Raw genomic sequence first — 126,050 nt, forward strand, 5'->3', positions numbered from 1 at the left:
CTAGGAAATGTTTGCCATCAAAGACATGATGTAGATAAAATTCTCTTTGAGATAGATGGTCTGAAGAACAACAGTATTAGTTAGAAAACAGCAGAAATTTCTACATTTAACTGCAAACCAAACATAACCTACAGACACAACATACCCTAAACTGTCAGTTTTCATGACAGACATTCTTGGACCCTGAACCCTCCTTCCATACAGATGACACTAGAACAGCCCAGGACAGCATAAGCCAATGGCTCAGTTCCATGCAGAAAGTTCTCTAAAAACAGTTATTCTTAATTGTATGAAATTTCCATTACTTGCTCCTTCCTCTGTAACTGATACAAATTCTGCTGTTGAATATTGCATACTTGGAACTAGGTAGCAGAAGCACTTCAATAACTATTCTTAAACAGAGTTTGTTGTTGTGCAATTTTCTCTTTAAAAATAATTTTTGATCATCTACTGCTTTTCTTTATTACTACTGATACTAAAGGCACCTATGCAACTCGGAGTGTAAAGTTAAAACCTGAAGGAAAACCCCCACACTTTCTGTGTTTTGCAGTGAGCAAGCACTTAGAAGGAACCAGACAACCCAGTTCACAGCACTGCCTTATTTGAAGTCCTTATGCTGAAGCTAATGATGCATCTAGCTAGGCATGTGAGTATCAGAACTAGAGAAACAGCTTGAAGAAATAAATCAACAATTTAGGGTTTAAAGGATTTGATTCACACCCTAATGAGAAGCCACAAATGATCATGAACTCTCACTTTGTTTTATGAGCATTCATTGCTGTTCTGTTGGATAAGATATGTGCTATTTCTGGATAATAGTTCATAAAGAAAATGTCTTGTGTAGTAAATAGAGCAAAGTGTTTCATTTTCTCAGGAGTAGAAAAAAGTTCCAAGTTACAGCCATTGGGATTGCTGTGTGCACTGAGCAAAAGCCTGATCCTCCCTTTCAAACCAACAAAGATTCTGAAGGAGAAACTAAGCTGTAGGTAGTGCTCAGAAGATCAGTTAATAAAGACACATTTATCCTTGGAAAGAGTGTTTTGGCCAGCATAGTTTTCATATTTTCCATAAACATAGCAAAAAAACAACCACTAAAAGGGGATTCTACTGGTACAATCTACATGCTTACAGCTGGTACTGCCAGCAGCAAAAATGCATTTTGAAAAACAAAGGGGATGAGAAGTTCTGTTCTCTCTCAGAAAAGAATAAAAGAGAGAAACCCAGACCAGAATAGATCAAAGAAAACATGTGGAACAACTTTATCTCCCATTTTTGTCTGAGCGCCTAGCATGAGGAACTCTCATGTTTCCTGCAGGTTCTCATTCATACAGAACCTCTCCTTTCACACACACATCCTTGTTTCTCACTGTTACAGGTCTTGTTTTCAAAAGAGGAGCAAGGTTGTCCAGAGTATATCCAGCCCTGGAGTGCCCACAGGGGAAATACTCCTCTCCTTATCACAATCCCTTGGCAAGCCTGCCACACTGCTGTTTCACAGACATGCATTATGACTTAGGGTGCCATCTGCTCCCCGCCTTGGTCACCCTTTAATCACTCACCACTGCACAGACACACACGTCCTAACAACTTCATTTCTGTCATTTCTCAGAGCCCTCACAGAGCCACATTTCTGCCTGGCATCTGCAAGGGCAACCTAACCAAGTGCAAGCCCTCCAGAGCCTCAGCTCTTCAGCAGGAGCTGCAGCACTAATAATGAACTGTGAATAACACTAATAAGGAACTGGGAACTAATAATGTAAGAGCTAGCAAGGACATTGATTAACGGACATTGATTAACAGACCTTGCATCAGGACACATCAGTATAATTGGAACTACAAGAGCAACACAGATATTAAATACAATTCAGAAAACAAAGTTCTTTGCCAAGAAAATTCACATTTGTAGTAATATTTTTCCATAAAAGGAAAGCAAAACTGTCCTTTGAGACCTTCTTACTGAAAAGAAAGAAAGAGACTTTGTTACTGGATTTTTTTTTTAAATAGTCTCCTTATTTCTCCTAAAAGTGCCATGTTTTATTTTAGGACGAAAAAACCACACATACCACAAAAGATGCTAAAAATTTCTATTCCAATCAGCTTTTCCATAAATATCTGCTGTCCTAAACAATGCTTCAGACATGTTATCTAACCTGGGAAAGCTAAGGACACGTTTGAATTTCCAAGCAAATACAAAATGTAACTTAAAATAATTCAGCACCAGTTTCTACATTCCTTTTTTTGTCCATAGCTTAGACATGTGGATATTCTTCATATTTCTTTTTCTCCTGAGTCTAATCTGACATTCTCTTCCAAACACACACCATTTAAATCCCAAAGAAGGCCAGAAGCAAAATTTCTGGCTGGTAGAACTCCGCTGAAGTCAAGAGGAATTTATCCCATGCGCATAAAGATCTGGGGGCACAGCTGTAGCTTAAAAAGAAAGCAGAAAATTTAAAGCACTCTAGACACAAAAATGAATTGTAGAAGTTTGCTTAAATGGATAAATTAATGAGCTTCAATATATAATCCTGATTTACTGCTCTGAAGCTGTCACCTGCCATATAGAACATCCTTACAGCCTTGCTCGTCTTATAGTTACAAAGGAGCTAACCCTAGTAGTGGGATTTCAGCAAATGAAAAATCTACAAAGCCCAACCATATTTATTTGAAAAGTTAAAAACATGTATTTAAAGATGAAAGCATAAACCTCCTGCACAAAAGATTTACATGAACCTCACTAGTAAGACATTTTCTTCATTTAAAATTAGCTGCTGCATGAGTAGCATAACTAATGAAATGGTTTTCTTATAGATTTGTCCCCTACTGTCATGACCCAGTTCCTGCAGCAATATTTCCAGCTGCATCCTGCAAGAGACAGCTAGAAAGCAGAGTTATAGCTAATGTGACAGTGCAGAAATGCTAATTGGATGGTCAGGTACATTTTGACTGATTAGCTATAGCCAAATGTTATACATAATGTGAGTTCTGTCAGGGTGATCTTTCTTTGGAAAGCTCTTTTCTAGTCACAGCCAAGCCTCCCAGATTTTTTATTCACTTAGACATCTTTGTGTCCTACCTATGCCTCTTTCAGTTTTCACAGAAACTAACCCCTGGGCCCAATATAGGTGGAGGCAGAACTGGCAGAGAGACAATCACTGCACATTGGCACAATGGTTTTCCTCGGGCACGTGACAAACAAATAAAGAAGGTAACATGTGGAAATACCTCAGAATCCCTGTCACTATAACAAAATGCTTCATTTAAACACTGCAGGATTTCTGTCCTTAATCATACTCACCCATAATGAGAGGCAGCAAATGTGTAACTCCAAAGGAGTTGCTTGTGCTGCTGGCGCCACTGCATGTCCCCTGCCTGAGGACAAGCTGAGGTAACAGAATAGCCTGCTCATGTCAGAAGTCATCCAGTTTTAAGGTTTGAAGTCCTTCATGGAGTTAGAAATGGGAATTGCAGTGGCCTCATTGGTGAGGAATACACTGATTTTTTAAATGTTATTTTTAAGGAAAAGCCTTAAGGAGATGAAGAACTGGAGAGCAAATAACAATCAGGGAAGCTGTGAAGCAACAGTCTTGTGAGTCTGTCAGAACATTTTATAACATTCAAGGCCAAACCCAGATAATCTGCATCAGCAAGGCAACCACGTGGTGAGAAATGCTGTCATGAGTCCTAAGTGCCATTTCTCTGAGCAGACAGGAGTTGGAAGTCTAGAATTCTTCTTTGCCATTAGTGAGGATTAAATAAAAGACTGTGGGTGGATGCATCCAAAACGCAGGACAATTTCCTTATCCTTCCACCCTGGAAGCATGAGAGTCTCAGGAGAAATTTTTAAAATGCAGGTTGACAAACAGTTCTCATTAAGGGGCAAACACTTTTTGTTTTCTGTCTGGAAAGCAATACACTTTGTGTAAAGCTTTAGTTGCTCCTAAGGTCTGATCTATGTGTTTTCCTAACGCATTAGATTTTGTTCCAAGTCAGATAACCACAATTTGGAAGAGGGAGGAAGAGGGATGAGGGGAGAGAGAGAGGATGGGGGGGGTGTAGGTTGTGTCTTGGATTAAAGACAGTACAGTAGCAATTGCTTCCCAATTACTTTAATTCCCTATTTCCTCTGGCTAGGCAATGTGATCACAACTCAAGGCTGCAGCTGTCAACACAAAATAATACAGTAAAATAATTTAACATATTCAAATATTGAGTGATATCTTTGAAAAAGGCAATGTAGGAGTTGTGCCACCCAGTGGAACAACTAAGAAGAAAATACTGAATACAGAAAGTTCTACAGTGCTCAAACTGCAAATACTTGCCATGGCATTATTTAGACTATGGTTGTTAGTTCAACTTCTTATTTATTGTTCTTCTGAAAACTCATCAGAAGCTACTGATACTTATTTGGCTAAGTATAGAAAACACAATTTAATGCAGGATTTTAAGGAGGTGCGACCCTTTACCTTTTCTTCTGTACCCTTCATGGCTATATAAAGATTTGATTTCTGAAAGATTTGTTTGCAATGAATTAAAATGTTCTGCCTCAGCCATGTTACTTCTCTCTTAATATTTGGTAGTAGATTAATTTCTACAGAGTATTTCTGCAAGAGTTTAATTAAGGCTGACAACAAGAAGCCAATGAGTAAAGACAATAGCACTGGTCTCAGAAAATAACTGTAGTTGCATTATGCAAAGTGCAAGCAATCCCAGTCTCCATATCCAATAATCAGACCAGCACAGGGCGCCTGTCTGATAAGGAAATGCTCATTAAGGATGTCTAGCAACATCAGCCTAAGGACGTGCATTTCAGATAAAAGTCTCTCCTTGGGACAAGAACTTCAGTGAATAAGATGTACTTAGCCTCTGCTTGTGACAAAGCCTTTTCCTATTACATTACTTAGAAAGACATTCTTTGCTCCACACATTTGAGGAAAAAAAAAACCAAAAAACCCAACACCTGAGAAAAGCATTATAAATCTCTTGCAGGCATGTCCCGGTAAAAGGAAAGAGACTCCCTTTAAGCTCCCAAGCTGTAAACTGGAGGACTGGAAGAATCTAAGTGGAGCTGCAGCATGGGACAAACACCTTCTCTCTTGCATAGGCTAGCAAAGCAGGAGGCAGTCAATGCTTTAGTAGGTGCCAAAGGTAACATTGAAAATCCTTCTGCTGTGAAGATAAAAAGCCAGAGTCCTTCTCTCCAGCAGCTCTCAGAGCCCAAACTCCTAGATATGCTAATATGCCGACACCACAATGTATTTGTCATTGTGCCTGCTTGGTATGAGGTAAAGCTTTCCACATAAACCTTAAATGCTTGTTCTAGGCCATGTCCATTTGCGCTGTAATCCTGTAAGTTATCTTTGTGAAGAACATCAGGAAGGGACAGTTTTGCTTTAACAATGCCTGGGCTTTGTCTATTTTAAAAGGCCTCCAAACACAGTGCCATGAGACCAGCCACAGAGGAACTCTAGGCCTTTTTTCTGAACCCTTGAAAAGCACATTAAACGAGATTACTCTTGGTTCATTAAACATGTTGCCATACTGCCAGGTGACCTTTCAGTTGCAAATCTCTTCAAAACTGCCTTTTCTTGCATCAGCTATTCAGCATGTTCTCAGAATGCAGACATTTGTCTTATCATTTTATAATCATCACAAATCATAGGATAAGAATGACCATGTTTAGTAAGACAAAAGGCAATGTGAATGTGTTCCTTTTGGGTATGTATCTAAATATTCACTGTCAAATATGAGTCTAACATCTAGCTTCAAAAAGTGTAAGATTTGCATTTTGAGGGCTTCCACTCAGTGCATTTAAGCTCTGCATGAATTGAAGTGTATGCATACACCAATGCAGACAGAAAAAAATACATCAAGAAAAACATCCAAATAAATGCAAATATTTTTTGAATGAAAGCATAATTCTGATTTAATGAGCACATTTGTAACAGCAGTAGCTTTCCCTCTTCCTGTGTAGAAAAGGATCCTGTCATGATGAGAAGCCCAAGTACAGAGATGAAGAGAAATCACCAACTGCTCTTCTCAGCCTTGCCATTGCCTACGCAAGACAAGTGAGATATAGCAAAAGGATCTATGGTGATAAATATATTGTCAACGACCACTGGTTTGTTCTTGAAATTTCACATGTATGTTAATTTCAAGGCTGCTGAGACCTCATGTAACTTGCAAATATCCACATAGCTGTGATCACAAAAGAAATAGCAAATTTTCACATTACGTTCATGAGGAAAAAAACCTGAAGATAGTTTTTAATTTATTCTTATTTCCCAATTATGAGTTAAAACTCATTCTTTCAGACTGGAGGCCTCCTTGGCAGTCTCATTGGAAATACTAAGGATTGCAAGAGCAAATGAACAAAGACAAGAAGAATTAGGTTTTGAACAACCCATATGTAATTTACACAGCGTTTAAGGATGAGTTAGAATTGTCTATTTGCAAGTAGATAGTTTTGCTTTTTATTTCTGAAAAAAAATCAACAGTTGGCAAAAATAATTTGATTAATTCATTCTTTAGACACAGTACCTTCATTCCAGTGTTACTCCCATAGCTTTCAAGTTAAACCACACATCTTTCATCTTTATATGCAATATCTTAAATGTTTTGCATATTTTTTGTTCAAAAAATTACTAGTCTTTCAAAGCCACATGTTATCAACATATTCAAGTGTTGTGCACTGACTCTAATGATTCTAGGCAACATTTCAGCCAACAAAAAAGGATTTTTCTGTTTAGATGGTGTTATCCAAGTGAAGTCATTGGGCTGACTCGTATTTTTGTATTATTATATTTTGAGAGAGTTATGGATCTCAATTCAAGGCACTTGTATACTGGAAAACAGAGCATAGCTTCAGACTGAGGTCACACATACGGGTACTTTGCTTAGAGGAAGAGTCAGCAAGAAGTTATTAACCAGCAGCAAGACCATGCTGCATAGGTGGACCATAGAACTTTCTCTGGGAGCATTCTCTCAAGTTGCTTCATTGGGAGTTACTTGGAGTTACAAAACCACAGTTTGCTCTAACGCTAATACTTGTGAAAAAAGGCTAATGAGGTGTCTAGTATAGAATCTTTCATCACTATTCACCTAGTTCAAAATATCTGCCTTATTGAATTATTAAGGTGGCTCTAAAGGGTTCTGACTAAGTGACTGGAACTCAGCAGTCAGTCTGGCTCTGGGTGATCTGCTAGTCTCTTCCTCCACAGTCTGCCATTCACACTCCTCTTTCAGCCCCTAAGGAGTGAAGAGATGGTTGGCTGAACTTAGCATCTTACAAGAGTGCTTAGGCACTGGAGCATGCTTATGTGAATCTGACATAGTGAGCTAGTGGAAAAATGCAGCCGGTTTAGCAATCACAACAAAATAATCTTTAAAGCCAATCATGCTGTTCCTCTAGGCTCCTGTTTCCAGAGGATCCCAACCAGAGGGTTTGCAACAAAAGCAAAGCAAATCTGCATGCCAGGAAGCAAAGCAGAACACCCTAATTCAGGTCAGTACATCCACCACCTCATGGCAGAGCTGGAGCTCTCACTGCTTTAAGGTGTGCACCTTTTATCTACCTAACAGCTACTCTGATTAGACATTCTACCATGTGCTGTGATCTTCATTTGCTTAATAGCATCCAGATGTATTTTCACTTTTTCCTTGAAGCATTTGCAAGAAGGAAGGGGTAATATAACCAACTTTGAAGGCAAAATTTGGAGTGAAACATTAGGGAAAAAAAATGTTTTTCAGATCTTCTGGGTAAGACAGACTATCTTACCTTAAACAGTCACTCTTGTTAAAACCTGTGTAGCACCCCATTACCAAACCGTGGCAGGGATAATTAGGGAAGAGCTACTCCAAACACACGAATTCAGCTGAAATAATGCCCTGAGATCATTTAACTACATTTCTATATGAAACTAAGCTCATCTCTTAGTCTCTTCAGGGCTTGGGATAGAAGTCCAACTTTAGACTTTTCATTTTTCCCTTGTTAACAGTGGCTAAGCCAGGAGGCACACAGACCTACATTCTGAAATTCACCTGACAAAACTGGCAGCTCAAGACTAAACACGATTCGGCTTGAAAGTGATGAGCTTCTACACTTCTTCACTCAGATTTGTGTAAGATAGGAAAAGATATTTACCCCAAGGCTCCTTATTCACCAAGAATAAAAAAATTAGCATAGGAGCTGCCATTTATCAGAAAATTAAGTTCTTTAGTCCAGCTGATGGTTTACACAGTAATAATGGATTGTTCTTTCTTGTTTTCACATTGTATAGGAGTTTTCTTTTTTCACATTATATAGAGGCTCACCTTTCTCTGTATTTTCAAATGCTTTGAGAACCCTCTTGAAAAGGCAGATGGCATTTATTATGAAATAATGTATAGAAATAAAGGGGCAGGGAAGAGCTGATCATTACTTAAAAGTATATTTCATTGTACTGTGGAAAGCCCTGGTTCTGCAATTGGAAGAGGACATCTCTGTTTCCTATTTAAGTCCAAGTATACTTCCTATCCATGTGTGCTCCCCTATGGTCTGAGGCCTCCAGGGTGCTGCTTTAAGCAAGAAGCCAGACTAAGTGTCCTGCAACATCCCTTCTGACCACCAGCTCTGTGACCTTGCCTCTCATTTCTATCTTATTCCTTACCCTCTTCACCCCACCCAAGCTTCTATGGCAGATATTTAATTTTTTAATTGTCCTAGAGCAATTTCCTCTGTCTGCTTGCAAGTATTATCATCTGTCTGACATGTCCAGCATGCCATAAACTTGCTATTCAGCAAGAGTAGCAGCAGTGATCTGCACTAACGTTCTGTTCATGAGAGAAGACCAGGAGGCACACACAGGAAAGAAGTTTAAGAGGCCAAAAAAAGAGGTCTGCTATAATTCATGATGGATCTTGTGCCGTCCACCTGCTCTTCCTAGCAGAAGCTTAAGGAATGATATGACAACAGCCAGCCAACATTAAGATATCATGAAGTAACTAAGGTCAAGAGGCATTTATGATGACATCTGTTATCATGAGAAACTGTCTAACTAGAATAATCTCACTTAGATAAGTGTCTGTGCCATGAAAACTGATCTGACAGCAGTCCCAGTTACTGTCAAGAACCTCACCATAAGCCTGTGCAATAAAAAATGTAACTTAGCAGTCACTGTCCTCCCTGCTCCAGAGGTGACCAGTGTAAATCAAGAGCTTACTGTATCACAGATGAGCTGAGTGACTTTAATGAGAAATCTCACTCTTATGGATTACTGTTCCCGTGCCACATCTTGTCAGCATTCTTCAGAAAATTATTCTACCCTTCCCAATTGCAAGGAAACAGATGGCACATGGAGGGAACTCTCTGATGTGTAATATCTTGGAAAAACAAGAATAAATAAATTAAAGACCAGAGGCCAACACTAAAATTGTCTTCTATCAAAATACAGCTTAACTCAGTGTCTTGGGTTTGTGTGTCAAGGTTTTGGTAGCAGTGGCTACCAGTGACAGAGTCTGCAGGGGTGGCTCCATGAGGAGCTGCTGGGAGCTTCTCCCTTATCTGCCATGCCAGCCAGCTTCAAGATGGACCCACTGCTGGCCAAGGCCAAGCCCATCAGCCATGGTGGTAGCACCTCTGGGGTAACAGATTTAAGAAGGAGCAGAAAAACTGCATGAGCAACAGCAGGCAGAGAGGGGAGTGAGAATATGTGAGAGAAACAACCTTGACACCAAGGTCAGTGGAAAAGGAGGTGGAGGAGATGCTCCAGGTGTCAAAGCTGAGATTCTCCTGCAGCCTGTGGTGACAGCTGTCCCCCTGCAGTCCATGATGGTCCATGGAGAAGCAACCCTTGGAGGACTCCAGATCAGAGCAAGGGAATGCCCCAAAAGAGGCTTCCCAATAGGAAGCCCATGCTGGAGGAGGTTCCAGGCAGGACCTGTGGCTCCATGGAGAAAGGAGCTGATTCTGGGGTAGGTTTGCTGCTAGTCCTGTTAACCCATAGGGGATCCATGCTGGAGCAGGCTGCCCCTGAAGAAGTGTCTCCAATTTGAGGGACTCCATGCTGGAGCAGGGGAAGAGTGTAAGGAGTTGTCCCCCTGAGAAGGAAGAAGCAGCAGAAGCAATTTGTAATGAGTTGACCACAGCCCCCATTACCTATCCCACTCTTCCACTGAGGCAGCAGTAGTTAGAGAATTCAGAGGTGAAGTTGACCTCAGGATGAAGGTCAGGATGAGGGATGGGGAAAAGGTGATATAGGATTCAGGTTTTATTTATCATTATCCTGCTCTGGTTTGATTGGTAATCAATTAAAATTATTTCCCCAAGTCAAGTCTGTTTTGCCTGTGACAGTAACTGGTGAGTGATCTCTCCCCAGATCTTGACCCATGTGTATTTCATTACATTTTCTGAGGGGAGGATGGAGCAACTTTGGTGGGCTCCTGGCATCCAGCCTGGGTCAACCTCACATGCTAGGCTGTGTGTGAGTAATAATTTTCTATTTAGCACTTACATAGGGCAGTCATTGTTGGATCCACATTTAGATGATTCCTGCAGCAGCTGCCTAGGCAATATGTGCTGTTTTCACAATGTGGAACAACATCAATAGAACAATCTACTGTAAGGTATAGAAACAGATGGAACAATGTTAACAGGAATATATTAATTTTCTTGGCTTTTTAAGTATCTGAACAAATACCAGAGCATCTATATTTCAGTCATAATTTATAAGTAGGCATATTGCATATGCATCTATGCATATGAAATCCATCCATGAGATCATAAATACTCAGTAAAGCATATTTATAACCACTCTTGCTAGTTCAATGAATGCTAAACTTTGAGAAGTAATATAGTATGTTACAAAATTAATATCTGAGTAGCAGTCAATGGATACCAAATGTATTCCTTTTTTTCCATGCTTCTCAGCTGTGTAATACAAGAAAGAAGGGAAAATTTTCCTAAAGGCAAGAGCTATACACAAACTTGCAAATAACCTCTTTAGCAACTTACAGATGGGTAATAAGTAGAGAAATAGCATTTTTTCTCATTGAGGTATTATGGGAAAGTTCAGTTCTTTTGTCTAACTACAGAGTGGCTTCCTTAGAGAAGTGTTTAATTCAAACACATTTGGCACAGTTTTAAACAATCATTACTTCTGCAAGCTGCATCAAGAAAAACCTCTGAGTACAGCATAGCATAGATATGTAACACATGAACATTCTATTAAAGCCATCAAAAACGTGGCACTTCTAGTAAGCTCCTGGAACTGTTTCTCTACTAGTATGTGATTCCTTTGATCAAAAGAACAGTGCTGTGGAAGGAGATTGGGTACTGTTACAGGATAAGTAATAATTCAGGGGATGCCCTAAGAACCTGCACCATTGGCAGTTATGTAGTGGCATTTGGTTGTTCTGAAAAAGTCTGCACTCCTGTAGATAATGAAAGCAAATAAAGTACTGCTGCAGTCCTGCAGACTTTCATTCCCTCTCCAGGGACTCTCTTGGAGCACACAAAATTGGGGTAAACACCTGATTTTTCAGATAGAGGTAGTTCTCCTAAGGTACTGATGAGATTTTGACACAAGGCTGAGCTCCTGCCCCTCTATGTAAATATCTCAGCAGGTGTAGCCAACAGCCTGTCACTGGAGGAATTCAGGTTCCGCAGCCAGTGGCAAGGAACACAAAACAAAAAATACATAACAATTGGAGATTAAAAAGCCAAAAAATGGTATACAAAGCTCTATCTGAAGTCTGCCTAAGCAGTGTTTATCTCCTCAGCAATGCCACAAAGGTCAAGAGCCACTAAACCACCCATGCCACCATGAATTCCCTAGAAAAACTCCTGGATCTGTAAGGATCATACATTAAAGAAAAAGACAAAGCTTTTGCTAGAACCAGCTCAGTAGCCAAGCAGTTGTCACTGAGCCTATGAAAGTTTTGATGAGAGCAGACTGTGTTTTCTCTTTGTAAGAAATGAACAGCTTTGATGCTACCTTTCATATTTTCATGAGTTTTAAATAAAGTAATTACATCCAGTCTTGTCTTCCATGACACAATCTATTACTTTTCACCTAAACACAGCTCTGCTGACACCTTCAGCACATCAAAAAAGTTATTCTTTTGGCAGTTAAGATGACAAGTGTGTTGTTCTGTTTTGTGCTGGCTACATGGCAGTTGCCATGATGCAAACAACCTCTTGTCTTGCAGAGGATATGACTCAATGCTCTCACACAGGTAGTTCATTAGTCATGACCACAAGACCATGGTTCTATGCCATGATAAGCTCTGACTCCTGCTATTTCTATTATGCCTATGAGATTTTGAGGATGATACATGGGAACAGTCAATTGTGAATGAGAACAAGGTGCCCCATACTGAGATATCTGCTGTACAACTGTGCACTTTACAGATGGATTTCCAGAAGCAGCTGAGGTTTTCTTTTTTCTGACATACATAATATTCATGACTGCGGTGTCAAAGATCAGTTAATACGTAACTGAAATGAACTGAAATAATCATACAGTTCCCCCCTACCTCTAGGTTGCTATCAACACTGGTGTTTGCCCAAATACATCCCAGAAGGCATTCAGACTTGATTAAATTTACCAAGATACAGAGAATCCATCACTTCACTCAGTATTTTACTGTATTTGGCTCACTTTAATTTTTAAAGTTTCCAGCTCACCAAGTCATTGATTGTTCTACCTTTCCTCAGCAGATCTGGATGAAAACATGGGATAACAACTTCAATGTCACTGCTGAGCTGTTTTCTACTGCTAGTAGATCAGAGAAATGTGTTATCATCCAGGAGCTGACTTTTGTTGAAGATTTCTAAGCTTTAATTGATACATTTGCTACCAAGAAATTGCAATAATAAAGGAAGACTTTATTTGTGCCAATATTTTTGACACAAGAAGTACTAATAGCCACTATATTTATATCAGTTTACTGACTCTGCAGAGACTTAAATTTTCTGCTCAATTTTATCACTGATCATGGATTAAAAGGTAAGTGCCTTAGGCAAGTGCCGATTTAACTCTGCAGGAGTTTTGAGCAAATTATGTGTTGGGATCATTTGGCCATTGGTCTATTAATTAGACATTTCTCCAAAAGACAATATATTAAGTTAACCTAAGCAATACACAACCAACATCAATATTTCTTCACATTTCACTGTATCATCTGAGTGAGCTCAAAAAATCTGATGAAAGTTTTCATATAGACATGCAATGCAAACCTGTTATTCTGATTATTTACAGTTGGCTTGAATGCTTGTTTAGCACATTCAAATACAAGCAGCAGATTTACCAGGATTATTACATACCTACATAAATATATATACACACCCCAAAAAAATTATATGTATATACACACACATAAGGCAAATAGTCCTACCATCCTTAGATCAAAACTTCCTGACTTTTATAAGAGAAAATGTATGAGCACAATCACTACTCAGTGGTTTGAACTCTTCCTGCCACAGCAAGTCTCTTCTATATTGACCCCATGTGAGAGAGATTTTCCTGAAGTGGCCTTTTAGACTGGCTGTATATGAACTCTCGCGCCCTGATACAGTTTCTAATGGCATCTTGAAGCTCCACAATGGTCAAGAAAAGACTTCTCCAGAAAGGCAACATTCTTTAAGAAATCAAATCGTTCAGATATTCCTCCTTGAGAAAGCAAGGAGGCAAAGAACAACAGAATGATTACAGCATTATTATATTATTCATAATGCTACATATTATTGTACCTAAACTTTTTTTACATTACTGTTATCAATAAATCTTTAAGATATTCCAGATGCACAGCACTGATCTCAGCTGAAAAGGTTATGCTTAAAAGATATGTCACTTTTCTCAAATTGTTTCCACAGCAAACATTATCTAAGGGTTGTACTTGAAGAAAAATCAAGATATGGCGACAAGCTCTCTTCTAGAGAAGAAACAGCAATATAAATAAATACAAATAGCCATATATGAGCCAGCTAAAAATAATAAATGATGTTTTATTATGTGGCACATTTTAGGGAAGATGTATTTCTTTAACATGCCATACTATTATTAGTTGAAATTATTTTTTGAACAACAAATAACCTTGTAAATTCACTTAAACCAATAAAAAGTTACATTTCTCAGAACTTCCACAGTACATACAAGACAGTATTTATTCACTGTTCAAAATCTTCTTCACCCTGTGGGCCAGAAATCACTGGCATACCAGAACCTGTCCTAAAGTAGTCTATGAAGAGAAGGCAAAAAAACTACACATACATATTCTTACATGTGCAAGGAAGCAAACAAAGAAGCACAGGGGAGAAAAAACAAATATTCAGAGTTCAGCAAGTTGGCCATTATACAGAAGATTTTCCAGTATGAAGAGAATAATGTTATCATTGCACACATTTAAAATACCAGCATCAAAATACCAATGTCAAAACAGCCAAAGGGCAGAAAATCACTTCAGTTCCCAAGCCCAAAAGACAGTTATTAAGCCATTACATGCTGATTAAAATCTCATTTTAATGTCTAATATCCTACAGATGGCTTTGTACAGGCTTTTCTGAGAGTTGCAGGATGAGCTTCACCAGGTAATGCCTTCAGTCTCCTTAGCTGTAAATTCTTTGTTGGCAGAGCTAACTCAAAAGCTGGTCACTGTAAAATTTGTTTTTCAAAGGGTCCCTAAGCTTTTAAAATCAAAACCAAGAAATAAATTCCTTCCACTCTTGTTTTGTTTCAAAATTCCAGAATACCCTAAATCTACAGTGAGGGGCTCTGTATAAGTAATGATGTCTATTTCAAAGGGTAAACCAAGGTGATATGAAATAAAGCTAAGAGTTATATTTATACCACTGAGAAAGCTCCAGTTTTGGACTTCATTATGCTTTGCACTCCACAGGCCTTTCACTTGCACCATAAGACATGGAAGGGACTTTTCTCTGGTACAGGATGTGTCTGTTCCACCCTGTGTGAGCCTGTTGTGATATATGACAGTGGCATAACCAGTCCTTTCCTACCTCTTGGAGCTTTGTGCTGAATAACTTGGCTGAACCTCAGAATCCTGCTGTTGGCATTCAAATGGCACTGAAAGCCATATCTCACTAAACTGCACTGCTGTGTTTCCTGTGCTGCTTTAGAATGTCAAAAGAATCTTTTTATCATTTTGTGTCTAATTGAAATGAGACAGGGAGAACTCTAAAGGTTATATCTTGTGTTCTGTTCACAATCCTGACCTCCTTACCTCATTTCCACTATTAATAGATTTGTATTCCTTAAGACAGTAACAAATGAGGCTAGTCTTGGAAGGAGAGTAGTATCTTTCAATAGCTGTACTGAAATAATGGAAGAAAATAGAGAAGCTTGTAGACCCTAAAGGAGTGGGTTGTGTGCTGAATGCTCCTTTGTTTTTTCCTGCTACAGTAGCAGTCTAATAAAAAGATAATATAATGTTACCACTCACAAAGTATGCTTCATTTGTATCTCCAAATCACTGCAGCTGCAAAATAATCTACTTTAGAAAGGTGGCAGCTGAGAAGCCAGTTTAAAACAGAGCAACGGCTTAAAATAAAGAGATATCTTTATCTTCCAGTTACACTGCAGAGTTAAATTCCTCTGGTTGGTTAAACAAATAAAAGCCTTTCCATAATTCTTTAAATACCAGCTAAATCTAGGGAAAAAATAGTAATTCAGATTTCAGATACACCTTTAATTAACCATGAGATTTAACTAGTTTCATCCTTGGGACTTCCCACAGTTCATCTACAGCAATAAATCTTAGTAACACTATGAAATCAAGCTCTCAATTTTAAAAGCCCATAATTTCTATATTTTTTTTTGTTCTCAAAGGACAAGATTCACCATAACCAACTTCTGTCTGTCTTCCACAAATTAGAAACCCTAAAGTTACCTCACTGCCTAGACTCCCTGGTAAAAGAATGGACAAAAAATTTACAGGGATGACTGACTTGTCTCCATGCCTAAGGCAGGCACTCACAACCATCTGTTGAAAGAGCTTCTCTCTTCTGTGGCCACACAAGAAGCCAAGAAAATTGTGTAGGCTATGGACTAAATGCAAGGGTCTGGTCCCATGTGAGATGCCTCAATATCACCACTGCTGCCCCAGAAGGGCAACAATTTGCCTTAGATCCTGTGTCATACCTGCCAGTCCTATGGCAGGACCTTTGAGCATTTCAAATGGCATTTACATGTCTGTTCAGGCAATTGATTACTGCTACAGACACCTAACTAAAAGCAGCTTAATTAAATAAAATTTTGAGCCACAGGAAAAATTAGTGAGCTTAGTAATGTTAAAAGATCTTCAGGTAATTACCTGAAGATGATGCAAAGATGAGACAGAGAAAAGCATAGAAAGCAATAAAGAAGGTGGCTCCTTCTCTTTCTGCCAAGGCAAAAGGCCTTTTTCCCCTACCACTTCTAGGCTTAAACCTGCCTTCCATCCCAGCACTCCCTACTTTGGATGCTAAGGAAAGAACTTTCCTTGTTTCAACCTGCTTTAACCAGGGCCAAGGCAAACGGGAATGCCTGTCATTTCACAGGAGTAGGACAAAATTGGTGTTTGCGTCCTGCAGCAGTCTCACTGCCACTACAAGAGGTTTCAGACAGTTTGCATTTGCAAATCCACAATTCCACAGGAAGCCTTCATGGGGCCTGGCCCCTCCACCACAATCAACAGCCTGTTTATAATCACATGTAATCAGCTGACCTGATGCGAATGCACATGAGATGGCACATTTGCCTCTGCACTTGCAATTGCTTTCAAGGTTTACTTATAGAGCAGGATTTTGCAAAAAACTAAAGGATTGTGTACACAGTACACAAAAAGGAGTACTGTTGAATAATAAATAGTTCACATTTTCTCTAAGAGGAAGAAGCATGGGTTACACATTGCTTTATTTGAGTTTCATGGATGTGTACTTCATGACTGCAGGAAGTTGGGTTCAGAAGACATTTCATTTCATACTTTGGATACACATCTTGATTAGATTATTCTGCAGCTGCCTCATTTTAAAAGAGGTGTTAAAAAAACCACTGTCCTATTTCCAAATCTGGTTCACACCCTTTGGTATGCTAAGAATTTTAATATGTCTCACATTCTACACTTTACTGTAAGAGTTAACAAATTCTGCCCTCAAAATCCATGCTTGTTGCTAAGTATGTGATTTAATACTGAAAGAGAGAACTGCTTTATATCATTTTACACAGTATGAGCCATATAATAAGCATTTCTCCCTCAACTCTATCAGAAAAGTCTGTTTTTACTCACTGAAACATGAGTGTTTGAGGCCCCTGGGATTACAATCCCATTTTTAAACCATGTTTATCTGAAGATATATTTGTTTTCTAATATATAGGAATGCATTAAATCTAACAGCAAATAAGGCAGATGTGAACCATGAACACTTGCTTAGAAAATGTGAGATGAGGTAGGATAAGATGATGCTATCTGTAAAGATTCAGGCACATTTGCCACAGATTAAGAATAGATGTTTTCAAATACAAGTATTTGTTCTAAATTATTTGTTTCTCCTTGATCCTCAGACAGATTTAACTGCAGTGCAAACCTTTCATGTGCCTCCATATGCTGATTTTAAGTTAGCTTTGCATCTGATGAGCAGTACAGACACTGCATTTGCGTAGCTGAAACGTCTAAAATGTGAAAATCCATATTGAGCAGTAACAGGACATGTAAGCCACCCACCAAAGAATATGTCCTTTTTGCCAAGAACAAGGAGAGTCTTATTTGAAATAGCTCAAGTGACAAGAGGGTCACAGGAAGGCACAGCACACCAGTTTAGCCAGGCCACATTTTTCCTCCAGAATCACACCTCCCAAGGTGAAATCAGAGAAGATTGTCTTACACCACAACTGTGCTCTAGAAGCACAACTACAAACTGACACTGGCAATATGGATTGTTATCCGGTCAGCAAATATATTCAAAGTTAATGCCAATCTATCAAATACCTTCAGGCTCCATTACCCTTTCCTTTCACCCAGCTGCTGTTTACAGACAAAAGGAGTCCACTCTGTTTTGCTGAGCAGATCAAAGTGTAACAGGCTATATATGGCCTGCAGTGGAAAAAAAACAGTGTGGCATGTCATCACACTGCACTGACGTAAGGCCATTACAGGCAGCCACAGTGACACATTGCCTTTTGCACCTACGGCAATATTTTAAGCCTCTTTCCACCATGTCAAGTACAGAGGCCAGCCACCAGCAGCCTCAGGCAGAATGTGCCAGTGCTAGTGCCAGACAAAGAGGACTGGGACACTGGGGGCAACTCTAAATGTGGACTTGTGAGCTGAGGTCTGACTCAGCTCTGCCTGGGCAAGTGACTGACAGGTAAGGATGTGCTACCAAAGAAAACTCAACACCCAGCAGGACACAGAAAGGATAAACAGCAAATTTCAACCATAGTTTACTGTTGATAGGAACTTGTGTAAAATCCTCCCTTTGGTAATGGAGTCTTAAAACACATATATTGCATGAGAGATTTTAATTATTCTCTAAAAACCTACATTTCTCAATTTAGGTAGTTAGGGTACTGCCAGAGTAGAAAGAGAACTGTGCTCAACTCTCTGCCAGGTTATGTGAGCACAGAGGAGGAGGTGATTTATCCCACTCCTCATATCCTCATCCTGAAAGCAGAATTCCAAACTCTCTACCAGGCCTTGCAAAACACAGGAGGAGACATGAAAAATCTACTGCTTCATCAAGTATTGTCAGTGTCTTTCAATGAAATACAGCCAGAAATATTTGGTTCATGGACTACTTCATATTCTTTCCTCTAATACTGTGGGGTAAACAGCACAACTTGGGAAGACCTGCTATGGAAATAGAAGTGAAATTTAGAAAATTCACTGAAGTAAAGAACAAATTTTCTGACCCTGAAGCATTATGAGGCATCTGGACTGGAGAACCTGGACCCTATACAAAGTGAATTCCATAGGAGGATTCTTTTACTATGTGTAACTCAAAGATGACATGGTAGTCAGAAATAATCATTACATTGCAAAATGGAATTATCTTCTTCCTTTCTTAAGGTGTCATGCTAATCACTGAGATACATGACCCTTGCTGCCTTCAGTATAATTCAGTGCATGAATTATGAAAGTGGCTTGTTCAGAGTTATGAGTACCACAACAAGAAACTTACCATAACAAGTAACTGTTTTATACTTCATTTCATTTCCCCTGTCAAGCCCTAAAACCTTGGGTCTACAGATTTAATGGAACAGTATTTTTTTAATCCAGCGACTGTACAGGAAATAGAGACAGTTACAATCTAATGAGTTTCTTATCAGAACATTCAGGTTGTTAGCAACTGATCCAGACCACTCCTACATATTTCTCATGATTCCCTATAGTGTAAGGTGCTGTGCTATTGTTTGATAATTTGCAACATGCTGGTACTTTCCCAGCTTCTGCATTTGTCTTGCATAAACATGATATAAGAGATATCTACAGAAGGACAAGAATGGCAGAGCACCAAAAACAGATGCAATAAAATGGAAGATGGGATGTGAAAACCACCTCTCAAGGTGAAATAGGCATTACTTGTAGATTTTGATCACTAGAGAATAAAGCTAGGCTAAACCCAGTGACATTGCAAGCTAGTTAGCATACCCCATGCAGAGAAACATTGTTTTATAGACTGGCTTATGATTAATAACACACCAGGAATGGTACACTCCAGCTGACATGCACAACTCCAGCTTAAAAGATTACCTTTTTTTCCCCAGTCATCATTAGAGTAAAAGTTTATGTTAGTCAAGCTAGCAAAAAGGAAAGAGGATTTGTTTTAGGGAAAAAACCTCCTGCACGATGAATGTTTAAGAATGTTTCAGCTTTCTATATTTGATCTACATGACTGGTTTATAAACTGCTTTTAAAACTGACAAACAAATCTTGTCAGAGAATAACACAACACACCACTAAGCTGTAGCAAATGATTTCCCTTAGGGTTTGGTTTTGCCATGTGTCCGGAAAAGACCAAATAAAAACATGTCCTCGCTAAAATAAAGCAGTTTTTCAAAATTCAGCATTCTTTCCATACACAAAGGTGGTTTTTTTTGTAGCAAGGCTGTGCTGTCTTTTTGGTTTATGTACAGCCATATGCTTTCAATAAATGTCAGCAAGAACAGAACAACTTCACTAGGCTCCTCAGAGAGTGTTTCACCTGGCTGTATAACAGCTGCATTTCCCTGAAAGCTGAGAAGCCCTAGGTTTATGATTAACAATTTAATGTTAGTTACATCATGGGAGAGGCACCTTGTGCAATCTTCTTACATAATTTACTGTACACAGTATTCATTCCAACGTGAGTTGTAAGTCATCCATGAGTAAGTCCTGAAGAATTAGAAGAAGCTGTAAGCAATACACAGGAAAGCCTAGCAACAATGAGCATTTGTGATTTGTTAATGACTTGGTATTAACCTTTACATTTTGGGTTTTCAACTGCTATGTGTAATCATCAGAAACCTCCAGACAGATGTAATCTCTCACATCCCCAAGTTGTAAAATGGGCCTTTCGACCATTTTTTTCCAAACTGCTTTCTTGTTAGCGCTTGCTGTAGAAAATTACTAAGAAAGTATTAATATCTTTTGATGGCAGAACAATGAATTTCTGACAAAGCTGGCATTCTGCATAATCATGATCACCATTACTTTATATGAGTGCATGATCTCATTAGACTTATCTTTTTCTCACTCAGCTGGGACTACTCTTACATATGTAAGGTTGCTAACACATTTGGATGATTGAAGATTTCATTGAAACCAGTAGTTTGCAATGACATTCATAATACTGCAGCTACTTCCTAAGCATACCAGCAACAGTCTACACTTCATGAAGTTTAGTGTATGGGAACAGTATAAATAGAAGTAGACAAAAGAAAAACAAAATTTCCCCATTGCAGGAGTTGTGTCAGAGGGCCTCTGAATAGAGGGTTGTTTACGAACTGAGGGAGAATGATTCCACTTGAGGAATATGATTGCAAGACACAAGTGTTTGCTATCACAAATAACACCAGTAAACATACAATTCAGCAAATATGGGTACCACTAATAAAAGTGCAAAGCTCTATCAGTTACTTCCTTTAAAAGTACTGAAAAAAACTCACATTCCCTCCCACATGTGGAGGACACACTCCTACAGCCGTTTTCACTCATAGGCCTGCAAATTTTTTTTGCTGCTAGGTTTTTCATACACTTTGAATTACAAACGTGGCAGAAGTAGGAGCCTTCTTTCTATATCTTTGCTTACAAAGGTGAATAACACATAACAGTACCATAACTGCATTATATGCCTACAATATATAATGTATTAAATGTTACACTACAGCAGAGAAAGGCTATCCTTCCATTTAAAACCTGCAAGCAGATTCTAAGTATTACTGCAGTTTCTAAATAGATCTGTTGTGCCCTCTTCATCCATGAAGTGCTTAATTCAAACATCTCTTTCCACACCAAATTTATCAGACCCCAGGGATCCCTTTGGTATCAGGAATCACAGCTCAATAATGCAATCAGATGGCCTGTGAGAAGAGGGTTACTGATCCATTTGTTCTCTGGGATGCTCAAAACATCCTGAAGTCTGCTGATTTGACTGAGTGGTCTCTGTTGTAGAGAGGGAATTCTCAGAAGGCAAGGAGCTGCCAGAGCAGCTTCTTTCACAATCTCCTCCAATGGGCCTCTTTTCTAGCAAGAGGCACAGCTGGGAGCAGAGAGTGCGCACTCCCTGCTGGCACAGATCCCAAGGGCCATGGCTGTTACCACGTGTGTTGGTGACACTGGGACAGGCACAGCTCTGCAGCCACAGAGTGGAGCTTTCTGCCAGCTGCAGCCAACTCTGCACTGCCCTGCTGCAACGTTTGTGCAAGCTGCCAAACAGCCAGTTTGCCTTCATACTCGGTCAATATGAATTGTTGCAGGTGGGATTGTCAGGAATGACTTATGGCACACCTGCACAGCCAGAGTACAGTGACCGAAACTATCACACATTGCAGGTGTTTTTTTCCAGCAAGACTCAGATTCTCTGTGTATGCATCTATTTTTCTTTTATATAATTACTTCAAATGTAGTTTTTTTGGAAGAAGTTGCTACATACTGTAGCTACACACTGTGTTTCACAAAATCCACATTCTGATCATTTTGCTCAATTTTCTACTGCCTGTTCACTGAACTATGTCTTTCCATATCATTTTTCTTAAAGGCTTAATGCACTTGTGAGCCCACAGTACATCTCTTTCTACATAACACTGCAGGTAGTAGAACCTCAAATGAGTACAGCAGGAGATTCCACACAGGCATACATAGAACATGTGTGTACATATCCAAATGGCAGAACCAGGCATAGAAGACAAGCCCTGAGAATCACAGCCAGGAATTAGTGACTGTATCAGCATCAAGGGATCACCATCAGCCAGGCTTTGTGGTGGAGGAACACCATATGACCACAATCAATTTCTTCTTTGAAATGCCCTGTTCACTACAGCAGTAGTAGAAATGGTCATCTTAACTTCTAACAGAATTAGATGCAAGATCTGCACCTCAAGGAAAGTATAAGCTGTGTTCTTAGTCTGACATTCCTGTTTCCAGTGGATCCCAAAGGCCATTGGAAGAGGACTATACATCACTTTTTCTGCCCCTGGGCTCAAAGTAATTTGCTATTTTGCATAAAAATGGCCTTCGTGAGTCTGAACAACTATACTTGAGTATCAGTAATTAGGCAAGTGACAAGAAGGCTACTACAGGTACAAAATGTGTTTTGTATGTGTTCTACATATTTCCAGTGCACCAAAGATATTTAATTAGCTTCATCCATATTAATAATGCTGAGAAAAAAATAATGTTGATAAGAGATCCCCACAGCCCCAAGTGCTTTCTGACCTAGTACTGCAAGAGTTCCCTTCCTCATTATTTTGAACTAGGTTCCTTATGTTATAATTATAACAGGTAATGTTATTTCTGTCCAAGCTCACGAAGTATCAAATGTGTGAGAGGAAATTACATGCTGTTTTATAGAGCGCCACTTGGAAAAATTTGATTTGATATATAATTTTAAGCTTATGGAGTCAACTTGCCATGTTAATTCTGAATTCATAAGCATTGCCTTAGGTTTGGTTAATGTGGTTTTGTATTTTAATATAGAATAAAACAATAATGTAGCATCTCTGCCTGAGAGAGATTCAAGACCTAAGTAGAAATTCATTATAAGGAAATTAATTCCCCATGGTGCAATGTGAGGTCACCTAGGCTGAGTAAAGATAACAGCCAGGATTACGTAGAGTAGCCTTATTTTGGGATATCAAATAAGACACATCATAAAAACTTGGGGTTTCAAAGGACAAGAGATCCACTGTTTTCAGAAAGAAGGTAGCTTGAGTGCCACCAAAAGCAATGAGCCAGTAAATCTTGGAAAATAAATGCTTTATTCCAAGAAGAAAAAATTTTTAAGGACAAATATCCTTTTTCCATTTTGCATTAGGCACTTAAAAACCCTGCCAACATTTGCAAAGCTTATATGATTTAATGATTGTATGAGAAGAAGCAGCTGTAAGGAAACTGACAGCTATGAAATCCTAAAGTAAATTTTGCATAAAATACCTTTATTAATAGGTGGAAACTTCTGTATTAGAGGACACTCTCCTATGCTGTGCCCATTGAAGTAAACACAACTTTTCATAAAGCTGCCTTAAAATCACAATATAGCAACAGCTACAGTAGATGTCACAAGACCTACACAGAGGAGAATACTGTCATTCCCTACTTAATGTGTCCTTTCTGCTGTGCCTAGCTATCATGCTTAACTAAATACAATAAATGCAATCAAAGACTTCCTCTGTGATGGTACTAAAAAAGTAAGTGGATTACTGGAGGGTGGGGATGGGCAGGGCAGGCTGAGGGGTACAGTCACTCTACCATCTTCCTAAGATAAACTGTATTTACATTTCCCCAGTGTCTGGTGTGCAGTGACCTTGAAGCCTGACTGTTCTCACAGTAACTGTGTCAGGTGTGACAGCAGAGGTACTCAGATAGCTGCACTCACTGCTGCAGCAAGATAGAAACCAAAGGAGGGCATAGGCCATCCTTCACTTTTAAGAGGATAATATACTTGATGATCCATCACTTTGGGTCCATGGCTTTATTTTTGTACCTCTTACTTCTTGTACAGAACTGTGAAACTGCTTAGGAGTGCATTGTCATCCCCAGCTGCCTCTGAGCCCTACCTTTCCTCAGATTTTAAATGCCTCTTGGTATCCCTCAAAAGGCCTGTGGAAATATGAAGTTTCATGCCTCTCTACTAACACCCTCCACTACCTCTCCTCCCTCAGAAAGACTTTTTCCCCAATCAAGTATATATTTGTGAACATAATGGCAAGAATATGAAATCTGTGCTAACCATTAGGAAGCTACCAATATGCTGAGAGCACGTCAGTGAAACAGTAACTGGAAAAGAATGTACGGGGATTTTCTGTATCTCAGGTTAAGGTCTAAACCAATTTATTTTAGCTACTGTGCAAAGATACCTGTGTGGATACCATTGCTAAAACTGGCCCATTAAACCCTAAGCTCCATGCTGAACTGAATTTATAAATCCTCCTTAGAATCTTCCTTGGACTATCTAAACATTGCCTTCCTTAAGTATTTATGAAGATCAAAATCTTTGATGCATCAGAAAAAAATACCACATTTTCCTTCTTGTTATACTGCCTTGCTTTGCCAGATAGCACAATGTGCATAAAATACATTTGGCTCTTCTGTGACCATGCAAAGAAACAGCCACTGTTTGATGGGATACAGCCATGCTCCTGGCTCCCTCCCCCTCAGCCTTCCACCTCAGGAAGAATGGGAACAGGGGGATCCTGGACTGCAGCCCTTTCCCTGTGTTCCTGAACATTTGGGTAAGCACTCAGCACATCCTCATACCTGCCAGAGACTCAGGGGCAGCCATGAATTAAAGACCAGCTATTTTTTTTTCTTTCAATGCAATGTTTGAAAACCTATTCAAGAGCCTCTTCTTTATCTTCCTCCTCCCTTTTTTTCTCTCCTCATGACTGTCATTTCTTTTGACTGAGTATCATATCACTGGGATTGATTGCACAAGAGTCACCTGAATGCCAGTCACAATGTTTAACCTTCCATTCACCTGCATGCTCTGAGACACATGATCTCCTTCAAACACTCACCCTATGATTTACAGGTCAGGGAAAAGTGAACACTGAGGCAGCAAAGTGCAGGGCTTTAAATGAGCTGAAATGAAATGTTTCATATATGTAGGCATTGCTAAACAGTAAAGTCCTTGTTTATGATACACCTTATTTTACCTTCAACCCACAGTGACTTTATCACACTTCATTTGTAAATTCTGGGCATAAATTCTCACAAAGCTAATGTATTTCATTTATTCATACTGGTAAATCTTTCCTTAAGAAAGTTGTCCTGCTAAATCTTTTAGGGCTGAGACAATGCCTACAATTGTGCATCAGCTGAAAATAAAAAGCCTTAAGAACAGGCCAGTTTTTCCTGTCCAGGTTCTATGGGAAATCAGCACCACATATTTCCAGGAAGGCTACACTGTTCCAGTACCAAAAGCTATGTAAATCCATTGGCCCAAGACTCCATTTGAACTAATGGCAAATGGAGCCTATGGCAGTACCCTTACTGATACCTAAATTACTTGGCAGGCTGCTGCATTCTAAGAGGGGACAGAAGAAATAAAAATCTTTATCCCAGAGGCCCAAATCTATTATGCAGCAGAGAAGTAAGACAGTGTATTTCACAGAAAACCAGGCTAGTAAGAAAATAACTCCTTAATAAACAACCACTCTTATGGCATGACAATTTCTTTATATGCACATACCTAGTCCCACCCAAATATGTCACCATTTCAGCCTATGCCAACTGTTGAGTAAAGTTTAGCCGTGGTACAGACACTATTAGATCCCCAGAAGATGTAAACATGAAATTGTATCTTCCTTAGCTCTGCTACTCACAGATCTACTTGTAATCCAAGAGACAAACTAGACAAGGCATCCTGGCAGATCCACCAAAGTTCTCACTGACTTTCTCCCTTGGCAGCCTTCTAGTTTCAAAAATGCAATTCTCTTCTCCAGCTGCTAGATGCAGCAACTTCTGAAGACATTGAGTTTATCAAGGAGAGTCATTCCAGACAAAAAATCCCCACACTCTAGAATTTTTCAGATTTACACTAATTTGTGCTATGGGACTTTTCACTTTCATTGCTTTATTCTGCCACTAAAAAGTAGATATGAATCCCTTTTATTCTCACTATCTGGGCAGCAGTGTCTTTGCTTTTATTTCCTGACAGGATCAAATACCAATGAAAAAATATTGAGTGCTTGAAAGCTCAGAAATAGAAATACAGCCTAAGAACTGAAATATTTTCAGATGAATGCATGAACTCTGTGAATCAAATTTTGCAGTCACCAATCACCAACTGCTGCTTACTCCTCTAATGACCCAGACTAATACCAAAATAAAAAGACCCTTGCTAGGTAATTCAGAAAGTCAGTCATGTCACTAAGGCTACATTGTTTGGGGGTTTTTTTTGCCTCATAGATCATCTTAGTCGAAAGTTGAAGTCATCTATTTTCCACAAAACAAATCCCAAATTTAAAAATAACCTGGCTTTTAACAATAGATTTTGTCAAGTTTTCCACTTTTTATTCTGTTCTTGGGAGCCACAATATGTAACAGTACAAGTGCTGTGATAAACAGATGACAGGATAGATTACCATGTTATCTTTTAAGAGCAAAAACAGATTCAGGGTTAGAAAGAAAGGAAATTTCTACAGTCTGAAGTATTGACACTGATTTCTGCCTGACTTGCCAGGCTAGGACTTTGCAGCTGATTTGCTACCAGTACCAGCGTCTCTGACCTGCTGATGAGAGGAGGAGCCTCAACATGAGACTCTGCAGAAGTGCTGCTGGTCTGTACTAGATAAGGAAAGTGCCTATCACTGCAAGTTCAAATCCCATTCCATAGAACTGAATCTTGATGCCCTGTAGGTGCTGCTGGTGACTGTAGCACCAGAGATGCCTGGTCCTTGCCGCTTGGAATCTGACTGTGTGTTGAAGATTCACTGGCAGCTTTAAAAGCCCTTTGGCTCTGTGACTCAGTTTATTTAGGACCATTAGGATAACTGCCATCTATGCAGATAACTCGTAACAGTTTCTCTTAGCAACTCTAGGTGCTGCCATCTAAACTGGTAGGTAGGATGCTTCTTTCAGGTTTCTCAGCACAAGAAAGATGTGGACATGCTAGAGTGGGTCCAGAAGAGGGCCACAAAAGTAATCAGAAGGATGGAACACCTCTCCTATGAGGAAAAGCTGAGGGAGTTGTTTGGTCTGGAGAAGAAATGACTTTGAGGAGACCCTATTGTAGCCTTTGAAAACTTGTATGGGACCTATAAGAAAAATGGGGAGAAACATTTTAGTAGGGTTTGTACAATAGGACAAGGGGTAATGTTTTTAAACTGAAAGAGGGAACTAGATATAAGGTAGATATTTTTTACAATGAGGAGGGCCAAACACTGCCACAAGTGATGGATGCATCATCCCTGGAAACATCCATGGTCAGGCTAAACAGGGCTCTGAACACCCTAATCTACTTGAAGATGTCCCAGCACACCGCAGGTGGGTCGCAACTTTAAAGGTCACTTCTAACACAAACTATTCTATGATTCTCTTATTACTTTGCTGTTTCAGCATTTCTGACCAGATCTAATTGTTTCTTTTCCCCTGTATCTTCTGTGGACTGTTTAGTGTACACTCCCAACTCCATAAGTGATACGATGCACTCTTGTATTGAGAAACACAAATGTCCATTTATGGTTTTTATGCCAGTGGATTGGGTTAACCCTAAACACTGACAAATGCCAGGCTACAAAGAGTGAGTCACATCACAGACAGTGTTCTGGATCTTCAGAACATGAAAATACAACCAAGAACTCTTTATGGAAGTTGTCAAATTTTCAAAACTCACATTCTTCCTAATAGACTCTAAATGAATGGGCAAACAAAAAAAAGATACTTCAACATTATCACTAAATTTATAGAATTCCCTAAATGGAAAAAAAAAGTTCACAGTCCATGAACTATATAGAAATTCCAGTACAACACTTAAAAGTTCTTTGAATGATTTACATATGTTCTAAACATGTCATGGACAAAGAAGTATTATCCTGTAAAGGCTTAAACAAACTATCAAATACTTGTAAAAATGTCTATCAACTCTTTATAAACTGGTGAAAGAACCTGTTAAAGAGCAAGTAGTTCAAGTAACAATGCCTACACCAACTGGTCAACTCCTTTCACAGGTTTCAAGACATTTGGATTTCCCTGAAATATTTTAAACTATGATTCTTCAAATGCTCTGGTGTTTTCTGAAAATTCTAGCAAAAGAGCAACCAGTATCCAGAAAGTGTGATGGATCACTGACAGTGATCTTGTTAGAGACAATGAAAAGCTTGATTGAGTTTAGTGCCATATGCACTCAGTCTGAAAAGAGTAAGTAATCAGTAACAAAGCACAGGACATTTCCAAAATTTCCTGTATGTACTAAAATTGTCTTCACATTTTTCTTTTTTTGAGCTACAGGAGCTAGTTATGTATCCAGAAGAAAGCTTTTCTGTGGTTATCAAGACACATAGATCTTAAGCCCAAGTGAAGATCTGCAGATTAAGTACTAGTTTTGCATAATTTAATTAACTATTTTCATTAATATGTAAATCTGAAGATTTGAAAGCAATAATCAGTATTCCCTTTATTTTTTCCTCATATTTCCTAATTCTCTAAACTTGTTAATAGGTTCATTTAAGTGCATCTGGCATATTTTCAATGTCTCTGTTGGAAAACACAGAGAAAGTTTTTTCATGCAGTATACCACAATCTTTAAACATAGAGGCAATAAAAAACATCATAATTCTCTCTCTTGGTCTTCTTTAACTCTCCAGTTCCACAAACAATTAAATCCAAACCATCAGATCCAACATCTTGCTAGAACAAAGAAGTCAGAATCTCTTATCATTATATTGCAAACATTACATATTGTTGTTTCCTTATTGCAAGAGTTTCATACTTCTTTGGTGTTTCTCACAGGCATCTCCTCTAAGCACTGACTCCCTTTCTTCTCACAGCAGCAAACTGACACCAGTTCCCCCTCAACCAACCACCCCACTCTTTTATAGCACTCTTCTTCTCATTGACTACAGCTGTGGTCTGTTGTTAAAGTCCAGCTTGTTCCTAATCTCTAATAATTGCAACTCCTTAGGGGTAAGATTACTTTCTATACTACCTTTATTTTCTTATAATCTATCCCCCTACAAGAATCTGAATCCAGACACAAGGATTACTTACTGACTGTCATTGTAGCAGACCTCTCTTATTTTCAGTGAGACAACTCTGGTCTCCACTAGTGGATACACTGCAAGGTGATAATTCTTAACTTCTCTCAAAAGCTGACAGCAAAATAAGGATTCCAAGTGCACATGGAACAAAGGAGAATTTCTACTTTGCACTCAGGTCCTCTGTGGTCTCAGAAATGGTTTCGTGCTGTGTTGATTTTGGCTTCTGAGGAGCCATGGCACTTACAGCCCACAGCAGAGGGTAGCAAATAAATGAGGTTTGAGTTTGGGCCTTTTTAGCAGCAAAAACTTTTGTTGAAATGTTTTATATAAGCACCTACATTTTGTTTTAGCTGATAAATGGGAGACAAAAGAAAGTGACACAGAGTGTTTCCCTTCACAAAGAATTGAAAACAGAGAGCAAGTCGATTAAACAGCATGAAAAATACTACTACACTTAAATATCCTTTTATGGATGGCAGCCTATTACCAGGTCTAGAAAAATGTTCACATTGAGGTTCAAACTCCCAATAACAAAGCATATTACTGTAACTCATTGGACCAGCTTGAGAACTATCAAAATTGCCAATGTTTACATTTCAGATATAAGAGTGAATAAATTTTTGCAGGCATATCATAATCTGAGCTATCAGAAGGCACTGATTTTCCTATAGTTATACAGACTGGCTAGTTTTGGCCAAAGTTCCTTGGTACTGTAAGTGGTATTTGTGAGGATAGAAACAAGGAATTCTTTTACAGCAACCAGTGTTTGAACTGATGCATAAATCATCACAAAAACATATGCTTTTTGACTGTGATGCTTGTGAGAGACTCCCACACACACCGCACAAGAGGAGTTTGGGCCTGGATGATGGGGATTTGGAGGTGGTGTGCTCATTCTATCTTCCACACTGGTGCAGACTTCAAGATAAGGAGTGGAAACACACAAAACAATTTGACATTTGAATAGGAAGGGAGATAAAATTGTATATTTTTCTTGGAAACTCGTGGTCACCAAAAGAATTTGTGCCAGCAAACAAGTAATTGTATTAAATCCAATACAGATTTTCGGCAAAACAGTGTTTAATTCACAATGGGCCTGCTCTCCTTGAGTTACAGCTGATCACAAATGCTTTCCAAGCAAGGTAAAACTGTGCTGTTCTAGTTTGGTAGCATTTAACATTTGCTGCACAGTGAAAGGTTATGGTGAAAGGCTCTTGAGAACTAAGCCTACATAGTATCACAGGTCTTGGCTCGTTGTACAGAGGATTTGTTAGGAAAGCAGCTACATTGGTGCAAATCCTCTGTATTGGCAGAGCAAACAACCACACACACTATGCAGTGTTGCAATCCATCTGGGTTTCAAGTGGGGATTAAATTCTGCAGCCCAGGCTAGACAGGGGAACTATATAGCCACAAACCCTTACCTTGCAGGAGCACACGCAAATGGAGGGACTGAGCCACTTCTTCTCTACAGCACATTCATCCATGGGCTCTGCAGTCACATGTGTAGAAAAAGGAGGGGAGGGGAGGGGAGGGGATGGGGTAGGAATATTTTGCTCTCTTCTTGTACTGCCTCAGTTTTACATCTGACCATAACAATGGGTAAGCTTCAAACAGTTTAACACTCTACATCAGTTCATGATCTCTTTTTCCTGGATCAATTTTGTGTAGTTATGAAGTCATGCAAGCTTTTCTTGATGAATTTTATTCTTTACCAAAGACTAGTTCAGTGTGGTTAAACATATTCACTACATTTAATAAAACTGTGAAAATAAATGAGTGGAAAGGCTTGTCTTTATCCTCCTTCCATAGCATTGCTGTTCTTTCCAGTGTTCTTTGGAGTGTACTCCTCAAAGGCTTGTCCAAACTAGTTATAAGCATTTTTATTTTAAAAGAATGAACTGTATTAAGACATGATTTTGAGCAATGATGGATAAAGAGGAACTGTCCATCAAACCAGAGTTAATAAATGTTAATTTCTTTGAACCACTAGAACTCAGGAGCTCTGCTGTCACTTATGCTTTGTGCTCATAAATATGTGTCACTTGTGCACATATTTATGAGCACAAAGCAATGGGAGATTCAGGTTTTCCAAAATCAGGAATGGATTCCCTCTGCATTACTTTTGTATAATACAGATTCGACATTTCCACAAACTATTTCTCCTCAGGATAAAATATTTCACTATTACAACAGTCTGTCAGTGAAATCTTTTTTCTCTCACAGTTTCCAAGTCAGCATCTTTACCCAGATAAACCTCTGCCAGTCTTACGTAGGTTTGTCTAGCATGAACACAATGTGATTGATGGTGGTGACTGCTTCAGTGTTTATAAGATTATTTTTATAACACTCTATAAGGACGAGATAAACTTCCACCAGAAGGTTCTAGCATACCTCCTGACGTTTTATTTGACTCTTGTTCTGCTCACAGCTCTCACTGAACTATTTATAATGTTTTAGGTTTGGACTTGCCAAATCCTCATAGGGAAGAACTAAAACCTCTCACTCCTCTGATTTGTTGTATTGAAGCTGTAAGAGGGCCTTCTAAGAAAGGCTCTGAAAGCCCTCAGGAAGGCTCCTGACAGTGATTGTGATGGCTCTTAGGAAAAACAAGCAGACTTCAAAGCCAGTACAATCTTTGCCACACACAGATGTGGAGAACAGGAACTCCACCTGTCCTAACACCAAATGAGAGGGAATAGGAATGGAAGCCAGACTGGGGACTCTGGGCAGAGCAGGAGAATATTTAGCAAGAGGATGCCACTGTCAGAAGTCTGTTCCAGACCAATGTGGCAGTAAAGGGATACAGTAACTACAGTCATAACCCTAAGACAATAGAGGATAAAACATTAAAAACATCCCAATAAATTGTAGCATAATGAGCCATTGGCTTCCCAGCCTGTCTGGAAAGCCTGGGACATGCTCATCCCCATGTCCCATATGACCTCCTGTGTCACCACAGTTCACGTGGCAGAACTGAACACATGAACACTCCCTGCTCTCCCATGGCACAAAGGTCTGTGCTCCATTCACTGCCAGTGACTCCTATTGCTCCAAGGCACTGGTTGGAAACAGCTGAGGAGACTTCCAGAAAGCTCACAATCTACCTCCATCCTATGTAGTGAGTGCTGAAGAGTACAAATGCACTTACTATCACAAAACAGATTTTGTTTCATTTTTCTGCAGAAAAAAATTACCTCTCCCAAATCTTTTACCCTTTAAGAACCCAGACATATAATGAAAGCCATGAGTCACCTGAGCTACTCTAGTCAGACTAATGTAACTGCAGCTTGGTAATGGTGTAGCAATGAAAAGACTCACAATCATAAGCATTTTTGTCACCTCAGTATCTCCTGTGAATGAGGAGAAATCACATCTTGACATTATGACTGGTATCAGTCTGTCTTATGTCTGGGTTCAAGAGATAAAGTCATAAAAGTTACACAACTGTCAGCCAACAATTATTCTTAACGGCAAATTACATAAATTGTTTTTCTTCTATTCCTGGAAGCCTAGAATTTACACAGCTTCTCCTCATCTATTCCATGTGCACTTTGAAGGATAATGGTACTCCATCTCTGCTTATAGATGCAACATCTGTAATTTTGCACAAAAACAAGCACAATATTAAAAGCATAAATTAATTTTTCAGAAATCAATATGGACTATAAATGAAAGTTGGTGGAAAGGGAGCAAGTATTCTGTAAGATCATTAGCTTTCCATACTACTGCCTAATTAATTTAAGGCTGAAATGGAATTATCATACCTTAAAGGGGAGGTGATTTACTAAATACTTGCTTATTTTTCCCTGAATGAAACATACAGTCTCAGCATTGAAGGCATAATTTTAATGTAATGAAAATATCCTACACCCAGTCACTATAGATCAGTGATAAAACAGGAAATCCTGCTTTTGCTGGCATGAGAAAGTAAATAAGTGAGACTACCCTCAGACTAGCAATGTTTCCTCTCTGATACAGCTGAGAAGCTGTCTTGCGTTGGACTCAGTCTGGGATTAAACACAAGAGTTCAATTTCTAAAATTGTCAGTCAAGAACCTTTCAAACAACCTAAATCCATTTTGAAGTGCTGAAGGAAATGCATGAAACAGAATCAAGCCATTCAGTGTTCATAAAACAGCTGATTTAAAGCAAACTGTATAACCTGTTGTGTGGGTGGACTTTTATCTCATGTCGGTTTAGTTAGCAAAGCTAAAAATATTAGCCAATACAAGGTTGGAGGTTGTCCTCTGAACAGATGCAGATGATAACCCTGGTGAGCTCAGCTGTCTGCTCCAATTGCCTTGCAAATGATAGTGTGTTGCCAGCACAAATTACAGGAATTTAGACAGTTTGTTTGCACAGAGTGAAATTGCACAACTATACAATTCTGCACGCAAATACTGTGGAAGCATGGTGGAGGCTTCCTCGTTGGGGCTCTAAATATGAGTTAGCAGGACTCTGTATAAATTCTTCCCAAATAAAACAATCCTTCCAATTCTGGGGAGTAACTATGGCCTAGCAATCTTTCTTTGTGCTTGGTACCACATATGCAACAAAGGTCATTATCTTTCAGTCATTTATTCTAAACTTTACATTTAGCCAGGTTTCTAACAGTTTCTGTCCACTTAATGAGGGCTTCAGAATTCCAGTGCCATTTGTTTTAAAGGCTCAGCTCCTGAAATCCTATGATCATTCTCCCACATTTCTTTTGCAAATGTAAAACACAGGGTGTGCTAGTGTTTGATAGTAGACTAAAGCTGATTTATGTGCTGAAAGCAGTCTGTCCCTGGCATCACAGAGCTCTATACAGGCTAATTCCCCCTGCTGCACAGCTCAGCATCCTGATACAGCATGCATGTATATTTCACTATTCATACAGTATACAGCAGGTATATTTCAAGCCTTCATGACTCCACAGGGAAGCACATGAAACGAAAATCATCAAGAGAAGTGAGAAGATTCGACGAACCCTGCTTCTCTTATGTTTTTTGTGATATGGGGGCTAGGTTCATTAGTTCTGCACAGACTGCCTGATCTCTGCCATTGAGATAGGAGAGCAGCTTGGCTGCCAGCCCAGCCTGCCTCTCTACCTGCATTGCTGCCGGCTCCTGCTGCCCTTAGGCCCCGTGTCTCAGCCCTTCCCCTTCCAGAGGGGCTGTGCTGTCAGGAACTCCCCGTGACCACCATCAAACATCACCGACGAGAAGCACCGGCACAAGGGCCGAGTGCCTGGGCCCCACAGTCCTCCCAAATCCTCCTCAACAGCACAGGATGACCCAGGGTGGAACATTGAGTCCAAGACCCTGAGTAAGCAGAAAATTCCTTTAACACCAGGCTATGGGCCGTTCGTCAAATTTACCTAAGTATTTCAGCAATACGTTCTACAACCGTTTTAAATGCCTGATGGAGCTGGATTATTTACGGTGTCCCGCTATTGTTCTTTTTAAAGACTTCTCTTAGCGTATTATTGATAGAGAGGTCAGACACCCTAAGGGCAGTGTAAGGGAAAGCATCCTGAGCGGAAAACAGGCTTAACGTTTTTTTTAATCTACGATTCAGCACGAAAGTCCTGTGTGGGGAATCTGAGGCGAGCAGTGCGGTGGGATTTACTCGTCAGCAATGTTTAACACAGGAGTATTCACAGTTCAGGGAGGCGCACACACCTTGATCCACATCTCATGGTGCGGATGCTCACACGGAGCAGGGAGGAGGCGGCTGGGGACCCCACCCTCTCGCGCACGGAGGTGATGCCATTGCGGCCGCTCCCCGCACGGGGCCCCGCAGGATTTCCTGCCTCAGCAGCCCCTCAATTCCTGGAAGCGCTCTCTCCCGAGGGCAGGAAGGGCGAGCGCGCCGCCGCCGCCGGCAGCCCCGGAGCCCCGTGAGGGGCGCGGCGATCCCCGGCCCCTCAGAGCGGAGCGGAGCGGAGCGGCGCGCGCCCTTCCCGCCGCCGCCGCGCGCGCGCCGCTGCAACGGCCGCGGCAGCAGCGCCGCGTGCCGGGGCGCGCTCACGTGACGGCGCTGGTTGGCTGGGACGCGCGCGCCCGCTCCGCGCTGGGCACGGCACAAAACAGCACGGCACAAAACAGCACGGCACGGCAGAGAGCAGCACAGAACGGAACGGCACGGTACGGCACGGCAGGGAACGGCACGGCACAGCAGGGCGGGACGGCACCGCACCCGAGACACCGCACCGCCCTCCGCGCCCCGCCGAGCGTCACTTGTGTCCTGTCCCCAGGCAGTCCCGCTCCGCCCTCAGGTGAGTGAGACGCTGCGGCCCCGGGGCAGGCGCGGGACGGGCAGACGCCGCTGCCGCCGGTCGCTGCCGCCGGTCGCTGTGGGTGACCCAGCGGGGCCGGGCGCCGTGGGAGCTGCGGCGGAGGAAGGAGCGGCGGGCGGCTGGGCACCGCGGGGCTGGGACCGGCGGGCCGCGGGCGCTCCCCGTTCCGGGCCGGCTCCTGACAGGAGCAGCCCCCAGCTCCCGCTCCAGGACGGACTCCGCACCTGCCCGCCTCGCCGTGATGTCCCGTTCCCTCGCCCTGACGTCCCGTTCCCTTCCGCGGTAAGGTCAGAAATGCGGACGGCTCGCTCGGGTGTCAGGCGGTCCTGCTGCATCGCTCCCGAGCCGTTCCATACCGTTGGACGTGTGCGTTCATTCCCTGGTTTCCCACGGTGCACGCAGGGCGCTGGGTATTTATCATTACACCTGGCTTGACTTTTACGTGCTCCTGCAGAGGGCTTCTTTACAACATTCACCTTGGCTAACTCCTGTTTGTGAAAACTAAATGGACAAAACTAAATTCTGTTTGTATTTCACTTTCTGGGTATGGGTTTGGCACATTTGCCATAGAAATGAAACTTTCTTCTCGTGTAGAATCTCCAGGCACTTTCTGCATGCACTTTGTTTGAAAAGCAATTTGCTGAATTAACGTAGCATGCACAAAGATAACTTGAGTTGACATACTAGCAGCATACCATCTATCTCGTGAGCAAAAATGGAATATTCCTGCCCTTAGGTTCCTTTTTAATCTTAAATTATTAATGGTTCTGTGCATAGGAAGAATGAAATTTGTAATTGGTACAGAGTGCAAATACATGTAGAGAGCTGGATACAAGAGCAGCTGGTTATAAAAAAGGATGTGCCTCCCTAAAAAACCTTGCATGAGAATGACATTCAAGAGCTCTTTCCCTTGCTTACAGTTGTTGAGAACCTCTGGGGAGAAGCAGAAGGCCATACTAGCCCAACTCTTCTGTAGCTCTTGGGAAAAAGAAATGACAAAAGGGAAAACCTTTTCCCTATTTGGGGAGCATAGGAAAGCTGAGCTTTAGTTACTTGTACTTTCGTTTAGCAGCTGTTTGACTGAGTTGTTGGGGGTGCTCTTAAGATAGGGCTAGTGGCAGTCATAATATCTCATCCTCTTTTAGAACCTGATTGTCAACTTCACACCCAATGTTGTCATTTGTACTTAGTTAAATGGAAATATTTGTATCACACTTCATCATGTTGTTGTCTGTGTAATCAATGCAGGAAAAAGTTCCTGTTTCTCTTAGAGATCCCAGAAAAAAAACATAGTTACCAAAACTGAAATAGAAAGGGCAAAACACTTGCATTTGCTGTGTGTCCAACATTTAGGGTTTGAATGTATGTTGAAAGGAAGTGTTGGTTTAGGTATCAATGGGAAGTAACATTTCTACTGTCTGTTCAACCATGTAATGTAGAGCAAGTGAGGTGTGTCATAGTAAAGATTACAACAGTGAACTAAGGTTCTGCTCTTTCTTCTACTTAAATTTCTCCCAGTATTTGAACTTTTAAAGGCAAAAGTTTGAAGTGAGACCATGTTAAGCAAGTCAGAAACATAAGGCTTAAAAGCACTTTTCTTCCATGTAATCCCTTACAGTTTGTTGAAGAGGCTTGGAGCAGATGTACTGTGAATTTGTGGTGTTACAGAAACTGAAACCAATGCACAGAGGTGATGGGCCAGTTAAAGGAAGCTTGTAAAAAAACTTGAGAGGATAAAATTCTGCAATACTGTTAGTTTGGTAATAATAATAATAATAGAAATCCCCAACAAACCAAAACAAAACAGGAGTGGGGCAAACACTGGATCAGCTAAGGCTTCTGAACAACACAAAGGTGAAGCTGAGGTGGATTTGAGGGAAAAACTGGGCTGTTTTCTTGAGTTTTCTGTAGTGTCAGTGTGTTAGAGGAGTGTCTTGTCCATCACATAAGAGGCTTCTAAACCAGATTAGACATGACTTGGCCACAAGGAGTCATCCAGGGAGCCCAGTGTTCCACCTGGCCTCCCTTGTGATCCTTCTGGGTCTGGTTTGCACTGGAAATGCTCCACTTGCCAACCTGCAGCAGGTGTTCCTGTTCCTCACCTGCCTATTTAAAAGAAATCCCCCACTTTGGAGAATTACACCATGCAAGTACATCCCTGAGTGAATTACTGTGTGTTCCAGCAGGTTTTATTTTCCCTCAGCCCACGGTGACCTTGCTGTGTGTCCTGCACACACGGTGTGCTCGTAGCTGTGGGTGAGCATTAGCCTGGGTACTGCCTGGGTGCAGAGAGATGGGAGAGAGAGGGAAGGGCACTGCCACTGCCAGAGCTGATGCTTTCTCTGCAGGCACACAGGGGGAGGGTCACAGCAAGGCAGCTCTCTCCTGAGCTGTGAGCTTCTCCAGACTCTGGGAAGGAAGGTGCATGTGAGGTTCAGCTGCTCTGTTCCTCTGAGTGCAGATCATCATCACAGAGAGAGATCTGCCTCCACTGCCATGGTATGAGAGCTGTTTGTATTTTGGAGTTGTAATAGTGTAGAGCAGTGCTAATTAAGAACTCAGCTATCTTCAAAACCAGAAAGTGGAAGACTGAAGGGCAGGGGGATGAAGGCCATAAACTTTTATCTGTGAAGTGGAACTTTTAGGCTTATGCTTTAGTAATGATGAAAATCAGGTTTAGCTACATTTCTGTCTGCTTACATTCTTCAAACAACTGGTCTCATTTTACAGCATAACAATTTAAAAAATATCCCAGCAAGCAAGAGAGTCTTAATGTGGCCTTTAATAGGAGAATAATGTAAATGATTAATGATTGATGAAGAAGAATTGTGAATGAGCTTGTGGAAGGGCTTTGCATGTCTGTTTGAGATTAAGAAGGATCTTGATATATCCTTGGAGGTCATGTCTGTAGATTTTAATGAGGGTGAAGCAGAGAAAGGCAGTTAAAAGCAAATGAGATCTCAGTAATGTAAAAACATAGAAAGCTCTGGGTTTATGATCAGATAAACCAGATGCCCTTTTTTTAGTTTGGTTTTTTTTAAAAGAAATTTTCTGAAAGAAGCTGCAAGTAACTTCTAATCTGCCATCAATACTCAAGAAACAAGTAAACAGTTACAAGTGGTACAGTATCACATAAAGTATCTTTTTAAACAGTTTTAGAGCCCTGAGTATTAATTAATAATTAATAATTTGGGGAGCTGTTTAATTGTGGGTTAAGGCTGTTATTGTAGGGCTTACAAAGGGAGCTGTGGGGGCCTGCCTTGGAGGAAGTAAGGGTGAGCACAGCAGAAAAGATGGTGAGAAGATTCTCCACCGTAATAGCTGCATGAAACATGGCAGTTCAGGAAGACTGATATGTCTTTGCCACTAAAATGCTCATTGATAAGTAGCAAAAGGAAGGACAGGACTCCTAGAGGACATAAACATCATCCCTCTAGCTCTAGTGTCAATTCTTGTGGCTTGTCTATTCCACAGAGGTGGAATAAAGTGTTACTTCATTTTCTGTTTGCTCTCTCTCTCTTGTGTTGTGCTGGGTATCTACAGAAGGTTGTAACTTCTGTGAGAAATTAACTTCAGTCCTAAATTCAGTTCTGAAATGATCCTGATAAGAAGGGAGAAGTGCCCGGTGGGCCACTGCTCTGTTCATTTGAAGACTCTGCATTTCACTGCTGCTATTTAAGTTGGCCTGAACCTCTGAAACCTACTTATGCCCCCAAGCTTTGCTTTTAGGGCAGCATCTGAGGTGAAATCAATGTTATTCCCACCTTGGGTTCTTGGAAAACCTTCACCTTGCTCCTGGATGGGAACCAAGCCACAATAAAGTAGGCATTTACCAAACCCAATTAAGGACTTTTATAGTTAATTTCATTTGTTACCAAAGGGGGGAAGCAACACAGAATTCCCAGTTCATGTGTCATCAGGCTGTCAGCTCATATTTTAGAGTCTTGTCACCTTGAAGGTAGCCAAAAAAATCCCTCCTCAGAGCCTGTTGCCTAAGAGAGAGGAGTTGGTTAACTGGGATACAGCAGTGTTAGCTTCTGACACCTAAGGTGGTTTGAGTTTTTTTAAATTTAAATCCATAAGGAAATTATTCATGAAAAAGCTTCATTTGACAGAGTTGTGTCAATCTCCAATTATACCCAAAAGCTCATCAAGCTACCCATGATTTCTTCACTGCATTGGAGCAAAGAGTGTTTTAATAAAGATACACAGTTTACCTGTTTCAAACTTCAGAAGACTCTTTTATTGACCAAGCAGGCCTGTTTTATAATATAAAATGCATCATAAAAGATGTTGTTACTATTGCATGCATTGTAATTTTAGGTTGAAAATAGTAAAATTTATTCTCTTTTTTTCCCTTCTTTCCTCCTTAGGAGTGCCATGTTAAGAGAAAGACATGAAGTATTTTTAAAGAAATTCTGCTTTTGATCAAGCTGCTAAAAATGGATGTGAACATTTTCTCCTATGAGGTAAGTATTGACAGGGAGAAATAAAAAAAACCCTGAGTTGTTTCACTTAGTGTTGCCTTTCACCCCTGCTCTTCTGACCAGCAGCTTTTGGTCAAGTATTTTAGAGTTAAAACATCTGTGTCTTGGCAAACTTTGCACCAAAAGTCTTAACTGAAAAGTCCTGCAAATAACAGTTTTATTTACAGGATTAATCAGCTTTGTTCTGATACTCCAGAAGATAAAAACAAATGTTGGTGTTGAAGGGTTGGTAATGAGCAGCTTCTGCACAGAGTAGCTTTTGACCCAATGTCAGCCTTTTTTCCAAGCATCAAAGAAACAGAAGCTGCAAAGTCTGATTTTCAAGAGTGAATTCTCACACAGACTAACTGCAGGTGCAGGAAATGAGTGAGATCCTGGGATGAAGGAAGAGTTTGCACCACAAACATGTAGGTACTTTTCCATGCATCCAGGCAGCTTTCTCAGTTCCTGCTCTAGGCAGCCTAGGGAAAAGTGGGGCTTTTGCCAGCCTGAGTTACAGATGTATATTTATATTGCTTTTGTCAAGTATCACAGCCAGATCTTCACAGTTCCTGCAGTAAGTATGTAAGTTAGTTAAACCAAATACATGTCCTTGATGTTGGCTCATGGGAAAATTCAGGTTTTAAGGAACCTCTGGAGATCATAGAGTCAAACCCTCTGCTCACAATTTGGAGTAGTGAATGAAAGTAGGTCATTTTCATCCACTGGCCTTCTCAGTCTGTTGTATGTCAGAAGTATTAACAAAAGATGGATTTATAGCTTTCCATATGTATTAAATGTACATTTTAATAGTGCAGATAGGGACATAAGATGCTACTAAAATTTGCCAGAAGGGATAATGTTTTAATTAAGACAGGATTGCACAGGAATGGTCTATTTCTCTAAACAAAGGAAACAATAAATCTCTGATGTGTTGTTTTCTTGCAATTGCAAATGAAACCTCCACTAACACTGACCTAATGTCATGCTGCTAGTATTTTCAAGATGGGTTCCCTGCAGGAATTACCCCTTCCCAGGCATCTCTGGAGAATTGATTTATTTACTTCCTCCTGTAAGCAAAATTGCTTTCTCATAATAAAAGGAAGGGAAGTGAACACTGCTTATCCTGTCTGAAACATGTTACTGAAACATTTAATCTGAAGTATAAATATTTTTTCATGCGAAAACATAGTGACAATGTGAATAAAAATAAACATCTTGTCAGGAAGCTTAGGGAGCAATCTCCCCCCTGGGCTCTAAAAGTAAACACAAACCAAGCATCTCTCCTCCCTCCATCATTGTGTACTACCAAGCAGAACATTCTGTGAGCCCTAGGAGTAGCTACTTCCACTGTTTTGGCCAGGGAGGATTATACAATGAAGGGGTTAATCTTGTCAGGAGAAAGACATTTTAGCATTCAGAGCCTCATTGGAGGGTCAATGAAGTGAAGAGACACTTGGTTTACTTTGGATTTATGCTTATCTCTATGTGCTTTGAATTGATCCCTCAAAATTGGTAATTTAATAGCTTTAATAGTTACATTAGTAATTTAATGAGCCCCTTTCAGGACATCATCAAAGACAGACATATACTTTGTGAATAAAAATAGAAGTCATTTTACAGGTAATGCAGTTCCTGAAAGCCAATATACAGTATTACACATATGCAAGTTGTGATTGTTATGGTTTAACCCCAGCCAGAAGCTAAGTACCATGCAGCTGCTTGCTTGGGTACAAAAAGGTAAAACCCGTGGGCTTAGGACTGTTTAATAATTTAAATAAAATAGAATAATCGTTTGAATTGGAAGGGAGAGAAATAAAACCCCAGAAAAACAAGTGGTGCACATGTGCTGGCTGAGGCCCAGCCCAGCCCTGAGCAGCAATTGGTAGCTCCCCGTTGATTCCCCCAATTTCTACACTGGGCATGACCTTTTAGGGTATGGAATGTCCCTTTGGGCAGTTTGGGTCACCTGTCCTGCCCTGCTCCCCCTCAGCTTCTGGTGTACCTGCTCACTGAAATGTCTCAGTTTGGAGTGAGCACCACCAAGCAACACCCACAACACCCGTGCGTCATCAGCGTTCTCATAGGGAGTGCGAAACACAGCTCTGACCAGCAACCAGGAGGAAAATTAACTCTAGTCCAGCTGAACCCAGGACAGTGATGCTATGAATTATTTAATATGCATTGATTGATCTCACCATCAAAAAGTACCTATTGAGGGAAATGGCACACCCAAGAATCCAAATTTCTCTTTTCTCCTCTGCTCCCAGTGTCAAGCCTTGCTTCCCAGTCTGTTTTAAAATGAATTTCTGAGTAAGATGTATAGCTCACGTAGGTATATTACAGAACAATATTCTCAGAAACTTGCTGTTTCCACACCAGTTCCTGTTATTTCTCTTATTTGGTCTCACTTCTCAAAGTGAATATATCTGCAGGTCTGAAAAAAAGCTAACTTGTAGATGGATATGTGCTTGAATCAGAAAATGCTGCCTCTCTGGAAGGTGTGTATTTGTAGAGGTGTTATTTACTCCTTAATATCCCAGTCAAAGCTTATTTGCTTTTGGGCTTCTGTGTCACTTGAGGTATTATGAGACAAGTAGTAGTAAATTTAGCTGTCTGGGTAAAGAAGCTACTGCTCTCTCAGAGATTAGTGTCTTCACAGTCAGTGGAATAAAATAGCTACTGCCTCTACAGTGCAATCTGGCACTTGAATGTATCTGACAATTCAGAATGGTAAATACAAAGTTCTGGACTGTGCAAAGCCAGCAGAGGGGTGTGTGTGCAACAGTAACCTTCAGCAGAATTAAATTTGTCGGAGGAAATTTTAAATTTTAAAGCTGCTTGAACTAGTTCTTCTCAGACTTATGGCTGCTTATGACTAGATTAGAAAACAAGGACTGCCTTGTGTGGGTGGTTCAGGTGTGAGAGGAAGGGCAGTGTTGCTGTTTGTTGCTTTTGATCTTTGTAATTAAATTTATGTTCTCTAGCACTATTTATCATACTGTTGAAATCCATGTTTCTGACTTTTTCATGGGATTTGCTGTGCTTTACATTAAGAAGAATGACTGTTTTTCACAACACCTATGTAGAATCAGGAACAATTTGTTACAGTTAGGTGGGAAAGGAAGAAAGAAATGATGCAGTTCTGAAATGTCCATTAATTCAGGGAGATTATGCATCAAGGTACCCAACATAAGAAATCAAAGCTGGGATATAAAATCAGTGCTGTTCCATCAGAACATTCTCTTGCCAGCTGGAATTACCTGTCTCTCACACCTCTGGAAGCAAGGGCCTAGCACCCTCAAAATGAGGATTTGCAGTAACAAAAACATGGTATGGTACCAGTACCTGAGCTTTAGCTGCTTTTTGTTTTCAGCTGCTTTCTCAGTGGTAGAATTTGCTTCTGCATGGGCTCCTAGATGTGCTCAGCATGGGCAGGTGTCCCAGTAATTGTCCTGAGCAACAGGTACAGTTTACACTTGAGATGGATGTATGTATGGGGGTAAATAAGATTAATACCTTTGTAGTTCTTCTCTTCTACCATTACCCACGAAAAGAACTATTGCCTGACTCACAAAAGACTTTTAAAAAGTTTAAAAATAGAAAGCTACGTGTCTTGCTGCTTTGTTGAAAAAGCCCCTTCTAGTAGAATTCATGTTTCTTTGGCAATGACTTTCAGGCAATGAGTGGATGAGAAATTTCAAGGCACTAGAATATCTTTGATTTTGTTAAAGCTCCCTGAATGCCTGATTAGCTTCAAAACCACTGCTATTGCTGGTTCTAGCTTGTTTTTAATTTTACAAAGGTGTATTCTGTTCCTGACACATTTAAATGCTGCAATTGTAAGTGTAATTGGAAGGTGATGTCTTTTACTCAGTACTTTGCAAATTACACAGTATACACACACTCCTTTAAGTTCTCTGATTTGTGCCTAATCTGTAGTTCAAACGTGTAACAGTGATACTTTTCAGGCAGATCCTGGAAGTAGTCCTACACTCTCTGTGAAAACTGCAAATATATGCAAGAAGTATGTGATTTCATGGTTGATAGCTTTTGAATGGTAGCATTTAAAAGAACAAAATCCTTCTTGGAAACTATTCCTAATAAACATAATTAGGGAAGTTTCATCAAGCAGCCTGTGGTGAAACATGCAAACTGTCTTTATTGCCTGCTGCTTAGACTTGGAATCACTCGTGTGTGATTTCTTCTATGGATCACTTGTGTGCATTCTTCTGCAATTTCTGCAATTACCATTATCCTTCAGCTACACCATTTTGCTAGAATTTATAGAAAGTGTTTCAGAGAGTGAAAGATATCCATCAGAACCAACCCTGGTAATATTCTTTTTGCATATGGTTTATGGTCCTAACTCATTGGGGAAACAAAAAAAAAAAAAAGGAACTAAGTTTGTTCAGGCATATTGAAGTAAACCTCTAAAATACATGAGTGACATTTGGAAGAAATGCACAAGTAGGAACCTTGTGTTGATATAATCCAGTTTCACCTACTGAATTTGTTGTGTTGCAAAAATGCAGGCTTTGCAAGGCAGTCTTTGCTAGTGTGACTAAATCATGTCAGTAAACTGGTGTAAGGTGGTGGTAAGAGGCACAAGGTCTTACCTTCCTGGCAAAGCTTCCTCTTTCAAAAAAATGAGTGGTTCCAAGGTATAAAACACACAGAATATAACAAAGTTTGAATTTTGGTCTTGAATTCATAAAATCCCACAGTGTTGCTACTGTGTGGAATCACACTGTTCAAAATAAATGTAGAATTGTACTGTAATCTTGGGAGGGATTGTAATCCAAATAAGCACACTCTTTGAACAACCTAGTGAAAAAATACTGAAGTTGCAGGTGCATCATTCATTTCTGGTTTTTTCAGCTGCTTTATCATCTTTCTAAGACAGGCATGTAGCAACTGATTCTGTGAACTTTTTCTTCTTGAATTACTCCCCGAACTGAAGCCCAGAGGAGTCCCTGGAAGCTTTTCCTCTACTCTTTCAGAAGGATTTATATCAGGCTCTTAAAACCATAACTGGGTCTTACTTTCATGTCTAGCTCACTATGGGACAGAGGTAGAGAGGAGTAAATTGTAGCTAATAAGGCTGTTTCTCTAAGATCAGTGATGATGAGATTAAGCTGCCTTTGATTCTTCTACTTAATCCTGCTCTGTTGGTTTGACAGCCTATAAAGATCAGAGTATGGCTGGTGGCTGCTGTTCTTGTATATAAGCAGTGATTCAGAGACCAGGAACATTAGGCTTTGGCAACTGTGAAAAAGGCGACAAAATCCACTTTGTTTCTCTTCCCCTCACCCTACCCCATGTTTTCCAGTTCCTGTAACTAGAGATCTGTGTTCAAGACTTGTCCTCATCATCTCTTTATACCACCAACAGAAGGAATTCCAAGCAGGGGTGGCACATTGTTGCAGAGATCTCTATTTTTTTATTGCTCCTGTGGAATTTCTGAAATCTTTGATGACTATTTTAGGTTCTAAAATTTGGTCTGCATTTTGTATCCTCCTGTGTATAAATCTACTAGGCATTTAGTAGGCGATTTATGCAATCCTCAAAAGGCAGGGAGAGCATTTATAATGCTTGGAAGAAAAAGGGCTGATCCATTTATATACGGTTTTTAAAGCTCAATAGCTTAGATCAAGAGTAAGAAGCAAAGACTGTGTATGTCATTGAAAACCTCCTGTAGTTGTAGTATAAAGATGTTTCAAGTCTCTTGGAAACTCAGTTCTCAGAGACAAGTGAATTTTGACTGATCTATATAGAGGAGAGATAGAGACTGACAGCTAGCCACAAGGTCAGACAGACAGACAGAAAATCTTCCCCAGCTGACTGTTTGCTATGACTCTTATTTCATTCCACAAAGGAGTTCTTTCCATTCCATTAACATCTGATTAGATGGCAGAAACATTTTAAGAAGCTCTGAACAGTTATGCAGATGCCAGCACTATTACTTCCAGATTCATTCCCTTGCCAAACAGCAAAATGACATAGTCAAGAAGAAATCCTCCTACTAGTCAGTTTTTTCTATTTAAGTTGGGGTTTTTTTTTTAATGTGTTTTTATAAGTTGATTAAATCTTTTGTATCCATGTTGTAGTCCTGAGGAGTGAGAAGTGTGGAATATAACAAATACAAGCTGTTGCAAAATTGCTCCCATTAGAAGACATTACACATGTGATACAAAACTCTGCCATAGAGCCAATTCTTAAAACAGCCTCATCCTCTCTGGGTTGGGAGTGCAGTGAGCCATAACCCTGCCACTTCTTCCCTTGGGAGACTCTTATATAACTGCTCAGCTGTTTCTCTTGCTGTTCTTCTTATTAAGCCAAAATTTTGTTTTGCTTAATTGTGTCCTGGTACACCTAACTTTGCAGACTGGAACTGTTCAAAGTGGATCCACTCCCTTTTAAGACCAGACCCCACAGTCTGTAGAAAGAGAAGGATGGCAGCAAAGGCAGTTTATCAGAGTTTAAGGGACCATCAGAGAGACTGTAACAGCACAGGTGAACAGGCTGGGACATACCTGGCTCAGCTGAGTGCCTTTCCATCAGCGGGACAGCCACATCTGGAGATGCCTGAGGCTGAGAGCAGCGAGGAGGGCGAGGGCAGGGCTCCTTCCCCTCTGCTGGGCACTTGTGGGGTGGCTGCTGAGAAACTCTGCTCAGTTTTGGGCTTCACCCTTCCAAAGAGAGATTGACCAACTGAAGACAGTGCTGCTAATGATAATAGTGCCCTGAACCAAGGGCTGCTGATACTGTGGGGAATATGAAACACGAGATACGCACAGACACACTGAGCGAGCTGCTTATCTAACCTGGAGAAGAGAAGGTTAAGAGGGAATCTCATTACTACCTCAATAGTCACAAGGGGTTATGGGGAAACCAGGTCTTCTCTGTGCAACAAAAGGACAAAAGGCAGCAGTCATAAGTAGCAGCAGGGAGGGTGTAAAGAAAAAATTTTCTCACTGTTGTAAAAAAAGCCATTTGCATAGCGAGTGGCTAAGCAATGAAACACATGGATTGGAGGTTGTGGAGTGATTGTCCTTAACCAGATCAAACTTTGAAGTTAGCTGTGCATTGAGGAGGAGGTTGGACTAGATGACCTCTGGAGGACTCTTGCCACCTAAATTGATATTCTGTTTTGGAGTGAGGTGGAGAAAATTAGGGTCTTGTAATTAACAAGATTAAATATGGAAGCAGGGAAATGCAAAAGCCAATATCCTACACATAATTAGATTGAAAACTAAAGCATTGTCGAAATATAACCCTCTGAGAAAAAGGTAGATATTTAATTTTTATTCCAAATTATAAGTATTGGCATTTTCCTTCTGTAGATGGTTTCTTTCCTGTTTACTTGGCTGTTCAAAATGCATGCTGATATTAAGCCTTCTATATCCCTTTTCTAGTGAAAAAGAATGGGGAAATATAATTCATAAGGCAAACCACTGGTGCTATGTATCATTCACAGAATGCTCTAACAAAATCTGGGGCACTGCAGACTTCTTAAGCAACGATGGTCTTGCACTATTTTTAGCAGTCCATGAAGAACTGAAAAAAACCCTAACAAATAAATGTATAGTGCTCTAGGTTGGTGTCTGATGACAACAGTGAAGGAAGGTACCATTGTGTGTGTTACTTGTTTCCATCTCTGAGAATTAAGACAAATGTGGGATTGTAGAAAAAGGGATGCAACTGGCCTAATCAATTTGCATAGCTGGCTGAGAGCAGATGTTGATGTCACTAAATAGAGACACCTTACGTCAAATGCAAACCAAAGAGAAGAACAGACTGGGTACAATATGCAATAGTTTTGAAAAGAAAGCTAATTAGGAATGCATGAGCATTTGGCAAGGGTACATTGCAGCCCTGAATGCAAACCTTTTAATACAAAAATTGTATTGACAGGAAATGAGTTGAATTTTATTTCAATGTTTACAGAGTATATTCTTACATAGTTTTATTCAAGCCATTTGTTCTCTTTATGAACTTTTTATGGATAAAATCTAATGAAATATATTCTAAACCATTACAAAAGTAGTTAGAAATTATTTTGATCTACCCACGTCATTGAAGTCTCTAAGCCTAATTGTGGGGGGAAAGTAGACTACAATGACAGGAGCTGGGTAATTCTGATGTTTTAATTCACATGCTGCCAGCTGGCTGAGACTACACATACCACATGCAATGGGTGGATGGTGAAGTCCACAACTGAAGTACCACATTTCCTTATTTTGGTTGTACAACATTTACTCATGTTCTCTTTGTATTGTTGAAAGCAAATTTTATGGACTGAAGAGAGCACTTCTGTCCCTGTGGGATTGCCATATGCTATGTGGAACCCATGCAGGACAATTTGACTTACTTTGTTTTACTTAATTCCTTGTGCATTTAAATTATTTCCACTAACATTTTTTTTATCCAAACATGCTCCTAAAATCTTCTAATATGAAAGGCCCTGCATTCAAGGGTAAGGGAGAGAGAGAAACTCTAGGACTATTTGATATATACTATTTGGTTTTGGGTTTGGACAGTCCCAGGCAGTCTCTGCAATGTCATACCTGCCCTCTTTCAGTGAACGAGCTCAGGTCTGTAACTGTCCCTACTGAGTGTTGTTGGTGTAGCTTGTCATAGGAAACTGCATTTGTGCTTGGGTGTTGCAACCTAAAGCAGAAGGGAAATAATCTCAGTTGTCCTGAATTAAAAGCTTGAGTGGGTCCTCAGAGGGAGCAAAGAGCCACGTCACCACATTTTTACATTTTTTTTAAGCAGACTGTACCTAGATGTCTAATACAGGGAAGAGCCTCTTGCTTCCACATGACTCTTGGGTCTGGGATGTAGACTTTCTCAGCATGCTGATAAACAGAAATGTAAAATCTAAACCCCGGAGTTACCATGCTTAGACTATCAATCCTCTGCAGATGCAGCAGACTTAGATTATGATGGGATGGTGAGAAGCCTAGGTTCCCCTTCCAGAAGAGTTTGTCAAAGAAGCCAAACCAAGTGCTTGTAGTCCCTTCTTCCTGCACTTCCTGTTATCCTTGAGTGGTGTTTTTTCAACCTGTCTCCTCCTGAGCCTTTCTCTGGTTTCTCAGAAGTGCAGAGGATGGAAGGGCCTGTGGGCACTGAGCTTCAGTGTTTCTGAGCTGGTAGAAAGTTCCTTAAGGAGTTCTGCTAACACTGCAGGTTGGAGCAGCGTCTGGAATTAAACTGACTCTCAAGATCCAGGAGTAGAAAGGTTATTTGTAAACTCCGTTACAGTCTCTGCACAACTGATACTCTCTCCTGATGTTTTTAAATCATCTGAGAAATATAGTCTCAAAACCAAAAGGTTAGTTTAGCCCCAGAGTAAAAAATAATACATTGGAGCATATGGGGATGTGGATTTACATTTGTGCTTTCAAATGCATTTTATAATTTAGCAAAACTAAGATAATTCTAAGTAGAATTCTCCATGGGAGTTAATACATTTTTAAATTATTATTTTAGGTTTTTTTATCCAGTTGTTCTCTCAGTTGTGAGATAGTGTTTAAGGCACATAACTGAGCTGCAGTGACGGAGCTCGCTTGGCAGCCCATAAACATGTTTTGGAAAGCTGTATTGACTTGGCAAAAGCAGACTGTAGTTAAATGCTGCCGTGGTCCAATGCCATGTCCTTTAGGATTGCTTGCAAAGACAGAGCTTATTCCCTTCTCCCTTTCCCTCTAGCTGTTATTCCTCCCTGAAAACAAACAAATGAAAATGAAAAATCCAAGCTGGCTACCTGGAATACTTGAACATCCAAATGAGTAAAACTTTACCATTCATGTATTTTTAATGCTTATGCAAAGTCAGTGGGAATATTTGTGGTTTATTACTGTGCGTTCTTGTACCAAAGCCTAGAAACTGTCAGTTGCTCCACACCCTATTAGAGATGCATTCCAACCACTTCTCAATGTGTCAGTCAAGTTTATGGTCAAAATTAAACTGTTTGTTTTAAAAGTTGGGGAGAATGTAAATATGCTTCCCTACAGGATTATGTCTCAGAGAACAGAGAATTTCTGGTTGTCCTGGGGTTTTATTTTATACTTTATTTTATACTAGAAAAGCTGCAATCTGAATTATGTAAGAAGTTTTACATTTGTGGTAGGAAAGCACTGAGTGGTAAAAATTGCTGTAGATGGTCATTAAAATAGAAATTATATAGTAGCATGTACCTATTTCCACAGCAGTAGAAGCCTTTATCACCCTTTGATGAAACAGGGAAAAAGAGAGAAACTTGAGACCGTTTCTTTATCCCCATCAAAAGCAATGCCCTCTTTCTCTTTCTCCCATTTTAACCACCTGACTAATCTTTGTCATTGCTGTATTTTGCTAAATTTACTATTGTGCACTAAAAATAACACTTTCTTCCTGTCCTCTTCCCCCCCCTTTTTTTGTTTTTTGTAGAAAAGCTCTGTAAAGAGCTGGGAATCAGATCTAAAGGTTTGTGGGTTTTTTATTGGCTTGGTTTGGAATTTTTTTTGAATTGCAGTCCAACACTTCTTGAGTCAGTATCATGGCAAGTCTGGTTGCTTTGTGTCAGTTTTCTCTGACATGATGTTAACTTACCTGTTCTCACATTAGCATCACTGTTTGCAGCAGTAATAGTCTAGGTATTTTTAATAGAGACATGGGTTCTAGCTCTGATTTTTCTCCAGGAAGTGATCATTTAGACTGTAGGAAAAAGGTACCAATAAGGTATTAAAAATTGACATACTGAAACAGTTTAGTAAAAGGAATGCCTTTTGTATAACACTGCTTTGCCCAACCTCCTGAATTGAGTGGGATGAACATGAAGTTTTTGTGTTTATCTGAGAGACAAGTGAATACATGGAGTTGTTGTTCTTGCACAGAATGAAAAATTTAACTCTCATTTGTGGAGAAGAAAAAAATCCCATAGAACTTGAAACTTAAAAACCAGAAGGTAATCAAACCACACATTTTAAATCTGTTTACTTTTATTTTTACTTTTTGTTGCCTGCATTAGCAACTTGATATTTCTTTGCTTGTAAGTAGATGTCTGAGTGAGAGTTCTTTTACTTTCTGGTGCATTTGTTTTCATCCATCCAAACTGTGCAAAGCTAGGAAAATAATATTTGCCATGATTCCTGTTGTTCTCCTGCCCCTAATAGCCTCCTTTTATAGGAAGTTGCAAACTATAATTTGTCCTGACATAGATGTACTCAACTGAAAATTGTTGCAGACTGACCTGGTTAATGTAAGTTTGGCTTCTGGGTATTTGAAAAATGTAAGTAATTGAGTATAACCAAATGCATTTGGATACTGTTAACCTGTTACCGGTACAGATAAGTATTCTTGTAAGTGGGGTTTTAAACAACTTTATAATGTTTTCTAACAAATTATGGTTTTAATGCTACGAGACTGTGCAATGTGTGAGACTAGGTTGCTGTAAGAGAGTATTTTTTGAATAGTGACTACTTTTTGAATAGTCACAGCTATGTCAAAAACTGTCCTTAGCTGTGCAATTGTGCCCATGCCTCTTACTGGTTAGTGACAGTTTTGTTGATGTCAAGTGGTAAACACAGAGCCAGAGACTGCAATTTTAGCAGGGGGCCAGGTGTGAGTTGTAACACACAGGGCCTGGAGCTGCTTTCACTGCTGCTTTCAAGTCTAGATTGTCACTGTAAGACAAAGGGAGGTTGTGATTTAGTTGTGATGTATGTATTTTACATGAAGGCTTCAAAAACTAGTGAGACTAGAGAGAAATGATTTCAAAAGCTATCAGCAGCACCTGCAGTAAGAAATCACATAGCCAACTTTGGGCATCATCCAGGGAGGCTTTCAGGACCTTTGCTCTGTGACTGTATTAACAGTATTTACAGTGTATACGTATAAAGACGTCTGCTTGTGCGCGGTGTTGCTTTGATTTCAAGTTGTTTCGTGTCCGAGTTTACCGTACGAGGCCATGGCAGAAAGCCTGAGCTACGGGCAGGGGCGGGATGCTCCCGGTGATCCCGGCTGCGGGCCGTGGGGCAGGGGTGGGATGCTCCCGGTGATCCCCGGCTGCGGGCCGTGGGGCAGGGGCGGGATGCTCCCGGTGATCCCGGCTGCGGGCCGTGGGGCAGGAGCGGGATGCTCCCGGTGATCCCCGGCTGCGGGCCGTGGGGCAGGGGTGGGATGCTCCCGGTGATCCCCGGCTGCGGGCCGTGGGGCAGGGGTGGGATGCTCCCGGTGATCCCGGCTGCGGGCCGTGGGGCAGGGGCGGGATGCTCCCGGTGATCCCCGGCTGCGGGCCGTGGGGCAGGGGTGGGATGCTCCCGGTGATCCCCGGCTGCGGGCCGTGGGGCAGGGGTGGGATGCTCCCGGTGATCCCCGGCTGCGGGCCGTGGGGCAGGATGCTCCCCGCCATCCCCGCTGCGGGCCGTGGGTCGCTCCGTCGGGCGGGATGCGGGGGCGGCTCCATCCTCCGCCCCTTTACGCGCGGCCGCGGTTTCATGAATGAAATCCAATCGCCGCGCTAAAGATAGACCGGGGGCTGGCACGTCACGGCTCCGCCGCCCCAGGCAGCGCCGCAGGCCGGGCCGGGCCGGGCCGGTCGGGCGGAGCGGCACCTGGGGCGATGCCGCCTCCCCGCCGAGGCGCGGCGGCTCCGGGCGCGGCCCCGCCGCCGTGAGGAGCAGCGGGAAGGGGGCGCGGCGGCGGCCGCCACCCCCGCGGGGCCGGGCAGCTCCGCCGTACCCAGCCCGGCCGCCGGGCAGCCCGCCCTCCCGGGTAGGTGCCGCGTCGCCCGGGCGCGATCGTGCTCCGAGTGCCGGTGTGCGGGCAGGGGCCGCCGGCGGGTCCGCAGGGGGCGGGTGGCGGCGCCCGCGCGTCCCGTTTGCCCGCAGGTGCTCTCCCGGCTCGTCGGGAGAGAGCAGGAGGTGGTGGCATCCTCCCCTCCTCCGAGGACAGAGAGGGCTGAGTCCTTGGTGAAGCAGATCTGCCTGGCTTCCTTTTGCAGCGAGGCCACGAGGTGCAAGGCAAAAATAGACGGGTGTGATGTGCACGGGAAGCACAAACCTCCTGGCGCTTGGTACCTCTGAGTGTCACTTAGTGAAAACCCGAGGGATATCTTTTTCCCCTCCCCATTCTTTCCCCTGCTTTGTCTGTGGAGGCTACTGTGAGCTGCTGTGACAACAGCAGGAGGCTGTTGAGGGCTCTTGTGGCACAGATTATCAGGTGTTTATGTCGGGACCTTTCTGTGGGCCATAGAAAGGGGCTGTAGAGACAAACGGTAGTAGACTTTTAGTCTGTGTAGTCTACCTTTAGTAGGTATTGTGGCATCTGACATCTAGAGCAAAGAGAAATCAGTCACTGGATGTACCGAGGCAGACTAGGTGGAGGAGTTGCCGTCTATTGGTCGAGACACTACTCTGAAGGCAACAATATACTTGTTTAAAAAATTATAATAATAAAAGAAAGCCCTTGAGATTCTGCATATGGTCACAGCAAGAGCAAGGAAGTGATGCCAGAATGGTCTCAATGACTTTGTTCATCCTCAGTTTGTGTACTATTTCAGGACACACAGCTGACTTGAAGCCAAATGTTCAGCTTGAGCTGTAATAGCTTGAGCTCTACTGGAAGCTGAGGTGGAAATTAGCTTTTCCAGTGTGCTTAAGGGGAGTCCTTCAGCTGCTGGTCTTTCTAGGCAGAAATAATGCATGTGGGGAGAAACCCACCATCAATAGGATCATGCTGGAGTTGTCATGACTGCTCAGTGTAAGTAGTAATATTTCAGTACAGGCTGTATTTCAGAAACAGGAGTCACACCTCATGGAAACAGAATGGCTTCATTTCTTTTCAGTATTTTTCTGAGGTCCTCTTCCATTAGGTTATGCTTTTCTTTCTGTGTATGTTGCATTTGCACACCTGATTCTATGTCTCAGATATACAGTGCATCTACACACTATTAAAAAAAAAAAAAAGTGATTTCAGTATTTCTACTAGGATTCTTTATTTAAGTGACATAATACTTTATGAGCATAAGATCTGGGACAGGCTCAGATACAAAGAAGTATTTTTATCCAAGAAGAAATAAACATCAATTTTAGCTCTGGGAAGCTTTCTAAAACTCCTGCCCTTTTAAAACTCCAAGCTTCATAAATACTATAAGCATTAGGCTGAGAGGAAGAACTGATCACTTGACCAGTAAATCCTGATGTTTGATTCTTTGTTAATACATTTTATTTGCTGGAAAAATACCTAAGTCCTTTATCCAGATGTTACCCTGTGCTGAAGGGGACGAAAGGACAGAAGAGGAGAAGCAAAGGAGCAACAGGTGTTTGACATGTTCCTCCCTTGCTCCCTTCCTTCCTGCCAGAAAAGTATAAAACATTGTAGAGCAAAGTATGTGCTTGGGGAGGGGAAAAGGAAATGCTCAGGTGTCCTTGCTGCATGCAGCAGACTTGCAGAGCAGCTAAGAGACTGGGTGATTGTATCCTTGGATCACTGATTGGGTTTCCATAAAAGAGCTCAAAACTTTGTGCTGAAGGAGTGAGTGGTGCATGAGCTATAATTTGTCACCTGCAGTGTGTGTGGTCATAGCTGGGGCTCTTTGGCATTACAGACAGGTCATGAAATAAAAATATGGATTCCCTCTGCCTCCCATCCAACACTATTCTACTTTTCTGTTTTCCTCTCCTTTCTGTCTCACATGAAACAAAAGACAGCAATTTCTTTCTTCTTTTTAAATTATTTTTTTCTTTGCTCTGTGTGGCACTAGACATCACAAGTAAACCCTCCATCTCTGTGTCTCCTGCACTACTCCATTAATGTTGCTGGATTTGCATTTGAGACGTAAGTGCAGAACTTGACCCATGATCTGAAAATAGCATTTACCTGAAGTCTGCCATCCTGAAATGTTTGCTGTTCCAATGAGTGTTTAGGTCCTTGGGTGGGTTTTTCCTGCTGTCATTATGAGGTCTCGCTCTCCTTTGGTAGTTTCCTAGTGGTAATATTGTCTGGGAATGAATAAAAGCACATATAATGTCTTTCTAAGATCACTGATTAACAAAGAAGAGAATGCATGAGAAATGTTACATAAAGTTCAAAAAGCAAGAGCCTGATTCTATCTTTTGGAATTAGAACAAGTACAGAAAGTGAATTCAACAGCTCTCTGTGCTAGAAGGTCACCAATGTCTCTGGAATATTCTGTGTTTGTAGCTCTAGTGAAGCCTGATAAACATTTTCCCTACAGAAATGAACAAAAGTTGTGAGAATGCCTTATTTGGTGGTGATTGTTGTTATTCTTTCAGTACTGTTGGGAGCTCTGCTTGGGAACAGCTACAGTGTCAGCACCTCTTTCATGTGTGTGTACAGTCACCAACAACCTCTGCTAAAGTAGCAGTAGTTTAATACTGCACAAGCATCTTCATTACATAAGAGTAAAATCAGGCATTTCATGGAGTTTATTATGATGAAACCTGGTACTGAGTGAGACTTTTCCAGGGACCCATCTCCCTTTAAGCTTTGAGTTTTATATGTTATCCCAGGTACTCTTGGGCACGACAGTCATTAAGGATTCAGCTGCAGCTTTACCCAGTTATGTTAATCCAAGTACCAAAGAAGGAATCAGAGCACCTGATGCTCTAGCTACACTGATGCATCATGTGGTGCAGTAGCAGGGGATTTGTGAATGAAAATATTGGTGCTGAGGACCCAGTGTCCACACTGCACACTGCTCAGGGACAGAGGGCAGTACTTCAGACTGCCTTTAATCTGGTCCCATGGACCGAATGCTTGTCACTGGTGGGTGGCACACATTCCCTGTCAAAATTCAGTTTATGCACTCTGGCTGCACCTGATGTGAACCAAACCATGGAATATTTGCTTAAAAAATGTATTCTTCAGCTGAATTAACATGCTGTTAGCAGTGTACCCTTTTTCAGCTCTTACAGCATAATTTTCTGTTGCAGAAGGAGGACTGATCTGAGGATTTTATGGGTGGCTGCTTTAAAAAGTGCCAGCTGTTTGGTGATGGTTATCACCATCAATGGGTATTGTCCATTCTTCAGGTACTTGGTTCTCAGCCACTTTTATTCACATCAGGCACAGTTAATTTCAGTTTGTGATGATGTGACAGATTATGACCCACAGCAATGCCGGATCTTGGTCACTGCCTAGTCCCTTGTGTCTGCTGTGATTATCTCTGGTGAGTGGAATGAACAGTCAGCTGTAGTCAGGTATATCTGGAATCCTCACAAGATGCACAGGCAAAGCTGAAGTGCCAGCCTTAAATTGGTGATGTGCCAGCTGTAGGGATGTTCCCCCTTTCCAGGAGTAGGTCCTCTATATGGGCACTGTTTTCCACATCTCTGTGCACACCAAGAAAGGAGAAGCAAAAGGAGGCACAAGGGACTGCCTTGTGTAGTAGTGTCTGGAAAATTGGTAAAGGGAGGAGTGGCAGTGCTGCAGGCTCTGCCACCACGTAAAAATCTCATCCCAGATTCCCACACATGAGGTTTCTGAAATGGTTAAATGTCCTTCACCTGCCATGTGGGTTAATTTCTAGGGCACTGATCTCATCTCAGAGGATATCCCAAGGTATGTCACAGGTCAAAATAATTTGTAAGCTGCTCAGTGTAATCAGCTTGTTGATTTCTGCCCTTCAGGTCTTCCTGAAGAACTTATCAGATACTTGACGTAGCTCAAGTCTAATGCTGAACTCTCATTTGGGTCTCTATTTGGTCTGATAGACTGAGTGTGTATAACACAAAAATTGGTCCTTGTGAGGTGCAATTTTTTTTTTTTTTTTTTGAGGAGGCTCAGAAGAATCTGTTATTGTACCTAAAATTGAATGTTTTCATTCTCAGCTATTGAGCTGTCTGCCCTCAGCAGAGAGCAGTCTGTTTTACACATTGTTATGGGGGAAGAATTTGTGTTTTACTAGTATCTCTGATTTTTGGGCATCTGAGGAAATGCTCATTCTTACTGATCCGAAGTTTTTGTGTCATCACAGTGGTAAGTTGGACTTGACAGAGGATCCTAATAATTAACAGATGTAAACAAATCTGGAGTCATGCAGGCAGAGAAGGAGCAGAATGACAGGCATCTGACGCAGCAAACCAGGAATTATTATTCCCTGTCTCTGCAATTTCTGTGAGGGTTGTGGTGATCATTTTATTGAGAAGTTCCCTAGCAAACTTAGAGACATCTGTTCTGTCTTCAACTTTACATCGACATTAGGGGTTGCTCCTTTCATTTCTGGATGAAGCCATGGTCAATTTTTCCTCCCTTTAAAACGTGAGGGATAGAACTTGAGGATTATGGCAGCTGAATGGAAGCTTCTGAAAACTTCTGTCTTTACAAAGTAAGAGGCAGCATCCAGAAATGAATCTGATGCTTATTGATCAAAAGCTGACATGAAAGAAGTTGGTTCAGGCAAGCCAAATAGAGTCTCTCTTGATGACAGCCTCAGTGTTTAACTTCTCCAGCTGTATCAAATTTTAGCAGCATTTTGAGGGATTTATTTCTTTGTTGACACTGGCCCTAAGCTATCCCAGGACAGAAGAAAAAGGGTAGAACCAGGTTCTGCCAGTGTGGAAGATAAAGGTGGTTCTGTTGAGCTGCACTCTTGTGGCAGCAACAGCTAGGGTTGTCTCATTTATCACCTTGTGCAGTGAAACATTTCCATCAGCTGCCCTTCTCTTCCCACCCATGGGAGAGCCCAGGGTCTCACATTTGCAATCAGGTCAGCTTTACAATGTAAGGGTTTTTCTCTTTCCCCAGTCATTGGTATATCTGTTTTCTTCTGCTGATGGGCCAGGTAGGGCAAGTAGGTGATAAATTCCAGAGTTAATCCTGAATTTCTTCCTTCTGAGGTTGTCTCTTCAATCTTTCCATATAAACTGCCAGAACTTTAAATAATGGCAAAAGGGTAATGCTGCTTCATCCTGGACAAGAATCCAGCCTGATATGCATCATGCCCACCTTTGTCCCCTGGTGGCCTAGTGATCTGATCCCACCTTGTGTCTTACTACCCTTTGTGCCCAGCTAGTTCTTTGATGCTGACCAGGAATAGTTTTCCTTTTGAAACTAGTGTCCCCTGCAGGCCTCCTATGATTTAGTAAAATACTAATATTAATGTACACCTTGTAAAAAATGTTTTGTGATGCTCTTTCAACTGCTGGTAGTTTATCTGTTGCTTGATCCCATGTTGTGATTAACTTCCCAAATATACTTGGTGGGGCCCTAAATGCATTGATTAAATTGAGGCAAACCACAAAACAGCCTTCTGGCCCTTAACCTTGCCCCAAATCAGAGCTGTCTGTGAATTCTACACTCTTGCATAGGTGAACACTGAGTTCCCCCTGCTTTGTCCCCTGGCATATCTGTGTTAATCCACCAAAGATTCTGAAACGCCACATGGTGGGTTTTATATTGAGAAGGAACATTTCACACACTTCTTCTGGCTCATGTGCACATTGGTCCCTGCCAGCGTGCTGGTGCCTTGGGATTATGCACTGCAAGGTAGAGATTGCAGTGCCTGAAGGACTTGGCATTTTGTATCTCCTTTTCCAGTTTCCATGGTTGCAAGCAGTAATTTTGCAACTTGGGGATGGAGGCAAAAGTGTTGCACGGTCTTGTAAATTTTTTTATATTCTTTTTGACATGTTATTGCCTAATAGCTCTCTGAAAGAGTCACTGCAAAGCTATACTAAAAAATACATCTCCAGAATAGATTGAAATATGGAGGAGCTACAAATGCACTTCATATAGTTTCAGGGAAGTGTGTTTTTTGGGGATAATTGTTGATTATCTTATTGCCTTACTGGTAGCCTTAGTTTTTCAGATAATTCCAATGCCCGCCATTCATATTAAGTCATGGTAGTCTTTGGTGTCTCTTTCCATTATATTTCTTTAGTAAAATGGTGGCATTTTAATTGTGGTTGGCCCCCCCTTTGTTTGAAGGAGTTCCTGGTTTGTATGTTTGGTCAGATTACTTGACACAGGTTGAAATTATTAATTTTCTTTTTTTTCATGGAATAGCTTGAAGTAAAACTCCACTGAGCAGGCAAGGTTCTTATATGCTGTCATTCTGAGCTGTCATCTGAAGAGTTTGCTCTTAGCACAAGAGCTAAGTAAAATGCTTGCTTTGAGGGGTCCTGTAAGTACACAGCTAAGAAGTGAATGGCTCCAGGATCACCCCATAATCACTGATTAATGTAGACACTCTTTGTGATTTGTTTGTGCTGAAGAGAAAAGGGTTGGATAATTAGCTACTGTTCTTTGAAAAATAAATCTTGGTTATGTTTTGTATATGCCAAGTGAGGATTTTAGACATCTGGACATTTCAAGTGGACATTTAGAGATCCACAGGGGTGGATTCCTGATTCTCCACAGGCAACTCGCTATTGGGTTTGGATCTTCATCCACCTTGTTTCTAGCAGAGAAAAATGTAATCATAACTTTATATATAAGCTGCATTCTTAAAACAAGTTCATGGTTATGATCTGGTTATCTATTGTATATTGATACATCTACACTGATACAGAGAGTTAGGGGGATTGTGTGTGTCTGTTGTGTTTAATTTGTGTACCAGTGGACTTGATAATCAGGTGATGTGCTTCTGCAGATCTTTTGGAAAATTTCTCCAGAAAGGGAGTGTTTCATTATTGAGGCTGACCAACTCACATGCTATGGCAACCACGACTGTTTTATGGTGACTATAGTAACAACTCATTTAGCAATGAGGAAAAACTAAATGAAAAACCAAGCACCCCATGGCAATTGGAGGTGAGGCAAGAAAAAAAGAAATTGGCAACTATAACCATCTGAAAGCTGTGGTTCAGAACAGTAGCCTTATATTTCTTTGGAAATAAATCAGCTTTATTTGGAATATTTAACTGCTAATCAAGTGAATGAATTAAATGGCTTTATGTTAGATCTTGAGTCTGCTCACATCTCCTGCTTTTTTGGCTGCCTCTGTCTTCTCTTCATCTGCAAACAATCACAGGTGACAATGTAAAAATAGAACATCCTAAGAGATTTTTGAGATCCTGTGTTATTCTTACGGGTATCTTTTTTCCATTTCCATCCATCTGCTCATCTTTCTTTAGAACTGGTTTAAGCAGCTGAATTTTGTGCTCCTTTCTTTTGGAAACGGTGATTTCTGATCAGACTTCTCTGGTAGGTTCTTTGCTGGCCTTTCTGTCTTTATCTAGCTTTTTTGCCAGTGCCCTTTCTGAGACTGGTCACACTTCCAGTAACTTTCCTCATAGTTTTACCCTGCTATGTTTTGCTAGTAAACTGAGCTGTTTCTGGTTGTAGGTTGGTTTTAGCAAGTTTTTCGTTGATCTTAGAATGTTATGCCTTTATCTAAATCTTTATATATGCTGCTTTGTTCTTGTCTAACCAGTTCAGTTTCAGTTCTAGTTGGTCTTCCTGGATATTACCAGACTTTCAGAGCTCAAATCTAGTTGTCTTTTTTTTTTTTTTTTTAATTCTAGTTTTGTAAATACATGTTCAGCATTTTTAATCAGTGTGATTATATAATAGGTTTAGCACCAGCTTAACCTAGAGGCTACCTTAAAAAAACTAACTGTGGCTGTGTTCTTTAGATCTTGCATGTATTCCTGGCTTTAATCATTCCAGTAGCCAGAAGGCATCTGGCTACATTTGTAAGCATTTAATCAACTTGTTTTGCTAATTGTTTATACTGGAATTTGTTGTTAGCATCTGGTTTTACTTGATGTGTCTAAATATCTGTCTGGGCTTCTGTCTGTCAGTCTCTTCAGGAGCTATTTCTGCTTTAATCCCTTCCTGGAAACTAGTGAAGAATATTAAAATGGTCTAGATTTTTAACACGTAGTTACATTATTGATACTGGAGGATATTTAAGAACTTTCCTTAACATAGCCACAGAGCTCTACTTTTGTTTTTATTGCCAGTTTATTTTAATCTCTGTCCTGTGCAGTATTGAGTCATGCTAAAAATATCTTCATTAGATTGCCATTGATCTATGGCAGGGCATTCAGGCATGCTGCGACTGAGTCCTGTGATAACTTTGCTTTAATTAAGTTATTAAGTATATTGGAAAATTAAAACCCTAGTAATTTAAATTTTTTTTCATATGCTCCTTTTCTAGAATTCTCAGATAGTTGCATTGATTTATCTAGTTACTTTTCTTTAGATTTGCCTGTTAATTTTAAGCTGCCTTTGTTATCCTCTTGGAAATTTTTTAAGATTCCAGACTTTGTACTTAATACATATTTTGTGACTGACTGAAGCAGAACATTTTATGTAGAACTACCATTTAAGAACTTTGGAAGAATTTTTAAATCAAATTGTTATATAATACGACAGCTAATCTGTGTAACAGCTTTTTAATGGAATATTGGGTTGGAAGAAAAATTGATTTGGCATCTCTGCTTGGTAGTTTAAAACCAACCAGACACACTGGCTAGCCATGCTCCTTCATTTTGCTTCCTAGCCTTGTAAACATTTCCACATTCCATCTGTGATGTCTAGTCCATGCATGAATAAAATATGAAGTAATTTAATACCCCCACATAATATGTCAAGGGGGTTGCTGTTTATTCTCAGACTTGAAACTTTTTAAGATCACGTGCTGAAAGCTCTCGGGGTTTTGCTACTCATTTGGGGCCCTGCCTGTGAGGCTGTGGTGTATGAACGTGCCATGTTCTCTGTAGCATGGAGACAAAAAAGAGGGTTTTTTTGTACTTTTACTCATATTGTGACTGAGGAGGAACAAGGAGTTACCTCTGGGTTCTCCTCCTGTGTTTGGAATCACAGAGAGGGGACAGAGCCCGTGGCCATCCCAGGTACCAGCCTCATGGGAGCTTCCATCCAGCAGGCAGCTGGGGCTGGATCACAGGAGGGAACTGGGAGCCTCTGGAGTGCTCTACCTCCAGGGCAGTAACCTCTCAGGATGCAGGTTACAGGCCAGGTGAATGGATGGAGGCTGTCTCTAACATGTTTGTGTCCTCACCAGCCCAAACCTCGGTGCTGGAGTCATGAGGTGCTGAGGGCTCACGTGTGCCCAACGCTCTTTGTGCGTTTGTGTGTGTCCAAAGAGTGTTCTCTGCTCTGCATCTGGCACGTTGCAGAGCTCTCCTTGTGCAACCATGCACTTGGGCCAGTGTCTGGGCTGTTTCAGTCCTGGGTAGGATAACTTCAAAATGTATTCTTATTTTGAGAGTCTGTGCTGCAGCATTTCCAGAAGCATTCAGTGTCTGTAGAAACATCAGTGTGACACAGTAGTGGCAAAAATCACTCTTGCACCTTATCTGTGTCGTCCCTAACTCCTCCCTCCACACATAAATGAAGATTACAAATATGCCTTAGCCATTATAGTTATTAGCGCATAGCCCATAGTCAAAATTTTATCTAAATGGGTAACCTTGAGTTCTTACAAAGACTTTTCTTTCTTGGTGTACATCAGTTTAAATAATGAAAAAGAATACGGTTAAAATCAGTGTTTGACTAGTAGTTACTAAACATGATTTTTACTTAAATAAGAACATAGTGCCTCTGACAGTGAAAAATGGGCACCAAAATAGCTTGAATCTGTTACTTTAAACAGCCTGACAGCTAATATATAGTCTATATCTAAGTGTGAATGAGATGTGAATATTAAAAAAGGCATTAAAACAAGTAATTGGATTTCTTTATCTGTAGTGCTTTCTTCTCAGAAAAGAGGACACCACACACTCCACCTGTGTTTTGTCAATTAAATTGCTGTAGGTTCCTTGCTGAAATAATTATTAGGCAAGCCTTACTGAAAAGGTTTGTGACTTGCATTTTCCCTGTACTCCCTCCTTAATTACAATTCCCTGGCAGAGTCCAGATTGCTCAGCAGACTGCTAGACATTAGAAAATCAAATTCAGATATATCAAACTATGATCCCACATATGAAAATGACAGACTGTAGTAAACATGCTTGAGTTGGTTTTAGTCTTTCAAATATCCATTTTTTCCAGCTTGCCTTTGTATCCAGGCATTTTTTCAATACATTGCCATAGAATATTTAAGGAAATACTTTCTATAATATCTTTCCATGAGGACAGTATCTTCAAAAAACTTCTTCTCTTCACTTTCCATTTTACATCAAAAAGAATTTCTAGGTATAGAGAAGTATATTTGCAAGTTCCTGCTTGGCTCTTTGGTTTCATGTTAGTCCATGATCTGTAAAAACTTTTCCTTGGACAATGAAGAATGTGTGATACATGCAGGGTGTAATGGGAATTGTGGTTTTGTAGTGAACAGTCTCTGGAGTTGTCGTACAAGTTTTATTGTGTGCTAAAGCCATCTGTGTGAGTTGCTGTTAGCAATATTGTCTGGACAGCCCTAAATCAAATCCTGAATGGGCAGGACTGCAGAAGGCAGGTTTATACTGGTATCCTTCAGGTTAAACCCACTGATGCCCAGGCTTTTTTTCCTCCTGGCATAAAAAGTATTAGCAAGAGGTAAGTTTATGCTAGCTGTCCTTGTTTCACCAAGATCTATCTTCTGCAAACAGGCTTGTGTTTACAGAAACCAAAGTGAAAATAGCATGTGAGCAGCATAAAGGCACTGCGGTCCAAAGAGTTGTGTATTTGCATAACTGAGCAGTATTTAAAGGACTGGCTGGCCTACTTTGGGACAGTTCACCACACACTTTTCCTTAAGAGTTTGTTGTCTCCAGGCATCTCTCAAGAAGAGGAAGTAAAAGGCTCTGATTCTAAACAGCACTGTTTTCACACAGAAGTAGAAAACGACTTTAACTGTCTTGTTCCAGTTTTTGGTAAATGGACATTGACATGGACTACGAAAGACCCAACGTTGAAACTATCAAGTGTGTGGTGGTTGGAGATAACGCAGTGGGAAAGACTCGTCTGATCTGTGCCAGAGCCTGCAACACAACCTTGACTCAGTATCAGCTGCTGGCCACGCACGTCCCGACCGTCTGGGCCATTGATCAGTACCGTGTCTGCCAGGAGGTAAGGGCTGCAGCTGTGCAAGGTGTGCAGCGCATGCTGCGAGGTGCTGCTGTTGTTTCTTGGCAAGCCTCACCCTGCCAGGATGCAGCGATGAGCTCACAAGTATTTTATGAGTGACCTCTACTGCAGCCATGCTCTGATACACCTCTCGTTCTAAAGTAATTTCTTCATCAAACCTATTTTTAGGGATATAAATATTCTGCCTGATTTATAAGATACATCTTTTGGTAAAAACTGCATGAGGTAGACCCTTGACCTAGTATGTTTTGGACCTTTTGATGGGGTGAATTACAAAGTAACTGTCTGATGGAGGGAAAGAGAATGTTTTGTGTGTTCTCTTCTAGGTCCTTGAACGCTCAAGAGATGTTGTGGATGAAGTGAGTGTTTCTCTCAGGCTGTGGGATACTTTTGGGGACCACCACAAAGACAGGCGCTTTGCTTATGGAAGGTAAATTGATCCAAGTAAAATTTTAAGAAATACTTGCATTCAAACTTGGTGGAAATAAATTGCAAATCTAAATTTTGAAAAGCAAGGACTTAGCAATCATGGGTGTTCATGCTCCTGCCCACTGCAAAGAGGATTATCTGCTGGAAGGATTAAAAAGATATAAATATTTAAAAAGCAGCATAGTTTTACTATGCTACGTTTCCTTGAACAGCCTGCTAAGCTCTGCCAACAACTGTTGTCCTATTTTGAATTTTAAAGTACATTCTCCAAAATAAGATCGTAGCTTCAGAAAATTCATCATGAGCATTCTCTGCCTGTACAAGCAGTGTTTGATATAATTGCCTAACAAGCAACAAACAAGGAGAGATGTTGGGAAATATCACTCTCACTCAATGAAATATTTATTTTATTAAAACCTGTGATGTTGAATGGGCAGCTAACCTCTTGAGAGCAGAGCTAGATTCATGAAAGATGAGGCTCTTCTGTATATCCTTAATTAAAGCTGAGGTTTTCCTTCTATGAATATAAAATGTCTGTTAGTGAATCAGTTAACCCTGGAAATTCCAAAAATACATGTATAATAAATATATATTTAAATGAACGTGATCTAGATTTTTCCAGTGTGTATTATATATGTGCGTGTATAAACATATGTTTGTAAAAGTTCAGCATAGTTTCAGCAAGGACTGAAGCCAGTGATAGTCTTTCTGGTTTGTTTAATTAGATCTGACCTTGTGGCAGTACAGACAGCAGAACAGCTGTATTAGGCAAATACTGAGCTGAAGGTGGGTTTTGGACATGTATTTTCATAACTCACTTTTGAGAGGTCTCAGTCCTCACACATTTTTTTCACCTTGTTGAACTTTTTCATAACCTTTTCATATCTGCTTCAGTCACTGCAGTTGATCAGACCTTCACAGACAGACACTTTTTTTTTCCAGCTGGGAATGAATGCCCTTTGTAGAGTGTCAGCCCCAGCTTTCTATTGCATGTGGCCAAACTGTACTGTCTTGCTGTTTTTCTTTTCTCTGTGCTGCCTGATGACACAAGTGACTTTGAAGGAGGATGGTCTTTTCTATTCTCTACCTCTTAGAAATGCTGGAGAGGGTTCTGCTGGTTGAATCCACCCATTAAATTTTCAGGTTTCAGAACTCTGTATGTTTGTACAACACTCCTTTGTGTACAGCACTGTTAGTTGAGTTTTCACAGTCATGAATAACCTGGAATTTTCTGTCGGGAAACAACAACACATCTGGGCTGCACAACCTGTACCATTTGTAAATAATTTCTGTGAGAGAAGTTACAAACTTTAAGGTAATATTTACCTTAATATTTAGTGCTACTGGAAGATGTCCATAGATACTGTTTTACCTTTTGGCAGCACGTGGAGCCTGCATTGATAAATTTGGATGTAACTTCATGTTTCCACTCGCTGCTCTGCTTTGATGTGGCCTCCCGATATTCTGCAACAGATACTGTGTCACTGAGAAGATTACTGGAGATTAGGAGAGCAGAATCAGGCATGTTCTGAACCCTGATCCCACATTTACTGACAGGATGGGAGAGGGAGGAAACAACATACTTAGATTCTAATCCTGCAAACGCCAAGGAGGACGTGAATAACTTGAGATCTTGAGGATTAAGCATATGAACACAGTGATTCATTTGTGAGGTTTGCAGAACTGAACCTGTGTAGAATGAGGTTTGCTGTATCCTAATTAGCTTTAAAAGGCTGTTCTGGAAGCCTGCTCTCCTGTTAGTGGTTTTTCTGCAAGTCTATTAATGAAGAAAGTAACTGGAAGCTCTACAGAAATACTTTATAAATAGAATTTCAGTTTTAAAATGTTGTGATTGTAAGCACTTAGGTACTTGCTTGTTTTAAGAACGTTAATGCTGCAGTCAAAACAGACTGTTTTGTATTTCATCTGGGCTGGCATTTTAAAACTAGTTTTTCAATGCTGAATGTTCATATTTCTAGGAATTTATTTTAAATCAAGTCTGTACATTGAGCTGTAGTCTAGTCAGCTGTGTCAAGTCTTGCAATTCAGTGAAAGGCCAATTTCATGGAAAACTGTTCAAGGTTACACCTGCAAGTGCCCTGTGTTTTGATTGTCTGAAGGATCATATAATAATATAATCCTCTGGTTCTCTTAAAAAAATTCTGTGCATCTGCACCTCATGCAGGTGAAGGCTTACTCCAGCAAACATTCAGCCAAGACCTCTAATTGTCCTAAACCTGTGTAACAAGAACCAGCAAGTCATTAACTCGCCTGCTGCTCCTTGGAAAAGTTTGCTCCATACAGTTCTAGAAAATGTTACATAAATAGATTATGCTATAGATGACTGGGTGAACAGTTAATCGGGCTTGTAGCACAGATAAATCCTTCTTAACTTTATTTTTCACAGATAGAAACATGAAAGGAGGGGAAAAGGAATCTATTTTCCACTATTTTTGTGTGACAGGACTAGAGAAACATTTGAATGCCACTGGGGATGGAATAGTTAATGTTTCTCTGCCATCCCTTAATGGGAGTATGGAGAGTGAGATCAGCTTGCATTCTGCTCTGTGGTGTGTAGTTTAATAATCACACTCCTCTGGGAGCTTTGGGAAACAGTTCCTGACAGCTTAAGGGAGTGAGGGGGATGTGGCTGCAGAGACTTGTGGAAATATTTGCTGCAGTTTACAGAATGACATTTTTCACCCCCCTTAGACTAAAGTGTGTGCTTTAGTTTTGGAAATATCCCGTTCAGTTCAGCTTAAGGAGTATGTGATGCCAAACAGCCAATTATTAATAATCTCCTGTAGGGTTTCATCTGGTGCACAATCATCCCAAAATGCTGTAAAATGATAATGCCTTGGTTATGATTTAGTGTATTGATTTCCAGCTCCCAGCCACCTCTTTGTTTAGTAACAACCTACCCTGGGTGCTATTGTATTCTCTAAGTCTGCAGATGAGGTGTGAACTTCATTTAAAGCCCGAGTTTTTATTCTGTAGCAGTTTCTCTGGGAGGCAAGTGTAAAGACAAAACATCTTAATTTACATTTCAACTTGTCAGGATTCACTATCTCCCATTCTCTTGTCCAATCTGGTTTTGAATGAGACTGTCAACATATCATCATGTTCAAGCTAATCCTAGAAGCTGGCTTGTAGTTATTTTTCTCCCTTTTTGCATCCTTTCTTTTTTTTTTTTTTTTGTTTTCCTCCCTCAGGTGAACATGTTTAGCTAATTTGATAAATAGCCTCTGTATCCTGGGGGTTTTTAACATGCAGCTCTAGTATGTGTAAACATAAGCACAAACCTGCAAAGAGTTAATTCAATCAAATATTTATTCTCAATACCGTGAATGGGGGTTGTTAGCTAATTCAGCCAGGATGACTTATTTACTTGCAACTTAAATATGAGCTGTAGACCAAACAAAATCTGTTCATGCAGCATGGACAGAAAACAGCTTTTTCCTCATGACTTACAAATGTGAATGAGTCTTGCTGTTAGACTGCTGAGAGAGTCTCTTAAAATGGGTTTAGAATATTTCCTCTGTTGTGAATGGATTTTGTAAGCCTTGTGGGTATTGTATGCATGCAGAGGAACACATGCATTCAGCTTTCTGTGTGATTACAATTCCCTTTACCAGTTACTCCAATGTAATTGAATCCCTAAAAGTATAGCTTTGGAATGCTGCTGAAAGGAGTCCATGAGAACAGAGCTTTATCACTGATATCTGAAGACTTCTACCAACCTCTGTCTAATTTTTTTTCCTCAAGGGACAATGATGATGCTGTTTCTGTAAGAACAAAACCAAGGTAGCTTTGATGGAAAATGGTACTTGCATTCATCAAATTCAGTGAGATTAGGGTGAGGTATGTGGCTTCACAGAGTTGGTCTGCCTTTAGTTAGATCAGTGCCCTCTGTCATGGAGCAGCTGGTGCCTGAACTGAGGCTGGGCCAGCAGCTCCCCTCCTTTCTTCAGAGGTCTGGGGTTTCAGAAGTGCCTTGTGAATGAAAGCTCACACATTCCCTGTGCCTCTCAAGCCATTGCTGGCCTGGGATGGAAGTGGTCCTCAGAGATGTCTCTCTAGAGCAGAGGTACTGAACAGACACAGGGCAGTCTCTTGCTCACTGGCAGAGGCTCAGCTGATGGGGAATCCAGTTATTTCAGGTGTCTTCAGCTCTGCTGCTTCCTCTTGTCACATTTTCTGCCACAAAAAAGCAATAGGCAGTATCTTCAAATCATCTTCAGCTACCCAAATTTGTGAGCCTCCCCTTCTACTTTACAGTGGTTTATAACCATTTAGGTTCATCATATGATCATGAAGAACTGTGAAAAACCATTTTTACAACATATACATATATTTGTCATTATTTTTTTCTCTTTTGAGTTTGACTTAGGCCCAAGAAAGATTGTGATAATGAGAGAGGGTCACATAGACAGCTTTCTGCAATAACTTTATTTTGATAGGCTATGTGTATGCACTGTTTTCTTTCTTCTTCTTTTGTTACCAGTGTGAACATTTGAGGCTCTTTCATTTAGCTGATAGGGAAGTAAATGCTTTATATACTTGGGCCACTGAAATTAATGCAGACCTGCTTCTCTCCTCTGCATCCCACCATGGTTCCATACTGTGAGTAGAAAGAGGTTGCTATGGAATTTCTGTTAGGAATCCTTCCTTCTTTAGAAAGGTGTGTGCCAAATGGGGCTGTTAGTGAGCCTGAGGCTCACCTTGATGTATACATAATTTATCTATAATAGAAGGACACTTCCAATGCTTTAATCCTTCCTTAAGGAGTAAAAAAGTATGTGGCAGATGTTATTTGTGGTATTGCATAATTTCATATTTTGCCTTGCCTTCCTAAGTCAGAGACTGGGTGGAAGGGTGGCATTTGGGCTCTACACTGAAAGGCTGCAAGGCAACATCAAAATCTTTTGGAAATGATAAGTGTGGGAAGCTACTTTTTGTTGAAATCTTGATCTTAGTGAATTATTTCTTTGTGAATAGGTATTAGATGGATTTCTTGTGCTGTTTTCCACTCCCAGGGTCTCAGGATCTCAGTCTGGGTTTCCTGGTTTTCCATGGCAGGGGGGTGGAAAGTGTTGGTCTTTAAGGTCTGTTCCAACCCAAACTGTTCAATGATTCTATAAAGCACTTCTTGGTGTTCAGGTTTATAAAAATGTTTCTTGAATTATTCCTGAATTTCACTGGGAAATGGCTATGAAATTTGTTTTTAGAATAAGTGCAGCTTGTATTTGTGAATATGTTGCCGCAGAGAGAAAGGACAAATCAGGTTTACTTCTTTTTTCTTCTTTCTCATTCTCTGGGTAACCAACACAAAAAAGTAACTGCACAAAACCAGCAGTAGAATAGGCATTTTAAAAAATCATACCCTTTTACATTCCCTGAGAATATTAAAATAACATTGGTAAATTTTTAATGTTTAGGAAATATTCATGCATATTTTAACCTGACAGGGTCTGCTTTTTTATGAACAAATGTCGAACCAAACTTTATACTGCAGTGTTAGCAAGTTGTAAATGTGCCTTTGACATTAATAGGAATTGTAGGTACTTTAATTAAAGTTTCCAAAGGACACCTTTCCTGAAATGCTCACAGTTCTATGTAGCTGGTTAATCTTCCTCATCCATTTCTGTCTCCAGTTGGTACTGAGTGCAAATTGTGCTTATGACTTGAATGAAAACTTAATTTATGATGATGGAGTGGCTGTATTTTGTGAGCTAGCAGAGGCAGCTGTGGTGCTGGTTCAGCGTGTGAACTCTGCCACTACCCAGTGCTTTCCCATCCGTCCTGTTCCTGGCACAGAACCATTAATTTCTCTCTGTCCAGAGCAGAACTCTCAGGAATCTTTGTTTGATGGGGAAAGGATAAATAATAGGATAAATACAGGATAAATAATAGGATAAATACAAGTAAAATAATTTGCAAGTCACTTTTTTTTACTTCTTTACTCTGTTATTCTTTCCATGTGGAAAGCAGTAAGGTGACAGTGTCCTGTTAGTGCAGTGCAGTGAGTTTTGGAAGAACCCAGCTTTGCTCCTCTCTGTTTTACAGTTTCCCAGCAAAGGTCAGAGGCAAGAGCTGCTCAAGGACCACGGTGGCAAAAACATGATACTGCCTTGGCAAGGGCTGTAAGATATGCAGGGCTGTGCTGGGGCAGCCTGCCCTGCCCAGGGACACAGCTCACTCCTGGCTCCCTCCTGAGCACAGGCTGTGCCCAGCCCTGTGCACCTGGGGACTGCTGTGTCCTGCCTGTGAACACCTGCTGGAGTTGTTTCCTTTTGGTTTTCTGGGAAATGTGATGTGTGTCTTGTGGCTTGTAAGGTCAGGAGGGTTGGGTCCTCCTGACTGCAATTACTGGGCTTAGGTATTAATTTCTGAAGGATGCTGACAGGCTGTCTCTGTAAGATGCTTAGCTGTAGTTAGAAGCAGCCAGGCAGCCAATGCTTGCCACTCCAGCAGTTATGATGGCCTTGAATTAAACAACAATTGACCCTATTAGAGTATATGTAACACAGAGTTTTTTGTACTTTAGCTGTACATTGATTTCTCTGTCTGGGATCTGAGCAAATGTCTGCTGGAGTTTAGGTTTTACTCCTACCTGACCTTGAATAGAGCAAGTTTGAGTTTAAAGCATGTTTGCCTCAGCTGTGCAGCAGACCATTGTGTTGGCTGCTTAGCCCTTCCCTATTTACTAGAGAACTTTCCAGTTTGAAAAGGCCTTGTTCCTGGATATGACAGATGTGTTGCAGTTTATCTAAGACAGAAATTTGGAGCAGGAGCATTTCTCTTGCATTAAATTGATGCTCACAGCAGTCTCCATATTGTGTGCAGCTGTCTTTAGAAATAGCTGGATATATCTATGCCCTCAGTGAAATGTAGAAAGCAGCACTACTGAGGAGGTATTTCATTATTTAAAAGGTGAATGTTAAAATTCACTGCTGCTGATGCTCTGTACATGACACAAACTGCAAATACAACATATTGGTGCTAAATTAAAGAATAATAGAACTGAGATAGAGATGGCATTGCTGAGCTTATCCTGCTGACAATTCTGTAGCAATAAGTTGCTTCCTCAAAATGTCCCTTCTCCCCAATTTTTCTTATGAGTTTAAATTCAACTTTTTTTTCTTTCTTTTCTTTCTGTTTTTTTCCCCATAAAACCCAAGAGCTTGAGAACTGCTTGTTTATAAATAATGAAATTGCCCCTAGTTAGATATGCCCTGAGACAAGCATTCAATCATTTCTCTGCCTTTGGGTGCCAGCTCTGACAAGAGTTAGGCTGTGGTTCAGTGGATGAACTGTCAACCTTAATCCTTATAATTTATATAGCAAGTTCATTTAGTGAAGTAATTTCTGTTTTCAGAAACCTTTAAAAGCCTGCAAATATTGCCATGCTTAGTCTAATTTAAGCCACTGTCCTATTCTACAGTTTACTGACCTTATTTTCACTGTAATGTTTATTTTTGCTGATATTGTAGAAGTGGTCGTTCTGCAGTAGTTTGCCCTTCTAACAGGTTATTTATTAAAGACATTGCAGAATTGCTGTGCAAAGCACATTGCGAAAGCCACCACCTCAGTACTTCAAACAGTGCAGTAAAGGTATTTCTCCATGCCAAGTTCACAAGTGATCTGTCTGCCTGCGTGGCTCTCCTGAAGTTTTGCACAGCTCCTCTCTAATTCCTAAGCACCAATGATCTTTGAACTGCAATTTAGGTGTCCAGTCAGCAGAATTGTTTCTGGAGCAGTGGCAGCCTGTGAGTAACTGCTGTGTAAAAGTAGAGAATGGAAAGCCCTACCTCTCTTCTTAGTGCTTCGCTCCCACGTGCTGGGATCATCTCAGCATGGAGGGGCAGTGCTTCCTGGGTATGTGGCTTTGTGCTCCCATGCTTTTGTGGTGAAATGTGTAGCTTCTCTCACACCTTTGCACCAACAACATCTACTCTGACATCTGGGTGTCAGCACGTTTGTCAAAGAGCAGAGCAGAGTAATGGAAGTAGGTGAAACTGCAGCAAAAATCATTTGTGGGTTTTTAATCAGGTATTTTCTTGTTCCCTTCTAGGTCTGATGTTGTTGTTCTGTGCTTTTCAATTGCTAATCCTAATTCCCTGAATCATGTGAAAACAATGTGGTATCAAGAAATCAAGCACTTCTGTCCTCGCACACCTGTCATCCTGGTGGGCTGCCAGCTGGATCTCCGCTACGCCGACCTCGAGGCTGTTAACAGAGCCAGACGGCCTCTGGCAAGGTAAAGTTTAAACAAAAATGAGAATTTAAAAAAAAATCACCTTGGTAGTCAGGTACAACACTTGCACAAGAGAAACTGGAGAGCCTAGTTTCCTTTTTTTTGGCAATGAGAATATATGTGCTTTCTTCTTTTTTTAATTCTGTTGTCTGAGTTGGTTATTTCTTTAACACACACAGTTATTAAGTTTTCCAAAAAAGTTTTGCACACTGGCTGTCTAAACATATTTGGGTGGCAGAACACTACGGTAAGGTAGAGATGGTAATGATTATTGAATGTTTTCTTGGGTATTTTTCTCCATGAACATATGTATCCTGTCCTACCCTCTCACTATTGTCAGGTACTATTTTAAACTGGCAGATTCTACTCAAATTTTCTTAATTCTCAGGTTTTTGGTTTTTTGCTAAATGTAATCCTAGATCATAGCAGAAAATGAAATGGTTGCAAATTAAACTTCTAAAAGTTCTGAGATTAAAAGAGAATTTGGTGGTTGTTCTAGAGAAGCTTTGTCTCTCCCAGATACAAAATACAACCATTCACATATTTGGCAACAACAGTCCCACAATAACTGGCTTGCTTCTAATTTATTCCTTTTATGGGAATTTGAATGAGACCAGATTCACGGAAATAAGATCCATGATTGTGTAATTAATGACTGTATTGTAACAAATTTCCGTAAAGAGATTGAATTAATATTTTGTGGGCCCTTAGAAAACTTTGCATTGCATTGCAGTCAAACTCTCGACTTAGCAATATGATTTTTATAGGTCTGTTTGTTCATTAAACATTTCTTTGTTGTGAGGGCGGGGTGGGCTTTTTGATTGACTCTTTAAAAGGAAATTGTGTTTTTCCAAAACTCCTCTTCTGCCCTAATCCTGCTCCCTGATTTCACCATTAGTAAGTTTGAGTCAGAGCTCTGTGTGTCTGGCACAGGCTCCTGCCTCCTGAGCTGGTTATTTGTTAGCTGGCACTCAGCAAGCTGTTGTCTGGGGCGTGTTCCATCTGTGCCAGCTCGTGTCTGCCCAATATGGTGGGCTCACAGAACACACTCTTGGGTCGTGTCTTCTGGGGAGATGATTTTTTTTTTTTTTTGCTGGGAAAATGGATCCTAGCCCAGACTTTTTACTGGTTTGTTTACCCTGTATCATGTACTAGAGCTGCTCTGGAAATTCATGAGTTCCCACATAATACTCCTGCAGCCAAAACAAGCCTATCTCTTGCAGTGGCTGTTGTTACTCTTTTGTTGTAGGATACTATGATTTTCTTTAAAAAGCATGAGCTTAAGGAATATTTCCATTTCATATTTAGCTGTATTTCTGGTATTTTTTATGTCATGAGAATTTCCATTTCTGTTTAAATGATGGTTGTGACAGAATATCTGAATAGTAAGGGGTGGTAGAAGGATTTTAAATAATGAAAGCTCTCGAGTATCCTATCAAATTTTTTTATTTTAAATTTCACTTTAAGTAAGAGGCAGCTCCATTTTGCCTAAGTGATTTCTGCATATGTTTAGTCACATTGCAAAGACACCACCAAACTTAAATGAAAATAGAAGTATGTGCTATTGTAAAACTTTGTGGAGTCATGATTGTAGATTTCCGAAGGGCTTTGTACACTTAGTTTTATATTTTGTTTCATTTGAATGATAGTTATGTCAGATTTAGTGCTGAATTTTAAAAAAATATTTGGTAAAATTCCACGCTTTCTAGCGTAACTTTGTGTGACAAGGTTCATTTTTTGTTTACCCTAGGCCAATAAAAAGGGGAGACATTTTGCCACCAGAGAGAGGGAGAGAGGTTGCCAAGGAACTCGGGATACCCTACTATGAAACCAGTGTATTTGACCAGTTTGGAATTAAAGATGTGTTTGACAATGCAATTAGAGCTGCCCTGATCTCCAGAAGACACCTGCAATTCTGGAAATCTCATTTGAAGAAGGTCCAAAAACCTTTGCTTCAGGCTCCATTCCTACCTCCAAAAGCCCCTCCTCCAGTTATCAAAATTCCTGAGTGTCCCACGCTGAGCATGAATGAAGCTGGATATTTATTGGACAGCCCGCTGTGTGCAGATGTCATGTTTGTTCTTCAGGAGCAGGACTGCATTTTTGCTCACAAGATTTACCTAGCTACCTCCTCTTCCAAGTTTTATGACCTTTTCTTAATGGAATGTGAGGAAAGTCCATACTTGGATGAAACACAGTATAATAAAGAAAATACAAGTAAGGATGTTCTGACAAGTCACTTTGAGACAAACAGTGACAGTGACGAGGCATCCCTGAAATCTCTTGATGTTAAAATTCCCCCACCAGAAAGTAGTGAGTCTTTAAACGTGCTTGAATCTGAATGTGGTGAAACAAACTCTGCAGCAAGATCTCTGTCCTGCTGGGGTAAGGGGTTTGTTAGTGTGCACAAGGAAATGCAAGTGAATCCTGTCTCAAAGAGGACGTGTCCTGTAACTGTGGTAAAAATGGATTCCTCTGTGCAGGCTGCACCTTTTAAAACTGTTTTGCAGTTTTTATACACAGGCCAACTGGATGAAAATGAAAAAGACCTCACCAGACTGGCTCAGATTGCTGAAATCTTGGAAGTCTTTGACTTGAGAATGATGGTGGAGAATATTATGAATAAAGAAGCCTTCATGAATCAAGAGATTACTAAAGCATTTCATGTCAGGAAAGCTAATCGGATAAAAGAGTGCCTTTGCAAAGGGACATTTTCTGGTAAGTAAATACATGCTTAAGCAGGAAGAGAACTATTTTTTTTCTCATCCATGTTACTGTCACTTCATAGACTTCAAACAGTGTGACAGCTTACATTGTTCTGAGAGGAGGGATGACCCCAAAATTGTGGTGTTACCCAGGCCAACTGTTCCAGCCTGGGATTCTGTAGTTTCATTTCTCAAAATCTACTCACAGCTTTTAAATAAGAAACCCAATTACCAGAAATGTTGAACATTCAATATCCCCCTTTACAATTAAAGTTTTTTATTAACTATTTAAAATGTAAGAGTTATTTTTGAGATGGAGATCATGGGAAATGAAGGAAGTCCTTGGTTAACAGCATGAAGGTGAAACACATTCTTGAGAACAGGTTGCACCCTAAGCACAGACTTGCAGCACTGCTGTGCCTTTGTTCCCATGGCAGATGTGACATTTAAATTGGACGATGGAAGCATCAAGGCCCACAAGCCACTGCTGATCTGCAGCTGTGAGTGGATGTCTGCTATGTTTGGAGGATCATTTATTGAAAGCTCCAACAGTGAGGTATTTGTCTATTTTTGTCTCTTTTGTTTACAATGTCTGATGCATTTAGGATGATGGAAGCATCATTTATTTGAAAGGTTGCAACAATCCCTAAAATCAGGGATTTATTCTTCTTTGCAAACCTGGGGTTCTTTTCTTCTTAAGGCATTAAATAAGGCTGCCCAGGACACAACATACTTTCTCCAATGCACAAGTCTTCCTCCAGCACTGGACTGTGTTTAAACACAAAGTCCTGTCAAATATTAAATGTGGGGAAGGAAATTAAATAGGAATTTGTGAATTTCTTTAAAATATTTTTTTAGATTTTGTGAATATATATTTATAAAATCAAAATCACTACAAAGAATACTTGGGGTAGGGACATTGATAAAGAAATTAAAGATAAAAAAGGGTTAAAGACATATGAGTGTTAAACTAGAAAAGGAAGCTGTTTTCACAGTAGAAACTGAGCTAACTTTAGGAGAAATTCTACTAACTTTAGTAGAAACTCAGCCTAGATTCCGTAATGCATCATCTTGTCCTCTGGACTAAAGCAGGTATGCAATACAGTTCAAAAGATCTCAATGCTTTGAATAAGATTTTGCAGAAGAAGCCCTGTATTTTCATGTGCCTTCATGGTCTGTTTTTCAAATTCCAGACACATTGCTAATATTTTTTCTTGTGCCATACCCAGTTGTTTTTGTTTGTTTTTCTTGTTACTTTCCAGTTATGCTCATATGAAGTGTTAAAGTTTTTTGTGTTTAATATCCTGATAGATATTTTTCTACTTAGATTTTTCTGGCTTCTTCTAATACAGCTGTAAACATAATTCCTTTCCCAGAGGCACACTCAACAAGTGGTTAAAAAAAAAAAAAAAATTTGATTCTAGTATGCAGCATTTGGCAATGAAGAATATGCATTTATTTTCTACCAGCCTATTTTTAATTATTAGCTTCACAGTCTTAGCTCATCATTCCAATTTAAAATATTTAGCTTCCATTTTGTAGAGTTTAAAGCATTCAGTAATCCTTTTGGAAGTTTTAAAATATAGGTAGATATTAATTGAATGGTTTAGAAATAATAAAACCCATCTGTTTTTACATACTACCTTTTATGTATTTGGGGCAAATTTTATAAACTCATTCATTAAATTTACAGTTCTCTGCATTAACAAAAATATATCAATAATGAATGAGTTTCACAGCTAGCTGCTCTCACTTGGAGAACTGAGCTGTTTCCCAGAGTGGCTGATATGCATGAAAGGTTTATGCTTTAGCATGAGAAATTAGACAGTTTTTATCCTAGTCCTGGCAGCTTCATTCCATGCTGGTTACACTCACTACATGTGTGGGGCAGAAAGGGCTTACTTTTTTTTTCCTCATTTCTTCAGTTCTCAGTTCCTTCTCAACCTTGTTTACCTGGACAATTTGGTTATTTACCAAAAGACAGAGGGGTGGTTTTACTGTTATCCTTTGTTTTCTGTTATTCTCAAAATCCACAGGAAATCCCTTGCCAGGAGCAGATAGATTGCTTTCCTCAAGGAGTCCACCAAGGGAGGTTTGGCATGGGAAGTGCTCAGTGGCTGTTATGTGTAGCTGTCAATTTGCAGGCTGGAGAGCATTGAACAGAGTCACTGTTTGATGTGGATCCAATTCCAGCTTGGATATAACCTGGCAAAGGATCTGACTCTGGAGCAGTGCTTACCTGTTGGCAGTCTTGAACTTGAATGGGAAATTTCTGCTTTGAAAAATGTTTTCTCTGCATTTCTGAAATGCCTTGAAGAGAAAAAGGAGACAGTCAGGCAAAGTAAGAGAAGTGAAATGTAGCTGCTATCTGAAAATCCCTTAATAATTACTAATTCTCTTCTTAAATATCTTTTCCAGGTAGCTCTGCCCAACATAAACAAGACCTCCATGCAAGCAGTTTTAGATTACTTGTATACCAAGCAACTGTCCTCCAGTCAGGAACTGGACACCCTTGAGTTAATTGCATTGGCAAATAGGTTTTGCCTTCCTCACCTGATTGCTCTAGCAGGTAACAATTTTTTGGCCAGTATCTTCTGCAACAGCTGAAATTTGCTTTAATGGTTTTTGGAACACATCACATTTTCTCAAATGTCAGAGATTTTTTTTTTTTTTCTGAGAGGGGTATTGTAATGCAAATTGATATTTTCACACAGAGAAATGTATTTGCCTCTCTCTTGCCTTTTTTAGTTTCGTGATAATCCAGCTCAGAGCACTGAAGTTTTCTGTGCTTTAAAAACAGAAAGAGTAAACCTTCTCTTTAGCATTGAGGATAATGTCTGTGGATTGTAATATCCATTCTGTTGTTGATAATTTACCTAAAACCAGGAAGGATGTTGGGTTTTCCATTAAGTAATGAATGAAATGCTCCACTTTATATTTCTGTTCAAAGAGAGTAACTGAGCCAATTCAGAACTTAGCTATATGATCATGTTTTTAGAAATGCTGTCTAGGTCCCTTTTCACTAGATGAGAATTGGATATTTTGGTATATCCATGGGGACTGAACCTCATTTCAATCCCATATTTAAAGAAAAATTACAGGTTAGAATACCACTAAAGTTTTAAAAATAAATCCATACACAACCCCACCCTCTGGGATTGTTTGGGTCGTGTTAATTTGTCTCTCTCTGTGTCAGTAATTTGGCATTGTTCTGGAGACATGACCAAGACCAAAACTCAGAGAAAGCTGAAACAAAGCTACACCTACCTACAGGACTACATTTAGGCAAAATTTAATCACATACCAAACCCTGGCTGTCCTTCAGCTGTGCATCAGGACTGTGTCTGTTGTCTTTACTGCTTCTGATAGACCAAATCTTTATTGCCAGATTTTATTTGCACACTTTGGCTTACTTTTGGGTAGTTTTTAAGGTAACTGCAATATAAACATACATTCATTATTAAGAATATTTCATTCCATATAATTCTTGGTGAAATAATTTTGAGTCCAAAGGCTACTGCCAACAACTAAATCCAGCAGAATCAAACCAACTGCCAATGTTTCCCAAAAAACACTCAGACTTTTAAGATTCTAGGAAGGGGTTAAGGAGAATCTTGAATTGAGGTGATTGTTGAGGGGGGCTGGTTAGCCTTCATCTGAATCCCTAGGAACAGCCAATCTGAAAACTTAGAGGGCTTCAAGTGACCTTTTCTCTATCTGTGCTGTGTGAATACTCATTAATAAATAATTCAGTTGCCCTGTTGATTAAAAACTTTGTATGACTGAAAGGAGACAGCTGATCCATATTTCTAATTTAAATTGAATATTGCACCCATGCCAGAGAAAGACCAGTGGCTGCTGAACTTTGTGCTTCCATAAGTGGTTATGAGCCACATTTCAGCCACAGCTCTAAAGGTCAGGATTTGACTTGCCCAGACCTCAGCTTGCTAAGGATACCTGTGTGAACATGGCCCCTGCATAATGCTGGTTGCCACCAGGAGGAGGGAGCACATGCTGCCTGGCTTCTTTGTGACCATGGTGTGACCTTGCAGTGTGGCTGCTTGCCCTGTGAGTGATGAGTTTTCTCCCCTAACAGAGCAGCATGCCGTGCAAGAGCTGACAAAGGCCTCCATGAGCGGCGTTGCAATAGATGGAGAAGTCCTCTCCTATTTGGAACTGGCACAGGTCAGTGTTCACAGCCTTCTGGAGAGATTCTGGTCAGCTGCTGGACTTGCTTTTAGCTCCCTACTGGTTCTGAGCATTGCTTCCAAGTGGCTCAAAGCCTGCACTTCTGAGACTGACTGACAATAAAACTTAGCTCTGTTGTCTATTTTAAAGGAGGTTTTTTTTCATTAGTTCAAAAGTAAAATATCCCTTTAAGTAACCTCAGAGGAGTTGTCATCCAAATATATATTTTACTTTGTGTTGATTGTGGAACTTCCAAGCTCCATGTTCTCATGACCATGGTGCACTAACTAACATGAAAAGCAATGTATTAAGCTGGTCAGCTTTGTAATGGGGATTGATTCTTGCATTCCTTTCAATTCAGTTCTTGGAGATATATTTAGACCTGTACTGCAAAGAAAACATTTCTTGAATCCTTAAACTGGCTACTTAAAGTCAATCACCTGATAGTTCAGTGTATGTGCAAATCTTCTTTATGTTCAAGTGCATTTCAGTATTTCTTGAGTCCTATAAATAATTAAAAGAGAGAGCTCTTAGCTCACAGCTAAACTGCACAACTGTTTCCCAAAATGCAGCAGACTCTCAGCTACAGTGGAACAAGCTGAAATATTGTTTAAATTTTATTATTCCTGATTTCACACTAACAATGAGTCAGCTGCAGCTTAGCTTGAAGTAGCACTAAAACACTGCACAAAAGTAGCACTAAAACACTGGCCACCATGCAAGATACCCTGCAGCTGTTTTTGAGACCCTCTGTACAATACCTGTAATCTTGTTGCAAAACCAGAACTGAGCCCCTCCCAAGAGAAAGCAGCTCACTTCATTTCATTTTTATCTTAAGAAGAGAAATCTTTCTTGTATTTCCTTCTCCTGTTTGGAGACAGAAGCAATATTTCTTATGCTGTTAGAATATCCTCTGTGGCCAGCACCTAGCTCATGTTTATACTCTGAGATCAGAGCTGGCAGTCAGAATGATCACCTGGGACAGTACAGCCAGGTACCATCTGCTGGGACCATTCTAGCTTTAGTTGTTAATAGGGGCTGCAAAATGAATGATAACCCCAGGAAATGGAATAAGCTCTTTGTTTTTCTTCACAGTTTCACAATGCTAACCAGCTGGCAGCTTGGTGCTTGCACTACATCTGCACCAATTACAACAGCGTTTGCTCCAAGTTCCGCAAGGAAATCAAAGCTAAATCTTCAGGTATGGGCAACTTCCCTGCCAATTTTCATCAGGTTTCCCCTTCTTTCTCCCCACCCAGTTGATTAAACATAAAGACAAAGATGAGCTCACATAGCTAAGCCATGAGACTGAACCTCTGTGCTATCTTGAACAGCATTCATAAATTCTTATCTGCAAAGAAAGGTCATAATCATTAGCCTGATTGCTGGGCAAGCATCATGTTCTTTACCTAATTCAGTGATGCTAAAAGGAACGGAGCTCTTTTCAGGCTCTGCAATGAAAAATACACTCTTATAAAGGCCTTGCTTTTTTACAGCTTTGGTGAACCAATGCCTCTTGTGTGTAACCGCTTTCAAAGTCTTTTCACACATAAGGCATTTGAGGAAACCGGGTGAATCCTTGATAAGCAAGCCAGCATAGAAAATGTATCAATGATTACCTGCATAGCTTTTTGCAAGACATTTCTGGCATTTGTGTATCTTACTGGCATCTTTGGGGATTTTTAATTGTTTTTTTTTCCATCAGATAATCAAGAATATTTTGAGAGGCATCGGTGGCCGCCTGTGTGGTATTTGAAGGAAGAAGATCACTACCAGCGAGTTAAAAAGGAGAGGGAAAAGGAAGATGTTGCACTGAACAAACATCATTCAAAGCGGAAGTGGTGCTTCTGGAATTCCTCTGCTGTAGTTGCCTGAACAAAGCAAATAAGTGGAAATCCATAGCCAGAAGTTACTCTTATTGTTAGAAATAAGATAAAGTTCAGGTTTTCAGGAAACTGTGTTCCACTTGTGCATTTATTACTTCTAGGGTCAAAAGCACAAGCTCACTGAAAATGAGCCTGGAACAGCTCCTTGAAGTCATATGTATATTTTTGACTGGTAAGCAGATAAATGTCAACCATTATTACATTACTTTTTATACAAAAAAACCAAATCCAGCATTAATGTGTCAATCTCCAGTTGGGAAATATTTTTATACTGTCTGGTGTATTTTGTTCAGATAAAATTCTGGATACTGTTTTGTTTTACAGACCACAAAATAACCATGTAGCAGCTTTGTAATTAGATTTTAACTATTTTTACTATGCGAGTACAGTGAAATAGACAATCTTCAGTCATAAGAGACTGCTTTTAGAGTATCTCATAAAAAGTCATCTTAGGAAAAAAAATCTAGCTGTCTACTATAGGTTGTCTTTTTCAAACTAAGTACTGTGCACTGGTAATATAATTAGATGGTTATTTCCTCTTTCTAAAGCAAAGGGTTAGAATAAGATCCAATAACTGCAAGATATAGAGTGCTTGATCTTTGCTCAGCTGAATAATAGACAATATAATTACCTGTTCAACTGCAGGCAAATGTATTTCTAATATTTGCCATGTAAGTGCAAATAATTATGAATATGTGGGCCATGTGAAATCTAGTGATTCTAAGTATTCAGAGGTTTTATATGTCTAGATCAAAGAGGATATTTCTAAAATCATTTAGAAGGGCTTATTAATTTATATCCTTATACAAGTATGGATCTGAATGCAAAAAGCAGTCACACTGCTTGCATTTGAATTACTGCATGGCAGTTACCTTGTTCTGCAGGATCTTCACCATGCAGCCGTTCCTCATGCTGAATTCCTTTTTGCTTCAGTGCAAGCAAATGAAAGGGCTGCACAAACAAGTAGATCTAGTTATCTAGTGTTCCAGCATTTTGTAAGTGAAGAAGGGTCTTCACAAACAAGATTACTTCAGTTTGATCCAAATTATTTTATAGCTTTCCCAGGTAGAACTGAGAATTTTAGGTTATTTTTAAGTAGGTGATATATTTCCTGTGGAAGCAAATGTTCCCAGAATGCTGGGGGCAGACTGATGACAGAAAGGCAGGAATTCTGCACAAGTGGTGCAGGACAAGCAAAAGCTTCCAGTGTTTCCAAATAGCCTGTGTGTTTATGACTTTTTATCAACCATTACTCTAAAGCTGCAGTGTTACACTAGATTACATAAGGATGAGAGCATTTTTTTAAAAGACCAAAACTAAAATACATAGACTGTAGAACATACACATGCAATCCTGTGCAGTGTCTCAGGCACAACTCTGTAACCAAGGTAGTAATATGTATTAGGTTTGTTAATACTGTTCAGTGCTGGCAGCTCAGCACACCAATGTGAAAAGCTGTCTGTTTGTTTGTGGTTTTTTCTCTGTATCCAAAGGCAAGGCAGTACAGTCACCCCCCAGCACTGAAAGGCTTTGGCCTGAAAGCCATAAACACCTCGACATATTTGCATTCTGCACGGACTCATTGCCAGGCTGAGGCTGCCCCAGCTGGGTGGTGGGAGCCACCAGCATGGAGGAGAGGCTGCTCTACAAACCTGTATGAGGAGAGCAAGGGAGAGATTCCTACCCCTCTGAGATCCATCACCACGTGGTGATAAAGAAGGGCTATAAACGATGGTTGCAAATATGTCTCCTTAATTCTGGGTCAGTGGCAAAGTGGACAAGAACATGGAGTGAGAGAAGGTATGTCAAGACAGAATAATAGCTGTTGTCATAAAATGTTAAGCAGTCACATTTTAAGTAAGTATTGCTACTAGGTTTTACACAACCAAAGCTACTGTATGATTGTAATCTTGCCAAACTGTAATGGATATATAAATGAACCTGAGGTATATGCAATAATATCCAGTTATTCTAGTTATCAGCTACTATAACCAAGTGGCTGGTTCATTTGGTTAATGCTGTCTATGGCCTTTAATCTTGGTGGTTATTTTGTGTTTTTTATTTTGGAAAAAAAAGTAAATAAAACTGTTTAGTTACAAATTGTCTCCTAGCTCTTTGAAGAAACTTCCTTAATTTTGCCTTGCATCCTTCCCTTTTTAATGCTGCTTGTAAGCATTCAGTTGTGCTGCCATTCATTGAATTTTACTGAAATTTTGCATATTTGCATAGCACATTAGGATTTATGGTTGGGAATGTCACAAGGAAATCCTACAGTTTGCATATGATATTGGAAGGTTGGTGCTTGTCAGTTACTGTTAAACTGCACAGCAAAAGAAAAACAAACCTCTTGCCACTTTTCCCCATGGTTTCTAATATTTAATTAGCATGATATTACCCAAGGGACATGAAACTAATTGGTCATGACAGACACAGGGAGGAAAAATGTAGGTAAACAGCAGGATGTCTGTAAGGTTTTCAGTGTGCTCCAAAATATGTATAAACACTGTTTTCTCCACTTTCTCCCTGCCTTAGTTGTCAACCATCTTACAGAATTCCTCATTACCTATTAGCAAACCCTCAGCTTCCTGAATACAGCTTATTTAATTGATAGATGTGTAAAGCTGGTACTTTTCTAGACAATTTTTGCAAGATATCATGCAAAGAATGCCATGTTAAGAGCTTTGAAAAAAATCACAAAGCAATGGCAATGACATTGAAAGTAAGTACATTCAGTACAGTGTTTGCTTTTCAAGTGCTAATTTATGAAAATGTTACATATTTAATTTACTTTTGGAAGCAAAATTTTATTTCTTTGAACTTACCATTAGTAAAAAAAGGTAATGGGCTCAAAAGAGAGAGTGGTGATGTCAGGTGTAAAAATGTTTCTTTGTTTATGATAAAAGCAGTAGCATAGGAGGAAGGAGCAAATCAGAAGCATTGCTCTCCAGGGTATTCTGTTTGAAATATTAAGACCAATATTAAGAAGTCTTTGCTTCTGGGGAGTCTCATTCATCTTACCTCTTAGAAACAATGTTTTCCTATTTGTTCTTTAAGACAGAATTTCTGCCAGCAAGTTTTTCTGCACCACAACAGAAAAGTTTCTGTGGCTTCCTACCTGCAAGTAGCCCACCAAAGCCAGAAATAGCCAGGTGTTGTGTAAGATGGGAGTAGCCAGACTTCAGCCACAACCCCTGATTTCATTCACTGAAGATCTTCACAGTCCTTTAGTCAGATCAGGCCTCAAAGTGAGCAGAGGTAAGCTAGACAACACTAAAAATGTGTTAGCAAAGGTAAGCTAGACAACACTAAAAATGTGCTAACATAACATTTGTTATGTTAAGAAGGGTTGCCTAGTAGAAAAGAGTAGTCTGGAAATCCCTTCTGAGCACTGAAAGCATGGTTCTAACAGAGGGAGTAAGGAAAAGCAGCACAGTGATTTATTGCCCTGATTCTTCAGCAGCTTGCCTACAGATAGCCCTCAAGAACAGCTTATGCCTAGAAGTGTTTGATTTGTAGAACTGGGGGATTTCTTTCTTCCATGTTCAAATAACAAGCACTGATAGAGCAACTGAAGGCATTTGGAAATCCTTCTCTCAGGGTCAGGTCTCTCATCCTCTGGACAAAGAGGTTTAGATAAAGATCTAATGTACTAAATAGGATTAATTTTGGTACGCAAACTCCGGGATGGTGACATATTTCAATTCTTAACAGACTTTAATCCTAAAGTCTGGTGAAGAGATTTGCTTTGTCAGATGAAACTACAGTTTTGTCCCTATTCTGTCCCCTTTTTTTAAATCACAGTCTTGCTACTCTTGTCACAGGATAGGCCAACATTAATTTACTCTGGGTTGGATTCCAAAGTACGTACTATGCAGTGAGATGTCTTTAAGGGGGATGCTTGCCACTCCCGAATCCCCTTAGATTTTTGGTCTATTAAAATGATCTAACAGCATTTGCATGAGTTTACTTCTCCTGCAGGCAAGATTCCCATTGAAATGGATGAGATACTACACACACACTTGGGGCTTTGAGGTGCTGCCTAATGAATTTCCACATTATCATTTGCCTGTGTTCCAAATCTCCCAAAGAAGTCAGCTCTGTGTACTGCATGCAGGATAAGACAGTGTGTTAGCAGTGATAATCCCCATCCTGAAGGCTCTACAATAGGATAATTCATTGTCAGTTAACTTATGCCTTTGCCTTTAGCTAAGAGAACACAACCCATGTCATGGATTCACTTTGCACTAGCAGCCAGAGTAGTGAGACTGTTGTATATTTATATATGCAAACCAAATCCCTCACTGCTGCTTACATAAAAACCTTGATTTCTGGTATAAGTATGAAAAGCTTTTGGATCAAGGCGGCAGGAGGCTAAGATGGAAATTTGAACATTAGAAGATGCAAGAATGGTTATGCTAATGTATCCCAGCTCTAGAGAAGATCAAACTGAAAAGGTATAGCTGTGATTCAGGGCAAGCCTGGCATGGGACAACAGACTTGTGTGATGGCTCCTTTATAATTGTTCAGCCTCACCAGCTGGTTTGTAAGCAGGCCATATCTACAGCGTCTATCACTGGGATGTTCTGCAGCAGCAAACATTCCCAAGAGGCAGGTCCTGCATCCCACCCCCACAGGGGGCCCAGGTTACAGTGAAAACATTACAGTACATTGCTAACTCATATCAAGTCCTTTCCTGTACTCTGGTACCTCACAGTGTGTCCTTTGGCCTGCAGAGATGTCCTGGACATCATAGATCTGTTTTGTATATGTTGTGTCTGTGTATGTTTTTGTAACATCTTGAAGGATATTCCAGAGCAACAAGGACCTTACCCCAACACAGGAAGGATCTTCAGCCAGTTTCCTCCCAAGTGGCAGCAGATACTGGAATCAAGCTCTGTGGCAGCCAGGCATTGGCCTGTCTAGGGATTTCAAGATAAGAGTAATATAAATTAACAAATTTGCAAAACACCCAAAGTCAGAGACTGAGTGACTGAACAGAGGCATGAGCTGTGTGCCTGCATGGAGTATTTCAGGTACCATCAGAAGATGCTAAACTGGGAGGGGGATATGCCCTGGAGATAGCAGCTCTGATTTTCAGCTTTAAAGAAAAGCAGCCTTCACCTTTAGACAGAATTAGCAAGCTGGGTGCCATCCTTCTGTATTGCACAGGTCTGAGGCCATGGAGGGCTCCCTCACCCTCCACCCTCACACTCATCTGAAGTTTTAGATAAGCAGCCAAGCGATGACACTTCATGTAAAGATTTTCATAAGAAATTTTCTTGCCTTTGACATTAAAAAAGAAGAGATTCTTTAGTCCCCACTGGGATTAATATTTTTTTTAATTTATGGCTCTATAATAAGGATTACATGGCATTCCAGGTATTAGTACTGAGTATTCAAATTATCCTCACAGGCTATAAAAAACCCCCTATAATTAGCAGTTTATGAGTACATGATTAAATTTCCATCTTAGTTATTAAATATAAGCTGGTCATTCTGACTTCATGATCAGATGTGATTGCCTCCACCACTCAGTATTTTAAATATTAGTTATGCACTACATATTACAAAGAAAGTTCCTTACATATTTCTCTTGGGTCCTTAATTACAGCTACTTGTAAAATTTTGTGGATCCCTGTGCTCTTTGTATCACATTTACATTTTTCAGTTATGGAGTGTGTAGCGTGAGTTTCTAAATAATTGGCAGATCTCATCATGTGTTGAAAATCAGATAATGGTGCCTTTTCCCACAAGCAGTCTAAAGACAGGGGGTTTCTGAGGAGTCCCTGGGGACTCTCTGGGGTGGGAAATCTCTGTGAGTCCCTCCTGCTCTTGCAGGAACAGGACAGCTCTCCCTGCCACAGGAAGAGCTGCATCATCTTGCAGAGGATGTGATCAAGTGTCAGCAGTCCTGCAGTCTGTAAGCCATCCCACAGCACTCTGAAACAGCCTCAGCCAGGTGTGAGCACTCACACATTTGCTGCTTATCCCACAAGGACTCCCTCAGGCTGTTCTCTTGAGGCAGGTCCTCCCCAGCTTTGCTCCCCCTTCCTTTTGGCTGCCAAGGACAGCAAGGTCTGAGCATGCAGAGGTGATTTTTGGCCTGCTGAGCACAGTGCAGCTCTGGCAGCTCCCACAGCTGCACAGCCCTGCCCAGCTCCCTGGGGTAGGAAAGGTAACGAGCTGTAGACTGATGTCTGCCCTTAATGGGTGTTTTACCTGCTATGTGGGTCTGTTTGTTTGTTTGGTTTGTTCTCTGGAAGCTGTTTGTTAAGAAGACAGGAGGAATAAGAAATAAAATATTACTGTATCCAAAGATTATTTGGGTGATTACCTCAAGATAATTGGGTAATTAGGTTAAAGACTTGCTTTCCTTTCTGCTTAGGCCTCCAGTATGTCTGAAGGTGAGGAGGTGACTGAAGGTCAGAGCAGGCATTGCTGGGCAGAATTTTCCTGTTAATAGAAGAGATTGCTCCTCTGTAGCTGAACAGAGGGGCAAGGAGACTGGTGCCTGGGAGTTTGTTAGAATCCAAGAAATTATTCACCTTTAATTTTTTCTGCTACCTAATTGGCAAGGCACTATAGTAGGTGCTGTAGGGCTCCAGGAAGTGTTCTGTGCCCTGCACGGAGTGGGGGTACAGGGAGCACATGTGCCACACATCTGTAAAAGGCAGGCACTTGCTGCAGCTGTAGGGGTAGGATTTAGTGGCTTTGTTGTGCTCTTCTGGATCCATGGCTTTGTTTTGACATTGCACACCTGCCCAGCCCATTAACTCAGAGACTTGGGCCAGAGAACGTCATCCTAGAACCACGTTCTACCCTTGGGCTTCAAAAAGTTGTTTCCTTAAATCTGGTACCCAGACACTGAACAGAAATCCAGAAATCTTACCTACTGTGCTTTCAACCCTCCTAAGCTGTTTTTCAGTCCCTGTCAGACTTCCCATGCAGAGCAGTCAAGCTGCAGAACTTGCTTCATGACACTGGGGGTGTGAAGAGCTTTGAGTTCCCAGGTAACCTGGAAAGGTTCATGGATGAGAACTTTACTGGGAGTTAATAAATGTATAGAAAAACATGCCTGACTGAGCAATTTCCAAAGCTGAACAAATAGCTGGGGGTCTGCAGAAGAGCTGTTGCTACCTGGTCATGCTGTTCTTTGTTTCTCTGGACATCAGGTTTTGGCCACTGTCAGACTCAGTGTAAGGGACAGACAAATCCTTGGTGTGACCCAGTAGTGCTCATCTCTTTGCTCCAGAAGTGCTGGGATGAAGAATTAAATGCAAGAAGGAGGCTCTTCCCACCTAACCATGTGCTGCTTTGCAAGGAGCCTACCTAAGAACCCTATCCAGCAGGGTTCTTTCCATGCCCTTTGGCTGATCACCTTCCACTATTGAAAGTTCTCATGATCCTCTAATGCTATTGTTGTAACTGCTAATAGTAAATCCAGGTGACACTGATGGCAGCAGGTTAACACACAGCACTGCAGTGTGCTTTCACTGCACCACCTGCACTGAATGGAATTACTGCCCATCCACTAAGCCACACCTTGGCAGGCTGGCCAGCACCCACAAGCACCCACAACCACTCTAGCACACTTTGCACCACCTGGAGGGTTATCCAAAATTTGTACCAGGCTGCTCTCAGGGTTTGTATCTCTATTGTTCAGCACAATTGAAACAGAAATGGTTTGGCCAGGGTCATGCAAATGATCCAGACCTGCCCCTGGTCTTGGGGAGGAGAGGGGAGTCTCTCCTCTCCTTTAGGTGCACAACTGACCATAATCAATGCTCAGTGGACTGTCAGGTGTAAGCTACAGGTTCAATGCTCTCTCTGTAACTGCTGCATCAGCCATTTTCTTTCAAGGACACATAAGCATAAGACAGATCTCTTTAGATTCCCTTTTTGCCTCAATTGCAATAGCTAGTGAATAAAACCCACCCACCACATTTTCCCCCTGTCCCTTCAGCACTCAGCTACACCATCATCCTCTGGTTTAGCATCAGCTGAGTGAAGCACTAACCAAGTCAAAACCATTTGACACGGGCCCTTGGCATTTCCTGAGCATCCTCATTCCTTGACAAGGCTTTAGGTGGGCACAGGGAGGGCAGACTGGCACCATGTCTGTATTAGTTCTGAGGTCTCTGTGCACTGGCATGCTGTAGGAAGCCAGCAGGCTCCCAGGGAAGAGTTAGCCCTTCCAGCCAGCCAAGAAAGCAGGCATCTGTAGTGCATGGAGGGCTGTCTGCAGCCTGAGCTGGAAACCAGAGAACCCCAAACCTATGGAAGGTGGAAAGGCTCTCAGGGAGTAACTAAGCATTCCATTAACATGAAAGTTGGATGGCATCAAATGAAACTAGCATGAGGCAGATTCACAACCAAGAGCTCTTCTTCACACCAGTGTTAGCTGAGCTGCAAAATTTCTTGCCAGAGAACACAGGCTGGAAGCTTACACAGCTCCCAAAAGAAACCTTTAGGGAAGAAGCCTATCAAATACAGATCACCACCTCTACTTCAGAACTTAAGGCCAAGGCATTGGAAGTTTGGAATATACTACCAAATGTAATTTTGTGCCTACCTTTTTTTTATATTTCCTGGAGCATCTGCTGTTGGCCACTGTCAGAAGCAGGAACCAGGGCAGAGCAGACCTTTGGTCATCTGCTTGTGGCTGTTGCTGAGATTGGGATTAAGGACTCCCCTGCCTCACTACAAAGAGCCAAACCTGCTGTTCCCCTCCCTGTGCTTCAGCAGAGTCCCTTGTGGTCGTACAGGTTGGGCTTCTACTGGGTGTCAGTTCAGGAGCTCATCACTTGTCTCATGGCAAGTACAGGTTCAGTCCATGAAAGGGGAGGAGGGAAAGCAAAGGGATTTATCCTTCTATCCATTCCTGGAATGTTGTAGTGTTCCTGCACTGTTTTGTGCCAAAGAGGAGGTCAGATCCATGAAGTGACTGTGGGGTGAAGGACTGCAAAGCAGACACCCCTCTGGGCACAGGAGCTACACCAGCTCCTGGGAGTGACATGTTCTGGTCCTGCCCAATATTCCTAAAGATGAAATCTGCTCTCACCTTCAGTGAATGCTGGTTTTTGATGCTAAATCATATGAGGATCCACAGCACAAATAGTGTCTGCCAGGGATTTTAAATAATCTGGAATCATTTTGCCCTAACCAAGCACCCTAAGTGATGCTGTAGATTCAGCTCTTGTGATCCCTGGGCTCACCTACACTGCCCTGCTCTCTAGGAATCCCTTCTGCCTGTTGGGAATTAATCAGTTTCCAACTCTAGAGTTGCACAGTAGCATATTAACAAAAGAAATCCCTGCTGTGAGCAGTGATAGTAGGGAAAGAGGGAGATATGTCTTGCCTTAAGTATGGCCCTGAGCCTGTTGCTGACTGCAGAGAGCCAAGGTAAATATGTGTCCGGCTTGCCCTCAGCCTTGCTGCTCCCTCACTTGGCTGATTTTCACAGACAAAGCACCATCACTTAGTGTGATACACATTCCTTCTATTGCACTGGGAATAATCCTTCATTGCTATAAGCTTTTTCAATTTTCTTAAGGCCTTTTACTACTTTGCCAGCATAGCATAATTTATTTTGTTGAGTGGTTTACACATTGAAGTGTGTGAAGTTGTATTTATATGTCTCTGATGAGTTCTTTCCTGGCTAGTGGATCAGTGCTATGGGTTTTTTTTTTTTTACTTTAGCTTTCTGCTTTCACAGTGCAATTTTTTAACCTAAAACTGAGACTCCAGACCTGCTGACTTCTGCCACTTCACACCAGTTCAATTCTCAACTCCAGCAGACACAGTAGAGCCTGGAACCTTCCCTGTAGTGGGAGCTTTCACTATTGTCCAGAGTGGCTGGGGACCCTTTAAACAGCAAACTGCAGCTGTCCCTCTGGGGTGCTGTCCTTGGGTTTTCTGGCTTTGTGCCCTTAGTTTAAGTTACATATGTTATTCCATGTATTTCTTACATAGAGATTCAAAAGTTTAGGCTCTGTATGGGTAGGAAAGAACCACTTCAGTTTTAAAGGCAAAAGTAGACATTCTTCTCCCTCTTGGAACTCAAGGTTTTTGTAAACTGTAAGGTGTGGGCAACAAGCTGTGGGTGTGCTCACAACAGAGCTAAAGTTACACTTGTTTTTGTGCAAATGCCATCAGTGGCTGAGAGCTTGTGCAGCGCCTCAGGTAGGACAGAACAAGGCACAGTGAGAGCCATCAGACACTGCCCATCCTCACTATTTTTTGTGAAAGGATGAAGAGGCAACACACTCCTCCCAGATATGCTGATAAACACATTTCAGTCACAGCACATCACTTGATCTGCCATAAATGCCTTTTGGGAAGTGCCCAGGTTCAGCTTAGAGCCATGTTGGGGCTTAGGACCAGGATTTTTAAACAGAGACCCAAACCTTAGAGAGAACACCTATATTTGTCAATGGAGTATATATGGAGCCTATTGTCATTAAACTAATCTGGTTAACAAAACCCACAGCTTTTCCTAAAGACAGATTCAAAGGATTTAAAGTTCAGGGAGGATAGCACCTTCTGACCTTGCCCTGCTTCACTGGCATCCTGCTGGGCAGTACTGTGACACTTATTGGCATTTTGGACTGGTAGGAAGAAAAGGGAAAAGAATATTTAGAGGAGGCTGAAGTGTCCACGGTAGGGAACAGGAGAAGAAACCAGGCCTTGCTAGTAGATGCAGAATCATCTTTGCAAACCTCATGCACATACTCAGCTCCAGGTGCTCCCCCTTGTCTATCACCCTCTGACCTCCAGCTGCAGGGAAGCACTGGAGCAACTCATTAGGCAGGGCCACAGGTGAGTCCTCAGGACAACCTTCCCACCCTTCCCTTTGGATGAGTGCCACCTGCACAGATGGCTTCCTCTTGGCTCTGCTTTCTGCTGAATGGTAGGTGCTGGAGCCTGCCTCACATCAAATCTGCCTTTGCATTGCTAGCTAGAGCAGAGCTGTGTGGCTGGTTGTGAAGAGCATCACATTCCCTCAGAAACAGGAGGCTCCCTTACCTGCTTGTTGTAAGGGTTTTGAGGATTGCCAGGAGAAGAGGAAAACATGTCAAACACAAAATGCATTACATCATCTGAAGAAGGTAAGTTAAAATCTGAATGGGCTGCTGGGAGCTTAACTCAAGCAATAGCAGTAGCTGATCATTAACTTTTCCTTGGTAGAGCAGGCAGTGCTATAAAAGCATATTACTAAGATGACTTAATTTAGCACCACAACACCTCTTTTAAGTAGGTGGATTACCTCCCTGAATAGGGAGAGAGTAATAGAAAAGTACTCTGGAAGTTAATTGGAAGTACATCAGCTGCACAGAGCCCCACACCTACTTGTAGCTTTATACTTGTATAAAGCTACAACAACAATTCCCTCTTAGTTTGGAGCAAAGCATTTGCCCTGCTATTAGTGACCAGCTGGGATTTGTGGTCAAGATCTCCCACATGGCAGCTCATCCCTACAGTTATTAGATGTTTTACTACTTATTCCTTAATTAAACACCTCTTTCTTTAGCACAGTAGTGTAGTGTAGCAGCAGGGAGCAGTGACTGAAGTCCAAAGATGATGAGAATTTACAACTGTTTTCTTACCAGAGGCATCCAGCAGTGTCATGAACTAGCACAAGCCAACTCCAGTGAAACCAGCAGAAGAAGGCTCATAGCCAGCTGAGGTCCTGGATGCCAGAACTAGACAGAGGAAGCTGTAAGGAGCCCTTACTTCAGTCTAGAAGCAAACATACAGGTTAAACAAACAGACCTATACTGCAGAGAGCAGGCAACCATTGAAGTGCCATGGGATGGGAGGTTTCATGCAAAGGGTTTCTATAGGTTTTGGAATATAAAAATCTCCTTTTCCAGTTTACACTTCATATATAATAGAATAAAAAGATCCATTTAAGCCCAAGAAGTGTGAAACATTTATCTTCTCCTTCCTTTAGCTCTAAGCACTCTTCTCTTGCCCACCAGCAACAAACTCTGGATGAGCACCTTCAGTTTTTATAGCCCTCCTGTTCCCCAGAAGCCTTTGCAGCCCCTCCCCTCCTCTTCCTCCTCCCCTGGGCTTTATTTCAGTGGGCTTTAACCTACAAAGTTCAGCACAGGTTTTAATTGTTATATCCATCTTTTCCTGCTGAAATTGTGTTCTACGAAGTGCAATAATGCCTTCTTGCTTTTGTTTTGGAAGGAAAAGATTTTTAATGAGAAATATTTTTACATCATAGTGTAAACCTACTCATGCACTTTGACGTGTTCTTCTGTTGTGGAGTCATCTGCCACAGCCCTGCCTGAAATCTGGAGCTTGGATCTCAAAGAGGGCATCTCCTCAGAGAACCTTGAGGAAGAAAGGTTAGAGAATTCTGCTGATCCAGAGAGAAAGATAGTGGTGTTTAATGCTTTTGTGTGTGCTGTTGCTTCACTTTCAGTCTGCAGCTGAAATTTTCCTGAAATTATTCACATGTAACCTCTCTTCCTTGGTTCCATCAGGCAGCAAGGCCTGAGGAAGGATTTCAGTGTTTCAGTGTTGTTGTCCTTTGCACAGCAGAAGGCAAACACTCCTCTGTGTCTGCTCCCTGACCTCCCACAGAGGTGAGGGGTTCACCCCTCCCTTGGAGCAGCATCATCATTTCTTTGATGCTGTACCTGCCCATGTCACACACCCTGCGTTTGGTGACAGCCTGGGGGTTTGCAGGGAGCAGGTGCATGTGACTAAATGTATGAAGAAATTACCGGGGATACTCACATGCTTTGGATGTGTCCACCAGAGAGTCTCTGGAGCTCTCAGATGTTATTAGTATGTTTTTCTCAGTGTATTAGTGTGTGTTCTTCAGCATGATGAAGCTCCTGGGGATGCTCTGCCAATCTCTTCAGGTAAACACTCCTAGTGCTGCAATTTTACCTGCTGTAGGGGAGATGCCTCCTGCCAGGAAAGTGATGGGTGCTTTATAGAAGAGATGTGGGTGTGTTCCCTTCACCTGCTCCTGCCAGCCCTGTTACTGCTCCTTGGGGCAGTGACCTCCTGAGCCCAGTGTGGTTGTTGGACATGGGACAGGCCCAGGTGGGCCCTGGGATGGACCTGCTCCCATCAACAGAGAGCTCTGGGGCACCAGTCCCTGCACACAGGTGGGGACAGCTGAGCCAAGCCTCACACCCTCCCCTCTGGGCCCTTGCAGGAGGCTGGTGTGGGGATGTGGAATTTTTTGGGGTGCTTTGCACAAGGCAGTGGTTGTGTTCTTCCAGCAGATGCAGGCTGACAAGCCACAATCAAGTACAGCTAGTCCCTATAACAGTGGGGCTATTTATCTTGCAGTCCCTCTGTGAGGCTTAGAGACTATAATCACAGATCACAGCATATGCTGAGTTGGAAGGGATGCACAAGGGTCATCAAGCCCAGCTGCTGGCCCTGCACAGCACCATCCCCAAAGAACCACACAAAGCGCCCAAGAATATTATCCAAATGCTTCTTGAGCTCTGTCAGGCTTGGTGCAGCAGCCACTTCTCTGAAACAAGAAGCCTTTTAAATGAGAGCAGACACTGATAATCCCACATAGCCACAGGACATTAAACCTCCAGTATTGATGTCTCACTTTGACTCATTTATCTGGTCAGAAAGTCTTATGGGGCCAATTGAGATCACATAGCTCATTATTTTATAGCCAGAAATTATTAAAATAATAACAATAAGGTAATAATAATAAACCTTCACTTACTTTAATGACAAATCTTTATGACTGCCAATTCCTCCAGCTTGCAGATAACTCCCATAGCCTGAAACTCTTCTGTGTGAGTCCCATGCTCTTGTTCCACAGTCCCAAGGGTAAAATCTGAATAGATACTTGAACTCCTCAATTGGTGAAAGTCTTTCTGGGCCCTTATAAGAGAATTCACTGAACAGAAAAATCTTTCCTTTGGAAGCCAGTTTATTAAAATGGCAAAGTCAAGCACTGTCAAAATCAAGCCTGTCACTTTGAAATTGTAGGGCCAGATGGTGAGAATTTTTTCTGCTGGTCAGAAACTTTCTGAATGCTCAGTTACTTAGACCAGACTGGTTTTTTTAAGTATGTTTTCTGTAAGACCTAAATTTGGATTACCCCTCATTTGTCATAGGCTAACAGCACATATCACCTGGTATAGGCCAGCTGCTTGAGGTAATGTCATGTCCCAGAATAACCTTTCCATTTTGGCCATGCCTTTGGTAAATCAAGGAAGCCTGTGAGCCTATTCCTTGTGTGTGCTCCTCCTCAGTCTTAGCAAGCCACAATTGTAATGCAGTGGCATGTTAGTTCTGCTTTCTTTGGTTGTTTTTTCCCCCAGGAGGCCTGAAGTAACAGAATACTTTCAGTACAGGGCTTAAGATCCAGACAGCAGGACAATCCCTGTCCTAACACAAGGAATGACTGCAGAACAACTAGTGCTGGTTGTGGGCTGGCTACTGAAGTGAAAACTGCCTGGGATATGCCTTTAACATGCTCTGAGGCTGTTCAAATTTCTGGGGGTTTGGTTTTGTTTATCTGGTTGCTGCTGAAGAAGCTTTCCTTCCTTTGGTATTTTAAAGGCATGTGTTGTGACCTGTCACTTGCTAGATTTGTTTGATGTGAAATTTGAGTCTGGCCATGGAAAAACACACTGCAGGAATGTGTTTATTTTGCTCTCTGCTGGAGGCAACACTAGTTTCCAGTTTTCTTGAAGTTTCAGCCGAGTGTTGTGTTGCAAATGTAATAATCGCATTCAGGAGGAAAATTGGTATCTGAGATCTACAAATGGAAGGCCCAGAACCTGCAACTTTGCTTTAGCTTCTCCCAGGCAAACAGCCACATTCCCACAAAACTCATTGCAGAAATGGGGCTGGAAACACCAAAGTTCAAATTCCCAGCCATGTCCATCCTCCCTAGACACAAAGGCAATCTGCTGAGCCTTTTGGCCTCATCAGCTGGGAGATACTCTCCATATTGCAAAATACCAAATGGATTTTAAGGCCATTTACTCCTATCCTAAAAAATTAAAGAAATCAAATCAAACAAGCAATGGAACCAAAGCAAAACCATTTTTAAGGCTGCTTGGCTGCAGAGAGATTGTCAAGCACAATCATTTGCTTTGCAAATGGTCCCTGTTTAAAGTAACTGTTCCATGTGTGCAGAGTACTCCCAGTTCATGTGACAATATAAAGGTGTTGAGAGCTAATTAAAACAGTTGATACTTGTTCAAAGCTTGAAGAAGGGAAAACCTGGACAAGTGCCGCTTTTTGTTACCCATAAACTTGTCTTTTCCTAAGTCAGGGTTATTCTTGACTAAGAAAACATTACATGAAAAAATTATTTTACATAGATGAATAAAATGTTATGTATAATTTTTTCATTGCAGCAAACTGTAATGTTAGAGCTATTTTTTTCTTATTTTTACTGACATGAGAGCAAATTAAACTCTACCTTATTTCTCTAGTCTTTTTCTTCAAGGGGACGGGTTTAGTTTTAATTGCACATGGCAATAGCCATCTTATGACTCTAGTTAGGATACATTTAATAATTTTTAAGGAAAAATTATTAATACATTAATAATTAAAAATTAATTATTTTTAAGGAAAAAAATAGCATCTTCCATGGATTTCTTTCCTGTAGCTTTTCAGGAGGAAGCTGAGTGCTGTGTCAAGCTCCCCCAGCACAGGTGATTGAAGCACTGCAGTGCTTGCTGGTGCCTCTCCTGCAGCCCCCAGTGTGTGTGCTGCACTGCAAGGCATGCTGAACCTCCTGACCATGAGCTTTGGTATTCCTGGTGCACAGGGGCACAGTCTGGGGTGCTGGAGGTGTGCAGGAAGAGTTAAACCACAGTCAGTCCCTGGCTGGGCTTTGCAGGAGTGGAACAATGATGTATGGGGACTCTCAGAGTTAAGTCAATGACAGATTCTGCTAAAGACTTTCTTTTTCTTTGTGCTCAATCTCTGTCTATAAAATTAATGTTACTTATGGAAATGGGTATGCTATGTGTGATTTTTACTTCTCTTTGAAAATGCTGTAGTATAAAACAGCTGCTTTAGTATATTTTCCCTACTTACCAGAACAAGTACTCTGACAGGTCCACATGGCATAGCAGAGGGGCACCTGCTGTGTATTTACATTTATTTATGATCTTTTACTATGTGTAAAAATGCCATTTTACCTAGACCATATCATGAGCACTTGAATGAGAACTGGGAAATTATTAGTGTGTTTTTTCATTCCCCAAAATAACTATCAAAGTACAGCTCCTACACATTAGCACTTGCATTTCTGCCTCAAGCAGCTCAGTGAACAGAATTATTAGTATAAACTTATGGTGGTTATTTAGCTGTAAATCACTCTGTGCATTGAGAGGAGAGAAGAAAATCCTAATGCTTCATGTACCAGCACTGGGGTGAATTTTACCAGGCATGTGACTGTATAATCCCATGGCTCTAAGAGCAGATCAAGTCATCTAGGAAGTATTTGACATAGTTCTGCTTTTAGCTTTTGCATTTAGGGGAACACATATCAACAAGTAAAAATAAGACCTTATATTTGAAATCAGTGTTGAGGACCAGCTTCTCAACTGCTATAAATGTGATTTTATTATTATTATTACTATTATTTACCAGCAGAGAATCTACTCAAGCTTATGAAAGGTACTTAAAATTGACAGCCTGCAGAAGAAAACCACAGGCACAATTTTGCACACACGTATCAAATCCAAAATGGAAAATCTGGAGATTAAGCACGCAGACCTCAAAAAAATCACTGCAAAACTGGCCACTGTGGACAATTGATAGCGATTTGAGAGACTGATTATGAGCCTGTTGTAGTTTAACTATATTGACTGGCACTCCTGTGGTAGTTGCTTTATTAAGCATTGTCATTTTGATCATTAATTTCAGCATGAAATGGTTTTTACAGAGGCTTTTGTGCATTAGCCTAAGTGATTCTTCACTAAAGAGAGAAATCAGTATGTCAGTACGGTACTGGACATCTTTGAAGTTTGCAAAATTTAACTGCCCAGATGTTTCATGAAAGGCTTTCAATTCAGATATTATTTTCAGCCTGGCTGCCTACCAGAAAATAAATACCCTTCAATTTTTCATGGAGCCAGGAGAGTCTGAGGCAGTTTTCCTGCTCTTCCCTGCCCCCTGCCCGGCTGCCGGTACCGAGGTGCCAGAGTGACACCGCGTGGCCAAGGGAGAGGCAGCGCAAACTTCAGGGATAACAAGAAAATGTAACTTTTACTCCAAACACACATCAGGACTTTACATATCTTGTTGCAGCTCTTCAGAAATAATCTTTGCTACAGTTCCATTGTTTTTATTTTCCTACATGTATATATTAAGCCCCAAATACTAAGAGAGAAAATAAAATTTGTTTAATTACTGATTTAGGGAAAAGTACCAGATTTATACCATGAGATTTTAAATTAAAAAAAAATACGCTTTTCTGAAGTCTTTTACATATTATTATAGTATTCATGATAATTTCTCTGACAACTTTTAAGAAATACTTTTTTCCTTATAGAAACACAAAATAATTTAAGCTTTCTTATCCATCTGCCAATTTTATGTGTTCTACACTCTTTGGGTTCATCTTTTTATCCTTTTGCCTGTCACCAAAGGATGCTGAGTAGTTTTCCAGGAATTCAGTAGTTCCAGTACACCTCAGGAAGATTCTGAGCTGGGTGAGGTAATTAATAGTAGTTGTAATTCCTCATCCTCAGATGATAGTTTTAAAATGAAAAAAAAAGATCAAGAAAAATCTAAGAGAAGAGAGCCCCCTCTCCTTTCTTGGAGCCAGTGAGTTAATGGATATTTCAGAAACATATCTGGATTGGGGGGAGAAAAATTGATAGATCTCAGGCACATTTGTAATACAAAATGTTATATGCTCAGAGCATATCAAACACAGTTTGCTCAAATCAAACACAGTCCAGCAAACAGCTGTGAAATATTTACACTCCTGCCCACAGTTTACATGGCAAAGGGCTGAAGTGAAGCGCAGAAAGTCAAGGACTGGCTCGCTCTGAGTGAGTTCTGAGATCACACAAGAAAGGCTGAGATCCTGTGGGGAGCTACCAAAGATGTCCCACCAGGAGGGACACCAAGAGTCCCAGTCCTTTCCCTGCCTAGTTTAACCAGTTAAATCCTTCCTGATCCCCTCAGGGGTCTGAGGAGTGCCAGGCCCAGCAGGGAGCTGCTCACAGCACATCCACTGAGAGAACCTGCAGGGGAAAGGACTGAGCTCTCCTGTCATCCCCCCATGCCAGCAACTGGGAGCATCTCAGAGCCCTGCTCTTGTGTGAAGGAGTCAGGATGGGACCCCCTCAGGTGTTAGATCATCCTCCTGGAATGCAAGACATGCAGGGCCAGCCCTTGGCTGGGCTGTGATGTTCTTCCTCTAACCACTGGCAAGGGGAAAGGCCTTAAAAAAAGTTCATCTGTGATGCCTCTTATGGTAATAGATGAGATAAGAGGAGAAAAATAGCACTGAAGGGTAACTGGAAATGGCTGTGAGGACTGTTGAGGATAAAGGCACAAAATCTCTCCTTTTTTACACAAAAAACCCCACCTGCTTCTGAAAGACCAGCAATTGGCAGGAAAAGTGATGGGTAATGTGTCTTGTGCAAAGAAATTCAGAAGATGGAGAGCAAATGAAAAGGAGGGAAGGTGTTGTAGCACTGCTGGGTTAGAAGGGCCCATGGGCCTTGCTCAGCAAGTCCAAGCTGTCATGGAAAAATTACATTCCTCGGGCCCAAGGGTCCATGCTGGAAATTACCCAGATCCCTGGGTTTGGCTCTCAGTCAAACGCTTGGCCTTGCATTTGGCCAGGTATTTTGTGAGTTGTATGCAGGCTTTTTTAATAATTCAATTGGTTGTCACTTAAAATAGTTGGGGAAAAATATTTTTTTTAAAAGTCCCCTCCCAACAGTCTAATCTAAACCCTTCAGAGGTCAGTAGAAAAGTTTTCATTAAATTCAAGGAACTGAATATTACTATTGCTATAAAGCCACTAATTATTCCCCAGGGCATAATGTCTGTCACTTCAGCAATTTGGAGAGACCAGCTCTCACCTCCAATTCTTCCATTAAAGGCAGCCAGCCACCTGTACTGGAGATACATGTTTGAGATCACTCAATTAATCTGTTAGCAGCAGCATCAATAGCCTGCTATTGATTCAAACACAACAAGAATTTATTGAAATAGCCAGGTAGAAGTAAAATATGCCCAACAACAGAGGAGAACACCCAGTACCCTGCTGACATTTACACATGAGGAGACAATGCTTTATAGAGGAATATAGTGGAACAAAATCAAAAGCCATTACTTGGAATGAGCCATTGATGCAGCAGATGTAAACCAGAGCCGCTGGTGGTCAAAGCAATGGGAAATTCTGAGATTGCTCAATAAATTGATGCAGCTTGTCAGAAATAAGGCAAGGAGCTTGGTGGAGAAGAAATAGTCAGGCTTAATGAAAGTAGGGCCTGTAGATCAGTGTTTCCTTATTCCCACTCAGTCTTTAGAAACCCAATATAAAATAAAATCAAACAGAGGCAGTGGTAGTGCTGTGCCTTTCTGCAAGTCTGTGGGCACCAAGAAGGAAATAATGCTGGTCAAACCTGGCTGTTCAGAAGTAACCCAGATACCAACATGGGAACACTGGGAAGTTCCCAGTCATTTGCTGCTTTAAGGTAATTTTAAGTGTACCAAATGCAATTGGACTGAGTAGGTGTCTTTTCTGAGTCAGCAGATGTATTACCCATGCCTTCTGGACCAATATAAAATTTACACCTACCCCACACTTCAGCCTGCTAGCACTCAGCAACTTAAAAAAACCTAACCCACTGCCAAAACCCATTTGATCCTGTGTAAAATCCTATTATTGTATACACAAAAGTTTTTCACCTACATTACTTTTTAATGGCATGAAGGACAAGCAAGTGAAGTCAAACACCAAGTTAAGTTTATCACTTTCAGCTGGGGTTTACTTGTGCTCTAGTAGAAAACAAGATACTGAGCAGCCATAGTACCAGAGGCAATATTGGTACATCACATTATAGAACTTCATTTTAGACAGGAGCACATTGCTCTTAAATAAAGTAATTAAATCCTCAGTTCTTACAACATTCAGAAGAAAGCTTCTGCAATAGGTATCAATAAATAGGTCTGCTGATCACCCACAGGGGATTAAATCCCCAAAGTGCAGAGTATGCCAAGTTTTCACTGGAATAAAACTGAGTTTTAGGTGGCCAAAGCTTGAAGATCACAAACCTTCCACATGCTGGGTGCAGGCAGCAGGGCAGATGATGTTATTTTCAGTAAGGGAAGTGATTTGCCTCACTGCTAAGTTTTCCTCATTGATGACAGTGGAGCCGTGCCAGTGAGTCAGGTGTCTCAGTGACACTCAGCACCTGATCTCACTGAGGCACAGATAGACAGTGTTGTGTTCCCCTGGCCCTCCCCTTTCTAGGAGCACTATAATAGCTCCTTCAGAGCTACACTGATGTCACAGCAGCTGTTACAGTGCCTGGATAAACAAGAAAGATTGCAGACTTGAAGTTATTGTTTGAAAAGCTCACTTTTGAAATTTTAGTACTTAAGTTGTTAGTTAAGATAGGCTAAAGCATTCCCTGTATCACATTAAGCTGAGACAGACACCAGTTACTTACAAAACAAAAATAAGGCTTTACCAGTACTGCAACAAAATATTTAGTTTGCCCAGCTGAAGTTTTTTTCCACACAGTCTGGTCTATCCCCTAGCTTCTGATTTTTAATGCAGTTACTGGCAGGTTCCTCTTTTTCTACACCAAGGTAACCAATTAGCAGCAACAATTACAAACCTCTTGGCCTGTAAAGCCTGTATCAAGTTACTGCATGCAAATGGAGACAAATTAGGTCCCACTTTGTCTTGAAATTGCATCCTTTCACTGGTGTTAACAGAAAGGAACCAGCCATCACAATCTTCTCCCCCACTGCCTTCAATATAAGTAACTTACCTGTATGACTTCAAAACTCCTCTCCTCCTCAGTGCTCTGCTATCAAATGATCCCATTAAGCCAAGTAAGCCAAGTTTCCAGTATTTCTGGAGATTAAGAAGCACTTTGCAGAGAACAGTGCTAACAGCCCAAGTGTATTTATCTCTCACCATGCTGCTTGTTAACAAAAGTTAGGTTAACACTTTCAGCTACTCATGGACACAACAAACATGTGATGAACTGGATGGATGTCATCACCTCCACTGCTTTTAGTGTCCAGTCAGCAGCTGTAGGAGAGCTCCTACAAACCTCATTGCTTATAGAGTTCATATCAGAGCTTTCAGACACCTGATTTAGAAATGTAAATATTTCAATACTATTGCCCACTGTGCTGCAAGCCTTGGCCTCAGCCAGCAAAGAAAGGAGCACAACAGTGCCTAAGATGTAAACCCCATCCCTCCTGATGTGTCTGAAGGCCAACAATGAAGGTAGGAATTGGAAACTAACACACAATCCAGTATTAGTACACACCTTTAAACTTTATTTGAACTTTTAACAATATTCTCACCTGTTCAATTAAATGCCAGGGAGCTTAAAAAAGCTTCTGCTTTAATTATGAAAAAGTCTGGAGCCATGTGGCATCTCAGTTTATGATTACAATTACTAGGAGTTCACAACAGCCAACATCTTGGTGAATTCTTGGGCCTCCAAGACAATAACAAAAACATAGAGCAAGGGAATTATCTCAAATAATGATTTGCAGCTGCCTTGAAAAACTCAAAATCAGTTTGGCCATCCACACTTTTTAAGCTGCTGTTCTTCAGCATATCTCAGTGTCCTTTCGCACATCAGTTGCCATGCTCAAGTAAAACTGTAACTGACACAACACTGAAACAACTCAAACTCAAGAATTTCCTATCATGTCAGGAACAACCATTTACAAGTTTGGGTTAGCACCTTTTTTAGCCAAGTGGTACCTTTCCAGTGCATTCCAAAGAAAACAAGTGTCCTTCTGTAGAGCAGCTGTGGCCTGGAAATAAGTTCAGTCCTTCACTGGGGTTAAAGCTTTATTTATAGAAAGGTGACTGCATTAATTGCAGCAATATTTGCATTGGATTTGAACTCAGCACTAACAGGTTAATATTTACATTTAGGTAACACTTAAACCGAAACAAACAGAATACAGCCAATCTTAAGAGCAGAAAGACAGACATACAAATGACAGACTGAAGAGTAAAAGTAATCACAGTTATTTCACTCTGGATGATTTAGTCTGAAGGCCTATTTCTTAATCAGATTAGCAGGAAGAGTGGATTTGTCCAAATCATCAAAATATGGATGGTTCAAGGCCATTTTGCCAGAAATCCTTTTTGCAGGATCATAAATTAACATTTTCTGGAAGAAAAAAAACAAAATCACATTTACTTCCTCATGAAATGTGAGCTAAAATCATGTTAAATACATATAATAATAATAACAACAACAACTACTACAAAGACAGTTCCCCCTTTGTTCTGTGCTCTCCTAGTTGGAGAGGTTATTTCCCCTACAAGTCAGTAGCAGTGTGTAGTACCTCAGAAGATGAAGAATCCCCTGTTCAATAACCAAGTACCACATCCACTAAATCCAGAACCAGGCAACCAAGCAGCAATAATTGTCTCAGCTTCTTACTGAGGGAAATTAATAAGCTTTAGGCTGGTAAAGCCCTAAATGTTTACAAGGACAAGTGGTCAGACACTTGTTTGTTGCTGACATTGAACAAAGTGATGTCAAATGGCTTCTGCTCAGGTTGGTGACTTTACAATTTAAAATAAGAGAATGCTCACTCAGTTTCAAAATCCGAATTGGAAAGTAGATGACAAGCAGGTAGAACTGAAGAAAACAGTTAACACTTGAGTCTCTTTGCAATAAAATATTTCAGTCGAATACCTCAAAGGTGATGAGAGCAAAAAGAGGGGATGTCACAGCCATTAAAATAACCCTCAGAAGTTTCTAAAACAGGAGGAAATTTGTTTTCCTAGCCATTAAAAAAAAGTATCTGTAGCTTATACAAGGGGTCAAAACAGGAATGAAGCAGTTTTTTACTAGACCCAACATGAGCAAAGCCTTTTTATTTCTCCTTACTAAAGGACAGACAGACCATTTCAAATTCAAGTAATAAGGATTCCACCAGCTGCCTCTCCCCTGTCTGCACAATAAATTTGTTTTCCAGAACAAAACTTAACCAGTCTTACTCTGCCCAGTATTCAGTCTTGACATTTAATTATCTTTACACTTCATTCTACAGGGAGTCTTCCAGGTTGATTTAAACCACTGAATTTGCATTTATATTCTCTGAACTTCTGCCAAATACAATGCTGCCTCTAGATTTAACCTTGCATGCCCAATTTTACTTTGTGGCAGGTTCCCATTACCTATACCTAGAACAGTGTCCTGTAGTTAATTCTGATATCAAAGTTTCTCTCAAAATTGGCTCAAAGAGGGGAATTTCTCTGAAGAGATGCTGTGACACTGAGACTACAGCACCACAACTGATGGAGCAAGTGAAGGAAACCTCTCTGAGCAGTCTGGAACATTAGTTTTCCCTGGTACCTACTGTCCTGATAATTCAAAGCTTTTGAGGACAGCCATCAAGTGCTTTGAAATGCTGGCCATAGAAGTCATTTAGCTTATGAAGGTCTTAAACTCACAACCTCACTCATGCAATCTGAATTACACATGTTTGTGTTAAGACATTGTCAAAGACAGCTCCTTTACATACATCTGCAATAGTCTATTGAAAAAAAATTAAACATTGAAACATTTTCATTGATAAATCTGAGCTTGTGCTCTAGAACAAACTATTTAGTTTTGTTGCCTTTAAAGTTATATTATGGGTTTAAAAGACTTTAAAGTGCCATAGGAAACTTAAAGGTATTCCAGTCAGGAATACCACTGTCACCACACACTAATAGGAAACTAAAATGTTAACATTAAGGCAGAAGTGTACAAGACTTTAGAGAACTTAATATGCTTTGAGACTAGAATTACGTGAACACCATAAAGAATTAGTACTTTTTTTAAACTTTATTAGCAGCAGCCCCAACCACTGGTTTCACAGAGTGATGCCCAACCTAAGCTCAGATGAGCCCTTGCAGGTCCTTTTCATGCAGCTGTTTCAACAAGATTCTCCTGCCTGTTCCTTTCATTTTAGTTTGTAAATACAGTCAGCAATAATTCTATTTCAAACTGATTTAATAAAGATGCTGTCAGGAGTTGTATCTCTTTAAGACAGCTGTGCTACAAGGTTCAGAGCTATCCAGGACAACTGCATGTTCAACAAATGCTCAGGCTGTCAGCGTGAACTGGGGCTGTCCCCCAAGAAAAACTGAGAAATTGTGATCATTTGAGCTTTTTGGGTAACAGTGCTTCATTCAGAGCATTCTGCCATATTCCCAAAATGGGTGATGAACTGCTCTGTGAGTGCTCACAGCCATGAGCCAGGTACACAGCTACTGCTGTGCAAGGGGGTTCTGAAGTGTCAGCTTGCCTTGAGACACACAGAGCACCCAACCCACAGCCCCATCTGTAGGTCTGCACTGTACAAATATAGCTTTAGAACAGCTAAGGTACATTATTATACCTCAGGACATGTAAGAGTACACCTAAGATGTGACCTAAATTAGCCCTCAGTGGCAGCACATGAGCTGGAGAGCACTAAATGGAAAAGCCTGATGAAGAGCTTGCCAATTAAAAGCCTGGTGTGGTGGTTTAACTGCCTGGCCACAGAACTAAAGGAAACTCACACAGACACAAAAGATACCAATTAAAAGTTAATACACCACAGGCAAAAATATTTAGCTCCAAATTTAAGGACAATTGAGACAGACACTACAGACAGACTTGAACTAAGTTTCTTGTCTCAGCTAATCAATACATTCAGCTATTTCTATCCTTGTATTCAGTTAAGACCATCATGAAAGTTTAACCAAGATGAGCCCACCAAGCTTAATTCACACGCTACCACAAAATAGACAATTCCAACTGGTTCAGTAGTCACACAGCCACATCACAACTGGTGCTGGAAGAAAGATGACAGCTACTTTATGGGCAGAAGCCTTCACTTAAACCTCTTTGTAAAGACTCATCCTCACTTTCAAGTTATACGTGGCTTATTATTATAAAAAAGCTGAGGCATAATTGCTTCAAGTGAAAAACAGTCTGGTATCACTTGTGAAAGGAATTAATGTCACACAAGGTGTGAGTTGTGCAAGAAGGAAGGCTGATACCACTGCAGATAGCTTGAAGATGTCCATATTTTCCTCCCAGCTATGACTGATGAGTACAGCTTTGTGTATTCTGGAGTATTTCAAACAGCCCACTCAGGTTTTAATCAGCAGTTTAGGACAGACTACTTACAGCCAGCAGATCAAGTCCATCTTTATCCAAGTTTTTGACATGTGTTTCAAGACTGACAGGTTTCCATTTTGGGAATGTGTTTTTATAGTCTTGCAGGGATTCCACCTCAGGCCATACCTCGTTGTTGGGGGTCCCTAAAGCTCTGTGCAAGCATAAGCAAAACATTAAGCAATTTAGTCTGAAATCTATGTGCTATTACACTTTTAAATACACACAACTGTTGTGTGGTGCCACACAGGCAGCAAGCAAAGGGTCAGCCTTACATACCTGAAGATTCTGAAGATCTGGTCAATCTCTGAATCCCCATGGAAAAGTGGCTTTTTAGTTGCCAGCTCAGCAAATATGGTTCCTATGCTCCAGATATCTACAGGAGTAGAGTAACGAGCAGATCCCAGCAGCACTTCTGGAGATCTGTACCACAGTGTCACTACCTGTGGAACAAGGGAAGGTTAAGTTTGTGGAATCAGCTCCTTTAATTGACTGCAAGATCAATGGTTCATTTGTTATTAAGCAGCATGCAGTTTTTTGCCAAAAATAGCCAGTACTATAAGTTTTAGTGGAAGTGTAACAATAGTTTCAAACTTCATTTGTAGACAAACCAACTCCACTGCAGTAGCTTCTACTTCAAGAAAAGCAGCTGCCTGCACAACTTCCCTAAGAGCAGGAATCCTTTGGCACCCAGTCACAAAACCCCTCAAACCCAAGTGCTGTGCAAAGCAAAAATGCCTTTATTACACAGCAAGCAACAAGTTTGAGTCCATCTGACTCACTCTGAGTGGGATTTATAAAATGTTTTGGAACCTTAGCGTGAAACCACAGTCAAAGAACTGGAAAATTGTTTTGGAAAACAAAACCTAACTTTTTTATAGTTTTGTTAGCTTATGGCTTGAAAAAACTTTCTTTTTAGCTGTTTCAGAATGAGTTCTTAGCAGAGAGCACATGCACACTATCCAAACCACCAGAGGTATGTCCCAACTCACTTCATGGGTGTAGACCCGCACTGGGATTCCAAAGGCTCGGGCCAATCCAAAGTCTGCCAGTTTAATCACTCCCTTGTCATCTATCAGGAGGTTCTGAGGTTTCAAGTCTCTGTGCAGAACTCTTCTTGAGTGGCAGAAGACAATGCCTTGCAAAATTTGGTACAGATAACTCTAGAAAGGATGAGGTGGCAGGAAAGAAAGAAAGGAGTTACCTTTAGTACATGTCAGTGTCCTGCAACACAAAGGTGTTCCCTTCATTAGCTCTCCCCACAGCAGCAGGAAATGGAGATCCAAAGCATTGCAGATACTAAGTTAATATCAATCAAAAAGCTACACAAATTAAAATTAGTTTAAGGCAGTTTAATCTCAGTAATTAAAATATTTTCAAGTGGCATTTGAAAGCAAAACTCACATTCCTCTTATTATCTACTGTTACTTATTTAACCTTTCATTTCTGCTCAAGGAGTTAATTATACTGAAAGTAAGAGCTGCTTATGGCTTAGTAGGTCATCATGAAATTCCCTCTTGGGTTAAGAAATTGTCCGCATTACCTTGACACGTGAACGCTCCAGATACTGGCCAGATGGAATACTATCCAAATATTTCTTGAGATCCATGGAAAGGAATTCAAAGACAAGGTACAGTCTCGAATCCTGCATGAGAACATCCTGAAGACTAAAAATTGAGTATACAATTACTTCCACTGCAAAATACATGAACTCCCATTTCCTTTCTCAACAGGGATACAAGCTGATATTTCCAGGTTTCTATTGTGGAAGTCTTAAAAGTCTTCAAACAACTTAGTGAGTTATACTGTCACCTGGATAATCAAGTATAGCTGAAATAGTGTCAAACTAAGATAAAAGCCTATAAGCTTCCTCTTAAACTTATGTTCTCTCAAATCAGACACAGAAGTCTGAAGAAAAAATACTTTTGCCATTAAAAAACCCCACCTGTGGGTGTTGGTGCCTAGCTTCTTAGAGGCTGGCCTGTCACAGCAGAGCCTGAATTATTGGGAACTTAAGGGAATATTTAATAGGAATCCAACAGACACAGAAGGATTTGCACACATTTTTAAGTATCTCCATCATCCTGACTGGAGCAGAAGGGTTCCTAAACCCAAACATGCACACATTGAGACACTACCTGGTTTGAACCTGGCCAGTTTAAAAGCACATTAAAAATCAAGTACTTTGCTGCATCAAAGAGCAAGCAAATATGCTGTGGGAAGACAAAGGCTGCAATCATTTTTACATGTCAGACAGTCACTGATGGAAGTTTCACCCATAGCTCAGGTGTGCCAGCTATGACAGCATCAAAACACATCTAAATTTCTGCTCCAGAACAGCAGGGAGAACATCACAACACTTAAGTCAAACAGTATTCCAAGGTGGTAAATAAATTTCTGAGTCTGCCTTAAGTAAGAGCTACAGCCAGTTTTCATGAGGTATGCTGCCTCCATTCTCACAATAACCTCTCTGAAAAGAATTTACATAAATTTGTAAATTAACAAAAAGTAGTTAGAGTCCTAGAACAAAAAGAGGCAGCATGAGGAAGGCTTATTAGAAAACTGGCATAAATATGGAGTTTAAAATATTTGCTGCAAAGCAGATACTGTATTAAGCAGAGAGGTTCTCATCTCACTAGAGGAGTGGAAAAATAATTTATGATCTGATGGGAGCTAGTGCCCCTCCAAGAGTTTAGCTAAATAGCAGTATATGCATACCAGACTATATTGGGATGATTCAGCTCTTTTAATAAAGAAATTTCTCGGATAGCAGTGCTTGGAACACCTTCCTCCTCACTTTCTAGGCGTATTTTCTTCATTGCAACCACCTGGCCTGTGGTTTTGTGACGACCTTTATACACAACACCATAGGTACCTGAACAAAAAGACAGTGAAACAAATATAGAAGTACCAGCTTCAGGTACAAATAAGTTATTGCAAACTGGAGGTGCTAACATAGGTAAAATCCTTACAAATGGAGTATTTGTTCAGATTACAAAGTACTACCTTAGCTGTAGAGTTAAACTGAGCAATATTTTTGTTTGTTTAAAGAAGGCTACCCATGAAGTGTAGCATTTGTTAGGACAGGTACTTAGAAGCCTAAGTGTGAAAGGTGAATATTTGGAAGATGTAGTTATAAAATCAGGTACTATTCCAGTTTCAAGTTGATTAACTTTCAGGCAAAATCATTAGAAAGGATTATGATTTTGCCATTGATACATCATATTAAAATGCTAAAGGTTTAGCTGTAAAGGGAAGTAGTGCTCCTTCTGCAGTCTGAGATCCAGCCATCCGTGGGTGTGAGCTGTAGAAATACCTCTGGCTCAATGCTCAGTGCAGGAGAGAGCCTAGTGCTGTGGGTCTCAGCAGAAGCTGAAACTGGAACCAAGAGTAAATCTCAAATCAATCCATCTTAATTATCAGTGCTCACAGAAGTAGAACCCTCAAACCAAGACATCATAAGCCTTCTCTTTTTACCCTTCTTGAAGCGTTAATCCCTCACATGAAGCCCAAACTAGTTTATTTCAGAAAGATTCAGGCACAAGGCTTTGGTTACAAAGCTTTGTTACAAGATCCAAGCACACCTTTTGCTATTGCCTCAGAGTGGGCAATCTCAGAGCAATGTACTTTAAACTCTCAATTTATAAAAAACAGAATTCTACAGTGATCACAGACTGGATTTCCAATAACAGGAAGGTTGTGACCAGCACCTGCATTGAAGCCATCTTCTTAGTGCCTCAATGTGAAGCAATTGTTAAAAAATCACTTCTCCACAGAGCTTTGCTATCTTGCTTTCCTCTGACACATGCCCTGCCTGTATATAATCAGAGCAGAACAATCCAGAAAACACTACTCCCTACCAGAGCTACAAGCAAAACAACATTGCACAACTTCAGGGGCAACTGGTAAGTTTATAGTCAGAGAAATGGGGGAGCTTCCTAAGCTGTAAGCTGCTTTCAGGACTCAGAACATATTTTTTCTTCCATCTGGAGAAATGTTACAGCATTAGCCATCAAAATGAAGGCAGACACTTTTCAACACTGGTCAGTTGTTTTTAAAAAGACCATGTCACTTTCAAAAAAAGGGGCAGGCTGAAAGTTTTTACAGATATACATAGCTACCACAGTAATTTAGCCACAGGCTTATTTAGCCACTTGGTGAATCTCAGCGTGTCCTGTAACAGGCAGAGTGCACAGATCTTCTGGGACACTTCATAGCTCAAACTGTGGAGCATTTCAAAGCTCACTGTTCCCCATACTTACCTTCCCCAATCTTCTCTATTTTCGTGTAATCGTCCATTGCTGTGGTTATCTCTGAAAAGGACGGGAAAAAAGAAACAGAAAACGAGGGTCAACAGTTGCTGTCCTGAACACAGACAAGTCATTGAACCTATGCCAAGTCTTTAGAAGCGAGTAGTGCCTCACGTAATTAAGATGTAATGTGAAACACTTACTGCTCTCATCAACAGGAACACTGAACATATTTATTGCAAATTCCAGCTAGAAAAACTACACCCCAAGGTACGAAAGGGCAATAACTTCAAGCAGAAAAAAAAAAAATTAAAAATCTTCGGAGAAAACTTTTCCAGGGAACTGAAAAACGTGTGCCCTACTAATATTTTTTACCTAACTACTCGCTTAAGAGGAACGAGTTAGAAACAGATAAAAAAAATAGCTAGAAACGGACAGGAATGCTCCTATGCAAAACTGCGGAACCGGGTGTGAGCCACGCCAGGGGACACGGGCCCAGGGTGTCACCGCGCGGCGGGAGGCGACAGCCGGGACCGGCACTCCGCACCTCCCCCGCTGCTCCGGACCGGCACCAGCTCCGGCTCCGGGGGGGAGGAGGGGGTCACGGACACCGAGCAGAGCCCGGTTACCGCCGGCTCCGTGCGGCTGCTGGCTCCGGGCAGGCCGCGCTCGGTGCAGCCCAGCCCCCGTCGCGCTCCCGCCGCCCCGAGGCGCTCCCCCGCTCCCGGGCCGTCTCTCCGGGGCGTTCCCCGCCGCGCACCGGGCCGGGTCGGTCCGGGCGGCCGCGCTGTGCCCCGGGCTGGGGAGCGGGACCCCGCGCGGGCTCGGGAGCGCGCATCCCTCCGCCCCGGCCGCCCCCGGCCGCGCGCGCCAACGGCCCCGCCGCGCGCCCCTCACCTGCGGAGCCGCCGCGCGCGCGCGCCGCACGAGCCGCCGCCGCTCAGGCACGTCCTCAGCACCGCGCGGAGCAGGGGCGGGGCCGCCGCGCATTCGAACCGGCCGCCTGCCGCGCTCCGCCAATGGCGCCGCGCCGGGCCCGTTCAAAGCGGCCAATCAGCGCGCTCCGCGCCAAAGCGAGGCCCAAAGGGCGGCTTTCGGCTCCGCCAGGGGAGGGAGGGGGAAATAGAGAAATGCTGCGCGGGCGGGCGCGGCAAGCTAAGGGTATACCGGACGTCTCCTTGGTTTGCCGTCACCGCGAGTGGAGGCAGTCTGACAGGGCGGGTGGGTCGTTCCGCGTAGCCCTCAGCCGGTGACACGGGGGCGCTGGGACGGCGCCGCTGGGCGGACTGGGCACGATCCCAGAGGCACGGAACGGGTCAGGCTGCAAGGGACACCTGTGGGTCACCTGGTCCCACCTCTCTGCTCATGCAGAGCCGTTCCAGCGCACATGGCACAGGATCATGTCCAGACGGTTCTGGGATATCTCCAGCGAGTAAGAATCCACGTCCTCTGTGGGCAGTCTGTCCCAGAGCTCGCTCACCTCACAGGTAGAGTTCTGCCTCGTAGAACTCCTGGGCATTCCTCTGGTGCCATTGCTGGTCCCAGGGAGCAGCGCCTGGTCCCTGCTCTGAGCCCTCCCTGCAGTCAGGGACGGTGTCCCCTCTGAGGGACCCCCGCAGGGACGGTGTCCCCTCTGAGGGACACACACAGGGACGGTGTCCCCTCTGAGGGACACACACAGGGACGGTGTCCCCTCTGAGGGACCCATGCAGGGACGGTGTTCCCTCTGAGGGACACACACAGGGACGGTGTTCCCTCTGAGGGACACACGCAGGGACGGTGTTCCCTCTGAGGGACACACGCAGGGACGGTGTTCCCTCTGAGGGACCCACAGGGACGGTGTTCCCTCTGAGGGACACACAGGGACGATGTTCCCTCTCAGCTGTCTCCAGGCTGAACAGTCCCAGCTCCTTCAGCCTTTCCTCCACAGAGAGATGCTTCAGTGCTTGATCAACTCTTCGTGGGACCTTGGGTACCACCGGGATAACCCCTTGGGCTGCTGGCATGGTCTGGGGAGTATAATCGTGTTTGGACCAGGCTGGGCGTTGGCTGCAGCATCTCCTTTTAATCAAGTCCCTAAGATTTGGATGCTGCAGCTTCTGCTTTTAATCAAGTCTGTTAGATTTGGATGCCATGGCCAGCCAGAGCATAAATTCATTATTTCTGTCTGCATGGGCGCTGATCTGGGCAGAGCTGCTATGGCCTTGGGAGCTGTTTTTAAGGCATATGCCTTAATGAGAGGTCATTGGGTAACTTAATTCCCCAGAAGCTGGGATGTGTGTCGGAAGGAAATTAAAGTTCTGCATGCCTCCTCCCAGATTAAGAAAGATTAGTTGCTGTGCTATCCCAGCTTCTGAAAGAAAGGTTGGGGATGAAATTAGAGAGGCACCTGTGGGCCCTGCTCAGCAAGCACTCTGCCAGCTGCAGCCATCCTCCACCGGTACCCAGGAAAGTGGTGCTACAGTACACCAGTTAACAAAAAAATACTGGGAAAATACTACTCCAAACAAATTTTGTTACTGAGAAACTGAAATGCTAAATAAATTAACCAAGTAATGTGTTTCTAGTTTTACAAGTCTTTCCCCTGCAGGACAGCTCCGCGGTGGATCTGTGGTGCTGCTGACCCACTCTAGCACCAATTGATCATCAGCACTGGCAGTCCTGGACCAACAGCTCCTGTGGAAACCTACAGTCCCTGCAGGGGTGAGACACAGGCACTGCTGATGTTACTGCCTTTTGTAATTACTTCACTGCACTGGTTTACAACATTCTTGAAGGATGGCTTTGCTGCTTGTCTGAAATATAAGCAGGGCAGGGTGCTGCGGACAAAAACATGCGGCTTCTCCCTTAAAGCATTTCTTTGGGATGGTGATTCCAGGAGGCAGGGCAGTTTATGGTGCACTTCCTTCTCATCCCTGCCCCGTGGCAAAGGCAGAGGCAGCCCGTCCAACTCCTCCCCCTGAGTGTGTTTCAGGGGTAAAGCCCCTCCACTTTCCCCTCCCTCCTGGGGAATTTTTGCAGCATATGGTGCGCGTGCTTGTGGGTTTCTGTTTACTTTGAATCCTGTATTATCACCACTTGCTGGGAATTTACCTGCCTAGAACAAGGCTTTTGTATATCTGGGAAATTCCATACGGGAATGTGACTTGTGCAATCTTGTGCAACTCATAGGAGAAGAGCCTGATGTGCTCTGCCCTGCACAGTGACAGAGAATTTCTACCTAGGGGAGTTGTTTTCTATTACCAGCAATGTTGTTTCCTATTGCCAGGGCTGGAGCTACTGCTGCTGGACCAGACCCTGCCTAGGGACCTTAGGTAGGTTGCCAAAGTCCAACTTTCCCTTTAGAGGAAAAGAAAACATTTCTTGGAAGTCCCAGACATATGGTAACCCTAGTTAATTTACAGACGTTGGTGGTGGTATCATAATCATTCAGTACTATAAATTGTTCTAAGTTATATTGAAATATATAGAGATTATCCCTCTCCTTTCTGACTGGATAGTGCTTATCTGGGTTGATCATTGCTTTGGACATGGCAGGAGATAATGATGCTGCTTGAGACAAGCCATTCAAGTACATTTGCAATGACTTCTGAGTTTGAAGGGATTGACTGTTCTGCTTGAGGGAACAGCAGCAGTGAGCCCACTGACAACTGAGTCACAGATGGGTGCATGTGGGAATCCCCAGGACTGCTGCTCCCTTTTAGAGCAAAACACGGGGAAATGCAGAACTGAGGGAACACTCCAAGGCAAACAGCAAAGGAATCTCGACAACACAATGTTAATTGCATTTTATTTATACAAATGACCAAGGGGCACATCTATTAAAACCTCTTTGGCATCCCAGACTTGCCTTTGCCTGACCTGCAGCGCTGTTTGTGCAAGGCACACGGGATCAGACGACAATGCCGAGCTGGGATTATGGCATTACAGCTGTATTCATGGCTGGGAACCCAGTGTAATGCTCTGAACAACTCCTTTCTGCTGACTACAGGGCAGCTGCAAAAGTCAATATCCTCTTGTCTTTCATATATTAATCATATTCTCCTCAGCAATAACTTCACTGTAAGGAAGAGAAAAAGTGTGTTCTGTCTTTTACATAATGATGGGACTGAAAAGGTCAACTGGTTGGTGAATACTAATGAGAGTGTCTAAAATAGGTTGTGTTCACTGTGTTCGAAAGCAGATAAGTACAAACATTGATGGCTCCTTTTAACATTTATTTAAACTCAAAGATTATTTTGTTAAGATGAAAAATGCAGAAGTACAGTAGGAGAGATGTACTTCCACTTAGGAATGCAAGGTAATATTAGAGGGATAGTATCTCTGATGTATATCTCAGATGATACATTTTACCTGTTAAATCTCTTGTTATGCAGGACAGTTCCCACTATCATGAAACATGGACAACTTCTCTGCTGCTCTCCTGCTGCATTAGCATTTTGATAGGATGCCAGAAAACAAAAAGCTCCTGAGAACTGTTTAAAAATAAAACAAAAGGATGGAAGCTGCTTAGAAAAAAATAATTAAAATGTCAGTGTCTCCTTACAGCATTAATATAAATATTTTAAATGCACTTAAAGTACTTGAATTCAGGTTAAAATTATTTTAAAGTTTTTATTTTTGTAACATGCACTAAATCACTTTACCTGAAAATCTCAAATATTTATATGATTGCAATAACAAAAGTATCATAAACCATCTGTTCATTTCAAATAAAGAAATATTGTAAATAGAAGAACTGCTTATTCATGGTCACTGGTTTTTCATGGGTTGGTACCTTCTTGGAGGAAAACTCAGCTGAAAATCAGGGAAAGTTTTACAGTGAACATCGCAGCACACAAAATCTTCCCCCAGCTCTGCTTTGCCAAACTCCTTTCCCACAACAGGGAATGCTCCACTGTCACTGTGGATCTTCCTTCATCATGGGACACACAGCTGGTTTCATAAAAACCTTTAGAGAAATACCTACAGATATCCAGCCTGGATTTTATTTTAGTAACTGTAATTAAATGAGAAAGGTGATCAGCATACATGTATCATAGCTGGGGGAAAAAAACCAAACAGTGGTTTTTGTTTCTTTGGAGCATCTGGGCAAACAGCCAGGCTCCGCCAAAGTCTTTGGCAAAACTCCCATTAACTTCACTCTTGACTCCAGGTCAGGTGGCGGGTTCCTGATTTTAGTTTTTGCATTTTACTTAGCTTACAATTCAAGAAATAAAATGGTGGAACCCAATAAACTGCTTTTAAACTTCTGTTTGGGTGCGTGAGAGCAGGGGAGGTGCAGTCGAGGCCCCACTTGGAGCTCCCTCAGCCTGGATGTGCAGGCAAGCAGTGCTGCTGGCTAGAAAGGGCTGGTTTGGAGGTGGGTGTGGAGGGCTGGATACAGCACATCCCTCCAGGACACAAGGCACAAACCCAGCCCTGGGTACAGCACATCCCTGCAGGGAACAAGGCACAAACCCAGCCCTGGGTACAGCACATCCCTGCAGGGAACAGGGCACAAACCCCATTCCCCGAGGCTGTGCACAAACCTTAGGCCCTGTCTTTGGCAGCAGTGTAACTCAATCAGCAGCATTCCTCACTTGGAGAGGGTTGCATTAAAAATCTCTCTCCTGTAATGGCTGTTTCATTTCAACACGTAATACTCCTTTTATCCAACTTACCTCAGGTTTTAGCTGTTTATCCTTTTTCATCTTACAACAACCACCCACTACTGTGCTCGATCAGATCAAATGCACGGCGACAGCACATTTAAATTCCAAACCTCTGTCAGGGAAGCCTGACCTGAAACCTCTCCTGAAGTAAGGGAAGTCAACTTTTCTTTCCCTCCAGGTATCATTCCTGCTGCCAAAAAAAAAAGCTGTACTCTTCCAGGTGGGAGTGTAGATGAGACAAGTGAGGTTTATAAGCCTGTGGAAATACAATATGGATTTACATGTACACATCACACTTAACTTTGTTTAAATATTCCTCCTCCTAGCAATTGTAAGAGTATCTTAAAAACCGCTTTTCATTTCAAGGAAACCTTTTCTTTTTTCCCCTAAGGATGATATTTTCTTTCTCAATCTGCAAATCCCACTTAAGTCTCTCTACCTGTTCTTCCCAAGGAGCCAAGGAAGATGGTGTGCAGTGATGGTGTGGTCCGTGAGCTGCACAAAAACAATGTGTGACCCAGGCACAGAACTGCTAATTGCCACTGCCCATCAGTGGACGTGACCAGCCTTGCATCACACTTGCTTTTAGCCAACAGGGAGCTTGTGATCCTTTCCCCCAATCTCCTCTGGCTCCCAGTTCTCCAAGTGGGCTGAGGAAATGAGTCACATCCAAAACAAGAGGGATAAAAACATTCTGGGGAATTACCATCTCCATCTCCACAAGACATTGGCTTGTGAGACACAGCCAAAGTCTTCGGTTAAATATTTTTATTTGGCTCTGTATACAAAGAAAAAAGTTTACAGGAGAGAGGGAGTGACAAGCAATTAGTTACACAGTATCCAAAGATGTCTAAACACCTCTAGTCAGTTTATGCAGCTGGGTACGTGTTTCATAAATTGCACCTACAGCACTGAGGCCCTCAGTAGGACAACTAACTGGATTCAGCTGTTATCACCAATATTTCTAGGTAAATTAGTGCTTAATAGCATTTGTTATGTTTCACCATTACAAATGGTTTCTAATTAAAACCGGAAAAGGGGTTGATGCACCGGGACAGCCTTATGAGAAGTAACGATAGGGCAAAATAATTTAAGTCAAAACTAAAGTAATCTTAATTGCTTTTACAATACTCTCAAAATTTTGTGCTGTGATAAAACACGTTTTAATGAGATGGATTAAAACATTTTTTAAACTGAGAAAAAGCACAAGCAGAACTAACTGCTGGTTTGATCACCGTGGGATCTCACCTGTGAGGTTTGCAGAGCCCTCATCTTGGCCCGGGCGAGGGAGGAACACCGGGACTGACTCCCGAGGCTGGAGCGCGTTGTGCGGGAGTATCAGCTAATCGCCATCCGCAGGTGCAGCTCCCCGTGGCCATCCTCCCCCGCCGCTCGTGTGCGGGCGGTTTCGCATTTGCATTGCAGCGAACGCAGCACACCTGTGGCACTGCCGCTGGGACGGGGCTCATCAGCTCCCGGCGCGAGGATCTGGTTGGCTCGGGAGTTTTGTTTAACAAACTTCAGCCGAGCGTTCCCCTGCACCCCTCACGCAGCGGGCGCTCCGCGGGCAGAGCAGGGCGCCGTGTCCAGGTGAGCCGCGGGGGCTGAGGGAGCTCCCCAGCCCTCCGGAGCCCCCGGCAGCGGCCGCTCTCCCGCTTTTCCAGCGGGGCGGACTTCGGGGCGCTGCCCCCGCCCTGTGGCATCTCCGGCGCGGCCGGCCCAGGCACGGGGCGGGCCGGGGCGGCGGCGGTGCGGGTCCCGGAGCCAGCGCGGGTCCCGGAGCCGGCGCGCCCGCCCCCGTGCCCTGCCCGCCGCGGGAGGAGAGCGCGGCGGGCCCGGCCCCACCTGCGGGGGCGGTGGCGCGGGCAGGACGGCCCGGCGCTGGGGTGAGCCCGGGACGGCAGGGCGAGGTGAGGAGCGCTGCAACATGGCCTCCTCCTCCTCCTCCTGCTCCTTCCCCTCGCGTTCGGCGGCACGGGGCGGCTGGGACCAGGTGAGCGCGCAGCCCTCGGGCGGGGAGAGGCGGGCGCGGGACCGGCGGCTCTTTCTGCTTTTCCTTCTTTTCCCTCCCTCCTTCTCCTCCTCCTCCCTTCTCTCGTGGGCGCTCCGGGTCAGCGCGGGGTGAGCGGCGGTCGGGCGGCAGGGGAGCGGCTGTGCCGCCCGCCCAGGTGCGAGGCTGCAGCGGGGAGCGCCTGACCCGGCCCCGCCGGGAGGCCCGCACGGCTCTGCCCTGCCGGGGCCAGCGGTGGCCAAACCCCTCCCAAAACAACGCGCGACCCCCCGCGTTAATGCCCAGCTCTGCTGGGAATGCGGCGTTTTGGGGCGCAGCTCTGTTGCGTGTCTGCCTTGCCTGTATTTCACACCTCTGTGGTGAGGCAGCGATGTGCTTGCGGGACGGGGGCTGAAAAAGCCACCCAGGTAAGGGCCGGAGACTCCCGCATCCCTGCCTGGCCCCGCTCCCGGTGTGCGGGTCGTTGTGGGGCCGGCTCACATCCCATCGCCCGGGGGCTGCGCAGGGACACCCACCGCAAGCCATCCTGCTGCGGGGCAGGTGGAGAGAAGGTGCTGGTGAAGGCTTCACCACAGGAATTGTTTTTCTCCCTCTTCCCTCCTCCGCAGTGGTCGGAGCGGGGCCGCAGGGTCAGGTGAAGGAGCTTTGCTGCTGTGCGTGTCTGCCCCAGGTATTCGATGTGGTCACTCTCTGTTTATTGCTCTCACCAATGCTGCCTTGTGTGGTGAGTGAGTGCACTGGTCCCACGTTCTTCCTACTGAACGCAAATGGCTTAATCCATTTTAGCTGTGAAGAATTGTGTTCTCAGGGCATAGAAAGAGTATATTTTGCCTTATTACTGGCAAAATGACACTTCTTCCACTAGAAGTAAGTTTAGAGAAAAGGGATTGGGAAAGTATGATAACTGAATTATCTCTCACCCACCCCCTGCTTTTTATTTTTTTTTTTTTGGGCTACATGCCCAGAACTCCTGAAACTAAAACTGAAAACTTTCAAGATTGAAGGTATAATTAATCAAGGCTGAATAAGCTTTATTCTTTGTGGTTTGGTTTTTTTTTTTTCTTTCTTCCCTGAAGTTGGTATCTTTTAAATCATTAAACTTTCCTGCTTTTAACACCACTTTTGCTACTGCTTGAAACACTTAACTGGACACAGAAGATGGAATATTATCTGTTTTACTGTAGATTGTTATGGTTTCTCATGTTTCTCCCTCAAATCTGTGTGCTGTTCGTGCTTTGAAACGGAATGTAAATTAACACCCCAGGAGGACTGATCAGCTGGAAATAAGTCACTGCTCTGGCAGTCAGGCTCTCTAAGCTCTGGTTGGGCAAGATGCTGTTCCCCCTGGCCAGCACCTCTCTCTTCTTTTTGTGAGCCCTGTGTTTTGAGTTCTCTGAACAAGAGGACAGTGCTTCTTACTGTGCTGTCAGAGCTCCAGGCATTTCTGCCTCTCTTTCATCAATTGTCTCAAGGATAAAGAAAGAAAATAAAACCTTGTGTGTTCACCAAGCAGGTAGCTTAAAAACTTATTCACAGAAAGGTTTGTAACCTAGGCTGGGCTGCAAGTGCTGAGTTCCTTAAGAAGGTGGTGACTGTTCTCAGTCTCTAAGTTGTGCGTGTTACAATTTTGGGCTTGGAATAACCTCAGGGTCAGTAGAGACTCAGCTTTGTCCTCTGACCCTTCAGTCCATCGGGGACAGCAAATTTCCCTCTGGTTTGAGAAGACTCTTAGGTCAGGCTCCAAACTTTGAGGGTTCTGTTTGTGTGGTGGGTATTTGAGATGCTCAGATCCTGAGACACTGCCAGGGCTCTGTGTTGGAGATGGGGACATGCTTTGACACAGTCAGTGTTTGTTAGTGTGTTCCTTACAGAAATATTTCTGCCACCGTTAATCTCTCGCTTCTGTGGGCATTGACTAATGCATGATTTTTGTTCCAAATGATACTGTACTATCATGTGCTGTTGCTCTGTTGATGCCTACCAGAGGATGAGGTTGGGGATTTCCATTATTGAAAACCTGTCACCTCTCCCATCTTTTCTAGATCCTAATTTATTGCTCATGTTCTTTTTGGAGATAATGAGATATGTCTGTTATAATGCACTGGTTTACAAAATTATGTGAATAATTGTGTGTGGCCAAACAGTTTCCTTTCTAAAATAAAAAGCCAGTTACAGTTTTCCCTAAGACAATTTCCAGGCTTTGCAGAGCTAAAACTGTTAATGGCATAAAAAAATAATTTGTTATTCAAGGCTGTTTATAGTCCTGCATTACTTTGTAGTTGATTATTTAGATGGCTGTTTGGTGTTTATTTCACTTCAGTGTTTTCTAAAATGTCTTGTTCAGAAGCTTGTGTTTCTAAAATGTGACAGGAAGACCAGAATGTATTTTGTTGTTGGAGTTAGTTTTGTTAGTTTCTTGTTTTAGTTCTTTTGTTTTGACAGCTCTTGGCCTCAGCACCGTGGGCACTCCTCAAGTCAATGCCTAGAAGTTAATTATGCTTGTAGGTCACCTAGAGTGCCGTGCTTTGTTCCAAGGTGTTTCTCTTTGGTATATTTAAGGTGCTGAAATTTTGGGGATTGTCTAGGGCTTGAAAGAGATCTTTGAACTTCAGCAATGAAAAACTTTTATACTTTTTGCCACTTAGCTTAAAACTGGGGTGTTTGTGGGAAGAGAGGAGACAGTGGTCAAGTTGTTGGGCAAGGGGAGGAAAAAACCCAAATGCAGTTCAAATACGATAGCCTTGTTGTTATCACATAAATGATAGCAATAAAAATAAATAATTTACTGCTAAAGTGGAAAGTTTATTTCACAGAGTAAGCTTTTAAGTGTGGTCTGTGAGACTGCAAGTCCAATCATAGCTGCCCTGAAAAGCAATAATACATGCAAATGTTATTCAGTCATTGAAAACTCTGGGGGAAATGGCAGTTTAGCAGTTAAAAAAAAAAAAAACAAAAAAAAACAACAACTAAACAATCCTCCCAAACCCGTCCCTTTGTAGCATACAGATCAGACCACATGAGCCTCAGTTCCAGACAGTTGTTCAACACAGGCAAATTCCTGTTCTTGCGGTTTGCTCTGGTTTTATTCTACATTTTATCAGCTTATTTTTTGATTTTTTTTTTCCTCCACTCCAAACTCTCGGAGTTCTCTTCTTACATACTCTGTTTCTCAAAATTCAGTGCTCTTGACACCATGTAAAAACTATTGACATACTAATCCAGTCGATGATTACCTATTAAAAGTTATTTTTGCCACTCTCTGTTGTCTGGAGTGGGAATATTTCCCATATACATTAGGGTTTTGATAAGTTGTTGACAATGGTGCTTGTGCTCTGCTGGCATGGCTCTTGGTATGACAAAATAAGACCTGGCATGTTGCATTAATTCTGAGAAAAGCATGGTTTTGCAATCTTTAATCAGGCAAAGTTTCATTAGCTCTGTGAGGGAGTTTTACTCGTGGCCTAAGGAAGATTTATTTTTTTTTAACAGCTGGTGGCACTTGTTAGCTTTTTCCAGAGGCATGATGTGATGAGGAATTAGAGGCATGAGGGTAATATTTTCTATTTCTGTGGGTTTTGTGCTTGACTTCTGATATGAAGCGTTAAATAGCTATTTGTGATGCTGACATGCCTAAGAATGAGAGTTTTGAAGTATGAATTTTCCGAAACAAATCCTTCAAAATAGTTTAGAGCATATTTTTTTCTTTAATTTGGTAAAGGTAGTTCAGATTCCATTATTTTCTCCTCTGAAAAATTTTTGTAATTGGACAAAAATGGAAAAGGAAATGTTGTGTTGTTTTTTTTTTTTTTTTTTTTCAGGTTAGGGAGGAGGGGGAAAAGTAGCAGGAACTTTTGCTCTCATATTCTGTGGTTACTAAGTGCCAGAACTTTGCTACTCTTTTGATGAGTTGCATGTGCTGCCTGCTGGTTGCTTCTGGTCACTTTTGCCCTCTCAGCTGTTGAATTACATCAGAGTGCACATAAAGCACAGAAAATAATATTGCTTGCACTGTGTGTGTCTGCTGCCCTTGCCATGGGGATGCTTGACAGGCTGTGTAACCCTGAGGAGGATGAAGAGGAGGATGAAGCAAAGAAAATTGCTTCAATAAAGTATTTATTAGTGTGATTGTGACATTGTGAGCAGCCTGGCTCTGTTTGTGTCGGTCACTGCCTCGTTGTTCCTGTGATGGTTGGGCACTCCTAGAGTCTTGCCCAGCTTTAGTATCCTCCTCTTGGGCAGAACCCACCCTGTTTAGTCTTGGAGCAGTGGCTGTTCTTTCTTCTCTACTCCCCTGGGATATCCCACAAAAATGAATCTACTATTAGCTGCTTGATTTTTACAGTAATTTCTTCTCTTGAATGCATTTAAAGCTTCAGTTCCCACCGACTCTTTGGAGAGGAAAGGGCACCATACTTCAGTCACTCTTTAAAATTCCAGGAAGTTGTTTTCCTCCAAGGGCATTCTGAGCTTGGTGCCCTTCAGAGGAGAAATTCTTCAAACTTTCCATAAAATATCTGGGGTATGCATCGTGCCTTTATCAGGAGGCCTTATTGATCCTATCTGACCATGACTTGGAAAAAGCTGTGAGCTAATGAAAGGAGTCTTGCATGGCAAAACCACGAGTGTTTCCTTTTGCCCTGTGTTCCACTGCTGAAGCAAGGCCTGGCTGAGCTGCTGCACTGACCTGCTGTAATTGCTGAAAGCGGGCTGTGATGACAGCTCCTTTTAATAGCAGAATCTGAAGTAACATTCTGCAATGACAGAGGAGCTGATGGCATGTGAATGTTGTAGGAGAGGTGGTTTCTTACCAGAGACTTCATGGAGGCTGGCTTCTTTAGGTTTTAAAACCTCAATGGTATTTTCCATCTGTTTTGGAAAATACTTTTAAAGGAATTTTAATAAAGGTAATTTTCAGATGACATGCACACAACAGGTGGGAGCTAGTTTTATGATCTTTGCATGCTATTGTTACTAGTACCATAATTTAAGCATATGTGCCTTTTAAAGAAAAGAATATGGGATTTCTAGCTTCCATGACAATTAGTTTGCTCTATTAAAAGCAGAAATTAACAAGATTATGAATGACCACACCCTGGCCTCATAACCAGCAGGAGTTCCTCTGCTTTCATTTCTGTGGGTTCAGAATTCCTGCCTGTTCCTGTATGGAGGGTGCTGATGATGTAGTTTGTGAGGAATTCCTTAGCACTAGGAAGATGTTCAAGCAGCTGTCTCTGTTTTTCTTCTGAATTTAAAATTTTAAAGTCTGAAGTCATCTGTGGTGGGAAACCTCCATTTTCAAAGAAATGTTATGCAAACTGCTCTAACTTGGTTTTGACCCAGTTTACTAATCTGTAGATTTTTGTTGCATGTGTCTCACTCTTAGAAGATTATCTGCTTTTCTGTTTCTTGCCCTATTTTTTTTTTTTTTTGGAGGGGGAAGCAGGGGGAGGGTATGGTGTGCATGGGGATGATTTTATTTAAGGTCTCCTTTCCATCCTGTAATTCCAGATTTGTTTCTGTCCATTTAATAGTTTGCCTTGCCCAACATAGTGGTTTCTGTGCAGATTCACTTTCCTCAGAGCATTTGTTCAGCTTTAGGTCAAAAAAACTCATCTTGAGGTTGCTGAACTTAGCTGAGCAAAGAGCTCCCAGTCACAGCACAGAAGGGAAATGCTGAAAAATGATCATTACTTGTTAGCCTTTTCTCACTGAGATAATCTCATCTATATGGGAACCCACAGGTGATTTTAAAAGCACAAAAGTCAGGTGCACCTGGGAATGCAGGTGTTGATTATTGAGGAGAGTTCATTTAAACCATTAGGAACTTCCTTGTTTCTTTACAAATCTCCTCCTCTTTGGCAGGTTTCTGTTTGTGCTGTGGAGGAACCCCAAGAAACTGATTCCTTCTGCTCTGCAGGACTGACCCTTTCATGGAGGTGTTTTAGGGGTGGATGTGTGATTTTGGGTGAGGAGGTAAAGCATTATTTGTGTGCAAGGTTGTGTGACGCCAGGGTGCTCTTTAAATTGTATCTTTGTGGTGGAATAGAACACTGGAAACTGAGCAGAAGGGGTGAGTCAGCTGGTCTTCTGTTCTGACAATCAATACTGCATTCAGGGAGAGCAAAAAGACATCTAATTATAGTGTAAGTATGCAATTATATTAAAAAGTAACATATACTAGTTATCATGTTATGGGTTTTAAGGGAGAGGTTAATTAACTTGGCCAAACGAGGAGTAGTACTGACTTTATGATAATCTTTCAAGGGAATACTAGGGGAATGAATAAATTTGGTAACTTTCTCAAAACTTCAAAATGATTCATTACTCCCCTCCAGTGACCACAGTGCTGTTCTGTAAAGGCAAACAGCTTATTGACCAACCTAAAACTAAAAAGAGGGGGACTCTGTATGAGTATTTTTGTATTTTATTCAAACAGATAAATTGCATTGTGTTGTGTTTTGGTGGGTTTAGTTTTTGTAGATATCCTAGGCCGCTTCTGTAAGTCAAGATCAGCAGAGATGAGTTCAGGCATAGTAATTATATCTTTACATATGACTGCATGGTGCAACATCCCAGCTACACAAACTGGTACATGTATCACCCAGAACTGTGGAGCAAATTGTCTTTAAAGTGTGGTAAGATAAAGGAAGACAAAGATGGAATATGTTCTTAACAGCCTCTTACAGCACTTATGTGAGAACATTACATACACCTAGGCTTGCTCTCTTGAAGCTGTTGGAGATTGTGTTCAAATTTAACTGGGCTTTAAATTAGTGAAAGCAATGACTTTTTGTGCCACAGACATGACCCCATTGTGCAGGTGAAGGACCTATAAGTGTGATTCAGTGCTTTGAATCTCCAATAGCAGAACCAATTTCCTTTCATATTCCTCTCTATATCTGGATTCTGCTTGCTCCTGTTCAAAGAATATTGCAGAGAGAGCACATATGCATTTGTCTGAGAAGGCAAATAATTTCACAGGTCATGACTTTGCAAATGCATGAGACAGCCTTGCTCTGTGATAGGAGCCTTTGGTGGGAACTAGTGACAGTGAAGAGGGAAAAGGGCAGAGCCTCCTAAATGGCATCCACCTCATAAACATTTGCCATGCAAAACAGCAGCAAGCAGGGCAGGGGCTCAGCTTTTACAGCTGGGCTCATCTGTAGCTCACAAGGCTGGTCTTGGACTTGGTGCTTATGTCCTCACCTGG

At 41.5% G+C, this 126,050-nt stretch overlaps 2 protein-coding genes across 3 annotated transcripts; one reads left to right on the top strand and one right to left on the bottom strand.

Annotated features, from left to right (window-relative positions):
- The first annotated feature begins 35,446 nt into the window (after positions 1-35,446).
- Positions 35,447-83,634, top strand: RHOBTB1 (Rho related BTB domain containing 1). The gene is made up of 11 exons (XM_058810420.1): positions 35,447-35,627; positions 40,022-40,117; positions 63,883-64,084; positions 64,429-64,532; positions 72,606-72,791; positions 74,539-75,506; positions 75,931-76,049; positions 77,912-78,062; positions 79,590-79,678; positions 80,777-80,882; positions 81,387-83,634. The coding sequence occupies exons 3-11, from the start codon at positions 63,893-63,895 to the stop codon at positions 81,554-81,556; spliced, it is 2,085 nt and encodes a 694-aa protein (XP_058666403.1). The 5' UTR covers positions 35,447-35,627; positions 40,022-40,117; positions 63,883-63,892; the 3' UTR covers positions 81,557-83,634.
- A 19,438-nt stretch (positions 83,635-103,072) lies between these two features.
- CDK1 (cyclin dependent kinase 1) lies at positions 103,073-112,132 on the bottom strand. Of its 2 annotated transcripts, none has more exons than XM_058810467.1 (8): positions 112,073-112,132; positions 111,188-111,238; positions 109,644-109,800; positions 108,469-108,592; positions 107,918-108,088; positions 107,205-107,368; positions 106,938-107,079; positions 103,073-103,934 (listed from the first exon to the last, which is right to left on the bottom strand). In XM_058810467.1, the coding sequence occupies exons 2-8, from the start codon at positions 111,222-111,224 to the stop codon at positions 103,821-103,823; spliced, it is 909 nt and encodes a 302-aa protein (XP_058666450.1). In that variant the 5' UTR covers positions 111,225-111,238; positions 112,073-112,132; the 3' UTR covers positions 103,073-103,820. The 2 variants fall into 2 exon arrangements, with proteins under 2 accessions (XP_058666450.1, XP_058666449.1); XM_058810466.1 differs by lacking the exon at positions 112,073-112,132 and adding an exon at positions 111,379-111,400.
- Between the last annotated feature and the right edge of the window lie 13,918 nt (positions 112,133-126,050).

Source organism: Ammospiza caudacuta, chromosome 9 (genome assembly GCF_027887145.1).
Source record: "Ammospiza caudacuta isolate bAmmCau1 chromosome 9, bAmmCau1.pri, whole genome shotgun sequence".
Lineage (NCBI taxonomy): Eukaryota > Metazoa > Chordata > Aves > Passeriformes > Passerellidae > Ammospiza > Ammospiza caudacuta.

What these genes read in the sequence shown, in the direction of transcription:
- RHOBTB1 (XM_058810420.1), top strand. Translation starts at nt 63,893, where the DNA reads ATGGACATTGACATGGACTACGAAAGACCCAACGTTGAAACTATCAAG. An exon ending in AGGCGCTTTGCTTATGGAAG is followed by an intron (nt 64,533 to 72,605) that starts GTAAATTGATCC and finishes GTTCCCTTCTAG; the next exon opens with GTCTGATGTTGTTGTTCTGT. An exon ending in GCCAGACGGCCTCTGGCAAG is followed by an intron (nt 72,792 to 74,538) that starts GTAAAGTTTAAA and finishes TGTTTACCCTAG; the next exon opens with GCCAATAAAAAGGGGAGACA.
- CDK1 (XM_058810467.1), bottom strand. Translation starts at nt 111,224, where the DNA reads ATGGACGATTACACGAAAATAGAGAAGATTGGGGAAG. An exon ending in AATCATCCCAATATAGTCTG is followed by an intron (nt 108,593 to 109,643) that starts GTATGCATATAC and finishes CTCAATTTTTAG; the next exon opens with TCTTCAGGATGTTCTCATGC. An exon ending in ATGGACTTGATCTGCTGGCT is followed by an intron (nt 103,935 to 106,937) that starts GTAAGTAGTCTG and finishes TTTTTCTTCCAG; the next exon opens with AAAATGTTAATTTATGATCC.